The sequence below is a fragment of the Parasteatoda tepidariorum genome, chromosome 11 (genome assembly GCF_982258835.1).
Source record: "Parasteatoda tepidariorum strain Cologne lab strain chromosome 11, Ptep-v5.0, whole genome shotgun sequence".
NCBI lineage: Eukaryota > Metazoa > Arthropoda > Arachnida > Araneae > Theridiidae > Parasteatoda > Parasteatoda tepidariorum.
This window is the reverse complement of record NC_141765.1, coordinates 60,203,989-60,348,167: the sequence shown is the minus strand read 5'-3', so window position 1 is coordinate 60,348,167 and position 144,179 is coordinate 60,203,989. Positions and strand designations below refer to the sequence as shown.

The following is a 144,179-nucleotide window of genomic DNA, read 5'->3' as shown; positions in this document are numbered from 1 at the left end:
AGAATCTTTTGAATATATCAACAAAATTTTTGATAAATTCTCACTTCAAAATTAAACTGTTAAAAATATTGGTGTATGTTTATTGAGGAACTATGATATTGAGCAAATGTTTTGAAAAATTTTTTAAGGTGATAAGTTGAGCCATATTAGCAATGAAGTAGCGTTGAGTTGCACCTGATGGCATGAAATGGAGTTTTCGCATTTCTCTTCGTTTGATTTCCCATGTCCATTCATTTGACTACATAGGCATTTCTTAAGTACTCTCTGGTATCGAATGGTAAATGATGACTTAACGCATACGTTGTATATGGTTCAGTTAAGTTCAACTTGAACGAAAACATGATTCAATTTACCTCTTATCAATGTTTCATCAAACTCGCATAATAATATGTTTCATATTATTAATATTATTGTGTTAATGTCAGAAGATTTGTTTTCCACAAAATTTATGTGTTATTTGTAGGTATTACACAGGTTTTTTTCAGACAGTTGATTAAAATTAATAGTATTTACAGAGTGTTCTGTAATGACTACGTTTAATATGCATTTTTAGAATCCTTACCATTGCATGTCAGTTGCATTTTTAGAAGCCTTGTTTTCAATTAAAAACAAAATGCTTACTTACTAGGGTCACTGACAGACATTTAAGCAAGGAAGATGCAAAATGGTAAATGGCAGATATCGAAATCTGTCGGAACTTTAGTAAAAAAAAGGTGGGATACTAAAACCAGTTTGATGGCCTGATGAAGCTTGGAGATGTTCATAATAATTATTTTTCAACTTCTCCTTGCTTCCTCTGACAATAGATTTTTGCGTTTTAAGTACAGCCTCTTGCACTAATGATTCTTTAGACTTACATAATGTTTTTTCTGACATAAATTTTCAAGCTTTAATGTGCTAAATTTTATTTTAAATTTTTGACAATAATTCTGAATATCCATATTAAGAGAGGATTTTTACGGAACAACTTGCATAATATATTTCGTTATTTATTTTATAGATTGTACATAATATTATTCTTTAAAAAAGTGTACAAATAGCCTTTTATTTAAATTTGGAATCTATCACAATGTTTTAAATACCTACAGGGTTTGTCTGAAAGTAATGTTATTGACATATTTGTGAAGCAAGAGTTGGTCTTAGCGCGGACTACTTGATATTTTTAATAAGGACAGTCAGCTAAGTCAGTTTCAGCATGCGTGCACACTCACTGGATGCGAAAAAAAATCGCATATGCAATTTCGGAAGTGTGAACGAGAATATGAATAGAGTGTTTTTTACGGCTAAATGCTGTTCACCAATTAGGTTTTCACTCGCATCTCCGTTTTTGCATATGCGATTGTTTTGCATGCAGTGTGAATCACACCTGTGACTGCTGGCGAGAGAGAAGGAGAATCTGATTGGCGAAATATATTCTTCTGCTGAAAACTCACCAATCAGGTTCTTCTTCTCTCCCAAAGGTGATCGAAGGTGCGTAAATCGCATATAGTGAGAACGTTTCCACGATTTTTGTGAAACTCATTTTTGTCTCCCAAGTCAAGCAGTGCTTAATGGATTGCCGTCAGTTTTTGAGTGAAAATAAGTCCACTGTCGCAGATTTTCCATTGATAAAAATGGCTTTCGTTGATGACTGTTTATCGAAAATCAAGGACTAATGGTGGTTCAGGGCATTTTTTTCCCTTTGCGATCCAGAAAGTTTTTATTATAAAGTTAAGTCAAGAAAATCCATAAGCAGTGGGTCATCGTACTCTCATCCATCAAGAGATAATAACTTGAAATTTTCATTTTTAAAAATTCAAAGCTGTAGATTAAAAATTTCATAGTTTAAGAGGTAAAAACTATTAAATTTTTAGTGTTTTATATTATTATCGAGACGCCCGGTGACTGAGTAGTAGCGCTTCGCCCTTCCGTGCCACAGGTCCAGGGTTCGATCCTCGGGCCAGGAAAGGTTGACTCAGTCTTTCATCCCTTTAGTGGGTCGATAAATGAGTACTAAGCATGCTTGGGAACTAAACACTAGGGGTTTCGCGTTCGGCTAACCACCTAACCGGAACATCTGCTCCTGCACCCCAGAGCCCAAGGTCAAGAAAACTGAGATGGGCACAGTAGGTCTTGGCCCTGTATGGCATGTCACGCCACTGAGTTTAGTTTATATTATTATCGAAATTTAGTGGGATAGATTTTATCCCACCATCCCTAAAATACTTAAAAACCGGGAGCTGGGTCATTGTTGAAATTCGTGCTAGAAGGCTCTCGACGACCGAAACCAGCAAAAATGTGACATGTGTGATTAATCTCTTGAACGCAGTCTTTCCTTTGAGTTTGAGTTAAATACATGGTACAGATAAACATTTAAAATCGGTCCGACAACGCAAATGGTTTTAAACTACACTATGACTATGTTTATTGCCATTCCGGCTTCCTGTTCGATTCCAATGTGATAGCGGTTCCATGCAGACCTGACATGGCTCTCAAAGGCTTCTTCTTGTTTCTGAGCGTGAAAACTCTCACGTAAAAGACATCGTTCCGGGATAGTTGAAAATTCAAAGAGACTTGTATCAAGTCTCGATGGAACATTACGCAAAAGGCTTATTGTAATGTACTTTGACACCTGTAAATCTCGATGGAAGTGATTTATCGCTCCATTGAGAACCCATTTTGGAACTTTTTAATGTGCTATATTGTTCTAAACAATAAATGTATTTTTATCGATTCAGTGATTTTTTTTGTATACATTTAGAAATTATACTCTGTATTTTTTTTAAATATGTTTAGAAAGGTTCTTTTGGGCGATGTTAAGTATCAAATCAAATCATAATTTTAAGAGATAGACGATGCGTATAAAAACATAACAAACAACATATACAACAGATAATTTTTATTTTATACTTTTTTTTTCACGCATGCGCAATATAAAGTCAAAAAAGATCCAAATTGTAAAATACATTATTTTTCGTTTCTATGCAGAAATATATTTAACTAAATATATAAGTTTCATATTGAGTCTAAATTTAGTTGTTTTTAGGAGCAGCAGACATAAATGATATGTTTCAGCAGAATAGGCTTCTAAAGCCAACCTTTGCTTTCAAATAAAGGAGCTATTGGATGCTTGCTCTTGTTTGGTTCGATAACGTTGGACTGATTATCAAGTGTAGTTTGACTAGAATTCTGATTAGCCTGCGTAGTGGAAGCAACAGGATTCTGATTTGCCTGCGTGACTGTTGTAATAGGATTCTGATTGGTCTGCGAGACTGACCGAATAGGACTCTGATTAGATTGCATGGTAGAAGCAACAAGATTCTGATTAGTCTGAGAGACTGACCGAATAGGACTCTGGTTAGATTGCGTGGTAGAAGTAATAAGATTCTGATTAGTCTGCGGGACTGACCGAATAGGACTCTGATTAGATTGCATGGAAGAAGCAATAAGATTCGGATTAGTCTGCGCGACTGATGTCAGAGGATTCTGGCTAGATGGCATGGGAGATGCAATAGAACTTACGTTTTCTAATAGATTGTCTTTTCGTTCTGAGCTCTGAATTTTCTGTTTTACTCCACTGAATGTACTGATATTTCCTGGAGTAACATTCAACGCACGTTCAGTGTCCTTATTTTCATTAAAATCAATTAACTCTCCGATTTCCTTAGTACTTTGATTCATATTTACTGACATCATAGGATCAGCTTTCGATTGTTTTTTCTCTGGTGACGTTGATACTGTAATTGAAGTATCTTTACAGGTTGCTCGTTCGCTGCTTGTTTTCATTTTAATAGAAGGATTATCATTTGTTTTATTTTGCATAAGGTCTGATTTTTCACGTGGAATAATTGGTGGTGGTCGGAATTTTGGTGATTTGCTGACACTGGCACAAACTTGATCTTGAGAAACTTTTTCAACTGGCTGTGGAGCTTGTTTTTTCATGTCTTTTGCTTTTTGTGGAGAGTGTCTTAAAAGAGCTTCAGGAGAAAGTTTCACTCCTTGACTCAAAGAACTCTTAATTGGCTGAATTGGTTGGTTGATAGATGGTTTGCTTTCAGTCATATTTCTCGCTTTAAGTGTGGGACTGCCTGTTGAAATCGGCTGTGTTGTCACAGTCTTGGTGAATTGCATTGAAGAAGTCAAGTCTTCTTCCGGAATTTTAGGATACAAATTGCTTCCAGATGTTTGATAATTTTCTGTTTCAGGTTTATCTTTTGGAGAAAGCTTTGGATATAAGTTACTTTCAGAAGTTTGATAATTTTCTGATTCCACTCTATCTTTTGGTGGGTTCATTGTATCTTGTTTCTTTATTTCTTGGTCTTGTTCTTGTTCATTTTTCTTTTTTATGCTTCCAAATCGTCCACTGTCTGAATCTCTATTACCAATTATCTTAGATTTTTTTGCTGCTTGAATGAGATCTCTCCATCTCTGTGAGCTTCTATTTTCATTTCCACTAAGACCAACCAATCTTGCAAGCATGCTTTTATTACTCGCAACTTCAGGAGCAGCTTCATCAGTGCATACTTCCATCAATCCAATTTGAAAATCTTTTATTAAACGTCTCTTTTGTATCTGAAGTCGCTTTCCTGAAACTTAAATGTCATGAAACGTTAGTAAAAATAAATAAAATAAAAATTAGAAAACAATACTCTTCTCATTTTTTGAAATTATTACATTTATAATAAGATAAAGAATTAAAAAAGCTCTAAAAAACAAAAAGAACGATGAAAATTCGTTATAGACATTTAACATGTATTTTAAACAGATATAACTGTAAGTAAGGGAGAAGGTAGCAAGTGTAGTCATAGAGCTAATGAGGAATATTTCGGATATTAATCACTCAAAAGTTCCTTGCCGTGAAAGATTACACTATGTTACACTATGTTACAGAAGAGACACTATGTTACACTTTCATATGCAGTTACTAGACTACACACTTGTTCATTAGTATCGAATTAAGAAATGATATCGAGAAAGTAAATTTTTAACTTGCTCTTTAATAACCATTTTAGGTTATTTTTATTGAACAATTTTAATAACAGTAGATATTATGCTATGAATGAATATACTTATTACATATTGTAACAGCCCCTTTTTATTTATCTTTTGTAAATTACGGAATAAGAGCTTAAACTAACAATGATTTAGCAGGATTGGTGTAGAAAACTCAAGTGCGTTCCACACAAATAAAGCTACCTTGATTTCGTGCTGCAAATGGACAAAAAGAAAACCAATAACAATGAAACAACTATTTAGAAAGTGTATATACAAATACACATTTATAGGGAGTAACTTACTTCTTGTCTTCTCTGGACTGAAAAACACACACACACAAATATTTATAAAAAAGAAAGAAAAATGTCTAAGCTAAAATAATTCCGCTTGTGTTAATAGCCAATACACCTGCTATATTTGTCTGCCTCTGCCTTTCAGCTGACATGTAATATTGATTTGTGAAACTGAATTATAAAATATAAGCCAGATTTGACGTGGTTATCGAACTTAAGAAGGTTGTATTTGATTTCTCAAGAACTATTTGACCGATTTCCCTCAAATTTTATATTTTCCATGCAAAATTACATTTTTTTAAAATTATGTAAAAAATGACATTAGTTATAATAATTTCTTCCATCGACTATTATTAAATAAAATAATAAAAAATTATAAATAATTGCAAAAAGTTATTTTTTCCATGAATTTATCTTTCGATAAACGAATTTTATATTTGGGTGCAGTAATTTTTCATTTCCCTTAATCCCTTAACGATCGGTTAATTTTCAAGAAAACGGTCATAAAAGTGCCTATTTTTTTGTCTTTTGTATTTGTATTACGTATTTGAGAAGTGCTGCAACTAGTTTAAAATAAACTAACTATCTACAATTATCTTAAAAATATCCTGGTACTGCCATCTGGTGAGTAAATTGAGAAATAAAATGTTTTCCGGCAAAAGAAATGAATTAGTTTTATTCTCATTGGCGCGTTACTACTGAACACTCCAGCCCGTCAATATCACGGGAGCGAGAAATAGAGGGCGAAACCTCACCCCGTCATTTTCACGGGAGCGAGAAGGAAGGGGTTAAATAGATATAGCGAAATACGCTTAAAGTAAAATTAACATTAAGGGATCAAAACTTCGGACCGATCTCATCAGAAAACTATATGGACCATATTTACGAGATTGCGGCTACTCCTTATCTTTTGGAAGTGAGAAATCCTTATTGATCGGAAAAAAGGTATGTTTATTCATAGAAAGTACGTTTTTGTGTCTAAATTCGTAGCTTAAACTATCATCACCACTGATTAATTAGCATATTTGTGGTCACCCCCTTCGAACTATTAAGATTGAGTCCTAGAACGTGCATATCCGATTGTTAGATCAAAAGTTATTTAGGGTGGTCCATTTTTCATTTTGCGCTCTGTACGGTCGTAAGTAAACTTTTCTTAGTTTTTTGACGGTCGTACTTCATTTTAGGGATGTTTTAATATTTTCAAATGAAATAATGAGAAACAGAAACTCAATTAGAAATTCTGGCTTTTATGACATATCATATCAGTATGGAAAATGGCTGGCATGAATGGTTAAGAAAAAATAAAACTTAAATAATAACCTACCATCAAATTTTTCTTTTTCTATGTCCTTTGTGTTCATGCCATTACCTTTAAGTACCCGCATGAGATCATGACGGAATGAATATATATCTTGTCGTAACTCATTCACATTATCTTCTGTTACTGGATGACTCTCTGTCTCTTTCTGTTGAGCAGTTACATATCGCCAAACAAGGTTGCACATCACACTCTACAAATATACATTGCATCACTTTCTCAAAAATAAATAATATTAGTGATTGTAAAAGCTCACCGAGAAAGTATTTACAGTTTGGATATTTTATTTTATTACAGAGCGTTGAACAATTCAGATCAAATTATTATTATTTTTTTTTTGTCGTATGCCTGTTTAGGCAGTGGGGGTGCGATTGTTCCCGTTTTTCATTGGCGCCATCTATGGTCAGGAATTCGACTTCTGTCGCGTCATTCACACAGCCACAACCCGTTTATAGGGCGGGTCACATTCACACACATTCACACACAAAGGAGAAAGGACATAGAACACATAGAGAGAGAAAGAAACATCCATGCCTTGCCCGGGTGTCGAACCCAGGACCTTTTTTGATGCAAGGACAGTTCCATGCCCCCTACACAGGCCGGTCGGCATTCATATCAATGCTCAACTTCATAGACTCGTTACTTTTGATTAATCTTAGAAGACAAAGGAGTTCATGGATCAAGTACGTCGGCAAACTTGCCTACGTGGAAGGCTTTTCGATGAGACTAACCCGTTATTGCGATACATGTCTAGGAAAACCACAAAACCTATGAATGGCCTATGAATGAATAGAAAACCTATGAATGGCCCTGAGACTCTGGCACACTTTTTGTCTAGTACTGGGTAACAGTTTCAATTAGAACTGTGGTTGGTGAAAACCGAGAACAGTATACGAATCAACCAGCCATCGCCCGGATTAGAACTTGAATCGCCTGATTGGGAGAAGAGTGCATTATCCCTTGTGCAACCTTAGCTCAAATAGGTATTAAAAATTGGCAAATTGATTAAATTTATGTTAGTTTTAACCACTTTTTAATTTATTCATCATGGGAATGTCCTTGGCACTAATTGCAACATATCTGCTTTGCAGAATTCAGCCATTTGTGATCTAAATTTATTTATATCAATCTTACCACCACTTACTAAATTTTGATTGTTAAGAAATTACGTGAGAGGAGAAAAAATTAGAAGTCGGACGGAGCTGTGCTTTTTACAAATAAAAGAGACAGCTCAAAGTAACATGATTTTCCCATTCTCCACTCGTTTACCCTCTTTGTTACTATGGTTTCGACAAATCATAATTCCTCCCCATGTTAGTCTATTCCAACTTCTAATTGAGATATACTGCAGTGGAGAAAAGAAAGCAAGGTTTCCTGAATCCATGGTAATAGAGAGGGGAAAAGTACGTATAGGACTCCTATCTATTCACAAAGAGTGTATGTCCGGACTATGAGAAGGATGAGAGAATTGTTTATAGCCAAATGTATTTTACAAGATCGAACACTTCTCGCACTCAAAAACTTCACAGGAACTGCTATATATCTGCTGGCAGGTCACTCTATTGTTTTAAATATGATTATCCGCAAACAATGTCATCAAACGAGAACGTAATTGAACAAAATGTATCTGTTAATTCATTCTAGAGTCAAAGGAAATAACTGCACAGGTGTGCCCTTCGTTTAGTCATATAAGCGCAAATGGTACTTACTTTCTAGTTTAGTTTCGCAATATTATCTTTAATTTTTCAAATAATTACAAATAAATATTCTATATTCTGTCGAAAGTAATTATAGCTATTTTAAGATTAGAATTAAGTAAGCTCAAATTTTGATTTGCTTCTTTATAACTCTAAAAAGCGTTAAGCCTTTTTATTGACTATTGTCAAAAAGTCATGGAATTTTAATTTTATTCATGATTTTTAATGATCAGTTTAACATAAAATTTTTCTCATTTCGTATATATTACTTGTAAATTTACCTGATAAATGGTATCTCTTTCTTTCATCTTCGTTTCTTTTTTCTAAAAGGAAAACAAGAGATTAAAATTATTATTCTCTCGTGAGGTTTTTAAAAAAAAAATTAAAATTCAATGATTATGTATGTAAATAAAGAAAGTAACTTTTACAACATCCATAGTGGTGTATAGTCAAAATATACAGGTCGTTACGCAATCTCTGTTCTTAATAAATACTTTGAGAATCCCTGACAAAAATTGATACAAAAATTGTGCACATTAAAGGTAGAAAACTAATATTTATAGAATATTATAGAATATTGGTAAAAACTGACGAATTATTATTGAGATAAATCGCAATTATTATGATTTATCTCGATAACCAAACTGATGCATTTATTTTACCTTCACTGTGATTGATTTAATTATTCATCAGGTACAGATAAGTTTTATATAAATTAAATCTTGCATTTTTTCACATTAAATCTAAAAATATATATTTAAAGTGAAGATATGTTTTACAAATTTGGTGGTGAGAGGCTGATTCCAAATTGAAAATCAGGAGATTACTTAACATTAACAAAAACAGAATTTTTGGGAAAATTAATAAGATATTGCATCAGAAAAAATTATACATTTGACATTTTTTTATAAATAGGATTAAAGAAGATAAAATATTTTCAATTATATATACAATTGAAAAAGTTTGAATTCCTTGTTCCGAGGTAAAATATAAATTTGTTTTTGAATTTTAAAACATGAAATTATTTTCAAGAGGTTAAATTTCTACAGAGAAAATGCAACTTTTTTAAATTTTTACATAATATTGCCGTGTGCACGCCTGGAAAACTCGGTACTCGTCGAAATTCGTACAATCAAAATAAATGCTACGCTTTTTACAGAGGACTTTTTATATATTCACACGATTTGAAATAATGCTAAGCATCATGTACTGGGTGCTCCACATTAACCATTCCTAATAATATATATTTCTAGTATCCATGTCAAAATTTAAGATAAAAATCATACACATTAGTTGTCACAAATTAATCTTTACGCGAGGAAGAAATTGTATTACTTTCTAAGTTTGCCAAATCACAAGTTGAAAGGCGTGATGAAAAACATCAGAACTTTTATTGTCTTAAGAAATTAAAAAGAAAATTGCCATTTAACTTATCTTAGCATACTCCATCTATTCAAAAGGCATGTATCTTTTCAGACTCTCCTTTCTTACTTGTGATTAGATTTCAGTTATGTCTTAACCTCGTTTGAATTTTAATTAGCGGCCCTTTATGAGTGTAATTTTTGACTTAATTTTAAACATAGATTTTAACAATATATATGAAGGGAAGTAATTACGAATCAATTTTTAAATAACTGTTGAAGTTGGCATTTCTTATAATTTTTATTACGTTTGTAACTTAGATTCGTTATTTAACTCAGAAGTTAAAGACATTTTATAAAAATCTGTGTTTAACACAAAATGAAATACTTCAGTTAAGAAGTTGTCAGAAGTTTTCATTTTTTTTCTGTGTCTTTAAAACTTTTTACCCTTGAAAACTCTTATAGAAATTTTTATAACTCCCCCCCCCAAATTTAACTCTTATTTCAAATTTTAAAATTTTCCAATTTTTCTTACTAAAATTTTAAAATAAGTGGATTTTAGTGCCTCTTCGTACGTTAGTAATACAGCACTACTTTAGCAGCGTTGTTTAATTCATACGCTGTTATTCAACTTATTCATAAAAAGTGTTTTTTACAAGTGCACAATCTAACTATATAAAATAATAATAATTATAATTTATAGTGGATTTCTTTCTTATGGACAATCTACACTAGGCTCAATTAATTTCGTTAATTTATATATAATAAATTTTTCAATTCTCACCTTAAATGACATGTCTCTGAACGAAGTCTTCTTTCCAAATAAGCGTAAAAAGTGTTTGAAAGTGGGAAATATATTAAAGGGTGGGGGTACTGTACTTCCTTCTTCAAAATAGTTCATGAAAAGAGTAGTTCGGGCGAATTTCCATTCTACATCAGCTCTTTCCTAAGAAAATATACATTAATGCTCTCAAATGTGGAAAGTATAAATAAATTTGATAAAAATATTCGTAGTCATTAAATATTTATATACAATTTTTAATTAATATGAACAACTCAATTCAAAATGCGTAATAAATTTTTATTTAACATTGACTGTTCCACACAAAATATATGAATAGTTCTATTTGCGAATAATGTTTCAGTTAAAATTATACGTTTGAAATTCGAACAAAAGTATCCGAAGAAATTGATTATTTACATAAAAAATATAGTTAAATATTGCTTAAAAAAAGAAGTTTTACTAAATTACGAAAATATGAAATAATTTAATACAATTTGCGCAATGAATATCCGTATAATATCTATTCTTTTTCAGAAAACATATTTCTTATTTTGTAAGTAATTTTTTGGCAATATTTACAAATACAGACGACAATTTCACATCAACATTTTATCTGTACATTTTCCTATCATGTACACTGAGTAAAAATATGTGCATAATGCGCAAAAAAAGCACCTGCTATGACATTTGATTTACTGATAAGGTTGTAACGTACAAGGTCTCAATCTTAGTAGTTCGTGGGTACATCCTTAAATATGCTAATTAACTTAACAGACGATATTTTAAGTTATGAAATCAGACAGAAAAACTGAAAATGGTTTTTCCCTGCGTAAACATACCTTTTTGGACTGAGCCTCAAAATTAAGGAAGTGGAAGCCTCAATCTGGAAAATATAGTCTCAATAGATTTGGTAAAAGTTTGGAAGTTTGGACCTCTTCATACTAATTTCTCTCTTTGCTTATTTTGCCCTCTCAGAGAAGTCGTATTTTTAAATTTTTGTGTTTTAAGAACTGATCGACCCTTAAAATTTTGAAATTTGTCACTGAAACTACGTATACTCTTTTTAATTCTTTCTTTACTACATTTACATTTATTTAAATATTTGTATACCTTTTCAGCTCATTAATAAAAAAATAGCAAGCAAATGTATGAAATTTTTTTTGCCTGGATTTTCTTAAGATAGGCACGTTTCATAATCGCGTGCAAACATATTTTGCTTCACTTTATTAGTTTCGGAGATACGTCGACAGCGTAAAAAGTGAAATTTACGTAGAGGAGTTCAAACGTTTGACCCTGACTGTGATCTAACTATTGGGACAATATTTTCAAGATTGCGGCTAACCCTCCCCTGATATTGTATGGGACATGAATCCGTTGAAAAAAAATTAAATTAATTTAGGTCTTTATAGCGTAAAAAGTTGTTTTCAAACAAACCAGATTGTGAGTTACTGACGGAAAAAACTTTTGTCTCAAGCTGATAGTCTTAAGAAGAATTTTAATCATGAAGCTATACTGAAGTCATTTTTCATCAATTCATTTTCGGCGAAAATGTTGATCATGCTTATCCACTTTTTAATATTTGAAATTGCTATAAAAATGTAATCGGGAAAAAAATTGACATATTTCATTTTTTTCCAGGTTTCAAAATGTAGATATGTTTCGTATATGAGGAGAAAATATAAAACAGCTATAAGAGTTATTTTAGTGCAATATTTATCAAAATTTTTTAGAATTTTTGGAAGAGCTTATAAAAGTGAAAGGTTTTCTGTTTAAAAACGTGTTGTGGTGAGCTATATGAATAAAAAAAATTTTTTTCAACCAGTTCATTAAATGAGGCGATATTAATTGGGAAAATTGAATATTCCTATTGTTTCCTGATATTTTTCTATCACAAAAACGCTCTTTAGTTATCGTTTTTCATAAAAATCTTCGAATATTTTATCAAAAAGATTAGATGCAAAAAATTAAAATAAACCAAAATTGCATTGCTAAAATCTTGGAGCGAGTTGAATTATGTATTATATCGTTTAAATATGCCGCAACCTTAAGCGAACGCTATACTGGGGAAAAAAATCTTTCATGACGAATTTTCTTTCACCTACATAAATAATTTAACATTTAAAGTACAGAAAAAGTGCAGGTAAATCTGGAATAAACCATTAAGTTTCAAACATCGAAAAAAAAAACTTTCAATACTGCAAAACGCAAACAAATTATGGCAGGAATATTCAGGATTGCGCAACTGTTAAGTAATCTTGGAATAATTTGTTCGTATTTTGATATTTGGAATTTTTTTTTCAGCTTTCGAAACTTTATGTTTTACTCTAGGTTTATCTGAACTCAAGTTTCTTTAAATTTTAAAATAGTAATGTAAGTGAAGCAGAATTCCCCATGAAAAGTTTCTTCCACGGTATAGCGTTCTCTTAATTTAGCACTAAATGGAACTAGATTATCGCATCTCTTAAACTTGGTTGCACCATATTATGGTTCAACTTGTACGGAAACGGAGATAAATTTCACACCTCATTATAATAGCAGCAAATTTGCACTGTATTACGGTTCTAACTCTTCAACGTTTAACAGGATCTTCTGAAAGTGAGTTTGCCTGTAATACCATTTTAAGCATTTTTCTGTAAAAGTAACAGTTTAGAGGGGGAAAGATCATGAAAAAAGGGTTGTGTAAAAAAGTAATTTTCGTGGTTTATTATTTGAAGTTTTTAATTAAACTAGCATTTTTAAACTAGATTTGTCATATTCATGTATAAAATTTCTTAATACATCATGAATAGTAAACAATTAGAATGTTTAAAAGAAAATTTTTAAGTAACTTTGTTAAAAAAAAAAAGAACCTACTGAGATAATATTGTAAGAATTGCTCATCATAGCTATGAGGAGGTTCAGCAATACGACCACATTGATTACAGAATAGGATCCAAACATTAAAAGACCCCAGAATCGAGTATAACTTTTTATTCCCGTTAATTCAAAGTTACTGATATCAACAAGTCCAAAGCTTGCCCAGAAGAGAGTTTGAGATGATTCAAAAAGGCTGTAAAAGATTATATTCATGAGTTCCATAAAGACAATGAATTAAAATATGTTGTGCCAAATCGATAGAAACTTTCACTAACTTGGAAAATCTTCGCCAAGCTAAACATGAATCCCTTTGCTGAGTCCAATTTTCGGTTCCACCAGGTCCACTGAAACATTGCTTCTTTTCCATATCAGCGTAGTACCAAAGTAGTTGGTTCAAACCGCAAGCAAATGCAAATAATACTAGAGCATAGATGAAGAAGAATTTAATAATATCTATGACCATTCTACCCAAGGAAATTTGTAAGGGTCCTAGATAAGGATTGATCGAAAATATATGAACTAATTTAAGAGCCCTGAAAAAGAATTAAAGCACATAAGTATATCATTACAAAAGATTACTCATAAAACTATCAAACTCAAAAAAATTGTTTATTTTCACTAAACTTATTATTCGTTGTTTAAAGAAATTTTGACTCTATTTTCATAGATGTGATAAGGAATTCCACAGACGAAGTTAGGTAAGGAATTCAAAGTTGACAGATAAATTGAGTTGAAGTTCAATAATGAATTTTGTCATATTGAATATCTAATTCGCTTAAAATGTATCATTATTGAAAGTAGATTCTTTGCATATTTTTATTTTAGAGTGCCTCGATTACTAATAAGGGAAGTTTGAGTAAAGCATAAAAAACTGTTTGATTCCCTGAATAAAATAAGATCAATTAATTACGCAGGTAATTAGATGCGCCCTAAAGTTTTCTATGACCGGCAAATTGTTTTGGTTTTTTAATACCATTTTTCTAGCATTGATTCATTAGATTTTGAATACTTTTTTTTATTTCTTCCCTTCGTTAATTTGATACCTTTCATGAGAATTTTTTTTAAATTTCATTTTTTACGAAAATTGCATCTATATATACCATTATTTAGTGTGATTGCTGAATATCTGATTTAAAGTGTTAAGTGTCATTGCACGCCAAAGTTAAATCAGCTTGAAATTTTACGCCAAAGCGTCAAATTTTTGTATCAGACCATAGCTTTCATCTTTGGAAAATGAATGAGAATATCGCCAGTTCAATTAAAAAACGCTCACGTGACTGGCACACTCAATACGCTCTTTCCACCGGCAAAATTTTATCGTCTTCTGCAAGAATTGAACTGTAAGTAAAAGGATTTAAAACGTAGAGAAAACTTACGCAAAAACATTTCCAGCTGCGAATAAGCCATCAGCTATTAGCATCGGATCATATGCATTCCAAGCTTCTCTAGGAATAAACACTGCCATAGGATTGTCAGAAATTTCTGCTTGAGCCTTTGAAATTGTATTTTATTTGAAAGAGGTTTAAACAGTAGTCATACTTAAACTAGAGGTTTTTAGAGGCCGGCAGCAAAACAATTGTAGAAATAATCATAAGAATTTTGTTTTTGAAAGGAAAAAAAAGTTCAATTTTTTACCACCAGGGTTTGAAATATTTTTTTAAGGTCATTTTTGAGGTCAGTTTGAGGTGAGCGGTTAGTTTTCTGCAAGTAGCTTGATACTCGTTTCTATGTGATAATCTGCACACAACACGTTGCTTCTGTTAAGAGAAGGCATGGTTGCTAATGTCTTTTGCAATTATGATTGTAAATGAGATATCCCAATATTAAAATGCATGCAAAATGTTAATTTTTTGCACTTAATGTGCTAATTTTTGCCTGGAAAAAATGGCCTTTCAACGCTATTTTTCTCCTTGGTGACAAAAAAACGAACTATTTTTTCCTTTTACATTTTTTTTACCATCTTAATACAGAGTAGCCAAAATAAAAGCGACCCGTAAAACACTTATGATATCAATGATAAATTATAAACAACTTATAGATGTCAGTGACATTTTCAGGCTTGCTTTTATTTTCGCCATCCTGCAGTACTTACAGCAAATTTAATTAAGTTTAGTTTAGCAATTTTCTTGTTATCAGGCTTTAACCTTTTATGACCGAGCTTTAAATAATGGCAGTAAAATTGATTTTTACTTAGAAATAGGTTGCTTAGTGGACAAAAAACTCAAATTGCGATAAAATATTTCTTTAAAACTAAACTAATTAAACTTAACTAACTTAATTATTTTTAATTATTACATAAAAATAATAAATATCAAATTTTAGAATTTCCTGCATAATATAGAGTACTTTTAGGATTTATATCTTCCCATTTTATTCATGAAATAAAATCTCCTAGACTCAAATAATAAGATATTTATATGCCATAAAAATGTCAAAAAAGGTACTTGAATCGAACTTCCTACCTTCCTAATAATTTTTCATTGTAATTAAAAACTCTGACCAACGAGGATAAATCCAATTATATTTTTACATAGAAAATCGCTTTGTAAAAGTATATAAGCTTAAAATCTTATTTTTTAAGGGACAAAATTGTATCAAATGTTGCCCAATATATTGAACACTGGGTTTCAAAAAGGTTAAACACCTCTATTTTAATAATGGTCACCAAATATTCAAATATTGATTTAATGTAAGCATTATATTAGTTGTAGAATTGGCTTTACTTACTTGAAAGTAAGCTAAAATACGCATTCCAGCAGTTCCAACATATAAGCTATTTCTTGTAAAGTCAATAATATTCCATAAATTATGAAAATATAGAACTATTCCTTTTGTCCAAAGCTCTCTGGTCTCTTGCCATATATGTGCTGAAATAACATTATAAAAAAATTTAGTAGATCATTATATAAAGGAACAGAACAATATTTTTAATTATAACTGTATTCTTATAACAATATTTTTAATTATAAATATTTAATAAAATATATATAAAAATATTATAGAGTTACAGTTCAAGAACCATAATACTTGTTTGATACAATCGAAAATATTATGTTTTAGCAAACTGTTTCATTTGTTTTTATTATTTGAAGAATATTAATCATTGTAATCCAAAAAGAATTTTATAATGAATTATTTTTAATAAAATTCTTTATAATGCCTTATAAATTATACTTGATTTAAAAGATATGATAAAAAATACTTATTTATAAAATTTTTTTACAAAAATACTTTTAAAGAAAAATAAATATTACAAAATACTTTTCATTAAATAATTTTCAAAAATAAGGAAATTTAATTACATTAAACACTTATAAATTGTTAAAAACGTGATAAATGAATAATTTGCGAGAAAGAATCCTTTTACATATTATTATTCTCATTAAGATTAAAATATGTGTTTTTCTACGGAATTTTGCAATTTTTCAAGGTAGAAAATATCGGTGTAGCAATTCTCAGTAATTATAAGGTTTTTGTCATCATTTAAACATTGAACAATAATGCCGCCAATTAGGAATTTAAACAAAGGATTGAATAGAAGTAGTAACAAAAGTTGCGTGATACGATATACTTCGCCAATTCTAAAAGCTCAATACATACTTAAGATAGGAAAATCAAATAGTGTCATAAACTAAGTCTGTGTAAGAAAACAAAGGAAACAAAATATATTGAAAGAAGTCTTCAGCACGCTTCGAGATCGTAGATTCCTATTGATTTTGGATTAAATAAAGCAAAATCCTCTAATCAAATTAATTAATAAAGCAATATCCTTTAATTACTCTAATTCACTCATAAAAATAATTGGTATTTATATTTTTAGGATCTGTATAAAGAATAAATATATAAAAGAATAGGAATAATTTTTTTAAAAGACAAGAAAGATAAAAAGTGATACCGTAAACCGGGGTGAGTCTACCCATCCAGGGGCGAGTCTACCCATTTTAGTTTTATTTAATTTTCACTATTTTAAATTGCAAATAAAAAAATTTTTACCGACGGAGGACTTAGTTCAGACTCTAAGGAAGATGGCGCTGTAGTAGTTTGATCCGTTTTTATTTATTTGGTGTCTTTTTAACCGACCTGTTCAAACGTCTTTTGAGAGATTTGTATTGAAAATCAGCAAACTTTTAGTTGGTACTCCATAAGTATATTATTATTATTATTATTTTCACTTTGGTTAAGTGATAAACTCATCTAAGACTAAGATTACATTAATTTTATATGAAAAAAAACAAAAAGAATGTAAGTTTTGCTGTTGTAAACAAAAAGCCAGAATTCGCGGGGCGAGTCTACCCATTCGTATTTAGTTTTAATAAAGCATAATAATATGATTTAGAAATTTGTTTAAATCAAAATTAAGACATTTTAAATGAATTTGAGTATATTATTTTAATTCTGCATTGATAAATTTATCATTAATAAGAAAATATATAGGTTAAATATAAATGTAAATATAAAATATGTTTATTTTACCCATTTTTTCAATTTTTATATTACAAAATTAACTTTTTTTTTATTTAATGCAAGTTAAATAAATTATTATTTATAAATTATTATTACCTCCCAAAAGAATGGGAAAATGATTTTTCACGATTCCCAATGTTTGAATTTCGATTTTGTTAATAATCTTTAATTATTATTATTTATTAATTATTTAATTGTAAATTTATATTAATTTTAATTTATTTTTATCAACAATAATCAGAAAAAATTATTATTTTATAATGTTAATGATTATAAAAACAAAACTGTGATCAAAATGTGATAATCGATCAAATACTCAATTTGTGTTATTTTATGAATAAAAAAATGGAATATATAATAAAGTTATGAATTTTACTTCATAAATATCCTATATAGTAACTAAAATAACAATTTAATAGTAAAATTTGATTATTTACAATGTTAACATTCATTTTAGTAGAATGGGTAGACTCGCCCCATACGAGAGATTTGTCAGCAGTTCTATAAAATTATAGAGTAACAGCGTAACTGTTAATATTTTCTAAAATCAATTTCACAGCTTTAAAGAGGGATACATAGCGATTCCGAAACACCTATTAAAAGCCTTTTTTCTTTAATAGTATTTACAAAAGTTTGACCACTTGAAAGTTGACAAACTGAAAAAATGGGTAGACTCGCCCCGGTTTACGGTATCGAATTATTGAGAATAATACTCACTTTTTGCAATCGGTTGATTAATTTCTATTCGGGAAAATACTTAAGAAGCGTGCGTCACAAATAGTTTTAATTCTTTGGCTTGCTTTAATTATAATATTAAATTATCTTACATATTTAAATTATGTAATTATCTTGCATATTATATTTTATTTACTTTTAAATATAACTAAACATATGCTGAATAATTAAGAAAATAAAGGTATGATTTCAAAGCTGCAATTCATAAATTCACAGAACACTACGACGATGCTCCTATTGATAAAATAAAATGTTCCTATTAATAATTTTGAATAAATTTTTTAAAAATATATATCAAGTGTGGTATTTATAGATCACTGAAACTGGAAAAAAAGTGAATAGATTTGAGTTCTTACCTATGATATAAAGCAGTATAGTAGTTTCAAGAATTGTGGGGGGTTGACCTCTTTGCTTTCTTAGAGCTTCATGCGAACTTATTTGCATTTCTTCATTTCCAAACCATTCTGCTACAATTGTTTCCACTCTTTGTGATGCCAGTATCAGTAAAACTTTGAAAAGAATAAAACAATGTAAAATAAAGAGCTATAAGGATATTTTTACAATATTTTTCAAATAACAAATATAAACTAAGAAATTTAAGTAAATTGCTTGCAAAATCAAACATTTTTGTGAAAATTTAGCTTTATTTAAAATGAGTTCCTTAATTAAATAAAAAATATACTGAAGGAAAGTGATGACGTGAAAATAACTATGGCATCTATAATTCAGGTTTGAATGATGACAGAGAAATTTTACAAATTTGTAGATAGAATAAATAAAATTTAATCACATCATGAAAAATAAAAATATTTAAGAAATTTATTTTGTTCAGAAGTTATGTCCAAAGTTCTGATACAGCGAGAAAAATTTGTGACTTAAGTGATCATTGGGATTTATGGAAAAAAATAAGCATAAATTTTTGACTATTTTATTTATTTTTTCATGTAATCAGATAGTTAGTTTAATAGTTAGTTTCAAGTTGTAAGTTTAATACATATCAATATTAAAACTTTCGAATTATTATTAAAAACTTACGCTCTAAAATAATAAGCATATGTCGTTATTATTCAAACAGAAGACTTTAGTTTTCTTGCAACAATATAACAGTCTTTAAATTGTGAATACTAATTTTATTCTAAATTAAACTCTTATGTTTATATTTATTGTAGTTTGAACTATATTTAACTTTCAAATAATAAGTAATTCAGAATATTTTAATTATTTTTATTACAATTTAAATATTTATTTAAAAAGATTATATGATAATGTAGAATGAGAGAACATTTATTTATTGATCTTCTAAGATTTAAAGTAGGTATAATATAATAGTTTCTTCCAATTATTCTAAGTATTTGAGTTATTATTCCGAGGCTTAATTCAAAAACAACTAGGTGCTTTCCAATCATTCTAAGCATTTTGTTTATTAATTATTTTGGTGCTTAATGCAAAAACAACAAGGTTTTTTCTAATCATTTCAAACATTTTGCTTATTAATTATTCTATAGCTTGATGCAATAACAACACTACGTCTTAGGTGCATGGTTTACACTGTATACTCGAGTGGTTTTTTCCCTTTTCTTTTGAGAGAAGGGTCATTGGATCGGTTCGTGAAGGTCTGCAGTTGAAAAAAAAAGCATTAGAAAAAGATTACACTAGGCGTTGATCCCACTTTCCCAGAATTGTTAAAATTTGCGTATTCACACCATGGCTTTAGAAAGACAGAAGATTAAAAAGTTATGAAGAAATAAGCAAACATCAATGTTTGATGAAAAGTTAAGTAACTGCTTAAAATTGTGCTTATTTTAATCAGCGAAAATAATCCAAGTCTTACTTTAAATGACTCGATGAAAAATACTGAGTGCGATAATTTTTCAAAATATTTTAATATTTTTTTCTCAATATAAAGTTTTGTAATAGGTAATTCTTGCAATTAAGCTACAGAACCATCAAAAGCAATTTAATTATTAGCGATTACGGAATTACTGCAATAAAAGTTTAATAAAAGTGTAAGAACTTACATAGAAAAAATAAATAGGAGAAAGAATGGATGATAAACTTAAAAAAGGGTTTTCGAACCAGTTGACTCTTCTCTGTATTAGGACACACCATATACATAACAGAATAAAATGGAAACAGAGCTCCGATTTTGATGATATCCCAGAGCTGATAAAGAGGATTTTGTCTTCGAAAGCCAGGTAATCCATCGTACCATAATGAACTTAACAGTTGTTGCACATTTGGGTGAGCAATAAACTGAAAAAAAAAATTAAACAAAGTTATTTGATAGTTATGCATTGTAAAATATATAAAGTGTTTAAAAAAAAGCAGTGAGTTCACATGAAATACATATATGGAAGAGAATAGCACATATGCATTGAAAACATTTTAAATCTTGGCTTGGTATAAATATGCTTGGGTCTAAATGATATGGCTTCTAATATTCTTATTTAAGCCTTGGGTGCTTGGTGGAAGGTTTGGACAAAGCCACGAACTGGTCAAAACTGCGAAAGTCGAAATCATGATATAAATAAGGATTGGGGTTTGCATGAATTTAATAAGAAAGTGGTAAAGTAAGGAACATCTGGAAAGGAATACTAGGAAAAGGAATATCCTTTTGTCGCGAAAGAAACATGATACATCCAGGGCTCTTACCTGGAGGTATATCTATTGTGAAGCAGATGTTTTCACTTTTTATTACTTCACTAACTGATATGCCATATTATTTTTTGGTGCTTAAATAATATGGAAACTAGAACTTCTAGTTACGTAACAATACAGGTTAAGTAGCTAGAGAGGGATGAGCAATTATTGATTGAGATCTATTCACACTTATGTACACTGATGTTTTTGCCTGAACATTTTTCCCAGACACCGTTAGGTGCAACCTTTGACAGAAAAAGAAGTTCAAAGTTATTAAATGGCATGATTCGGACATAAATTATGGTTCAATGACGTATGAAATATTGAACACTAAATAAAATATTGCAGTCGAAGTAGCGTTCTTCAATGATGTCTCCATCGAAAGGTTGCACCTTAACTAGTTTTGTTGTATCATATTTGATTGTGAATTTAAAATTCTATGATCAAGTAAAACAGAACCAAACTTGGTTAGTAAAAAAAAGAAGTATTTTATTTGGAGTGTAACTTCTCTGCTCTTTTTGGGACCCTTTCTCAGTTAATATTGTTTTTGAAAAGTAAAATCTGAAGAAAAAATATTTTCTTTCTAAATTAACTTTCGGTTTGAAGGGAATTTTATTGCTTTATCTTTGAACTCTAACAAAACCATTAGCAAAATTTTTTTTTGAAATTTTTCATTTAACAGACTTGCAGGTTTTGTATATCAGGAAAGTATATTTTTGTTTCGCACATTTACATTTTATGGCTTTGTAAACTTTAAAAATGTATGGCTTTATAAGTAGAAGGCTTTGTTTATTTAGGGAATATTAGTTAAAAAAATCGCTCATACAGAAATGGAAATTCATTTATTTATGGTTAAATGGAATACGATGGAAATTAAGAAATTTCAATAAATATTTTTTTCATGTAATGTTTAACCAAATTAAGTGTAAAAATTCCTTGCGATAAAATGTTAACGTAATCTATCTCCTGATCTAAAGGATTTAATTAAAGGATTTTATTCAAAAATTGTTTTTAACTTATACCATAAAAGCGGATTAAATTTAATTCTAATAAGCTAAAATATTTCGTTGACTTAATATAAAAATAGGGGAAAATTTGATTTCAAATAAGAGTATTTAATTTAGAAGCTATTTAGAATTAGTAAAAGTACTTATTTTTTTTAAAATATTGTTTACATTGCTTGTAAATATGTAAAAGGCTCTTCTGTGTATGATTAAGGATAATATTAAATAAGAGAATGATCCAACTTAGATTTCAGACATAATTGTATAAAATGTGACAAAAGAGAAAATATATAAATGAGTAAAAAATATAAATAAAGAATATGAAAATTGAAAATAACATAGGTTTTCTAAGTACATTTTAGTTACTTTCTCAATAAGATACACATTTTTAAAAAAAAATTGTATACCTTCTTCTGTTTATATTTAATTGCCATTTCTAATCTAGCTAGGTGCATGTGCTCTCCATGTTGATAAAGTGGTCGAGCTGGATCATAATTCAAAACCATTTCCAATTCTCGAGAGCTTCGAGCATGATCTAATAAAGCTGTGGCAAAATCCTGACAGCGAGAACGAAGTTTCTACATGGTCCCAAAATAAATAATCATAAAAAATCAGCAGTTTTTACAGAAAGGAAAAAACAAGATACAATGATGTAATAAAGGTTTTTTTATTATGTCAAGTTTAAATTGTGCAACAAAAAATTGTACTTGCATATGTTTTGATTATTTCATTATATCATGTTTTATATTAATTAACAAGATTATTTTTTTGATGAAGATGAACGAAAATGCTTGAAGATGAATTTGAAAATAATAAAGTAAAGTTTTAATAACCAAAGGTAAACTTGAAAATATTCAGTCGAATAAACTACCAAAAGAACACGTTCATTTCTTTGACAAAAGCAATTTTCTAAGCGATTTTTGGAATTCTTTTTAATAAAAATTCAAAATGATAAGGGGTTTTCTACAAATATTATCTTGTATTATAAAGCAAAATAAAATAACAACTGATAATACCATGCAATAAACTTTCATACCCCGAAATATGATTGTATAAGGAGAGAAAAAGGAAAAGATACTTTAATGGGGGATGATTCCCAATAATGCCGGTGCATTTTTAATAAATATTGTTTAATAGTACAGAATGAAATTTGTGGCAAACCCCTTATTATTTTGAGCTTTCTTTTAAAAAGTATGAAATCTACTAAGAAAATTGCTTGAAACCTTGTAAATTTTTAAGATATTTAATTTGGAACTTTTTTTTTTAATATTTGCCGAATACGATTCACTATAAAATTAAGAAAAAATAATTAAATTTAAATTTTACCCTTGCATGCTCTGTATAAAAAACTACTTTAACTACTCATATCTTTCACAGTTTTAAACAGATTTTTCTCAAATTTTAAAGCAAAATTTTCTAATTCACTTTAAACACTCCAAAAATTTTGCGTAATTTTATCAAATATTTTTGAACTTATAGCAAAAAATCCCAAGAATTTTTTTTAATAAGAATGTCCGTATCTCCATAAATATTTAAGGCTAAGTTTACGAAATTTTGTCAATTTTTTTGCGTGCATATAATAGCTAAAATAAGCGTTACAAAATATAAATTTATTGCTACAATTTCTGGCATAGGGTGACTAAAATCATAATTTTCCGTTTGTAATTTTTAGTTGGTCTCTCAAATCTCTAAAAGCTTTAAACTTTATTGAGAAGTATGAGAAATCGCATAAACTAAACATTTTTAAATTTATAAGATAATTCTCTAAGTATTTTGTGAGAAAGAAAAAAAAAGTGTTAATATAGAAATGTTTCCATTATTTTGTCCAATCCCAGTAAGTTTATTATAAGATTCAGGTAAATTTAATAATTTAGCTTATTTGACTCGAATTTTTTTTTTGTTGAGCATTTATTAAGTTCTTAAAAGTAAACATTTCGTCCTAGCTTTTTTTTAACGAAATTTGACACGTAAGGTGTCTCATTGCATATTTATAATTGGCACTAAAGAATTAGGGCCAGCAGCAATAAAAAAATTGACTAAATTTATGAAAACATAAAATTAATAACTGTTAATATTTATTCATAACTCTTAGGTTATGTTTCGTTCATATTCTATTGCCATTTAATTTATCGCTTTTAAAATCTTTTCATACAGATAGTACTTGTAGTGAAAATTAAAGCTTTACTTCGATTTAAAAAAAAAACTCAAACTGTGATTTATTTTATAGTTTCAATTTTTACTTTCCTTAACAAAAAAACATTTGACAAACAAATTTAAATAATCTACTCCAATAAGCTCTTTCAGTAGAGTTTTCGTAAACAGTAGAAGTGACATTAGTAGCAACTTCAGAATTAGTAGTAGCAATTATAGTAACGTCATTAATAATAATAATGTAACAATATTTAAACTACTCACAACATAATCTTCTTTGAATTCATTCTCTGCCATGCTTAGTCTACGAAGTTCCCATGATAATTCAAATGCTGTCAATATAGGATCAATAGAGGATAAACAAATTAAAGATGGGGAAGAGAGTGCTCGATAAGCATTGATTCTGGATCTTGAGTGACATAAGCAATCATCTTCCATGGCTTGTACACAATCACGACATCGACATCGAACATCGTGTGGCATAGGCAAGGTAGCACCACGATCCAATAAAATTTTTAAAATTTCGTAATTATCTTTATGGGCTGCTAATATCAATGGTGTGATTTCTGCTGTAAAAGTAGAGATATCACGATCCACTTTCTCCCAACTCTGAAAGCACAAACAGAATTTTTAGAAATAAGTATGAAGAAAAGAAGAAAATTTTTTGTCTTGTCTTTACAAGATGAATTTTACAACTCAATAAGAGCTATACTTTAGAGTTTTATACTAGTATGAAACTGTAAAATGCATCGAGATTTATAATTCTAAAAAAAAAGAAAAAAAAAAGAAACACGCGTCCAGTTAATCAATAGAGCAGTATCGGATAAGACAGAAGAGAAAAATGAATCTTTGAGTTTCGTGATTTTTAGGGAATATGATTGAGTAAATTTTTAACTCTCTCCTCTACACACATATTCAAGGAAAAAACAAATAATTTTTGGTCTCATAGTGAATTGATCGTAAGATACGGTTCCCAGTAGATAAGATACGGTTCCCAGTACGGTTCACAGCAGTCATGTATCACTGGCAGTTGTCACAAAGTAGGTGGGTGACCATTGACCACTTTGATCTGCCTACAAAGGGACAGAGGGTGTGCGTTATCGATCCCCGTTAGATCTTAAGTTCTAGTGTAAAATGCTTGATTCAAGATACCAAAGCAGAGTTGCCATTCTTCAGCAGAGGATTAAAATTGTGATGGCATGTCTTCGGATCATCTTCAAAGGTGATTCACAGATCGTCGCCTATAGCTACAGCTCTAGAGTGACGTAAATAAAGTACTAAATTTTTTTATTGATAATAAAAATGATCAGAAACATTTTTTTCAATAAAGGAAAAAAATGCTTCTATCTGCTAGTTTTATTGGAACTGCATCCAAAGAATAAAAGTGTCATTAAACTTTTGAAAAAAGTGCAAAATTTAAAAAAGTGCATCTCTGAAATTTCTCTTAACTAGATGTCGAATTGATTGCATATGCGGTACTAACGAATCGTGTTACTAATATTTTGTTCTTAATTCCCCTAAATAGGTTAGAAAGAAAATTTAATTTTAAGTCTGTTTATTAATATCATACGGGTATAAAGTATTTTAACGTTACTTTCCATTTAAATTATTTGCAAAGCATAAGTACTAGACTTAATATTTAAATTCATCACCTGAATGTGTTAATCTTGAATTTTCGAATAGACCCAAGAAAAATTTATGCTAACATTCTTGGCTTATAGATTGTATAAGAAAAAAGGGATAGGAGCCTCTAATGCTAATCCAATTTTTCTTAGCTTAGAAAATTTTGTAATAATCTATAATAAAGCAAATTTTTTAAATATCTATACTAAAGTAAATTTTTTAAATATCTATATTAAAGTGAATTTTTTAAATATCTATTCTAAAGTGAATTTCTTAAACATCTATAATAAAGTGAATTTTTTAAATATCTGCACTAAAGTGAATTTTTTAAATATCTATTCTAAAGTGAATTTTTTAAATATCTATACTAAAGAGAATTTTTTAAATATCTATACTAAAGTAAATTCTATTATAATAAACAAAGTAAATTCTATAATAATCTATAATGATGATAATACTATTATTCATATTGAAAAAAATTCTGTAATAAAGTAAATTCTGAAATAAAGTAAATTCCATGCATACATTGTAGAGTTATGTAACTTACATGTGGTTCATTTTCCTTGTGGACTATTTCTTCATGTTCCAGAAGAAGATCAACAGCTTCGACGTATTCAGCATTTATGGCATGTAATAATGCATCTCTACTTTCAACTCCGTGCTCCAGCAATAATTCAAGTATATCTAAATTTTCATTATCAATTGCCATTAAAGTAGCAGAGCGACCCACGGGATCCTTACAATTCACGTCTAGTAGCATTGCTGAATTTTTGTTTTTCATTTCAAGTATTCTGGAAGAAAGAATTATTTTTAATCTATGAACCCTTTCTTATTTAGCGTTGTTTAGATGCATCGCAATTTTGATAAGCCCTCCGAAATTTCTTCATTTTTTCCTGAAGTTATTTTTCTTAGTATGTAGCTAATATGGCAATGTTGCTTTTAGTTAAATATCTTATCAAACCGAGTTTTGATGCCTTTGATGCAGATGAGACACTGGTGTCTATTATATATATATATATATATATATATATATATATATATATATATATATATATATATATATATATATATATATATATATATATATATATATATATATATATATATATATATATATATATATATATATATATATATATATATATATATACATATACATATATATATATATATATATATATATATATATATATATATATATATATATATATATATATATATATATATATATATATATATATATAATAAAAATGAGCTGTGTTTGGAAGGTTTCACCTTCAACTTCAAAAATGCTAAATATAATATTTTTCTCTTATTTGCACCTAAATTAATACAAAATAATGAAAAAAAAGTATGAAAAATATGTTTAATAAAAATTCTGCATCAAGGGGTTGATCAAAACATGTTTTGAAGAAACTATAGTTTAGAGGTTACAGGTAAGAGGTAAATCTTTATTATTATTAAAATTTTTAATTTTGTAACTTGGCAGGGAATTTATTTAATACGGAATTCATTTGTATTATAAACAAACTGGTTGAACGTGAGTATTATTATGAAGGCCCGTATTTTTATGACATTTTAAATTCTTTATGCATTTTGCAGGGCATTTTTTGCTTTTTAGTGCCTCTTTTAAGTTTTGGGGGTATTCTTTATTCCATTTTTTTACTATTCTTCGGCTTTGAGTCATTTTCATTACATTAAAAACAAGGTTTATGTATGTTATGTACATTTTATGTTGCAACTCACAATACTACTTGCAATCATGTTTTCTCATTATGTTATTTATATAAAATCTTTTGAAGTAATTCTTTATAATAGCTTTCCATTTTCTCTGATTTTTATTATTTGGAACATTACAGTTTTCGAGAAAAGAATTTACTATTGTTCACAATTAAACGAAACTGTGTAATTTAATAATCCAATATAATTCAGATATCGAGTAATATAGGAAGTTTCATATATAGTTCAGAAATCGTTCAGAAAATATATAGTGCAGAAATCGTTCAGAAAATATATAGTGCAGAAATCAATATATTTTCCTTTTTTTGTTATTTTATTATATAACATTTATTTCTCACTTAAATGAACGTGGAGCATACATTGTATTGCTTTATATATTTTGAGACGAATGAAAGTAATTTTAAGAGGAAATTATTGCTTTAGTTTAATACTTTTATTTAATTAATAGGGCATATTTTACATTTTTAAGGACTTTTTTTTTCAGTTTCAAGGGCATTTCTTTGCGTTTTTAAAGGCATTTATAGGCATTTCTAAGGTCATGCAAATCTGGGTTCTAATTATTAGTAATAGTTAAAAAAATATATTTACGCAGAAACATGAAAGTTATTGAATAAACAGTAGGGAGAAAAAAGTTAAGGTTACATATAGGATAGTATATGTTCAGTAAAGTAATAAATAAAATTATTTTACCTTGTAACTCGAACAACATCTCCTCTTTCCACAGCTATTAAATATTGTTTTTCGAAGGGTTCCAGTTTTCTTAAGGATGGATGTTGACTGTACATGGTGTTAGATGGCCAGCAATGGTCATCTTTGTCACCTGATTTCTCCATGTTGGCAATTAAAGCTGAAAATATTCAAATGTAATATTTTAAATTGTTAACTACCAGCAAAAAAATGTAGAGAAACTTAAAAAGAAATAATGGGAATATTTCTTTTAAAAAGGGATACAAAGAAAAATCAAAGATTTAAATAGTACTGAGTATTTCAATCAGATGATATAAAAATTGAAAAAAAAATGTTAAAAAACTGAAATTACTACTTTTGAATCCTAAAGGTGATTTAAGGCATAAAATGTTAATTCGATGTAGGGAAGTAACATGATTGTTTGGGAATGATTTTCTATCTTAGCAGAGTTGAATGCCATAATAACGATATTTACTACATTGCAAAAGAACATTAATGCATTCAAATTTATACTCTACACTAATTTCCAGCTAATTGCCTACCTATCCTCAAATGAGTTATTAAATCCTTTTTTGGTTTGATAAGAGATTCCTTCATAATATTTTACACAAGTGGGTCTTAAGAGTATTTAAATTTTTTTTTACTCATAACATTTTGTTTTGAATTGTGGCATATAGCATTGTTGACATATAGTACTACTTTAATACTGTACCGTTTTATTACCGTTTGCTACAAAATTGCTAATAAGCGTTTGGGTTTTAAAGTTATTTTCAGGTCTGTTGAAAATTTAAATCACTTATTGATCCCATCAGTATTGAAAATCTCAGGGGCATTTACCAAATACCTGTAGAGAAAAGCTCATTATCAGTTTCGTTATAAATAAGTTATTAACCAATGTCAACGTGAATGGGAATAACTCATTATTATCAAATTTATATTCAAATACACTAAACCAATAATAGCAATAGTTAATATAATAATGGTTGATATAAACAATCAATAATAGTTGAGAGATAAACAAGCTAAAATTCAACAATTATTTTATAGTTACAGCATGTTTTTGAGCCACTGTTAACAGATAGTTTCCTACGTCTTCATACAATCATTGGTTCCTCAGTGAACTGATCATAAGGACACGGTTCCCAGTAGAAAATTGTAGTCAAGCATCACTGGCTGCGGTCAGTAAGCAGGAGGGTGATCACTTTGATCAGCCAGCTTAGGGACCGAGGTTGCAAGGTACCGGCCCTCAATAAACTATTATACCGTGAAGTGCTCGAATTCGCAAGCAGGTCGTCGGGCTACCAAATCAGGAGAGCCATCCCCTCTGCAGAAGGTTAAAATTGCTATGGCATGTCTTCGAATCATTCTCAGGTATGCTTCCCAGACCGTCGACGCTAGCCCATAGAGCAATTGTAGTGTGACGTGAATAAAGTACCTACCTACCTTAACAATATATTCCTTATTCATTATTTCTCATACAGTATAAGTATTTTTTAGAGAAATTTGTCTTTAATCCTTTGACTCAGAATTTTTATTAAACATATTTTTAGCACTTTTTTAATTATTTTGTATTAATTTAGGTCCAAATAAGAGGAAAATATTATATTTATCACTTTAATAATTTATAATTGCATAATCACTGTCTGCATAATTGAATATCACTTTAATTATTTATAATTGAAGAATATTATAATTTGCATTTAAATAATTTATGGTAATAAAATACTGTATGAAACAGTGGTGTCTTTTTCTCCGTGAAAGGTAAAATCTTCCGGCTCATTTCCAATCAGCTATTTTTTTAAAAACTTGCACCTATTTGCAGTTATTTAAATCTAAGAAAAACAGTTATTCCTCATTGAAGTTTCCTTAATTTACAACATCAATTATTGATAAATGTTTGAATATGAATGAAAATTTATTCAAAAAACTTTTTTTCTTGGATTTTATATTTTAGTACAAATAATGTACAAATAAGTACAAATAAGTACAAATAAATTCCGATAATGTAACAAATTTTTTTTGTACATATTACTGTTTTTAGAATTAAAAGATACCAAAGTATATTTTTGTTTGTAATTAGAGCGTCATGAAAAAATATATAAAAAGGACACCCGTGTTCCATCTGCGTCAAAGGCTTAGACTGTTTCCTTCACATTTTGAATATTTTTATTATTCAAAATATATTCAAAATAGGTTGAATATTTGAAAAATTTTTTTTTTTAGCCCAGACCACTTTATAAATAATATAAAAACATTTTTTTAAATTCCATCTATATTATTTGTTAAGTATTTTTTCCAAAGCATTTGCTGCATTTCATTGTTTTTTTTTAAATGTTCTAAAGTTAGCTAATGGTATTTTTTTTTAATTGAAACAAAATATAAGATTTGTATAACTTTTTTTAAAAACTTGATATTTCTAGTCATTGATGCAGGGTATGGTGTCTGAAAAACGTGAATTCAATTTCATTAACAATGAAATCAAATTTACTTTTTCATTATTTCAACTGCATATTTTAGAAAATTTTGAATACAGTGCAGAAGTTTATTTTTATAACTTATTTCAATCTTTGGTTGTTGACTCATATAACATTAAAAAGATATATAAATCTTGTAAAAGAAGCAGACGAAAAACTGTACTGTAATGAATATTAAATAATGATAAATAATTTACCTTTTACCTTTTATTCTTATCAAATTAAAGTAACAATATACTGGCCGAAGATTTTCTGCAATCAATCATCATAAAATATACATTTTTATATTCCTCTATGTATAATTTCTTAAAAATAGTTCCAGTCGTTTCTTAAAACTAAGACACATATCTTTATACTTCTAAGCTAATTTGTAAGTTTTCAAAAATAAGTTATACTTTAGTTTCAACTTAACTATAGTTGAAAAATTAGCATACATACTAATAAATAAAATGCTTTAAGAAAAAAAAAAGAAACTTCACTTTACAAAGTCAACGAAAGAGTATTAAAAATGCTTTAAACATCTAGTACAATGTCACTTTAAATTGGATAAACTTTACCTTTTAATAATGTGAGTTAATAATTATGTTAAGCTAAGTCAATATTATTTTTTTTCTGTGTGTTCTTTTATATATTAAACTTTTTAATTTAGTTATGTTATTTACGAACTTGTTTAAGAAAATGCAAAAACTGTTTTCTAAAACCTAACTTATTTATTGCCGAATGAACGCTTAAATCAATCATACTGAAGTTTGAAACTAATAAAATATTTTAATATTTTGAATTTCAAATCGGGAATAAAAACAGTAGGGGAGAGGGGGGCACATGTGAACAGGGGGCACATGTGAACATGGTATGTTTTACCAATATGATTTGAAATAAAAAATCTCGAAAAATTTTCAATTGATGGCAGTACTAGTCCTACCTCTCTGAAAAACTTTCAGAACAATGAGACATTTTGTTGGTCTATTCTGACAATTTCTTTGTATCAGCTGGTGTTGCATATATTATAATCGCTCGCTTCTCCAAGTGAAAGCATAATATAAATCAACTAATAAACTAAAATTAACTATTGCAGATCATTATATGAACATTCAGGTAAGTTTATGACAATTATTCTTTTTTTTTACTCAATTAAAAGTTCTTTATTTTTCAAGTTAGGTTTAAGAAGGATGATGGGGGCACTTGTGAACAAAACATCTGGGGCAGATGTGAACAGTTTACAAGTGCCCCTACATAGTATTAAGATTATTATCCTCATGATATTATAAGTTTAAAAAATATGTATGCATTTAAAATTATCATTATTTAATTTTCCATAATTAATTTATTAATTTTTCCTTTAAAAAATTTTTTTTTATTAAATGGTTGATCGCGCATCACGCATATTAACTGATACACCTGAGAAAATAGAATTGTTAAAGCTACAATTGAAAAGATAAAAAAAAAGAAAAAAAAAGCATGAAATAGTATTAGAGAAGAAAGAAAAAGGCCCATTACAACACCCGTGGAACATGACGTTGCGAAAAACCCAATTACGGATAAATTATTGTACAGCTGAAAAATTATTTTCTTATTGACAGTACTGTTGTACAATTTAAATTCACATAGTAAGCTACAACCCCCTCAGTATAATGCGTATCTATATCTGTTATATTAAAGGTTTTTTTTCTTTGAAATATGATGATTGCTTTGTGTTTTTAATCTTGTTCATATGTGCCCCAGGCCTGTTCACATGTGCCCCCAATAGGGGCACATGTGAACAATTGAAGTCATTTTTCTAAAATATTATAAAGTAAAGAAATATTTTATTGAAAAATCTCAAAAAATTCCACAAGACAAACAAAATACTATTTAAACATATGGACTTTTTTACTATGAAAAATTGATGATATTTTTCGAAAAGTGAAGAAATAAAAAAATTTGTTCACATGTGCCCCCCTCTCCCCTATATCGTAATTATTAGAAGAAAGTACTTTTTTTAAAAAAATTTTTCATAAAAAAAGTCAGTAAATAAAGAAAATTATCTTACAAAGTGTTTCTAAAATGGCTTTGTTTCGGAATTTTTTGCGGGAGTAATCTTCGGGATATTTTACTTAAAATTTTTTCAGAAAAAATAAACTCAGAATAATTTTTAATACAGCCTTGTTTGTCATATGATACAAATTTAAGTATTCGGAATTTAATTTTATTAATATCTGTGATGCCATAATAGGCCTTGCATAGTTCCTACCCTTTAAAATTTCTTTAAATTCATAAATGTAATTTTTTTAAACAGTCTTAATCGAATTTTTATTAAATTCATCCAATTATATTATTTTTATTACAATTTATAAAAAGCAAATATAAATATTTTATTCTCTTCTTAACAATCAATGTAAAGGCGAACTTTTTATTTCAATACTAATGCAAAACTCATTAATTCACTATCGCGATTTAATCGAACATCAAAATCTACTTTTACTATTATTCTTTATTTCTCTTACCACGGAAATGTTTCAGTTACAAGGTTATACTAATTCTCAAGATCCTTTTTGGCGATTTATTTTAAATTCAATATTGATTACGGAGGTTTGGCTTTCTTTTTAGCTATTTTATCCTTCGATAAATCGCCAAACATGGATAGTTTCCCATGGTCCTAACTGTCTGTTGGGAAACACTCAATCTCTTTTTTAGTTTGGCATTTGACTACGCTGGTCATGGGGGATTTATCTCCCATGGCCTGTTCTTATCGATATTATTATGCGAAATTTATTTCACTTAGAAAGTTGTATGGAAAAACATATTTTTAATTTCGTATCTCGAGGTCTACAAATACTGCTGAATAAAAATTTTATTACAATTATGATACAGTTTCCTCTTCAACGGTAATTTTCATTATCCTGTTTTCATCGCAATCTTCAATTAGTCAATTATCCAACAGCACCAAATTTTGTCATTATTTCGTCATTATAATATCCATATGGTAAGGTACTTTTAAGCACCAATATTATCAGAAATGAATAAAATTTTAATTAAAATAACCTAATTTCACATTTTGGATCAAAAATAACAATAAAGTTTTTTTTTTCAAGAATAATTTTAAGAATATTTTCTTAAGTTTTAGAATTTTATTACAATTATTTTATACTTCACAATTGTAATAATTACTGACGAGTTTTATAAAATTTTATCACCTGCTTCATAAATGCAAGCTACTAAATTTTTTTGAAGTGGTTAATCACTAAAAAACGCAGTACTGTTATCATATACTAAGCTGAACTAATTTATTTGCATTTATCAATACGTATTTTGTATTGTATGCAACGATGTAAGTATTTTGTAAATTTCTATGCATAATAAAAGAAAATCATATGCATTTGTATCATTTATCTACAGATCTAATCTTCATATAATACATATCTATTCGATCTACAAAGCAAGGAGTAAACAAATAAAAAGTTAGCTTCATCGATATAAATAATTAAAACAGCTAGCGTTGTAGATAAATCTTACAAATGGAATATAAATAATATTCTACTGTCATTGTCATATTGAGATAATGATATTGTACTTACTTTTTGACTCAGTATTTAAGACATGTTTCTTAAGGTTTTTAAAAAAATGACTTTGTTTGTGAGACGTTCAAGTGATGGTGTTGAAGAAGAAAAGATGAATCATAGTGAAGTGCGGAGAAATATAATCCGATCTATTTATGAAGGGTTTCTGTAACTGAAGTGCTTCATTTTTTCTTTACTGATGCCACACAAGAATTTCTTTTTCTTAAATATTCTTTAGATGGAGTTTAGTGAAACATTTCTATAAGATTTTCAATTTAGATTGTGTTCTTAACGTAATGTATAATTAAAACGAGAAATACAAGGAAATAATATAGGATAGAATGCTAAGATTTTAAAGAATAAAATTAACATATCTCAAACAAAGGCCTAAAACATAAATTTTTACTCATAAATTCTTATATTTTCTCTAAATAAGCATTTTTGAAGGATATTAATGCAACGCAATTTTCTTGAATCATTTATAAACATAACTCAAATTATTGTATATGTTGGTGTTTAAGTAAACTTTTCGAATCCCCAAAATTTTACGAAAATCGAGGGGGGGGGGCGGGTTGACATACATCCGTAATTAAGTCGTTGATCGTGGAATATCGATGCAATGCAAGCAATAAGGTAGATAAGAATAACTATCAATTTACCCCTTTTAAAAGCTATTTTTAATATATTACAATGTTACAAACAATTACTTTTGTATTTTCTTTACAAAGGTATTTTTAAAAACACATTAAAAAATTTAGAATACGAAAAATTTAATTTATTAAAAAATAATTCAAAAGATACTATGCAATGAAAACTTTTAAAACATAAAGAGTTATCAATTTAAGGATTACTGAACATCAATGTCGGATTTAATAACGTAATGTATTTTATTTGAGGACAAATACATCCTGAGAGAAGAATGGGAAGTAATAACTTTAAAAAATTGTGTAGGCTTAATAATTTTTTGTTTTTTTCTTATATTGTTTTTTTTCCAGCATTCGACATATACATCTGGCACACCAGAAATTGTTATCTCGTCATCAAAAATAAGGGGTCAACTTTTCCAATGGGGCGACTTAGACACAGATATATACGGCACGCTGTTTAAAAACTATTAAGAGCGGTTATGTGGTATGATATTTAATGATACATTTAATAACTATCAGTCCAAAATATTCATTATAACTAAGTACGTGACAGTAGGAATTGTACTGTTAAAACTGTTGTATTGGTTAATCTTTGGTACGTTTGGTAATCCAAGATATTCTTTACAAAGAAACTGTTCCAGTGATGTTGACATCATTTTAGTATTTCAATATGGAAAAAATGAAATTAATAAGAGACAAAAGGAACAGACTCTACCTGTTATAACTATTTGAAGCATCAGTTTTAACAACCTGCATACGGCATTCAGGGTTATACTTTAATGCTTTCTTTCTTATGTATTGTTATTCGTTTTAAGATACTTTATGTTTAAGCGCATCATTGTTGCAATAATAATAAATTAGAACTACGTAAAGAAAATTTAATTTTAATGCAAGGACATACAATATTTCTTATTTATGTACAAAAATTTCTGAAATATTTACATACATTTGTATTTTTTACATAAATGAAATATTTAAAAAAAAACACACACACACACTCAAATATTTACAATTTTTACATAAAAGGAAACACAGGGTTCTGACTTTTAAAAGATGCAAACTTTCTTGAAACAAATTTTTTTTTCATTTTAGTATATTGCAGATTTATTTTGTAAAGAGTTATGTGAGAACAGTTGTAAAACAACGACCGTTAAAAAAACCTCGTAAAAAGTATTGAAATTGTGTTTGAAGCATCTGAGAAAGTGTATATTTAATGTTTTTTATTGTAGAGCTTCTGAAAAACCTTTGTTCCTAATCTTAGTATTGTATATGAAATCCATAGAAAATGCATTATAAAAAACTGAATCTATTTAAAGTTTTTCAAAAATGTTAACATTTAGCCATTAATTGACATTAAAAATGTTACTAGTTACATTATTTCTGATAAAACAAACTGCGAAACTATACAAAAAAAGAGAAAAAGACTTGTCATTATTTCATAGTAAACGCTACATAGTATTGTTTCATAGTAAAATTACGTGATTGAATAGTAAAGTTAAATAGTGAAATTACGCAGAAAAAATATAACAGTAAATCAACATAAGGTAAATAAGGATGTAAGTGAATAAAGAACTGTTGGATACCCAAGCATAAAGTAAAACTTTACTCTTGCAATCGTTGCTTTTTATCAGAAAGTTAAGAAATTCAAAACAATTTTTCATAAGGTTTCGGAGAGTTTTTGCTTAAAAAATGCAATGAACGTTGATTGCTAAGATTCAGAAATCCGCTTGTTACTATATTTACCATTGTTCAACAATGGTTCTAATAGAATTGTGAGAGCTGCAATTTTTCAGAAGTATGACCTCATTAAAAAAAAACTTTTAAACTATTTTAAGTGTAAATAAAAAAAAGCTAACTCCAGTTTTGACTTATTTTAAATTATACTAGAGATTGTAAGAGCATTTGAGCAGAGCTTAAATTTAATTATGGTTCAAAACTGAAATAGTTGAAGAGTTCAAATATTTACTAAATCACAACTGCATGCTACGAAAATAATAATTTTTTAACTATCAACATGATTAAAATCAGTTCATAGTCTGCCTCTTACTAGTAAAAGCCCGTATAACATTTAAATGAGGAAAATATTTACAAATATAAATGTTTACGTATGGCATGTATCAATAAATTACATTGAGTTTTCGAAAAGTTACTAAAAACTTAAATTCAACCAAGCATTTTTTAAGTATCGTAACCACCATCATGCTTTTAAAGTTCTTTTTCATAAGCTGATTTCCACATGTCTGCAAGACAAACTGATGAGTGAAAACGATAGAACAACATCAGTGAAAGAGAAGTATGCCCAATGAAAAGCCATACTAGTACATCATCATGTTTTTAAAGTTCTTTTTCATAAGCTGATTTCCACATATCTGCAAGACAAACTGATGAGTGAAAACGATAGAACAACATGAGTGGAAGAGAAGTATGCCCAATGAAAAGCCATACTAGTTCACCAAAATATTCTCCTTGTCCATGGTACTGCTCAACACTTTTTAATTCAAATGTATTGACGATCCAAACAGTAAGATTTAGAATAATCATGAATGTTATAACCTCTCTTCCTGGTTTCTTATATCTAAGTACCTGAGAATTGCTACATCTTCTCAAGCCATCAATTATGAAGGGAGTTTGTACCACCACTTGAATTGTAACCAAAATATGCAAGGCAAGTCTGGAGTAGTTTTCATTATCTATTTCTGACATGATAGACATTATTCCATGTACGAAGAAAAATGGAAGAGGTACAAATAAAAGAACATCATCTAGAAAAGTGATTGGATGTTCACTACGGTCTAATTTTCGGATCTGATAGGACGATATAATCACTGTTATGAGTCCTATTATTGTTAGTACACCTTCTTGACATGTATGGATTATTACGGCCTTCGATTGGTAACCTTTTGTTGACATAGCAACAAAGAAAACTATTACTGTAACGACAACAGTTAGCATGAGGAAGAGCCCAGAGAACAAACCTTTGTTCGATGCATGGCAATCTGCATTAATTACAAGATTACTTTGATAAGCGATTGCTTCACTGCCTTCTTCATCTTGTGAAATGGTATGCCTCAAATGGTGAGGATTGGCATGCGTGTGTTCTTTTCCAATGTTTTGCCACACTATAAACCATACACCAGCTAGTAGAAGATTGTATTCTATAGCGAATGGGTAAAGGTAAGGTATAGCACTCATGGAACGTGTAGAAAGAATTGAGTTAGAAGTGCAGTTGACAGGATGGCCCAATTCTTTACTTCTTTCAACTGTTATATGAAAGGTTGCAATATCTGCAATAAATGAAACGTGTTTATTACAATAACTGCATTAAAGTTAGAGGATAAATAAAATTGAATAGATATAAAATTCGCTCAGCTGTATCTTCGTTAGCGACATCCAGATTTTTTTTTAACTTTATATAATGGAAGTAATTTTAGTTAAAACATTATTCAAACTATTACAAATAGACGATAATTAAGGAGTTACCTTTGAAAAAGAGTTGGCAAAAATAAAATTCTAAAGGAGAAAAAAAATTAAAAAAGCTAGTGAGTTTCTAAAAACTCCAACTTGGGAGGAAATCTGATACTAAATCAGGGTTCATACTGTTCTTAAACTTAAAAAGTGGTAGCATAAGTAAGAAAAGAATAGGTATTTTAACAAATTTGTAGCCATCACCATGCTTAATATTTCCAAATAATTATGTTTAGTTGCGAAATCTGAAGTTTTAACTGATCGGATTAAGCTTTATAGTGAAAGCTAATAAAACAAAAATTTTTAGCACAATATTAACATCACTTTTATACTTCTTAAGGTCTGAAAATTGAACAAGCTGTGCATTCAAACTCATTTATAGCTCCATCGGTTATTTTAATTAAAAATATTCTTATTTTTGTGTGAATATTTTTATCATTGTATGAAAATATTTTTAAATTTAATATTTTTAGTGACTTTATTCCTATTTCAATTCAATTCCTTTATTTATGCTCTGTTCTTAGAGAAAGTTTGCTTTTAGAGTGTTTTTAGAGAAGGACTTTTTTTTAGAGAAAGTGAAAACAGCTTCTGCAGAAGAAGTAATTTTCTTTTAAAGTAAAAAAAAATAAATCTGAATTGCATTCATCCAATTTTGCAACTGGATACAAAATTTATTAAACTAGCAAAGATATTTTATCTAATATTCTATCACATTTTTCCAAGTTAATAGTCTTCCTCGTATCTTTCTAAATTAAAAATATTTGATAAGATGCTATTTGTAAGTGTTTTTGACAAAAGTGATGACTATCTATAATAATATCGGTTTTGTTTAGAGGTAAACAAAAGTACAATATTTATATACTTTAAATCAAATATTTTCAGGAGTGAGTTTTTAAATTTGATCGTCTTTTATTACATTTAAAGTCTTATATTTACCCTTCCTTCAAAAGTTATCCTTCGTTACATTGTTCCTTGTGAACGTTAAAATAATTTTGTCATATTTTGTGTCCCAAGTGTTCAGATTAGATTTTTAATGCCTTTTTGCAAGAAGTTAAAATAAGACCTTATATAAGAGTCGCAGACTGTTAACTAAATAATAATATGTTTTATAAATTATTCACCAATTATAGTGCTCGAATAGCAGCGTTACATTGCTTTTCAAATGATATGTGTTTAGAAACTTAAGTTTCATGCAGGTTGTATGGTAGACAAAGCAGAGAATACTAATACAGATTTTCCGAACAGATCTAAAACATTTTTTTGTGAAAGCATCTAACTGAGGAAAATGAAAATAGATATGGTTAGGCAAAATAATAATATATATGAGATGATACACCCAAACACACTATTTGTGATAGGGACGCAAAAACGGTTAGCAAAGTAGTCGCACAGTACGTGATGTTAACTATATACGAAGAGTTGCTATAGAGATGGACTTAAAATTGGAAGGCAATGCAGTATGAATTACATATTCTATGTTAGAATCGGTACACGGTGTTAATAATATTTCTCAATGTAAATAATAATTTCGAAAACTAAACAGATGCTCTGCGCAACAATGTGAAATCATCATTAATTGCAATGAGTTTCCTCCATGCCACTGTATAATTACCATCATCCGTGTTTGTTATTAAATATATTTTGTTAAAGGCGTTTTATAATCATTAAACCCTGAGATCATCTCACCGTATTTAATATTGATAAATTGAATTAATTCCGAAACATTAAACTCTGACTTTGATTTTCGCTTGCGGTTGTATTCTAAAGTTAAATCTTCTGGTATTAGTTTTAATAATATAGGGTCTAATAAGTGTCCATATGTTCCAGAGACTGCATTATTTCATGATAATGTTAAGAAAAATAAAAACTATAATTATTATAATTCCAGGGAAGTAACAAAAAACAGTTCAGATCGAATATTCCCACAGCTTCAGCATTGGCTACGAATGTAAAATTTAATTGCGTATTTTGTAAAGATGTATAAGTTACTTGAAAAATAAAAAAATATTAACGCACGGCATATCATCAAGCAATATAAATATTTCACAGCATATGGAGTTGGTCAAATACTATTCCCTATTTTCTTTTGATGCCTTTAGAAATTAACCCATATTAATTCATAAAAATTTAAAGTATTCACACAACAGCCGGTTGTGGAGACAAACGCATGAAGGTAGCAATGAGATCGTGCGTAAACATTTTGAAAGAAAAATCTTCAAAATGACCCAGAAATGTCTACGAAAAATAGATATTTTGAAGAAAAAGTAAAATCTTCAAAATACCCTAAGATTCTGAAAGTAATTTGAAAATTGCTTTAAAAGATATAATTTTTTGTAGGTGTATGTACAATTTTATAGAAATATAGCTCATCTTACCGAATTCTGAGAGTGAGACATTATTAGTCATATGAGTATAATCTTCAACAGCTTCATCAACTATTGTATTAAACCAGTTGCACATACATGTAGCAATCAGGTGCATAAGACCGAACCTTGCTAAAGCTTTCATTCTATTTATAACAATCTAAAAAAAAAGTTCAAACTGTTTATTAACGTTTTATTAACAGATATGCCGCACCAGCATAACTTTCGAAAGGCTGCAGCTATAGTCATAAAAATGGTGTCTAGGCATATTAAAGTGGCTATGCTCAAAACGATGAGACAGCTGGCAGTTCCACCTTGCATAAAACGGTAAAGATAGCGTTTCTTTCTCAAAAATGATGAAAGATATGGATTCCTAACAAAGGCTCAACAATTGAATAATCCACTTTTCCCCCTCTCTCGTACAATTTTCGAGATATTAAGGCTAATTCAATAGTTTTCAGCGAGAGATGCTGTAAACGATCTCACCATGTAGGTACTTTATTTACATTGCACTAGAGCTGCACAATGGGCTATTAGCGACGGTCTGGGAAACATCCCTGAGGAGGATCCGAAGACCTGCCATCGCAATTTTGATCCTCTGCAGAGGGGATGGATCCCCTGCTTTGGTAGACCAACGACCTGCTACCTCGAGCACTTTACGGTAGAACAGCTTAACGAGGACCGATAACGCGCACCCTCGGTCCCTACGCAGGCTGATCAAAGTGGTCACCCACCTGCTTACTGACCGCAACCAGTGATGCTTGACTTGGGTGTTCTACTGGGAACCGGTGTCCTTACGAGCAGTCCTCTGCGGTATAGATTTCACTTTGTACCACATATCTACTTTATTACATCTAGACACCATTTTTATATCCAGTTAAAAATTAAGAGGTAATTAAGAGGTGCACACGTAATGAAGTTCAGTAGGCACCCTTTATAACAAATGCAATTTTTATAATATTTGAATGAAGCACAAATATATATTTAAAAAGAAAGTAATCTTCAAAATGTTAATTATTAAGGATATAGAAATTTCAGATCTCACAAACACCAGAAACAATATCGGATTTCTTTTACAAGTAATAACAGGGTCACAAATTAATATTTAACAGAGGAAAAAATAAAAACGCTGTTAAAATCTGACCAGTTACAGTAGTGAATGTAAATAACACCAAAATAGGTTTATTGGGAGGTTGAAAGCTGATAACGTTTCTGATAATCACCTTTCAACTCTTCTCTATTTCCTTCAATCATTTCTTGTTGTTTTATTACCGTCTTCCTGTACTGTGGTTTCGCATATTTCGACAGCGTTTTTGTTTTTTTTCCTTGGTTAAATATTAATTTTTGACCCCCAACGGTAATACTTTTGGTTTGCATTTTCGATAGGGATACTAAAAAAGCATATTGAGGGTGATCTTTAAGGAACACCCTCTATATTATAACAAAAGAATTCTATATTATAACACGCTGTTGCTTATTAATTTCATTTAACTGTTAAATGAAGTAACAAGGTGTGAATAGCATTTATTGCATGCAAATAATTATCCTTTACCACCGGCGTTGAACAGCAGATCCACATCTGGTTTGCATCTGTATCATAGTGAAACCCCATAACTTAGAAATTGTGAACTTAACTCGAAAGACAAACGGACTTTTGAATGGAGACGGATTTATTAAGTAAAAATAAACTATTTTTCATTTAGCTTGCGTTACTTGAATAAAAATCAGAAAACCTTCAATGGTTAACCCGACAGAAATAAAATAAACCATGATTTCTACCACTAGGGACATTTTTTATTAGCACTGCGCCTGCTGTGTTTAGCTGTTGCCAGGATTCAAACCAGCATGTCTTTTAATCCTATTAATAATCACAATTCGTGAATGAAGAGCATGGAAAAGAAAAGCTCTTTTACTTTATGAAACAGAGAAAATTTGTAAGAGCTTTGAATAGCCTCCAGTATTCCAGTATTAAAACTGGGAATTGGCCACCTTTTAACGGGCATTTGAAAACAGATATCGTGACTGAGTGAAATAATGCCACCAAGATAATTTTTTTACGAAAACCAATTTTTCAAGAACATTTTTCAAGAACTATAAAGAATCAGATATGAGCGAAGATTACATATTTGATTAACAGTTGCAGACAATGATTACATAATAATATATTACTCGTAACCATATGATTTATTTACGATGAAAATCAAATTTTAATCACACAAAAATCATTATTACAAGTAACTTTGATATTAAGTATTCTCGAATGATTAGGATTGCTAATAATCATTGGTTTGTATTTGTAATCATAGCTACAATTGTAATCATTAATACTTATAGGTTAGTGTTGGATGACAACAAGTGCAGAACAAAAACCTGAGCGACCATTCCTGTACAATTTGACAAATAGTTAAAATTTCATGATAAGCTTGAATTGATTATGGAATTTAGAATTAATTTTACATTATCTATTTCCGGCTAGGAATTCCACTTATTAGTATTGCAAAGTTGTATAGCATCATCAACTCAATGAGAATGGTAACCTTGTGGAAAAAGGTGTAAAAAAAAAAGAACACATAAATCTTGCATTTGTGTGTTCGGAATTTCCCACAACTTAATTGTGACGAAACGAAGAAAACAAACTAGTTATCCACGATAAGATACCTTTATTTTCGATTTTTAAATTTTTCTTAAGCTTTGTATATCGAAAATAAAGGTATATTGTCTAGCTGTTTTTTTCCCAGCCTAAGATCATTTCGTCACGTGTAGAAAAATTTTAACAAATAAAAGCGAACTGGAAGCGTTCGTTTCTTAGCATTACCTTCCTCTCCTTACGTATATTCATGCTGCATAGATGAGGTTCTAGAACTTCGTATTTTTCGAGATAGAAACGCAAACTCCAGTTTTCGACTAGGTGGCACTATAGCCACTTTACTACATCGCAGTAAATATGGCTGCAGCCATGCGAATGTAGATAGGCTCGTTATGGATTGTGTATGAGTACTCTTTAAATGATACATCTTTGATGTCCAATTTCAGTTAAACAAAGTCTTGTGCATGCGAATTTTTATTTATGTAATATTAAGCGTGTCAAAATTCGTCCCCTAACTAAATCTTGTTGTAAGAAAAAAGCCTTAGAACAAATAAAAACAAGTGGATTTAAAAAAAAAGGGTTAAATTACTTACATTCGAATATTTGAAAGTGATGAAAAGTTGATAGAAAGCAAAGATTGGGGCAATGACATGCAAAACAACAGATGAATGACGAGAGCAATTCAGAAGCTTCATCTCATCATCTAGAAAATTCAATATATGCTGTCCTAGCTGAAGTCCCTGATATATTAGGTATCCAAAGCAAAAACCTAAAACAAAGATATACTCCTTCAATAAATCAAATTATTTTACTTACTATAAATGACTCAAAATAAGCAATAGAGAATGTAAGTCAAATTAGGTTCAAATAATTGGAGAAGTTTGTCAACTATTGCCATGAATTTGAACAGGAAAGTTACCCTGTTTTAACCAGCATTAAGTTCAAAATGTTTTTAAGAGGATACTTACACGCAGATCCAATTTTCAGATAAAAACTTCCACTGTGTCGCCCTAGAAGAAACCTATAGGGCGGCGGTTCCAACTTTTTCCCTTCCGTCGCATTTTCCTTCAATGGAATGTTAAAACCAGAATTGATGATATATTCAGTTGCAACGCTAAATTTTTCGCTCGCTTCTTGCATCGCATCTTCTCTTTCCTTTAACTGTTTCAATACTGTATTCTTATAACGGCATAGATCAACATGGAATATAATCAACCATAGCAATCCCATTAAGGAAATGACAGAACTGAAAACCTAAAAGCAACAAAAAAGTTTCATTGAAATTTAGTTATTTTCTAAAGGATGGGTTTGGGGTAATATAGTGAGAAGCTGCACATTTTTGAAAGGGGGCATTTTCAGGCCACACTATTTTTTTTGTTTTGGTTCCGGTGAGGTTTTTCACAAGTTTCTAAAACATCTTACTGACTATGTGAAAATGTCTCTCATTAAGCAAGCTTTAAAAATAAACGCCCTCTAACTATTTTGAAAATGTGGCTTATTATATTGCTTCAAATCCTTCATATATTGAATTATTGTAAGAGTTTGAGTACAATTTGAACTAAAGGATTAATTTTCAAATTGAGATACTCTGGGCAAATACTTATAAAAAGGGACTATTTATTTCATGTATTTTTAAGAATCCGAGATTCTTTTTAAAAAGTTAAATTCTCTTTCGAAAAATGTTGGATTATTTTCCAAAATATGATAATGGAGATCTTAAATTTGGATTCCATTATTCCTTTTAATTTGGATTCCATTATTCCTTTTAATTTGGATTCCATTATTCCTTTTAATTTGGAATCCATTATTTGAAAATCCATTATTCATCCATTTAAGATGGATTTGGAATTTTGATTTAATTTTCTAAAAAAAAATAATAGTTTTATGGAAAATTGATGTTCAATTAAAAAGAAAGCTCGTTCTTGATTTGAAAACGGGGTTGATTTACTGAGGAGGACTGATATTTTCAAGCTCTGAGTACAGTATAAGTACAAAATATGCTGAGGAATTTAATTAAAAAAATTAAGTGGAATTTTGACTTTATACTTTATTCAATAAATTTTGAAATAACAGTTAATTGTATATCGGGAATCTCTTTAAGGTTGGGTCACGTGCCCTAGATGCCATTCCAGAAATCAATCTTTCTTGGTAACGAAATTAGTTATAATTTAATAATTAACTCTTCATAAATTTTTACAACTGTTCTCCAAAGTTTTAAAAAATGATTGAAGTTCGCTTTCGATGAAAAAACGTTGTTTCTTTTTAAAATAAAATTGTAAAGTAATTGTTTAAAATAAATTATTTCCATGCATATTATTTTACATCTCAGAATGATATGCATCCCAATCTGTATGCAAAAATAAATACACACATCTTTTAGGTAGGTATTGAAAGAATTATTTAAATATTGGCTGAGTTAACTGCGAGTGCGATATTTAGTAGAGCATATATTACCTTCGTGCTTGGATGAAAAGAAATAAATTCCAAAACTATTCTATCCAGATGAATTTCAATAAGATCAGAGCTTGAGAAATCGTGACCACAGGCTTGAAAAATAGACTTTTGGAAAAACTATTTTCATTTCCAGTCGGTCGGGAGATTCCAAGAGATTAACTCAGATTGATTTAAAAAAATGAAAATGTTATTCACAAGTTGGACAAGCAAATATTTTTTTTTGTTTAGAACCGCATAACTAATTTTATAACTGGTTTTGAACAGCAAACTAGCAGGTTTGCGGCTGTAGCCATGTTTAACTTCGTAGCCTTATAATTTTTAGCCCAAGACAGAAGACAAGGGAACTCTCGGCTCCTGTATCAAGTATTCAGATAAATTTGTCTTCATGGAGGATTTTTGGGGTGAAAATAGCCCACATCAGCGTTACATGGGGAAGAAAACCACAACTTTCCCTCACGGTTAGACCCACAATTCATTTACACCAGGGAATATCTTTTGTTAGCACTTTGGTTAGTGAGATTCTAATTTAAAAGCCATCGCTGGGATTCGAACCTAGGTTACAGAAAGCATATTTTGTTATCATTGCTTGAGAGTTGACTCCATCGCGTTGCTTCAAAATGAATTGTACGCATGAACGTTAGTAAATGAATTAAAAATAATATATTTAAATAGAAAATATATTTAGATAAAGTTTGAAATGCAGTGCAGTTTAGATCCATGAATTTTTTAAAAAAAAAATTACCTCTGAAAAAAATTTCTGTGCTCTGTGTTGATCATTCATGTAGATTATAGCTCCAAACATTAATAAGAAAACAGCGTAGATTCCACTCATTACCACTGATAAGGATCGGCTGAAAATATACTTTATAAATTATTAATAAAACTAATCTATTTATCTATCTATCAATCTATCTAGCACTAAGTTTAAATTTTATTGAGAAATCAGAGAAAAAACTGCACTTTCTCTGAATAAAGACTTTTGATTTAATGTATATATTCGGAATTTTAACTCCAACAGGAAAGTAGTCCAGGAGGAAAGTAACACCATTCTAGAAAATGTGGCATGACAGTAGAATGGTTGATTGTTCTAGTCCCATAACACTATACTTACTTTTTAAGTTTTTGTTATAATTATTCGTTATAATTTTATTAAAATTTAAAATTTTTTTAAAGAATTAAGAACTTTTTAACATTAAGGCATTTTTATGCAAAAATATTTTTTAATAATTAATTCTTATCTTGTTTAATCCTAAATTTTTTTTTTTACAGTTATTAAACGCAGATTTTTTATATGCAAACATTAATTTATGTTTAAAAAAACTTAAGTTGAAATAAATTAATTGAATGGTTCCAGGAAAATATATTTAAAAATGTTTCTAATTTCATTTTTGAACAAGTATTTTTTAAATTATTTTTCGGGAACTATTCAAACATTTTATTTAAAATGATTCAAATTAACAAAATTAGGAAAATAATATTTGAATGAAAGGAGTAAAATTTCTAAAAACCAGCAACGCTTTATTATTTTTGCTCAGAAAAGTGTATATGTTTCATATTTTAAGATGTTATAAACATATATTTTAATGACTTATTTTATTTTTCTAAATTTTTTTCTAAACTATAGGCTTATGTTAAAACTTAGGAGCACGCATAAAAGTAGTCTATCATTACAATTGAAAACAGAAATTTAAAATAAATAGAAAATTTCTTAAACCTGTGATAAAGAAAAAAAAATTACAATACTTCAAAGAAGTGTTTCTTTATTCAATAAAATCTCAAAAAGGATGAAATTAAAAGGAAATAAAAACAAAAACCGATCTAACTTAAAAAAAACGATGAGATTTAAAACAAGAAAGAAATTCAAAAGAATTCAATAATATATCGTAAAAAACTGAATTATCTACAATTTGAAATTGAAACAGGAATCGTTAATACAAAAGGTCGGAAAATAAAGTTTAAGTTTAAAATAAGTTATTTTAGAGATAAAAAAAAATTTATTTGAGAATGTCCTTTTACACATATGGGACAACGGTGTCACTATTATATTTTCTTTCTGATGCTCTAATTAGGAGCAAAAGTAAATTTTGGTATTTTTTAGTTATAAAAAACAGTCTAATAGTCGATACAAAAATCCGTTAGATTATCGGAATTATGTTTGTTCAGAAATATAAAAATACAATAATTTAGAAAACTTTCTTTTATATATATATTCAAAAATTTATCAATAATTGATTTCGTAACTGAAAGAAATTTCAATTTCGAGTTTCTGATTCTCTTAGATGCAAATAGATGCAAATAAGTGAATGAAAAATTATTTGAAAATGTGCCGTTTTTGGAAAGTTTTACCTTTAGCGCAGAAAAAGACATCGATGTTTCATGTTCATAACCATAAATTATTAAAATGCAAAATAAATTTGTCAATTATTTTGACCTAAATTAATATAAAGTAATGAAAAGTATGCCTAATAACAATTTTGGGTCAAAGAGTAAACCTCCAAGAAAACAATTTTTTTTTGTAAATGTTATGGAAATATGAAACCATGTCATTTAATTATGACTATATTGAAATGACTATATTGAGACTCTACAAAAGTATACTGACTCAACCAAAAAAACTTTAAACGTAACAATTTCTTTAAATAAACTAAAAAATTTTATTATAAAACATTAAGAAAAAATTTCAAGGTAACAAAATAGGAACCATAAACTGGAATATCTTAGTTTGCTAAGCTGTAAAAGATGAAAAAAGAAATATGCATGTACTATGAGGGAGTACTTGTACTTAAGCTAACTTTTGAGGATTCTAATAGGCAGACACCTATTACATTTGAGTGGTTAATTTAATTTTTTTTCACTCGCATCTATAATATACTTAGATTTCAAGTTTCCCCACATCAAGGGGAAATTGTTTTATTTTTTAAGAGATAGAAAAAAAAAAGGGTTTTGAAAAACTGTCTAATTTTATAAAGGGACACTAAAGCTTTGGTCGACCTCGAGAAAGTATTTGCGTAACGGAAATGTAACATTTCTGCTCTGTTTATCAGTATTTCCGAGAAAAAAATTATCTGTAAATAGAGATAAAGTAAGCCTGATAAAGGATAATTTATTCTATCAAAAAAACTTTTTTCAATCAAAATTTTCATAAAATCAAAATGATACTGATGAATGTTGGGTATTCAAAGCAATAATTCACAGCATACATAAGATGCTGGTTTAAAAAATTGTTGTAATCTTGAAAATGGGTATAGTAGATTTTGTTATTTAGTTCCTTTTATAAAAGGATAAAATTCTAAAAATTTTAAACAAAGATAGCATCTGTTTTAGATCCTTTTATTAAAACATCCAAAATAAATGCCCGGAATGTGACCGGTTACTTGAATAATCAACTAAAGAAAAATGGAAAGATATAGCTTGCACAGTTTGCTGAGTTCTGCTTAGGTTATCAGATTTTATTCTCACCAAGTTTCAAAATTAGTTATAAAGTTGGAGAAGTGGTGGCACTGCTAACTGAGAAAGCTATAGTTTTCTCAGTTAGCAGAGCCAAAGTTTTTCAAATGACTTATACTTGCTGAAACCACTATGCGCAGTTTGAATATAGAATGAACAGACGTCCGCGCAAATATTTCAGCTGAACTGGTCTGACTTACAGCAGAAAATAGTCTTTCATAACTTTTTAGTTAGTAGCACCATCTGTTGCCAACTTTGTAGTTCATTTGGAAACTTTGTGAGAATAAAAGAACTAGTTCACTGAATAGAACTCAGCAAACCATACTTGATTACTCCTTCGGTTTTTTCTTAGATCATCGATCATCAGGTATTTTTGTTAAAGTTGGTATATGTGCATATTTGTAATGTAAAATGTTGAATATGTTTGAGCGAAACTTGATGTCACTAAACTTGAAAAAACTTGATGAAACTAAAATTGAAAAAAAGTCATCCCAATTATATAAATATGTAAGTATTATGTGTAAATAATGTAAAATGTTTCGAACTGCTTAACCGTACTATCGAAATTAATAGTTGATATTTTAAGCAGTCATCCTAATTTTATATTAATCTATGATGCATTTATTATTCATGTAAAATGTTTGATCTGTTTGAGCGCAGTTACAAAAGCGTGAGCAAAGCTGAAACAAAGTCAAATTTTTAAATATATTAGAACCTGAAAAAAAAAGTATTTTTCTCGTTATGGGTGAAATTCTCCTTCAAATAAACAAATTAAATGACTATAACAGGGGTGGCCAAGCTCCTTGATAGTCGAGCCATTTTCAAAAATTTAAAAATTTCCGCGAGCCGCAATTAAATACGTATTTAAAAGGTATGCAAAAAAGGTCTTAATTTTTTTTTTGCATAAATTATATTTACTGAGAACATATAAGCAGAAATGCAAAATATGTGTATTGAATTTAAATATTAAAAATTAAACATATTTATTTTACTTGATATTTCCTTGAAATTTGGTGAATAATTGGTGACAGCACTTCTCAGTAATTCTTCCAGATGATTTTTAGTTAATACTAATCGGTTTTTGGATTTCACGAACTTTAAAGTGGAATAAAATGATTCACATAAGTAAGTTGTTCCGAATATTGAAATAATTCTATAATCAGCCTTTTTTAATTCAGGATACTTCGATTCTGGTTCAAATTTCCGAAATTCAGTAATCGACGTCCACTTATATTTTAATTGTAAATATTGATCTTCTTGCATCTCTATTAATTCTAATTCCCCAGATGCTCTTTGTGTCATAATTATATTGGAAATGGAAACCTCACCTTGAATTGAACAACGCTGCACTTAGTCTTTCATATTTTTTCTCAGTAATTTAAAAGACATTTTGAAATACATACGGAGTGATAATAACTTTTTAAAATATAATATCGCAAAAATTGAAAGGGAACTCGGGTACATTTATCGAGAGCCACAAATAATCCATCAAAGAGCCGCATGTGTCTCGCGAGCCGCAGGTTGGCCACCTCTGGACTATGACAATGAAACTTATAAACTGAAATATTTACTTTTCTTCAGATATTTCTCTGTAAGGATTTGATTGCCCTGCTGGAACATTTATGACTGAAACGCTATCTCCATAGAATTCATTCCCCACACAAAGGGAGGTTGGTCGAATGATTCTTCGGATTCTTGGACTTGATGATCCATGTGAAAAATCATTGTCAAGCCTAGCTGAATAAGTTCTTCGGAGAGGTTTAGGTGTAAGCGTTAAAAATGGACCAGATGGAGGTATACCAAGTAAGTTGTTTCTTTCGTTCAGTTTATGATCTAAAAAATATTTAAAATATTGAAGGAGTTCTATAATTATCATCCTTAACACTAGAAAGACGGTTAGAGCTAGGGTGGTATCTTTTTTGTGTGCTTTGTAATTCAAAATACAACTTACTGAAAGTATTAAGTATTTCTGAGTTTTCATAATTTGATCTTAATTTAAGTGTTTTTTTTAGTTCGAAGGAGTGTATCGATAAAATTCTACACCTAGAATGACGGGAAGAGCTAGATTGATTCCTCAGGTATTCCGGTATGCATCCCATATCCCCATGTAAGTTTGATTATGAGGCACACTTTAGTAGGTATTAGCTATCCCAGTTTCATTAAAGAAACACAATAGTAATTCAACATGTATGTAATTATTAATTACAGAGAAAAGGAAACTAAATTACCTAAAAACCTAACATATAAGTATTATTGAAAAGTCAGCGTTCCATTTATTTAAATATTTTCGTTAACCGAATCGAATAAAATACCATAGAATTTTGATGATCGATGTTTTATTTTAGGTTTTTGATTTCGATGATTTTATTTTAAGAATTTAGATGTCGAACTGATCTACCGTTAAACAACTTTCCAAGAATATTGCAGTTTACTTTCCAAGTAAACTGCAATATTCAGTCTTTCTAGTGTTAATATAACGGGTGCCCAAAATGCATTCAAACTCAAATTTCACATTGGATCAGAAATTTAAAAGTTTAAATATATTCTAAAAAAAAAATAAATTTAATGACTCTTTTATCTCCCCCTCTGGGGGTTGACAGTCAGGAATTACGTCACCCGAGAACCAGTTGTTGGACAACTCTACGTGTATGGTTGCGTACGCTGTCTCCTGTCAACCACCATTTTATTTTTTTTTACCTCAAAATATGTTGGCAGATTTAATCAACATGGATGATATAAATGTATTAAAGAAATATCTTAAACAATACCAAAGAAATAACTATTTATAAATAGTGCAAAAAGTGAGAACAAACCACTTTCTTCTCCTATATACTCATATATTCTTTGATGGAGTAAGGTGCGTAACTGAAGCTTAAATGGAAAGCCTTATTTTTTATTGTAGATTTGGATTTTCCAGTAATCTTGTTTGATACTCAGGTTGCTGAGTTTTGATTCATAGGTTAGGTTGTAATTGCAAAATAAAGATGACGGGAAACATATCTCAAAAATAAAAATAGATGATTTGAAAAACATATCTAATGACACAAGACTCGATCACTTTTCTAATTTAGATCCCCGAGACACGCCCTATCACCAAGAGGTGAGAAAAAGGTATTTTTAGATAGTTCAAATCAAAAAAATAAAAATGGGAGGATGGGATATTTTAAAAATACCTGTCCAAGGAAACCAAACTCTAAACCCTGTTACCAAGTTCTAGGAAGACAAATTTATTGCAAAGTGCTTTACCTTATTTTATTCATAGAAAAAGTAATTAAAATGGGGGTAAAAAGTTTGGGAAAAAAGTTTAAGCCAAAATTCGAAATTTAAAAATCTAATCAATGAATTTTCCATAGAGAATCCAAATTTGTAATAAAAACGTGGAGTTGCTATTTAGGATTTTGAAGTTGTATAAATTTCAATGCACACGTACATAATTCTTTTTTGGAAGGAGTATTAAGTATTACTCACATAGCTTTCCGGGAGATGAAGGTGCAGATGACGACTTCAAATTTTTGTCAAGACCATTAATTTGTAAATTTGTTTTTGGCACAGTTTTATAAATATCTATTCCACTATCTTCACTTGCAGGCATCTTGGAATCCATTCTTATGTTATGTAATTGAAGTTCATTGTATTCCATACCAACTGGTTCACTGTCTGAACGGCGAGTCTAGAAGGCAACGAAAAATAAATTATAAAACATTAATGTTTATTTGCATGAAAAATCAATATCAATTAATATGCATTTTTTAAAAGAAAAAATGAATTGTCTAATCTTGAATTTTCGTTGTTGAAAGAAACAAAGCAGTTGCTCTGTTTTTCTATACAGAATGTCAGAAAAGTATGGAAATTGACAAATATCTCGAGAAATGCGCATAGCATCAAAAATCCAAAATACAAAGCTGAAGTATTTTTAAAAGATGCATTTAATAAGACTAAAATTGGTTCGTCAACTCCTGGGGCTTAGGCTAGGGAAAATTCAAAATCTTAAAGGGAAATTCCCCCTTTTTATTGCAGATTTGGATTTTCCAGAAAAAGTATCTCAATTTTATTTGCGGGTCTTTGTATTTGGATAAGAGATAAAGCAGTAATTTCAAAATGAAAATTGGGTAAAAATTGTTTAAAATGGAAACTTAAGAAATACACGTCAAATCTAAAAATTAAACAAACATCAAACTCGACCTTGGCTACCAAACTCTGTCTTAGCTCCAGTTAAATCACTCCAGGGGCTTACAGCGTCATTTATGAACTAAAATATAAATACCTGTAAGATAAATTGATAAATATTTTTCTGTAATATTCAAATTTGTTATTAAAAGTGTTTTTTTTTCTTAATTTAAGATTTTTAAGTCCAAATTTTAAAGATTTTTTATCCAAATGTTGAGAGGCTGAGTTTGATACTAGTGAATGCATTTTTTGAGATTTTTTTACACACGTATTTTTAACCGCTTTCAAACGTTTTAGACACTGTGTTTCTCAATGAGGACATAGCGTTTACTTGTTAAGTTTCTGCTCATATTTGCTTAGTTAGCTTGACAATTAATAAGTTAAAAAAGGATAACAATCTAATTGATAACTAGTTTGTCTTTACAAATTTTTCTTCATTATTTTTATTTAATTTGTTGTTTTTATCATAAAAAAAGCTTTGATATTTCGATCACTTATTATAAACATTATAAATCAAACATGATTTTTAAAAAGAAAAATAATGCGCAGCTTCAGCATATAACATCCTGCAAATGTCTTAATAACAAATTTCTTACAAATATCACTATATTTATATGCAAAAATTTCTTACATCTTTAAAATTACGTAAGTAATATTTGTAACAATTTAAACAACAATTTAAATACAAAAGCAACAGTTTCCCAAGTAAAAAAAAAGTTTTTCTAAATTATTTGTTTGAGCAAGACAAACCGACCATTCTTTTAATAGAGTTCAAAATTTCAATAATGTATTTTTTTTAAATCAATCAATATCTCTTAAGTAATTACAACTGTATTTACTTAAAAATAGTTCCACTGATCAATTTTAAAAGTAATAATACCTCATAAAAATTTATCAAAACAGAGCTGGTTATTAATTAAAAAAACTATATGTATAACTTTCAATATGCTGATCGCTTTTTCCTGTATTACAAGGTAGTCTTAATGGTTCAAAAGTCAAGTTTTTTCTAAACAAACAAAAAATTTATTTTATGGATTCATATTCTTGATACTAGGAAAGTGGCGAATAGTTATTTAGAAAATTGGTTTACGACAGACAGCCGTCGAAAGTTTGGATCAAACAAATTATTTTTAATATTTGCGCTTGTCGTTATATCTTTGGCAATAATTCCAGGAATCAAAAATAATTTTTTCACATTATTATAAAAATTGACTTCCTAGAAGTTAAATCATGCAAAAATTGTTTTTATTTTTTATTGTTTTCTACTGCTTAATTATTAATGGTTAAACAACTTAGATTTATAATCATCTATTCAAATATCAGAAGTAACTTTCCAAAGACATTCGTATAATTGAAGAGCAATAAAATATTTTTAGGCTTAGCAATAATAAATAATACTTTTTCATTACTTAAAATTTAACAATTTTAAAATCGGGGACAATCCATTTCATGGGACTCATGTCTCCATGTATATTTACGAAATATTCGACATAATTCACTTTTAACTAAATTCTACAACGTTTATCTTTAGTTTCATGGTTAATGCTAAGTCATTGGAATAACAAATACGATGGCGCATTAATACAATGAACTATCAATTTGTTTTATTTTCGCATTCACCGAAGAGAAATAAAGTCTTGTAATGTGTATAACAACGAATTATAAAGTCTTGTAATGTGCATAACGTAATCGCTCCAAAATACGCCTGCATAGCCACACGTTTAAAAATATCAAACTTTTTAACACTAAGAATCTTGCGATTGAACAGGATAACATTAAGCGTAACCTTTGTTTATGATTTCCTGAATTCTAAGAAAGTCGCTGCAGAATGTGGGGCTTTAATAATTGAAAAATTTCCTTTTTTGAGATTCATTATAATTTTTCAATGTAAAGATTTCAAAATGTTTGAGAAACTGAAGTTTTCATCTTAAAAACTTAATCCACACATCACAAGACTTATTATTAATCGGAATAAGAAAATCGCATTAAATTTGTATTAAAACTTTTTTAAATAATTAAGCTGGAATTTTTCATTCTTGTCATTCGTGACGAAATTCAGAATGAAAGGTGTGGAATGTCATTTAAATTTATTTTCACATGATGTTTTAATGTCTAAATAAAGAATTAAAAGCAATAAAGAATCAAATACAATACAAAGCAACAAAACATACACAATAAGAAGTTTATTCTATTTCAATTGATTTTCAATTGTACTCCAAGCTTTGATAATCCAATTAAAAATCTATTTCTAATACACAGTAATTGCACATCCAAAAAATAATAATATGACAATATACTTTACTCCAGAATTTGTTTTAATCCAGAAAACCGAATGCAGAAAAATGCATTAAAATAAACAATGCAGAAAATACATTAAAATAAATCTGAAACCGAATCCAGAAAAATACATTAAAACAATTTTTTAAAAATTATTTTACTACAATGGTCCTATTTTTTCAAGTTAGAGCGTAAAATCACGGCAGCCTACCAAACAGAACTCAAAGATCAATATATTGCGACTTTTTACCTTTAATTTTTTGTTTTTTGGAACTCTGGTCAAAATAATGACAGATGTATGAACTGTTTGGTCAACATAAACCAATATTTAAGATGGATATGAATATCAAGAAAATAAAGTGCTTTCAAAACTCTCCTGTTTTGTGGTATTAAGGTAGAGGGAAAACTAAGATAATTGAGGATAAACGAAAGATATAATAAAACATTGATTTACTTCGATTGTCTTGATTGACATATCTAGATTATTCAACTGAATGATTCATTTGTTGTTAGAAATGCTGTGAGAAAAAGAGTTTATTGGAATTGCACACATTTGCAAGCGGCTTGTGTGCTCAATTTAGGCTTATAAACCTTTGACAAATAGAACGAAAGATAGCACAATACAGAGAAGGACAGCACGAAGATACATCAAGGGTATCAGCGGGATTCGAACCCGCTACCTCTGAGAAAAAGAGTACTTGTGATGGTGAGGTAAAGGATCTGTGCTACTCGCTTTTATCCTCCGTGCTTTGAGTTGAATTCAGGGATTGGTTGAGTTGATGATGATGAAGAGGCGACAAAAAGATTAAAAAAAAGGGAACACATAACTTTTTCTATGCTTAGTTTGTAGTTATCGAAGAATTCAAAATAAAAATTTGGTGGTTCCAACACTTTTGGAGAGACGCACACCCGTCAGAGGAAAACTCTTAACGGAAGGCTCTTTTCCCTAGGCTATCAGGGAGGCAAACACCAGTAACATTTAAAATGTGTTGTATTTACGAGCATGTAAGATTAGTAGGTTGAGGACTAGAACCATTTGGTTAAACCCAAATAGAACACTAAATTTTTAAAAAGGTTTTGGTGCTGGTCATAGCTTGAGGAGACTGTGAGCGGAGATTGGGAACATCCCGATTGAGGCCCGCAATGCTTGTCTATAAGGATCGATTTTTTTGGCACTTAAAGAGGAGGTGGCTTACAGAGTCTGGAGGATGACAGTCCTCACACAAAGAGGAGTCCATGAGTCTGATCTTGTTCCAAATTAAATTTAATAGAATTGGATTCTTTCGGTGACGCGAGATTAAAATATCGTATTTTCGGTTAGGGATTGGTTGAGAGAAATTTTACTAACTGGGTGAGAAACGGAGAATTGTTTGTGGTATTTCGAGTTCATCCAGGAGTTATTGAGTTCGTGGTTTGAGTCTCAATGTGATGAATATGAAAAGTCTTCGAGCGAGATAAAAGAAATGGCTTGAGGTGCATTGGTGGCTTGTTCAGCCAGTCTGTCCACGGATTCGTCGGGAGGGATGCCGACGTGAGCAGGTATCCAAGCAATCGTTAAAGATTTCACGGGGCACTTGCTGAAATAATATTTTTTTGTAAGAGGAGGATGCTATGAAAGGATTTATGGGTAGCTGAGATGAGAGCAGTGATTGTGGATTTACCTTCCAATAAAACTAAGTAATCGAGATTCTCAGTAGTGAATTTTGTAATTTCTAACCGAATAGCTAAATGTTCACATGCCGACCGGCTGTATAGGGGGCACGAAACTGTCCTTGCATCAGAAAGGTTCTGGGCTCGAATCCCGGGCAAGGCATGGATGTTTCTTTCTCTCTATCTGTGTTCTATGTCTCTTCTCCTTTGTGTGTGACTGTGTGAAAGTGACCCGCCCTATAAACTGATTGTGGTAGTGTGACGTGGGTTACGCTGCTCCACCGCCGTCTCTTCGCCACAGGTGCCCACTGGGTAACGAAAAGACAGTTAGCAGTTCTGGCACCTTCTGTGGCCAATGGTGGCCGCCATTAAAAAAAAATTATTGCTACATATGTCTTCCCTTGCAGAATGGTTTTGCCTTTCCGCAGACGTTCTGTAGAGTGGAGGTGGTGGGTTCGAATCCTACCGTAAAACGGAAACATTTTTGTTATGTCTATATCTAACTTGTTCTATCTGTTCTTCAAATTGATAAAGGTTTATAAGCTGTAACTAAAATGACCACACAAGCCTGTACATGCAATTGTTACAATAAATAAATAAACGCTTGTAAACCCATGACAAATAGAGGAACGGATAGCACAAATACAAAAGCAGCAAAAGCTATATCCAGGGTTATAGTTGGATTCGAACCCGAGAGCAGATAGATACGTACTATGATGGCTATGTAGGTAGGTAATATAAAGAATAGGGAGGTACTTTATTTACGCCGCACTAGAGCTGAACAATGAGCTATTGGTGTCGGTCTGGGAAACAACATCCCTGAGAATATGACATGCCATGACGGTTTTTGATCCTCTGCAGAAGGGAAGGCTCCCTCACTTTGGTAGCTCGACAATCTGCGCGAGAAGTCGAGCACTGTTTGAATGAACATGGTGGAAAGGGTTCGGTGAAACGATGATCAATACCGCTCAACTTCGATCCCTACTCATCTGATCAAAGTGGTCACCCACCCGCTAACTGACAGTGATGCTTAACTTCGGTGTTTTACTGGGAGCCGTGTCTTCACGATGAGTCTACTACGGGACGAGAGTATGAAGGACAGGGATGCTCTTTGGTCATAGGGGCCTCAATGTGAGTGCACGTTACAAAGCGTTTGTTCAGATTAGATTAGATTGGACGTGCTACGAACTTCATGCTATGTAATTACAGTTCTATATTGCCGGTGTAAAGTTTGGTTTGGTTGGTTACGTCACACTAAAACTTCCCTAGCGATCTGGGATTTATCCATAATGATGATCCGAAGAAAATACTGGAGCATGTGCATACAACATTACCAAAATTTAAACTGAAAGGTAGATGGCAGTAGTCATCATCTGGTCCCTGCACCACGTTTCCAAACCACCCAGTCATGCGTGGACCGGCTCCGAAATAACCGATTCCGAACTACCGCAGCTGAAGAGTTTCCAATTCACAAACATATTATCGCAAAAGGTGGAAATATATCAGACACCCAGTCTTCAGCTCGGGGAATCAAATCCTTGGCACAAGTCGTGGTCGGCGAAAATTCTCACCATTACAGCTACTGTAAAGGCCGAACTATATAAAAACTTGCTTTGAATTGATTGATAGATAGGAAAAATGAAGAGACGAAAGACAATTCGACATGAAGGTTAAAAAGATATCCAAACTTTCGCTGTAGCGAAGTTAGTTAATGTGTAAAAGGTTAGTGAGAGGCAAAACTTGGAAAAACTTACAGCGTACAAGTTGGCAAGAAAAGTATTCGATTTTTGTTACAGCTAAGGCCCACCGAGTGCATGCGATACACTACTCGTAAATTTGTTCTCGAAAATCAGTGGAATCGAAAGTCTTGTGATCAGTCGCTTGATGAGTATAATAGGTACAATTTTCTTCCCATTCAGATCTGTGTCTCAATTGTGGAAGTGCCCTCCGAATGAGTGGTGCTGCCATCAATTCCGGGCTTTTGAGCTAAGTCGCACTTTCACTCTAGCTGAGCTCTCTTGTCAAACGAAAGGCACTACTTTCTGACTTAGTAGGGACCGAGGGTGTGCGGTATTGGTCCTCGTTAAACTGTTCTACCGTAAAGTGCTCAACTTCGCGTGCAGGTCGTCCGAAGCGGGGGTGCCATCCCCTCTGCAGAGGATCAAAATTGTGATGGCATGTCTTCGGATCATCCTCAGGGGTGTTTCCCAGACCGTCGCCAAGCCCATCTTGCAACTCTAGTGCGACGTAAATTAACTACAACAACAACAACAACTTTCTGACTTAATTTGCAAGGCCAATGGCTGGAGAGCTTGGCTTGTCAAAATTTCATTAGAAACGACATGTCATAACAAAATGAGTTTGTTACTTTTCATATAGAAATATGTGAAAACTACTTTGATTGTTAATATGTAATTGGGGGCAATAATTTATCGTTTTTTCTATCTAAAATCTAAGAATTAAATAATTAAATAGCAGTCTCTTACTTTTTTTTCTTAAATAAAATGACATGTTCCCGAAAGGGAATGTTTGGAGCTTTTAATGGGTCCACTAAAAAAGAAAGAAGTTTTATTTACAAGCTTTTGCATAGTTTCTATTATATAAAAATATATTTATGTTTAAAAAAATATGTTTAATTGTTTGAGAAACCTATTTGATAATTTTGCTATTTTAGTTTCCAAAATCTTTCGAAATCCTAGCATTAATTTATTTCTGCTTTTTAGTTCACTTCAATTTAAATTCTAAAATGCTTTTGTAAGGCATGAAATTTAGAAAACAATGAATAAACACGTGCTACTCTCATAACATATCAGTTTATCGAACTAAAGTTTGACTTGCGATGGCATAAATAAATAAAAATGAAGGTTAAAACGCAGAATAGTTAATGAATTTGTTCACGCTCACTTTATGATTCATTCTTTTAGAATTATGAATAACTCAATATGACATCAAATTGTTCTTGATTTTTCACAGTGATGCAATAAACGTTAGAAGGCCTCCTTAAAACAACGGCGTAGCTAGCGTGGGGCAAGAAAGGATATGTGTCCCCGGGGGCAGCCTTAAAGGGTGTCAAATTTATGAAAAATAATTAAAAATGAATTCTAGAGTAAAATGCTTTTTTCTATGAAATATTCTCAGTTCCACTTCCTAATTGTGGGGCCCATAACTTCCTCAAATATTTATTCAATTTACCTAAAAATTAAACAGAATCTGCACCCATTTAAATAGGGCGCATAAACTGAGCTTGTCCCCTGAAGCTGCAAACCCTAGCTATGCCTCTGATAGAAAACCCTGTTTCAAAAAATTACTTATTCGTTAAAAAAAAAACATGATATAGCTTGCATTTTTGTCAAGCAAACATTTAAAAATACTTTTTACATATTTTTTAAAAGTTTTTAAAATTTTTTTAAAATTTTTATAATAATTTTTTAAATATTATTTAGATTTATTTCAGTCGAGCATTTTTGCCTGTAAAAAAATTCTATTCAAATTTGATTCGCTATTCAATAAGCAATAAAAAAAGTTATTAGTGAACATCTGAATTTTATACCGCTAAATCTAATCAGGAAATACCGATATCTCATGATATATCACGATATTTAATTAATTTATCGTATTTTCATATAGCTCAATGTTTTCATAACCCAAATGAAATTTATCACTACTCGAGATATTATCATAATCGACAATCATTACCGTTAATACACATGATATTTTTGCATTCGATATATATTACTGTCGATAATGATAGCGATATTATTGCATTCGAGGTATAATAAAGTAAATGTGCTAACACACTGAACACTGGTGACATGTTTTTTTAATCGTTTTTGATTGTGATCGCGATGTATCCGTTGTCGATAATTAGAAAATCATGGTATTTACGATATATCGTGATAATTCATATTAAAAATCATCGTGATACTTAAAAAAAATCGATATTTCACTACATATCAGTACATAGTTCAGTTTCATTTATCATTCTATCTATTTCAGACTTTTTTTACGGGTTTTGAGAATTTCTTTTAATGGTAGTAAATCACCGATAATGCTAATAAAAATTTTTTTTTCTAATATAGAGTGATTTAGTTTTTAGCTGTCTGTTACGGAGGAATTTTCAAATATTAAATACTTCTTGAAAAATATAATTTGTAATGGTGGTCACAAATATATTGAAGTATCTATGTCGTCATTATTTTTTTTTTAATTTTTAAGGTACGTCGGAACCTTATAATACATCGGTATAGAACAGCATTTCGTATGTTCCGCGGAACCCCAAGGTTCCGTGATAGGATCACTGGGATTCCAATAGTAAGGACTTTTTTCCGTATCTTATTTAATATTTTGGTTATTTATCTAAATCTTTTCTAAGTAAAATGATAATGGAAAAAGAAATAACTAAATTAAAGAAAAAATATTTTTTTCATTAACAAGCTATGGGATAAATTTAGAAAATAATATGCAATTATAGAAGTTTCCAATAGCATTTCTTATCGAACTTTCCAATTAAAAATACAATAACAAAATTCAAAAATAAAGAATTAGGTTTCTCTGATACCTATAAACATTTTTCAACATTTATAACAGTTTTTTAAAAAAAAAAAATTCTTAATTCGACTTATTTTATTCATTTTAATCATAAGTATACGTTAAAAACTAATTCAGATACCATATAGAATGTTGTTATTTAAACTATCTGACATTTGTCATAATTTTGAGAATATTACTGATAAACCGATGAAAATATTTTGTTTTTCAGATTTTCGGTCTTCATATTTCAAAATAATTAATGGTTTTTTTTGGTAAGTTTATTTACAGCTGCTAATGACCTTTATTAATAAAGTCGAGGTTCCACCACAAGAAGCTCGGTTATTTAGGGTGTTCCATACAATCTAAAAATATTAGTGCATAGTTGGCATCATTTTTGGTGTTGAAATAAACTAAATGCCTTTTTAAATATGGAACGGTAGTGATCGTGTGCAAAAAATTATATAAAATTGACAAAATAACAATTGTTTGAAAGAATTAGTGCGAATATATTACTAAAAATATGCTATTTTACAAAATATAAATTTTTTTACTAAAAATGTGCTATTGCGCAATACTACGAAATGTTTGTGGAATGAAACTATAAATTGATTCTAATGCACATGAAAATATGTGTTGTCACTTAATAAAAAAACAGAAATTAATAAATAAATAACTAAAACTATGACAGTGATAAAGTAAATAAAAAATATGACTACATTCATCGTAATAAGTGTTAGTGTCAACATCATAAGTGACAACATCAAAAAAGGTAACAACTATACACAAATTTTTTTAACAGTATAGCTGAAAAAAATTGAAAAATTGCGGTATAGAGGATGTAGGTATAGTGATTTTTATTAACTTACTTGGTAGAGTTTAAGTCTCGCACCTGTGGTGAGCTTTCGATTCATTCCAGTTCTAGCTGTCTTATTCCTTTGTTTGATTTATAATCAAAATAATTTTAATTCTCATTATTAATTTTACATATTTCGTCGGATTAAATGAAATGTCACAGATCGCGAACAAAAGAAACACAATTTATGAACTTATCTCAAATGATTATCGTACGAGAATGTATTAATAACTATAAACAAACGGTAATCAAAAAGAAATACTATACTTCCATTATTTTTCAGGAAATGCATTCTATAACATTCTGAATTAAGTCATCAATTGTTTTCCTTATCTTAGAACAATACATTATTATTGCACAAACGAAATGTTGTTTAAGTATATGACAAGTTTTTTTTAACAAAACCAAAACTATTTGAAGTAAATCGATAGATCAAAAGTTTTATTTAAATGGATACCTTAGCAAAAAATAATGAAACACGCTAAAGATGATTGTGTTAAATTGTTATGTGTTAATTATGTTAAATGTATTTTGTTTATTAAACATTAATTTTAAGTACACTTAATTGAATACAGCATATTCCTGTAAAGTTAAAAAGATTAATTAAATGTTTAGAATAATTTTCTTTCCAATTTTATGTTTTTCGCATTTTCTTTTTTTTAAAATACTTCCACAATCAAAGTATTTATTTAATTTGTGACTTTTTGCGTAGTTCCATTTCGATGGTTACAACGAAAAACAATTCTGTTATATAATTTATTATTGTGTTGTACGATTCTTTAGCCCAAATTGAAACAAAAACTTCTTTTAATCAAATGATTACGCATGCAAACATGAGAATAAATTTGAGCAGTTGTTTTAAATAAAGTACAAACAAGACGAATAAGAACCCAAATTATACTTTCCAAAAATTAAACTTAATTTAAAATACTTAATTTCATAAATTTCAAATTGTCAGAATAATATAAAAATGAATAATATGATATACAGGGTGTTCCTTAATGACCACCCTTAAAATATATTTCTAGAATCCTTAGAAGATAAAAGCAGAAAAAAGTATGCACATTGAATTATGAAACGTACGCACATTGAATTAATTGGCATAACACGTTGAATGCCATGGGGATCACCGGTGACCGGCGTAGCCAAGATTATTAGATACACTTAATTCAAGTAAATTTTTAATGCTTTTATTTTTTTTTTATATTATTATCGTTACTAAATGATTTGAAGAAATTAATGCAATACATACTGAGAAAATAATTTTGGCCAGACGGGCAAGCCATGTAAAATTAGCGTGGCATTCAGCGTGTTAATATCTAAGCGATTAAGAAATGAAAGCGCTACCGCAATCTGACAGGTCACTAGAGAGACTATGGTGGGATAGATAATTTTAAAACCAGTTTGATTGTCTGATGAAACTTGGAAGTTCTTGGAATAATTACCTGCTTTCTTCAGCAATCAAACATGTCTTAAGTTTCACTTCCTTTAATAGTGACTTGTCAGATTACGATAGTTTTTTTTTCATTTTCTCATGTCTTTAAAACTAACTTGAGACTCCCAATGAGTATAATTTTGACAAGGATTCAAAAGGTAAATATTACGCCAGGTAATTATGGAACATCCCGCATATAAGCCATATGCCAAACATTGTTCTCAAGATACCTTGTGCAAAATTTAAAGCAATGGAACACCTTTATAACTTTTGGCCAAAAGTTTGGATTTTCACATATAAACATGCAGGACCGTGATGGCTCAGGGGATAGAGCGTTCCCTTTCCATTGAGGTGCACCGGGTTCGAGTCCAAGGGATGGCTGGTAGATACGAATTCCGCATTCGACTTGCACCGACCACATTGTTTATCCTCAGTGGTGGACGGATCGTGGGTTTTAGTTCCCTTGCCATCAAGCTAAGCGTGGGAGGCTTTCATGGTTTTCCTCTCCATGTAATGCAAATGCCGGCTAGTTCCGTCAAAGAGTCCTCCATGAAGGCAAATTTCTCTCTATGCTTGATCCAGGAGTTCCCTTGTCTTCTGGATTTGGTTTAAAATTACAAAGCTACGGCGTTGATCATTAGTAGTCGTAAACCCAAAAATCGGGTTGACTGTTCAACGACAGTTATAAAAATATGAAATAAAATTTTAACTTGCAATGTTAATGATTCTAGAAATAGGCCTTAAATATGCTAATTTACATACGCAGACGCTATTTTAAGATACGAAATTAGACACACTATTCAAATTAAAAATGCTTTTTTTTTTGGAAAGACTCGGCTTAAATATTGGATTTTCTAAAAATAAGGGCCTTAGTCTGGAAAATATTGTCCTAAAAGTTTAGTCAGGAGATTGAATGGCCTTTAATTTGAATTATTGAGTATTTCGCTCTATCTGCAAAATTATCTGCATCCGTTTTATCTGCAGAATTATAATAAAGCTAATATTTTATGAAAAGGTTATATGTTTGTATTTTTCTTCATAGAAAAAGTTAATTTAGTTTCGTATACTTAGTTGCATATAAAGTTTCCAGATCCTATTATCTCATAAACCGAGAGTTGATTCATGCTTTGAATAGTTGGTAATAGTTGCAAATACAAGATTAAACTTTCTCAGCATCTGATGAAACAATGCAGTATGCACACCTGTTTCACCAATTTAAAGCAAACGGGATGTTACTACGGAAACAATTAATTCTTCCTCCGAATCATAAAGTTGCCTTGAAATTCTGTTTTGATTAAGGAAGAACAATAGTTAGATGGTAAAAGCAATTTTCAAGTATTTTCTTCGAATCATTAAAAAGTAGTCCAGTGATTGCGTTAGATATTTTTTAATGAGCAAATACTATGTTATGCACTATTTATAAATACATTCAGAAGGGCAATTTCTTTATTTGTGAGTTAGTTCAACAATACCCTAAGTCTAAAGCTTGAAAAAGGCTAACTTCTATTTGCAAAGGCGACCAGAGTCAAACTTCAAAATAATTAATAGGAATGAACTACGGCGTAAAATAGCTAGAAATTATAATTTGATGCATGCTTTTTGACAATTAGGAATATAGTTATTAAATTAATTTTGTTTATTTACATTTGGTACCAAGATATGGATACATCTTTACCATAATGACACAGACACAGTTTTTAAAATTTCCTTAAAATTTCTCAAGATATACCTAGAGGATTATTTTAAAAATTAAGAGGAGTTTAGGTCATGTGATTTCTCATACTTATCAATTAGGTTTAAAGCTTTCAGAGATTTGAAAGCCAGATAATAGATTACGAATGGAAACAAATATTTTTGAGCACCCTGTGCCAGAACCAGTCTAAAGTATCACGATAAAATTACCAAAATGTTTTTCTGAACTGTCATTTATTTTAGCATTTATTTTCTAATTTTAACCGTTTGATGTCTGTACCATTTACCAACTAGAATCATGGTAATCTGTTTACACTTCTATAGTTTATTTAAAATAGTGATTTATTTAAATTGTTGACAGCTTAATACTTTTTCTTAATGTATTTTTTAATGATAAAAAGTGTCCCGCACTGGACTGATCGTAAAGACACGGTTCCCAGTAGAACACCGAAGTCAAGCATCACTGGCTGCGTTTAGTAAGCGGGTGGGTGACCACTTTGATCAGTCTGCGTAGGGAACGAGGGTGCACGGTATCACTCCTTGTTAAATAGTTGTCCTCGACCTTACCTTACCTTACCTCTACTTCGAGTAATAATCAAGTCGCGGGCAGGTCGTCGGGTTGCCAAAGCAGGCGAGTCATCTCCTCTGCAGGAGATCGAAATTGCGATGGCATGTCTTCGAATTATCCTCCGCGATATTTCCCAGGCAGTCGACAATAGCCCACTGTGCAGCTCTAGTGCGACGTAAATAAATTACCTAATTAAAACAAGGGGGACTGGGACTTGGATGATGGCTTTAAATGATTCATTAAAGTGTTTTAAAGGTACTAAACACAAATACATCAAACTATGGTGTATGTTTTATCCTTTATTTAAGGGAGTAGTGGGATATATTTACTTATTTACATACATGTGTGGGTTTCTTTGTAAACACAAAGAATGGCTTAAAAGCCCTTTTCAGTTTGAAAAAGAGATCACACAATTTTGAAAAAGCCAACAAGAATATACATTCAGTGTTATAGTGGGATGCAAATCCACTACATTTACGCTTCAGAGCGGTTAGCGGAACAGGAATGCCACACAGTGAGGAAGTTCTCAAAGGGAGTATACACTTTTATGCGATTACCCTAGATGGTTGTGTACGAATGTTTAAAAAAACTCGCGTGTGAGGAAATTGCATTGATGTGTGATCGCATATGTAAATTGCATGCATTGAGAATGATTCACAAGATTTAATGCAAGTAATAATACTTAATTTACGTCAAACTGGAGATACACAATGAACTATTTGAGGCGGTGCGAGAAATGTTCATGAGGTTGATCCGAAGACACGCCCTCACAAATAATCATGCAGGGGACCTTCACAAAAAAAAACCTTTATAAAAGCCACCTCTGCCTAGGGGATGGCTCCCCGCTTTAGTAACATGACGACCTGAAGTCGAGTACTTTACGATAGAGCAGTTTAACGAACACCCTAGAGCAGGGGTCCCCAACCTTTTTGTACCTAAGAGCAAATACCAGAATATCGGTCGAGTGGCGGGCACCATTTATTTTTTCAAGATAAGTTTATAGTTGGTAGACATAGGAAATAATATACACTGCATGTAATGCACAAAAAATTTAATTTAACATATGAATATAATTAGTATTAATATCCTTGATTAAAATAAATTAATACGAAATTGCTTGAAAAACATACAAAGTATAAGAGTTTATATATTCAATTCGCGAGTGGTCAGCTATATTTTGCTTCGTGCTTATATCTGTGGGAATGGAGATCTTTTTCCTGGCGATTTCTATTTTGGTTAGGTTTATCATCCATATTGAGAAAGCAAAGCAAATTACATAACATTTTATGGGAAAATTGAAAACGGAAATATTTTATTGTTGGGCACAAGTAGCGGGTGCATCTAAACCGTTCGAAGGGCTGCCACGTTGCCCGCGGGCATACGGTTAGGGACCCCTGCCCTAGAGAGATACAATAGAGCACACCCTCCGTCCCTAAGCAGGATGAACAAAGTGGTCACCCATCCGCTTACTGACTGCAGCTAGTGATGCTTGACTTCGGTGTTTTACTGGGAACCGTGTCTTTACGACCAGTCCACGGCGGGGCGTGTTTACTAAGCTAAATAGAGATTATCAAGCAGAACGTTTTTGTGTTGTCTAAAATTCTATTGGTACTGCTAAAATTACTAATTTTTTCCTCTTTTAATGCAAAACAGAATAATAATAAAACCATATTTAATTGTGAATTTTACCAAAAGTCATTTTCAAAGCACAGCAAAGCACTTTTTGGTGCTTACATCGGGCCAGAAATATAATACATTTTACCGTATTCTGGTAGTTTTGCCCATATTGTATCTATGAATATATATATTGTATATACATATAGAGAGAGATAGATAGATAAATTGCATTTATAAAATTAAATGCTTAATCTATATTGGTCAAACTACCCCAACCTCTGCACAAAAGAATTAATTTACATAGATCTTTAACACATACAAATAAATATAACTCTACTAACAATAATAATAGCTTTGAAATTAAACAAACATTTTTCAAAGCACGGGTTTCATAACATTTCAATAAAAGTTTAGGATTTTATAAAGAGCTCTAAAAACGTCTCGTAGCTAAAAATAAATATGTGATTATTAATGAATCTATTTTTCCATATGGTCTAAACAGCAACTTCAATTTTAAATCTTTTCATAATAACGAACCCATCTATAATATTTTTACGCTTCTTAAAAATAACAAAATAACAAAAAACAGGGAAATGCCAAAAATAAAATTAAATATGACGTAAAAGATTTTATTAATGAATTCACCAATAGTTGTTATCAACTTAATGCAATTAAATCAATTGAAACCATGATTTCAGGTATTAAACTTAGTTTCTATAACAAACTCTTACAATTTTTGGAATCAGATAAAATAAAACGTACTTTAAAATAAGATTTCTCAAACTTTTTAAACCTAGTTGAAGACCTTGATAAATATTGATATAAAAACTGCAAGGATTTACCTAAACCAGGTTATTTAATTTTAGATTTTACAATTAAGATTTTTATTAAGCCTGATTTGAACACAATTCTTAATGCAAAAATAAAAACCTTCTCCCTATTCCACTCAATTGCAAACCTACTATTAGATATGCAAAAAATTTAAAAAACTTAATAATTTGTAATTATATGGATTTAGCTACAGATAATTTGAATTATCTCTGCAACTTTGATGAATATAAAAGCACTACTTCTTTTGATACCTCTATAAACATGTTGTTACCGGAGATTTAGATATTATTGAAAAAGATAAACTTAAAAAAACTATTTCCTTAGGATCTAAATTTAAATAAGGTTATTATTTCTATTTTCATTAAAAACCTTGATGAGTTTATTTTAAAATTATCATACAAACATGATTTTACAATTGAAGGTTTTTATGAATGGAGAGAAAATATCATTAAAGAACTAATATGAGAAGGAACAAATTAATTTTTCATAACAATTTAAATTTTAACTGGGAATTGAATCAAGAAATTCAAATAATTCAAATCAATTTCTGTATAAGCACTGTTGATAAAGTTAGTATTGCTATTACTTAATAACTTCTTACAAACAACTTCTTTGCAATGAACTTAACAGCAATATTACATACAAAAAATCCAATCAGTGATATTGTTATTGATAAAATAAATGCTATCTATAAGAGACAAAATTAAGCCAATTAATGTTAATAATTCTTTTTGTCATTCTAAAATTCTATAAAGCCCCAATTAAATTCAGATGTATTGTTAGTGGTATAAGTAGTAACATGAAAAAAATCGGCATTTGCTTCGAAAATAATCTTAAAAAAGTATACAAGAATATTAGCAAGCATGCTAAAAATAACAATCGTTGAACAGCATACTCCATCTTTGGTTTTTCGACTACTAATGTTCGACTATGTAGACTTGTAATTTTGAACCCAATCCAGAAGACAAAGGAACTCCTGGATCAAGTATTGGGAGAAATTTGCTTTCGTGGAGGACTTTTTGATGAAACTAACCCACATTTTCGTTACATAAAGAGGAATACCACGACAACCTACCACAGTTAGCCTGACGGCAAAGAGACTCTAACCCATGATCCGTCTACCGCTGAGGATATTTCACGTCAGCCCTGTGGTCGGTGTAAGCCGGATGCGGATTTCGTACCGACCAACAATCGTTGTGATACGAACCCGGTTCACCTCATTGGAAGGCGAACGCCATAGATGGTTATAGCTCAGCCCAGTCGAAGAGGTGACCTCAAATATGCTTTATAATAAGTGCAGACGATATTTTAAGTACGAAATCAAACACAAAAATGAACTTTGAATAATCATAGCTCTTTAAAGATGAATTCATATTTTTGGTCCCCAAATTGTAAGAGTAACTTCAATTTAGGAAAAGTGGTTTCCTTAGTTAGATCAGGGAGCGATCCAAAGTTTGGATCCCTTAATTTTACTTTTACTTTTCGCGTATTTTGCCATATCTCGAGAACTTTTTAAGGGAATTAAATTTTTTTTATACAATTATAAAATTCTTACATCCTAAAATAATTCCACCGGTTAAATATTTTTTTAGTAAGCATTTATTATTTTATTCAATAGTAGTCGAAAAAATTTAGAATTGGAAGGTAAGCAATTTTTACATAATTTTAAAGAATGTTATTTTATGTTCCAAAATACAAAATTTGAGCGAAATCGGTAGTATCGTCCCTAAAAAATCGAACTTTAAGAAGGTCGTATTTGATTTCTCAGGAACTATTTGACCGATTTCGCTCAAGCTTTGCATTTTCTATGTAAAATTACTTTTTTTAAAATTATGTAAAAAATGGCATTACTTATAATTAAAGTTTCTTTCCGACTATTGTTGAATAAAATAATAAATATTTACTTAAAATTAATTTTTTGCATGGAATTATTTTTGGATAAACAAATTTTATAACTGTATGCAAAAATGTTCAATTCGCTTAAAGAATTCTCGAGACACAGAAAAATGTTAAAAAAGTAAAATTAATATTAAGAGGTCCAAATTTTATAATGTTATGCTAATAAAGTAAGTTCCGGTAAATGTTTGATGATAGTTCGAGTTCACATAGGAAATGCTTAACTAACACATGAAGTTCCGGAAAATATTTGTTGACTATTAGTACAAGTTCATACTTGTAATGTTATACTAATAAAGTAAGTTCCGGTAAATGCTTGATGATAACTAGTTCGAGTTCACGTAGGAATTGCTTAACTAATAAATTAAGCTCCGGCAAATATTTGTTGACATCTAGTACAAGTTCATATTTGAAATGTTATACTAATAAAGTAAGTTCCGGTAAATGTTTGTTGACTACTAGTACAAGTTCGTATAGGAAATATTATACTAATAAAGTAATTCCGGTAAATGTTTGATGATAACTAGTTCGAGTTCACATAGGAATTCCTTAACTAATAACTTAAGCTCCGGCAAATATTTGTTGACAACTAGTACAAGTTCATATTTGAAGTGTTATGTTAATAAAGTAAGTTCCGTTAAATGTTTGATGATAACTAGTTCGAGTTCACATAGGAAATGCTTAACTAATAACTTAAGTTCCGGCAAATATTTGTCGACTATTAGTACAAGTTCATATAGGAAATGTTATAGTAATAAATTAAGTTCCGGCAAATATTTGTTGACTACTAATACAAGTTCATATAGGAAATGTTATAGTAATAAATAGTTCCGGCAAATATTTGTTGACTACTAGTACAAGTTTATATACTGCTTATTAAAACAAGTTTCGGTTTCATAAGAAATCACTGTAATTAACTCTTACTTGTTGTTTTTTAAAGCCTGCTTCATCTTCTTGATTTTTTTGCAAGATACCAAATATTTCTTCTTCCGTTGTAAAAAGAAATTTCGGAACTTCGACCTCATCTCCTATGGACATCATACTACTTGTGATGGAATCCGATTCGGATCCTCTTTTTTCAGATATCCATCGCATGGCCGCCATCATCAATTTTAACCATTAGACTCAGAAACGACTCATGAGTTTTCCACTTTTGACTTGTTGACTCAGTAGAGCAGGTGTCATTTTCATGGAGGTCAAATACTAGAACACGATTTCATATTAAATTTCAGAGAAAAATTATATTTATTCTCGAGGAATAATTTGCATTCGATAACATGCGTGAAATTGCTTTTCGATCATGAAACTACATATCCGTTTTTGTTAAAGCAACAAAAACATCCAATAATCCAATTGAATTAACTTATATTTCATGTAAATGTATTGTAGTTTGGTTCTGGAAACGTGTTAGCAATCAGAAAATAAAATTAAAAATAGATTAATAGGGAAACATATTTATTTTAAAATAGATATGTTATTTATATTTTAAACCAATAACAATTGAGAATTAGGTATTTCGCATTAATATTTTGTTATCAGCATTAATTATTGCGGCTTTAGGGATTTCGCATTATGAGCATTAATTGTAATGAGCATTAATTCGCATTAATGTTTTGTATTGATTATTGTTAGGTAATGAGCTAAAGCAATTTCTAGTCCAATTTTTTGTTTCAATTATGAGAAGCAAAAGTAATATGCTTAATAATATGCTTTAAATGCTGAATATTCCTATAAAAGGAATTTGTTAATTCTAGTGTATCTTTAAGCTCTACTGTTTTGTTACCTGTTTAAAGAATGTTAACTTTCGCAAATAAAGGCAAAATTTTAAAAATAACAATTGTGAGAAGCAAAAGAATTTATTTGTATTCTCATAAAATGCTTTAATGGTTGAATATTCCCATAAAAGGATTTTGTAAATTCTAGTGTATCTTCTGGCTATACTGTTTTGTTACCTGTTTGAAGAATGCTAACTTTTGTAAATAAAGGAGAAATTTTAAAAGTAAAAATTGGCAAGTATTTTTTTTTATTGTAATACAGTTTTGTGATAGCATTTTGACTCTTTTATTAAATGAAGGAAATGCCTGGTTTAAGAAATAATTAAGCTAATTTCTGATCATTAAATAAGCACTAAATAACATTAAAATAACACTAATTTGAAAGAGTTTTTGTTTGAATATTCAATCGAAATAATTTTATTTATGTAATTGTGATATTTTACAGCGTTTTTTTAGAAATCCTTATACGTTACTTATCAAATATTTTTAAAAAATATATTTCAATCAAAACTTAAAAAAGGCCTTAAAATTCTTTTTAAAATGATCAAATAATTTTTGATAAGAACGTTTGTAAAAAGATAATCCTGAATGAAAGAATAAAACTTAATGTATATTTATTTTATTTTTATGTTTTATTTAAAAAATTGTCTAAAAAGTTTTGAATTATAAGGTATAGAAATTTTTACAAAATTTTTTGCAATGTAATTTGAAATGGCAAAATCCAAGATTTGAGGGGATTAATCAAACAGTTTTTGTGAAATTAAACAAATTTAAAAGCACCAACATTACTGATACTGCTCTGAATGAGAAAAGGAAAAAAGTTTCCAAAACCTTCAAAACATAAAGTTTCCGACACCACTCCGGTTTAAATTATTGGGACCATATTTTCCAAATTGAGCCTACTCCATATTCCAACGGCCAAAAATTCAAATCCTTCAATAAAATAAATAAATATATAAATAAATAAATAAATAAATAAAGAAAGAAAGAACGAAAGAATAAAAGAAAGAAAGAAAAAAAGAAAGAAAGAAAGAAAGAAAGAGAGAAAGAAAGACAGAAAGAAAGAAAGAAAGAAAGAAAGAAAGAAAGAAAGAAAGAAAGAAAGAAGAAAGAAAGAAAGAAAGAAAGAAAGAAAGAAAATAAAATGTGTTTCAATTCAGAGAAAGTACGCTTTTGTGTCTGATTTCGTTATTTAAAATGTAGTTTGAACAAATCAATTAGAATATTTAAGTTTAGCCCTTTAAACGATTAAAATCGCATATTAATAACGTGATAATCCGATCATTAGATCAAAAGTTGTTAAGGTGCTCCATATTTTTTGCTTGCGCAATGCACATGAAATTCAGTTATGAGTGAATAAGCCATTTAAGTGATTTAAAACATAGCATTTAGCTATTATTACCTCGTTAACGCCCTATTATGTACCTAGAGTCAATACAAAGAGTATATGGAACAGGAAAGCTCGTATTTATTACTCGTAATATTCCTGAAATGGTGAAAAACATTAACCTTTTTTATTACAGGAAAACACATAAAACATTTTATACTACAGTAAAAAGGCTCCCTTATTGCCAAATGAGATTAATATACAAAAGAAATGGCAGCGAATAGAATTTTTATTTGATGGTTTATATACAGGAGTTAAGCGGCTATTGATAGAGTAGCATTATAACACAAAAAATGTTAACCAAGTTTGTCAATATTAGCTGTTACATCTGGATAATATTGATATAAGTCAATCCCAAACTTTTATATTTAATATGGTGTTCAGAATTCAGTTTTTCATAAGTCACTGGTAACATACTTTTTATTTTAAACGTAGCTCAAAATGCGAGTTGTCAAAATGGACACAGCTTGAAATTTGAGTTTGAAAAAAGAATGGATGTAGCTCAAAAGGCGTATTTAAGACAAGGGAAATTGATATGATGCACACTTGACCGAAGGAAAACATTGCTTAAAATGTGCATTTAGCAAAATGGATACAGCTTAAAATTCAAGTTCGAAAAAAGTTGATGCATCTCAAAAGATGTGTTTAACACAATAGACATTGCTCGATATGCACATTTGAAAGAAAAAAAAACATAGCTCAAAATGAGCGTTTATAAAAATGAAATTTGGCATTCACATTTTTCTTACATTATTTACTATTTACTATTTATTATTTGCACAATTTACTATTTTCTTTACTATTATGTTTACATAATTCATTATTTTTACACAATTTTTTGTTCACAGAAATCATTGTGAATAAAACATTTGATGTAGATTGTGAATAAAAATAAATTTGATATTCAGTATCTAATTTTTTTCATAATAGTTTTTTTATTCCACGATTCATTTGGATTTGACAAAGAATCTGCTTGAGTCTCAAACAAAGTCAAGGCTTGAACTGAAGATAACTTTTGCGAGTATAACGCTAATTATATGCTACATTTCAGTGACCATATATTTTACGAGGAAAAATTTACAGGCTGACCTATATTTTTATGGCCATGAAATCTTTAATTTTTTATGAGCAATAACTTATTACGAACAGTGACTGCAAAGCTTTTTAATGACCACTAACTGCAACCTAGCTGTGAAATTTTTTAGAATGTAGAAAGCTTTTTTCACTTTTTAAAAATGTTGAATCATTTGAAATTATACAGTGATTTAATTTACATTATTGTTGCCAATATATATCAAACTTTAACTCTTCAAAATTAAAATTATTAAAGGGCAAATAATAATATTGCAAAATTAATCTCTCTAAAGGATTACATTCTTCATAATAAAACTTAGTTGATTGGTATTAGTTTTTCATTCTTATGTTTAATTTTTCATTCATTTTCATGTAACATTTTAAATAGGAAATTTAAAATGTTTAAGAGCAATGCCATTTTATCTTATCTTTTTTTTTTCCTTTTTATCTATCGACATAAAAAAAAACTAATACCTAATTTGATAAATCTTGTTACAAACAACGTGTTTACAAAGATTTCGACAAACTAAATATTTTGATATTTATTGGCAATCAGAAAATAAAATATCATGTTTTGTTTAATTTTTTTTATTTATTTATTTTTTTTAACACGTGTGTGTTTTTTATTATTTGTTTCACTTATCTATTGCAAGAAAAATGTCAGTAAAAGACACTGCACTTTCGGTTCGTTACTATTATCTGTAGTATTCAAATAAAAAACTAAATTCAAACCAAATATTTTATGAAATAGTAAATAAATAAAATTATAATCGAATATTTAATTTATTAAAAATATTAAATATTTCTTTTATAAAAGTGGAATTCTTTTAATAACATTTCTGTTAAATTTTGGAAGCATCAATTATTGTCTAATTATTTATTTAAAAGGAAATTTGGCAATCAAACTCTGACTAGCTAGTGTGTTCATTAAATTGAATTTGTCTTTGGTTAAATATTAATTAGCGACTCCAATGTGGATATTTTTTTAATAAGGTTTCCAAAAATACACATTAAGTGTGGTCGTTACTGAATACCCTGTATATGATAAATTTTAATTTATTTCAACGTCCCATTGAAAACATATTCTTGAATTGTGCTTATTTTTTCCACCTCTAGAATAGCATTATCTCTAAGTCCTAAAAAAATCGGACTTTCAGGTAACTTATCATCGTACAAAAATGCCAAACGACAAGGGTGGAAGTTCTTCAATTCCAAGCTATCTCCCTATGAGGAATGGATTCTCGCCTTTCATATTTTTGAGTTCAGAAAGGTAGGAAATGCATCTTATACACATCACTGGTATATTGCTCGGTATGCACTTGCCCGGTATTCCTTCTACTGATGTTTCTTTTTAGTTTTTTATATTAAGTTTCATTGCCAGGAATGGTGCTGCCCAGTATTCTCCGGATAGACATTTTTCAGATGAAGTGTCATTGCCCGGTATTCCTTACTCTGATGTTTTTTTAAGTGTAAGGGCCATGGCATGTTATTTCTTACACTGACTTTTTTTCCTAATCAGAGTTGTGTGAAATTCACAACCACCTCCAATCAAATAAAAATATCTCAACCACTGAAGAAAAATTAATAAATATAATAATGTAAAATAAAAACTAACACGAAGTGTGACATACTCTAAGCATTGAAGTGCTTATAAAAATTTTGTTATTAGAAAGGTAAGATTTCATTTCGATTTCCAAATACTTAATTCTGTCTTCCTCATCTGTTTTCATGAAAAATGCCGACATGCATTCATTTCACATGTAAATGAAAGGCAATAATTCCTTCCCCCTAGGGCAATAGACGCTAAAAGGACCAACGCTACATTGTTGTTTGTGCACTGCATTGTTGCAAACTTGCGTCCTGGTGACAGATTCTGCTTCCCCTATGTTTCATGTAAACCAATGGGAATTATTTGGAAACCAATTACCAACTTATTTAGTCACTAATCAATAATTTGGAACATTTTTTATTTAATTTGATTCATTAAAACGTATTTTATGCAACTTGTTACAAAATTGTAATTTTGCAACAAGTAACAAAATTGTAATTTCGTAATTCTGTAATTTGTAACAAGTTTCTGCAAAATTTTTTGAAGCTTGTCTAGTTTCTTTGGTTAAGTTTGATCAGGTTTAAAAAATTGTGAAAGCTATAAAATTGAAATTTGCTTGTTAGGTAGCATAAAAAAACATTTTAACTTTAAGGAGTAAACTAAACAAATAATATTTTTAAATATTAATAAGTAATTTGGCCGGGATAGCCTGGTTGGCAGGGTGCTGGACGTTTGTAGGAATTGGAGTTCAAATCCAGCTGGCCAGTAAATGGGGACTGGTGCACGTTGAATCTGCCAGGTCACAAAGTCCTCCATGCTCCCATAACAAATCAATATCTCTGGGGGTACTGAATTGGAGATTGGTCGTGCTCGGGTTCAGGTCAAAATTACGATCTGTGGACGAATGATTGAATGTATGGGTCAGTCCAATAAACGGGTGTGACATATGGGCGTGACAGACATTGAATCCTTAGCCATAGAGGGAGCCATTTGAAACGAAGAACAATTGCATCCCTTCTGCCTAAATGGCCGCGGCAACAACAACAGCAACAGTTAGTGATTTGATAAATAAAAAATTACTATCCGCAAAATTTTCCATAGTGAAATTTTGCACTTGTGAGAATTTGATTTCAAGACACTTTTGAAGTTTTTAAGACAAAAAAATAATTAGCAATATTTTTTTTGTCTTGCATACTTTTTAAATATATTATTAATTATATAATTCATAAAATGAACTATTTTGTTATAATATCTAATTAATATCATTTCGATGTATTCTGCGCTCTTAAATTTCGCATATGTTCTTCAAAATTGATAAAATTTCTTCAGTTTTCTTATATTTGAATTCCTGTCTTGTAAGGGCATTTTGCCAATGGCACATTTTAGGCTTCACGAAGTACTTATCGTCTAGTGGAGAGTCGGTTTATTGTAGTTATAAACATCAAACAGTTAAGGTTAACCAAAATGCTTTTAAGCAGAAAAGGAACGAAAACTTACAGTATTAAAAGCAATGTTGGTACGTAAAACATGGCTTTTTTCTGATTTTTACAAATTATAAGAAATTTGTAATAGTCATACCGAGTAAAAAAGTATGGTAAAAATTACCGAAATGTGGTAAAATTCACAGTGTTTCTGTCTCTAAGGGAACACCATAAGCTTGGTAATTTTTATCGGAGAGCTTTGGTAATGATTTTGATAAAATTAACAATTAAATATTGTTTGATAATGTGTGTTAAAATTTGGGAATTTTATCATGATACCTTAAAACATGTCATAAAAACCATTTATTCGGATAAATTTATTTCTCAGTTTTGTATTTGTAGTTAAATGTGTGGTAATAAGTACTACAATTTTGATAATCAGAATTTTCAGTTAACCATCACTATATGAATGTGAAAATTAGATTTAAATGCCATATATTTTGGTTTTATAACTAGAATTATGATTTTGTTTACCAGAAATGTTTTTTCCATACAGAACGGTAATTTTACTACAATTTGTTTTGTCCCTGCACATTAAAAGAATAAAGTAATCTGTCTACGTACTTAGTAGGTTATATCTGCTATAATTTTGCAATATTCATATGTATTTGCATATTTATATTCACATTTAAGATGCATATTTAAATTAAAGATTATTTTCATATTTACATTATTTATATTTAGATGTATTTACATATTTAGGTTTACATTAACTGACACAAACAAGAGTTAAAAGCTAAGAAACTTTTGTGGGAATCGATTCTACGGGAATGTATGTTTAATAATCTTATTAAGGCGGCATAAAAATGAAATACAAAAAGTCTATGCTTACATGTTTGTAATTTTCACCACTGATTATTTTAAAATAATAATTTATTCATGAAAGTTTCGAAAAAATATTATATAATGCCACGTGTTTGTTTTTTTAAATCAAAACTGACATAGATATGAAGAGCTAAAAACTATGAAACTTTTAAGGAGTTTGTGTTTTTTAAAATTTACTATGAAAAAATAAATTTTTTTTTTTTAAAAATTTGTTTTTATTAATTTACTTTGAACTATGTTTTTAAATGTAGTTATAAACATATGAGAAATATTTGAAAAATGTTCTATGTTTGCATACGTCCTAGTCTTTTCCTGTGACACCTTTGTTTATATTCCGCAAATTATCAAAAATTTAAAAATAAAACATCATGAAAGGGATTAATTTCTTAATTTCAGCTGGTAATAATTTAAAATTTAAGAGATTAGCGATAGAAAATTTGAGAGATGTAAAATTTTAAACTCAATAAAATATTTTTTTCATAATAATATTAAATATATATAGTTTATATTCTTCAAATTTTGAAAAAATATTATGAAATGAGAAATGAGTAGTTTCTCAATTTCATCTGACATAAATCAAAAGATAAGAGTTGTGAAATTTTCAGCGAAATTTTATACCTGATAAGAATATATTCCCATTAAACACATGAAAAATATTATGAAAGGAAGCATGATAAATTTCTTAATTTCAGCTGGCAAAAATCAAAAATTAAGGGGAATTTTTAGAGGAATTTTATGCTTATTCTTAGTAATTTTAACAATCATATGTTTACATTCATCAACGATTTAAGAAAGATATTATGAAAAAAGGTATGATTAAGCTATTAATTACAGCTGGCACACATCAAAAGCTAGAAAGTACTCTGAGAAAAAATTTACCATCCTTCTGGCTCTATAAGAACACTAAAAGGCTCGGTAATTTTTACCGATGCGCTGTGATAATAATTTTGATAAAATTAACCATAAAATATGGTTTTATAATATGTGATAAAATTGTGTAAATGTGGGGAGAATTGTTAACGACAATGTCTACCTTCATCTATGAAAAGGTACCCCTCCATAAAATCGAGTTAACATGTCTTATATACTAGTGAATTGGAATTATATTTTTTTAGTGGTAGATACACTACAGTACTCCCCCACTAGAATTATCTCTGTAATAGAATTCGATGAACGGATATCACTAGTTGATTCAGTGATGTTTTGTGAGAAGCCGGGAGAGCTGTATTAAGATCACTGTACTTTGTTTAGTGCTAATCGTGAGAGCTGTATTAAGTTCATGGTCTTGGTAGCTCCTGTGTTGCCTTTAGCAGTCGAGTGTATACTTTGCACGTTGTGTGTAATGTGAGTGTGATTTGATAATTTTATCATGATACCTTAGAGCATGGCATAAAAAACCATTCATTCTGTTCAATTTACTTTCCAGTTTTGTGTTTTTTACTAAATGTGTGTTAATAAGAACTAAACTTTTGAAAACCAGATTTTTTGGTAAACCGTTACCATACGACTGGAAAAGTTACAAAATGAATGGTTTGAATACCGTATATTTTGATTTTGTTAATTAGAATTATTTAATTTTTCTTCCACAGAAATGCTATTATCGTAGAGTACGGTAGTTTTACCAAAATGTTTTCCTCCGTGTGCGAAATTTTTTGTAGCTTAATGTTTTAGGATACTTATTTAGGAATATATACTTAAGGGGTATATTAATCACATGTAGAAAATAGTAGGAAATAACTGGGCTTTAACTTTTAGTATTTTTTAGTGATGGTTTGATTCCTTTCATCACAAATTACTTAAATAAGGAGTTGAGGAGTTACGAAATTTTCAGAAAGGATTAAATGTTTTACAGAAACACATGACTTAATAATGATATTAATGTTGTTTGCTACATGTAGTTCCTAAATATCTCTTCTTTTTTTTAATTTTTAAATATGCCATGCTATAATTTACGTATTGCGGACGTTAAACTGTTTTAGAAAGGAATCTCGTTTGCCATCAAGCTAAGATCTATGTGCATTTTACGACGAGAGCAAAATAACTGGATTATCATTATTTATTATTAATATTATTATTTTATTTTTTGTACAACATCTATATTTCTGATAAATCACATAAAATTATATTGAAACTTAAAACAATAATGGAAAAAAACATAAAACAAGTTTGATGCTTTTTTTTTCAAAAATATTTAAACCATTTTAAAAAAAAGCACTTTAGGAACATACTGCTATTAGATTATTCATATTTCTAAAAACCTGAGAAAAAATATGAAATATAGAAATTTAAATAATTCTGGTATGGAGAAAGGATTTGACTAAAATTTTTTTAACCTTTATAATTAAAAAGAGCATTAAATTAATCTTTTGGTGAACAACAGTTAGTTTAGATGTTTATAGAACTCAACGCTCAAAAATTGTTTTTATTTCTCCTTGGAGAGTTGCCAGCCTTGTAAAAAATAAACGTTTTTAATTCTTAAATCAATTTACTCATTTGAAACATTTCCATACATTGAAAAATTCAAGTGAAGAATTTATTAATGTGAGAGAACAATGACAAGCTTACAATTAAATATTTAATTTTTTTACATGATAATGAAGTTTTTAATGATAATGATAATGAGACTCCCTAATCACCCTTTTTTTGTACATATAGATTATGATAGATGAATGGGTGAAAAATTTTGTTTTCATTTTGACCAGTATATGAAAATTTTCTGAAAATAATTATTTAAATACAAAAAAACTAATACCGAATTCTTGCCAACTTATGGAAAAACCATTTGCTTTCCTGTCAGATTCAGTGTACTATGCGTAAAATTATAAGCAATTTTCTTAAATTAATGCGCTTTACGATTCATTTTGTACCTGATAAGGAAAATTTGTAGATGGTACTACGGCGGGGTTCGATCCTGGGGCCGGGCAAGGTTGACTTAGCCTTTCATCCCTCCTGTGGGTCGATAAATGAGTATCAAGCATGCTTGGGAACTAAACACTGGGGGTTCCGCGTTCGGCTGACCACCTGCTCCTGCACACCAGAGCCCAAGGTCAAGAAAACTGAGATGGGCACAGTAGGCCTTGGCCATATGAACATGGGCTGTCGCGCCGCTGAGTTTTTAGTTTAGTACTACGGCTGGGTAATGCAAAAATGCTAACTTTCATTCTCTTCAAATATCTTCAAAATCCAGTTGAAGCAAGAAAGAATATCTTTATTATCATCAACATTTTAAACTAGAAAGTATTTATAGGCGAAGTAAAAGGATTAAATGAAGCAACCTAAAAATATTTCGCTAACTGTATTTTATAAATGCATCTTAATTGATTCGTTAAAATTACGTTTCTCTCTTAAAAATAAATAAACAAACTAAGATACTGTTTAAAAAAAATAACGAATGATTTTTAACATTATTTAATGCATATTCAGATTGTTATACTGTTTTCAATTGAATGTAAATTTGAATTTAGTTTCAATGTAAATTTTAGTGTCTAAACTGTTTTCAGAATTATTTTATTAGACTTATTGGATTATGCAGTATATTCATTACGACCTTTTTTAAGATATATTTTCGGAATTCTTGTCGAAAATAAAGTTTTAAAAAAAATCATTGGCTAGGGAGCACAAATTAATATTTAAGCAAAGAGTAAACAAAAACGTAATTTAAATTCACCAAATCACCAAGAAGGTGGTATGAAAACATAAACCTGTTTGATCACTTTGTAAAACTTGGAGTAGTTTCTAATAATTGTCTTTCAGCCTTCTTCTGCTTTCTCTTGACAATCAACAAGTTTTCATATGTTCAGTCTCACCTTCTTTAGATTTCGATAGAGTTTTTTCTCCTCTCTTAAGTATTAATTTGCGATTAATAGTGCGTATATTTTTGTACTTCACATTTTTGATTAGAATTCTAGATATATATATAACAAGAATGGTCATTACAAAACACTATGTATAATTTGAAAAATCTCTAATCACTTAAATAATAATTTGAGATCAAAAGTGTGTATACTTTTTGTACTTCATTTTCGACTATAGTTCTAAATACACACATGGACAAAAAAATTTGCGCACCAAGAAGGAGTCGTCAAAATGAAACGAAATTTTACATACGTAATGACTACTTTGATATAAGTAAATGATTAGAAAATCAAAGATTATCGTTTTCCTTTGATTTTCTAATCATTTACTCATATCAAAGTAGTCATTACGTATGTAAAATTTCGTTTCATTTTAACTCCTCCTCCTTGGTGCGCTAATATTTTTGTCCATGAGTTTTTTGATATGATTTTTTTGTCCAATATAACAAGGATGGTTACTATAGGACACCCTGCATAATTTGAAATACCTCTACTCTCTTAAATACTAATTTACGATCAATAGTAGGTATACCTTTTATACTTCATTTCTGACTAGAATTCTAAATATATATAACTAAACTAAACTCAGTGGCGTGACAGCCCATAGAGGGCCAAGGCCTACTGTGCCCATCTCAGTTTTCTTAACCTTTGGGCTCTGAGGTGAAGAGCAGATGTTCCTGTTGGGTGGTCAGCCCAACGCGGAACCCTCAGTGTTTAGCCCCCAAGCATGCTTAGTACTCAATCTATCGACCTACTGAAGGGAGGAAAGGCTTGCCCGGCCCAAGAATCGAACCAGGGACCTGTGGCACGACAGCGCGAAGCGCTACCGCTCAGCCACATGGCGTCAAATTTATATAACAGAGATGGTCATTATAGAACATCTTGTATAATTTAAAATATCTCTGAAGTTACGATCAGTAGTCATTTATATTGATGTTGCATCCATTACACATATTTGCTGTAATATGCCTTGACATTAAAAAAGCACTTATTTTGAAATATTATTCCTTTGGAGAATTAATAAATGTCTTTAATTAAGTTTTCATGTTAAATCAAAGCTCGGCAAAAATTTATTTTGAGTAAAACAAAACTCCGTATAAGCTTTATTTTTGTTTACTTCACATCCTACTTAGTAATTACACCCATTACACATATTTGCTTTAATATGCTTTGATGTTAACAATGCACCCATTTTAAGACATTATTCTTTTAAGGAATTAATAAATGTCTTTAATTAAATTTTTATGTTACATCAAAATTTAGCAAACATTTCTTTTGAGTAAAACATAACTCCACATAAGCTTTATTTTTGTTTACTTCACATCTTACTTAGTAAAATAAATAATTCGCAATACAGTGATAAATTATTTAATTATTATTTAATTAAATAATAAATTTAAGGATTGTATTAAATTATATTCTAACGTTTGTGCATGCGTCGAATGCATTTGTTTAATACCCAAAAGTTTTTTTCCCTCGAGAATTTTGCGATTGAAAGTAGTTAAACTATATACCTTCATTAAATGAGTGTTTTTTTTTTTGAATTTAGAATAACTACTACTTGTAAGACTTGTAATTTAATAATTAGAGATCGTATCGTCTTAATGCGTAAAAAATACCTCAATAACGTTTGACGCACTTAAATAAAATCTTAATGAGTTGAGAGACTTATCTTTAGTATGCTACTTAAAAGGCATAAACAATATTTAATGTTACGAAATCAGGCATTACAAACAAACTTTCTCTGAATAAATATACTTATTTCTTGATCCTCAAAACATGAAAAGGGGTTGTAATCTGCAAAGTATGATCCCATTAATTTATGTAAGAGAATGGTTTGGATTTTTCTGAGAATATCGAAAACTTTTTGAACACGATTGTAAGGGTGGTGAGAAATAAACATTTATATGAACATTTTCTGTGTTATCCACTATGATTTACAGAAGTTCTGCTTTTCTTGCTTCATATAGATAAGGAAAAAGACAAAGTAAAATTGTTCGTCTGTTGAAAGTGTCTAAATAGAAGCTCTCTAACAAAGTCAAAAAATTTTAATTCTTTAGCCACGATTGCAAGAGGTCGGGAGGTTCCTAAAGTAAAGCTTGAGTTGCTAAAGAGGAGAAAAGTTGCTAAAAAGATAAAAAATCAACCAAGAAAATGCTGGTTTAATTGCAAAATTCCAATTTAAATTCAGAAGTTAAAAGTCGAAGACGAACTTTCAAGACTTGAAAGGTGTTCAAAACTTCTCAGATGGCTGCAGAAATTTCTTTTCATAAACGAGAAACTGTTCTTGATTGAACAAGTTCACAATAGCCATTATGATAAAGTATGGTCAGAAAATGCCTCTTGGACATTTTATATTATTAACCGATGCCAACGACCCCACTGTATGGGCTGAAATATATGTGCCAGTGGGAAAACACCTCTTGTTTTTATTGATCAAGGGGTGAAACTAGATAACAAACATATCGGAAATTTATTTTTGGAACATGTTTTGCTTCGTCGTTCACAAAAATTTTTGAAAACAAAAAATGGACCAGCAGCATGACTCTGGTTCATATCAAAGAGACAAAAACACGCATGAATGTTCTAAGAAACCTTTTCATTGCTTTCTGAAAACATAGAAATGTCCACTTTATTTATCAGACATGAATCCAAAGGAATTTTCATTCTATTCATCTTGAAATATGGTTTTTTGCTAATCCTCAGATAATTTCGACAATTCTAAAAAAAAATTCTTTTGTAAAAAATGGGATGAAATATCAGAAGGTGAGTTACCGTCTTAAGGAGAAAATTTTGTATCGTTTACAGCTTCGCATTACGACTGTCATTTGGGAAAATGGTTGTTATGTTTGAGGTAGTTATATTTTCTTGATTTTTGAAAGTTTGACTTCGATATTTTAATAAGTGTGAAAATTATAACAGATAATGTGCATTACCTTGTAAAACTAGGAAACTCAAAGTAAAAAATTATATTTTTATTCGTTTATTACTGTTTATTATTTAATTGATAATGGTCGAAAATATTTGAATTGTGAGATGTCCAGACATTTACATAATTTTAAACTGCGTATTTTGAACTAATAAAATTCAATATTTGAACGGAATAATTTGAATAGTTCTTGAGAAATGAAATTTTGTAAGTACTGCTGTTGGAAATTCTATTGCTCAGAAACTATTCGCCCAATTTCTCTCACTGTTGAGACATATTTTTATTGTTACTTCCTACTAAAAAGTGAAATGTTTCTTTTTAGATGGCACTCCCAAGAATAAACCAAAAAATAACGATGTAGGTACAATCAAAAATTTTCTGGGGAATAATCAGCTAGATATTGATGAAATTACAGCTCTCGAATCAGAACAACGTGAATGTCCTTTAAGTGTGTTTGAAAAAAAGTTCCTACTCTGCTCTGAAAGAGGGGATGTGCCAGAAGTTCGAGCGTAAGTAAAACGATTTCTTATAAATATTTTTTTCGAAAGAACTATGAATTCTCAAATTTTTTTTACAGTGAGATGTTTTTATAAAAATTTCCATAGGAAAGTCCTAGGAATCGCGATTTTTTTAAAAAATTCATATAAAAGAATTGTTAATTTGGATTTTTTTAAAAAAAAATTCCTTGTGAAAGAAAAAGGAATATTTATACTATTTTAGTAAAATTTTTATGAAACTGTCTTATGAAAAAAACTATGAAAATGTTTCATATGTAAAGGAAATATGAATTTTAAGTTTGCATTTAAATTTCGTGCGAAAATTTATTTTAAATAAATTTACATGCCCATTTTAATTTTTTAATGACATGTTCTGCACAGCAAATATGTCTCATTTATATTTGAAGGATTTTGGTGAAGAATGTGCTATTTTAGTGATTTTGGAAGCATCAGTTCACGATACTCAAATCAATTAGAACTTTAAGTAATAATTTTGAGTTTTTAATATTAGATTGAGCATTTCTTGAAAACAAGCCAGTTTCGCAGAATATTCGTAATCATCCCACTTAATATCTATAATACAGTTATAATTTTAGAATGCTTGTATTATTTTGCAATACTTTTCAATAACGAAGCTAAAAATATGCACCTTAATAATAATTAAGCAAGGAAAGTTTCAAAAATGCTTGCGAAGTATGACAAAATACAAGCAAGGAGGGTGAGATTACAAACATCAAAACCTGCTTGTTTTAAATAAGGGAGATGATTGCCGATTATTAGAAACGCCTACAAGTATCAACTGGTAATTAAATAGGTTTTTGCGTTTTATATCCGACTTTCTCAATACTGACTGGTCAGATATTGAAAGTGGTTTAACTTTTTTCTTAGTTAAATATTAACTTGAGACCCCCATTAAGTATATTTTGCTATATATATATATATATATATATATACAGGGTGGTCCCGAATTCATGGTACAAACTTTAATGGTAGGTACAGGACATTGTAACAATGATTTATTATATAGGAATGTATAGTCGGAAGTGACGCGGTGAGGCGTAAACAGGAGAAATAACGGCCGAAAGGAAAAACAAAGATTTTATTGAAAGCGTTGTTGACAAGTGTCATGTTTACAGTAAGTGTTCAAAATTGCGTCCACCAGAAGCGATACATGCTTGACAGCGTCGGTGGAGCGATTGGCGTACACGTTCAAAGATGCCTGGTATTTCACGCACACCTGCAGCAGCTACAAATATGCGAGCGACGAGATCCTCATCTGAGTCAACTGGAGTCTCATAAACAAGATGCTTTAGATGTCCCCATAAAAAGTAATCGAGGCTCGATAAATCGGGAGATCGGGGTGGCCAAGGGATTGGTCCACCACGCCCAATCCATCGAGCACCAAACGTGGCATTCAGGTAATTCCGTACATCAATGCTGAAGTGTGCTGGCGCCCCATCGTGCTGAAACCACATGCGGTTACAAATGGCGATCGGAACATCATGCAGCAGTTGTGGTAACACTTCTTTCAGAAAAATAAGATAGCTTCCGGCACTGAGTCGCGTGGGTAGTCAGTATGGGCCAATCAAAAAGTCGTTCACAATACCAGCCCACACATTAATACAGAAACGTTGTTGAAACGCATGTGGACGCGTTGCATGTGGATTATCGGTTGCCCACACATGGGAATTGTGCGCATTAAAGACACCCTCGCGTGAAAATGTCGCTTCATCTGTAAATAACACATCACCTACGAAATCCGGCTGCAACGCACATTGCTGCATCACCCACAGGCAGAAGTTCACGCGGAGAGGATAATCTGCCGGATTCAATGCTTGTACTTCCTGAAAATGGAAGGGGTGTAAGCGATTTTCGTTTAACACTCTGCATACAGTCTGATGACTCACACCTACGTCACGCGCAACAGTTCTTGTGCTTGACTCGGGTCTATCAGCCGCAATGTTCAAGATGCTTTCTTCCAGCCTTGGAGTGCGTACAGCTCTTAATCGACCAGCGTCATGTCTGTTGACGTCGAACGCACCTGTTTCACAAAGTTGACGATGAAAACCGTTGAAAAATTCTATGATCCGACATTCGTCGATCAGGATACTCCGCGCGATACATTCGTAACGCAGCTCTGCCGTTACCATTTGCACGGTCGTACATGTAATGCATGTCTGCTTTTTCTGCATACGTAAAGTCACCCATGGTCTACGGCAGCACAATTGTGAATGGCGCTTTTCCCTGCTGCGATGCATCATTTTCAACGGCGGCTAGACATCTACTGCCCTCTACCGGCAATGATACCAACCGATCACTCCATTTCTCTTTCCTTTTATTTCCCCTGTTTACGCCTCACCGCGTCACTTGCGACTATACATTCCTATACAATAAATCATTGTTACAATGTCCTGTACCTACCATTAAAGTTTATACCATGAATTCGGGACCACCCTGTATATATATATATATATATATATATATATATATATATATATATATATATATATATATATATATATATATATATATATATATATATATATATATATATATATATATATATATATATATATATATATCCTGAAAGCATTGGCTAATGGAAGAACCGATCACAAATCATCAATCCTTGTCGTTTTCTAAGAGCTATGGAGCTGGAGTCATCGGTACTTTAAAACATATTATCAAAGGTACTTTATCAACGATACTTTAAAGCATTATCAAAGCTCAGAAAAGCAAATTCTTAACTTTCCCATAAACTTTCTCGAGGAATCATCCTGCTGCATTATAAATACGTACATTAAAAGCAATAAAGGAACTTCTGCAGAAATTCAAAGGAAGAGGACCTTATAGTTCAGATTTCTCCTTTTGTGACTTCCACGTCTTTGATGAGCTCAAGAGACAGTAGTTTCAAACGGAGTTAAAGTCAAGATGTGCAAGTGAAACTAGTCCAAATACCTTCCAATTGTTTTTATAAGCATTGGATTGTATGATTAGTGTCACAGTGGGACAAATGCCTGAAAAATCTGAACAATATTTTTGAGTCTTGTTAAATAAATTGTATGAAATAATCTCTGGCTCGTTACTTAATGACTTTACCTAATGTTTCAAAGATGCATTGCTTAAAAGAAAATGTAAGAATTGTATATATTTATTCTTTTTTTTATGCAGATTATTGTCAAAGCACAAAGACAATTCACGTTTTAATATCAATTGCCGCGATGCCATCGGTAGAACAGCTCTAGTGGTGGCTATTGAGAATGAAAACATGGAACTTATTGAACTTTTGCTTGCAAATGGAATCAAAGCAGAAGATGCTTTGTTACATGCAATCAGTGAAGAATACGTTGAAGCAGTAGAAGTTCTTCTCCAGCACGAAGAAAAAATTTACAACCCTGGAACACCATATGTAAATAAATTTACTTATTTTTATTTTATAATAATTTATGCCTTATTTCCATTTATACTAACCAATTTGCAAATAAGATGACTTATATTTTTTGATACTTATTATCTACAAAAGAGTAGATCTATTTTTATTCAGTATATGGATTAGTAAGAATAAATAAAAATGCTTTATTGGGACTACTTATAAGTCCACAAGTAAGTTAAGCTTTTTGATAATACCTACTAATCCGAAAATTAATGATTTAATTACTTTGACAACTATTAGTTCTCAAATTGGGTAGACTTAATTTTAAGTAAGTTTGTCATATTCAAAAATGAATTTATTTTTTCTGATACTTTTCTTAAGTTATTACCACAAGCGGCATTACTAAATTCTAGCATTGTATCAATTACCTACCATATCATTTATTAGATTTCAGATTTTCTTCATCTGCATGTGTTGTAGCTTTTTCTTTGAAAACATTTAAGAACCTTTCAAATGGCCTCAAAATAATTATTTTATTCTAAATGAGTGTTTTAAAATGTATGAAAAAAAGTTTGGTTTGATATCAAAATTTTGTATTACACTTGGTGCTATTTACTTTAGTGCGAAACATTGAAGCACCCAATTAACTTCCACTAACTATATCCATATTTAATTCTTTTTCAGAGTTGGGAAGCAATTGACAACGATATGGCATCTTTTACTAAAGATATTACTCCATTAATACTTGCATCGCATCGAGATAACTACGAAATTATAAAACTTTTACTTGATCGAGGGGCATCTCTTCCAATGCCTCACGACGTTCGATGTGGTTGTGACGATTGTGTTGTTGCTACCAAAGACGATTGTTTAAGACATTCTCGATCACGTATCAATGCATATCGAGCTCTAACGTCTCCATCACTTATTTGTTTGTCATCAACAGATCCTATTCAAACAGCCTTTACTCTCAGCTCTGAGCTTGCTAGATTGTCATCTGCTGAACATGAGTTTAAATTTGATTACATGGTAAATATTACAATGATTTGTACAACTTTTATTGCTAGATATCCGTACTATGTAGCTTAGCTTAGACTTAGAGGTTGGGCAGCTCCAAAGAGCAGGGCACATCGACCTGAGGTCCATTGTACCCAAACCCTAAATCATGATTAACAAAAAAGCTTTATAGCTGAAATGAAGTTCAGCAAACACCTGACAGCAACGTTTTGCAGTTCCCAGGCCTTAATGAAATGTGGCCCTAAATGCTCAAATATTTGAGCAGAATAGACCTCACAATCGCAAAGTATATGTAGAGCATTCTCCTCCGCAAGACGACAACCTCGACAAAGAGAATTCGATTCAATACCTATTATGTATAGGTGTCTGATACTGTGTCCTGAGGGTGAGTGAGAAGGCCAAAGATCTTCCTCAAACTGTCTCTGTTTAGCTTAAGAAGCTATTTTTGACGTACAATAGGAAAGTCGCGATTCAGCTCTATAGCTTGTCTCTGACCATCTAAGTTGCATCATTGCTCATGGGTAATTTTGCCATAGAGCTTGAATATAGAGGCCCTGAATGATGTGGGAGAGATTCCCAAGGCTGGTTCAGGGCCCTGAAAATTGCAGTGGAGCCAGCCCATGCTGCTTCGTCAGCCAGCTCATTTACATGTATCCAATGTAGGTATACCTTGTTATGAGTAACGAGGTCACAGAGAACTGAGAAGCACTCATACACTAGTGAAGAGGTGTCCGTACGTTGTAAGATGGTGCACAATTATGAGTAAACTGAATTAGACATCTTTTTTCTAGAAATTTTCTTAGTTCTCGAAATTTCCTTCCCTAAAAAAACATATCATAATTTCTGTATGCTCTCAAAAGGATACAGCAAGAGTGGCGATTTTAAAAATTCTAAATAAGAAACATTTTTTAAAAATTAAGTCTTAAAATTATAATTATGTATCTAAAAGAAATATGGTAAAGGCAAAATATCTTCATCGTCTTTGATGGCAGTTTTGTCTTTTGATGAAAATTTTAAACGGTGGTTTGACTAAATCGAGGCGGAATTTCAGTTATACAACACTTAATGTCGCCGATGAGGTTGTTGAGGGTTTGTTGATACAAATAATTTGCTTAAAAAATAATAATTAGAAAAAATAAGAGATTTTGGTCCCTTCATAGTTTTTTCGTCTTAACTGTTTGAACATGGATTTAAACCTAGTTCATTTCATGGCATTTCAACTTTAATTGCGTTTTTGAAAATAAGGTTGTTATTACATAATATTTAAACCCACATTGAAAGCGTTTCAGAAAGAATTCTTCATATAAAGTTTATAAAGTTAAAATTTTTCATATTCATACAAGGTTAAAATTCATATAATTCAGATTCAAATTCATATAAAGTTAAAATTATTATTTATTATTATTATTATTCAATTTTTTAATTTGAATCTAAATTTTAATTTAAATTTCGCTGTGATGCAGTGATCTATCAAAAAATATACTTTTTTTAATGTATATTTTTGGAGTCTATATTTGAAAAAGTGCCCGGCCATTTTGTTTATTGAACCCTTAACCACTAATTAATAATCTGAAACCATAAAACTCTTTAAAATGCATTTTTTAATAAATATATTTTTAAAATTTTCACTACATTAGATGGACAGTTTTGCTCTGTGGATGAGTTATTCCGCTATTGATGATGGGACTCAAAAAATCTTAAGGAAATTTTTTAAATGATGATTCAAGTTAGTAGGTTTGGGAAAACTTTTCCTGATTTGCTGAAGTATTACACAAGAATGCGCAAAATACTTTGAATAAAATACACAGTTTCTCTCTAAAAAAGAATTAGAAGGCCTCCTAACTAACTGAAAAACATATCTGATTTAATTTAAATACTCAAATGCGAGTTTTATTGTTAAAAGATACAAAATACAAAACCTGCACAGATGCATATCTTCTTCAATAAAATAGTACAACTAAAATTATTATTTAATAATGCTTTATTTATAAACTAAGCATCAATTAGCAGAAACATTTGAGAGATACATTTAAGCGAATAAGCTTTCGAAATGAGTTTTTAAAATTTTAATTAATTTTTTAAATTTTATTATTATTATTTTTTTATAATGACATAGAAATTTACTTTGGACTTGTGTTAGTTGAGGTCATAATAGCTTAGAAAGTTCCTCTTAAATAAGGTATAAAGTGTATCGGAAGAAACTTTTTCAGCAACGTGCTATTAAAATTTTAGCTATGTGTTTCGCTTTTAATTTTATATTTTGTCATTCTCTACATAAACGCTTATTTGAACAAAAATATAACTTTTTTGTGACTTCTATAGACTTGAAATATATTTTTACTCCTGTTTATTAGCATGCGCAAAAATATGATACATTTAAAATTCCTTATGCATTTTATAATATTTTAACATGTGCAAATATTTTCATATTTTATTATTCTACTTAAAAGGAATTACGTAAAAAATGTGAACAATATGCAACAGCACTCTTGGACCATACTCGTACATCATATGAATTAGAAGTTATGTTGAATTATGACCCACATGGACCACTTTGTGAAAAAGGAGAAAGAATGAAACTTGAAAGGTTAAAGCTGGCTATCATAAGCAAACAAAAATCGGTAATTTGTATTTTCTAAGTTTCTGTTCTTTTTAGTCCATTTTTAAGTTATATTTTATGAGTAAAAATTGTTTTAGTTCAAAAGTACAAATTAATTTACTTCATAAGCTCAAATTATTTTTACTTAATAGGGATAATTATTTTGATTTATAGGTTATTTTATGCTTAAAGGATCATACTATTTTTTACTATGCTGGTAACTTACGCAGTTTGAAACACTTTTGTAATTTTTTCAAACCTCCTAAATATAAAAAAAAAAATAATGAATTTATCATATAAAAATCTGTTCAGAAATTTTTTTACTGCATAACTGCCTTAAAGATAAAGACTTGATTTCCATGGGATTTGAAATATTCTCTTTGATAATAGTTTTGGATATCGTTGAGGAAGTCTTCAAATTTTCTCTTTAAAAAGCGTTTTCTTCAATGATATTAAATGATCAAGGGCAGAGACATAAATGTTGCTTCTTTCTTCTCTGTCTGTACTATCTGACAATCTTACTAAAGAGGGTAATATATTGGGGTAATGTATTTCTTGATAAAACATTAAACAACATTTTCCTACCTAATATGGGGCCAGTGCAAGAATGGTCAACAATGCTCTTTTAAGATTCGAATGTCAATATATACGGTTGGGGATTGGGAAAAAATTCATCAGTTCACCCATTTTGCAGTGATGGGAAATGAGCTTGAATGTCGTTTTCAAACTTTTCGTTGGTCTTAAAATTTTGTTCTGGAAAAGCATGAACACATAGTTCAAGCCAACGAGAAAGGGGCGTTATTTAATCAGCTTGGTGTAGAATATGAAATTAATTACTTTTTGTACTTATTACGAACAGCTTTTAAATTGTGAATTAGAACAATATTGTAATTGAAACAATATAATAATTGCATACAATTTTCTGATTTATTAAATATATTTTTAAATGAGACTAAAGATGAACTTAATATTAGTGGTACATGGAAAAAAATTAATCTGAAATTTTTGTCCTGAGGTAAAAAATAAATAAATAAAAACTATTTTCAAAAAGTGGGAGCGTGAAACAGATATAAACTTTAAGGTCTGACAAAAGTACATTTATAATTCCGTTTAGTGTAAGAAACTGACAAATTACTGCAAAAGTCTTCTATAAAGGACGTAATACTTTTGTTTCAATTTTCAAATTTTAAATCATTTTCTCATGTTTTTGTGAAAATTTTTTAACAATACATTTTTATTTTCTCGAACATAAAATGAGCGATAAGTCAAAATCGCGTAATGATCGTAACACCATTTTTCGCATGAACTTACTGTTTAAGTTAATCTGTGGCCACAATATCAAGTGAAAAAATTATTATTTCTTTAACTTAATAAAGTGATATTTATTTTTCATAAGTAGGGATTATTTAGCGCAAATAACCCAAGTATCAAGTGAGAATTAAAAGTTGCTGTAGTTATTTTGTCCTGACTTCGTGAGAAGTACGCGTAGTCACTAAAGAAACTAGCCAACACTTTAAACATTCATCAGTTTATCCAGAGTTTTTTTTTAACAGCATCTTTTAAGCACATAAATTTGACAATATTTTGGCTAAAAATGAAGGAAAAAAGAGTGTTCTTCGTAGTTCACTCAAGTTTTGGAAATATCTTATGTGTGAAGCCAAATTCTGAAATTCATGTAAAATATAAATATATACATTTTTTACTTATTGTGAATCCAAAATAAAAATTGGAAGTATACATGATATTTACACCGAAGAGCCATTACATTATGACCACCCTCCATCTATAACAATGGGCTTGCCCAGGCTTTCACGGTTTCTCGTCCAGGAACAATGTTTTCATGGGGCACATTATCCTCATAGGACCCATAATCCTCATAGAACAATCCCTGACGTCTGTAAGCTACTTGAACATAGTTGCAGACCAGGTTCACCCATTCATGGCAACAGTTTTTCCTGCGGGGGATGGTGTTTACCAACAGGATAATGCACCATGTCATAAGAGTCGAATCGTCATGGATTGGTTCGAGAAACATTCCAGTGACTTTCAAATCATGTCTTGGCCCCCAAATTCACCTGACCTTAATCCAATAGAGCATTTGTGGTCCTACTTGGAAAACCAAATTCGTGCTGCCACGCTACCCCCTCGCAATGTGAGGGAATTGCAGGACCAGTTGGTGAGCGCTTGGTACCAGATACCTCAGATTACCTATCAGCACCTTGTGGAATCAATGCCACTGCGGGTGCTAGCAGTTTTGAGGGCTAAAGGTGGTCCTACGTGTTATTAGCAGGGTGGTCATAATGTAATGGCTCTTCGGTGTATTTCCCGGTTCGATATTTTGTTATTAAATTTTTGAAAATTTTGTGACTTTTTTAATTATTTACTTTACAATAAATTTTCCATTTACGTTTATAAATAACATTCTGTAGTTACTGCGTTTATCAGGTTCAGCTGTAGGCCTCAAATGGTGGAATAGTAAATGGTTAATGGTAGATTGTGAGAAAAAGGTTAAGAAACTTACGCAAATAGCAAGTTCATCACATTCCAGAATTAAAAGTTCAATAATAGCTATAACACTACGTCATATAGAGGGAGTTTTAAAACAAGTATGGATTTTATTTCTACCTATAAATTTATGTATAGCAAAAATTTTTGCTAGGTATGTTTTTAAGTTCACTGCATAAAAAAAACGTTTGATTAGTAAAAGCCTAATTTCTGTTAATATCTTTACAGTTCGTGGCACATCCAAATGTTCAGCAACTCTTAGCGTCAGTCTGGTACGAAGGCAGTCCAGGATTTCGTAGAAAAGGTCCAATAGGTCAACTAATAGAAATCTCTAAAATTTTTATGCTTTTTCCTGTGTATTCTGTTGCATACATGATTTCATCAAATAGTTCATTAGGATTGAAAATGAAGCAGCCATTTACAAAATTCATCGCTCACTCATCAGCTTATTGCTTCTTTTTATGTAAGTAGATTTGTAGACGTTCAATATTTCTTAGAAAATAAATGTTAGCCTAGACAGATGCCTAAAACGGTATGAAGAATCTGAAAACTGTCTTTGTAATATTTACGATATACACAGAAGAGCTATTACATTATGACCACCCTCCATCTATAACAATGGGCTCGCCCAGGTTTTCATGGTTTCTCGCCCAGGAACAATGTTTTCATGGGGCTCATTAGGACCCATAATCCTCATAGGACAATTCCTGACGTCTGCAAGCTACTTGAACATAGTTGCAGACCAGGTTCACCCATTCATGGTAACAGTTTTTTCTGCGGGGGATGGTGTTTGCCAACAGGATAATGCACCATGTCGTAAGGGTCGAATCGTCATGGATTGGTTCGAGGAACATTCCAGTGACTTTCATGTTATGTCTTGGCCCCCAAATTCACCTGACCTTAATCCAATAGAGCATTAGGGGTCCTACTTGGAAAACCAAATTCGTGCTGCAACGCTACCCCCTCGCAATGTGAGGGAATTGCAGGATCAGTTGGTGAGCGCTTGGTACCAGATACCTCAGACTACCTATCAGCACCTTGTGGAATCAATGCCACTGCGGGTGCTAGCAGTTTTGAGGGCTAAAGGTGGTCCTACATGCTATTAGCAGGGTGGTCATAATGTAATGGCTCTTCGGTGGATATAACTTAAAGAAACGAATCGTCAAAAATAATGTACAAAAGTTAGTATAAAAAATTAAAGCAAATAAAACAGATTAAAAATTCAGCCAAAACAAGAAATTTTGGCGGAATTTGACGAGGTACTTAAATAAATAATTTCTGAAACTTCCACACAAGAATGTTTTTGAACTATGATCTTGATTACACGTTTCTATACTGTTAAAAATTTTGGAGCCGCCGAACCATAATTATCATCCAAATTTGCCGTAACTTTAATGTAATGCTAATTTTAGCCAACTCATCATATTTCATAACCTTCATTATACGTTACTGGGACTCAACTTAAACTGAAACACGGTTTGATTTGACCCCTTAGCAAGGTCGTAGTAAATTTGCACAATTTTATGGTTCAAGGTAACAAAAATATGGTTCAACGTGGAACCGATTTATCGGATAGTAATATCTGAGCTGTGTTTATACAATATTCTTAATACCTTTCCAGAAGCATCAACCTTGATGTATATAGGTATGACTCCTTAGTATAATTTTCTATGAAGTTCTACTTGAAATGCATCTAGACAAGGATCTTTAGTACTCATTTCCAGAAATATTTCCAGATTCATTCCTCTACTTAGATGCATATTGTTTTCAAGCACCCTTTTCTTAAAACTTCTATAAACTTGAACTCTGAAGTAGATTCAACTTCGTCCTGAAAACTTAGTTCTTTTTCGAAAAACTTCTGCTCATAATTGCGTCTGGTCAAGACTATTTAGAAGCTATTCCATTAGCTTCAGATTTGCAATAACTTTTATGTTTGTTTAGAAAAAATTTCTTGTTCTAATTGCATTAAAATTTTTTGGTTACCGATTAGCTATCAATAACAAAACTCATGATGTTATGCATAATAACTGTCAACACTATAGATCTGATTAGAGAAAAATATCAAGATAAATTTTTAAATATAAATAAAAAATGTCGATTTCCTGTTCCAAGGACGCATTTGGTCTGCTATTAGGTATAGGATTTATTTATTTCACTCTTTTATATGAAGTGGTTTGCTGCCAAAGAACGAGAAAAGTAACTGAATGAAAGAATTCGTCTAAAAATAAGAGCTACTAAATCTAATTCTCAAAAATGTTATCTACTCTTATACTTTGTTTTGCATTTGATGTTTTTTTTTCTTTGTCCACTATGCGATATAATGCAGATTTACATGATCGTATTTTTAACGCGTCTTTGAGGTATACACGATATTCAACAGTATTGGATTCAACCTTTACCGAGAAACTATATCGAGAGAGTCCCAATTCATTCAAATTAATAGTTTTCAAAAATTTACAACAAGAAAAAGATTACAGTTAAATTAAAAAAAAATTTAATTCATGTGACATGGCTTAAATTTTTCCTCCTAGGCTCATGGTTTAGTTCAAAATGCTTTTGACAGATGGCGTTGCGAATACCAAACCTCTAAATCAAAGAAAGTAATTAAAAATAAAATCACAACGTGTTATATTATTTGTGATTTTGGCTGATGGTCGATATTTTGAAAGTATTGGAATATGAATTAATTTTTTAAAAATATATTGAAAAGTTGTGATGTGATTATCAATTATTATTATTATTATTTTATTATTATTATTTTATTATTATTATTTTTTTTTTATTTGCATGTTAAGTAGCAGTAATGCAAATCAGTCAAAAAAAAAGTTTTGAACTGAAACCAGGAACTCTCAGAAATTTTTTTTTATGTTATATCTCAGAAATTTGCTACAGGTGCTTTTATTTTAAAAATTAAACTTTTGAAATATTTAAAAGCTATCTGTCTAATTTAGGACACCCTGTATGTAGGGTGATCAATAAATAGGGAGCCAAAAGCCATAGACAATAAGATTTCATTGATACTGTGAAAATTATAATCAAGTCAAAAGTATTTACTGTCATTATTGAGGCATTTATAATAATGGCATGAGTTTCAGTCAAAAGCATGGTCGCAGTAGATTGTTTTGAGAACTATTTGGAACCACTTGTTTCAATCTCTGACCTACCAAATACAGTCATATTATACGGGAACAAAAGCAAATTGTGATATAAGATAGAAGATTTTCCACTTGAATTTCCTAATAATAATTTTGGTTGAATTAGCCATTGATCATTATCGTGCTGATTGCGTGTCATTTGTTTGTTGACTTCAGCAGACTATATGCACCATCTAGCGCTCTCTTTGTCAAAGAATTCTTTACAGGCAACTAAATTTTACTTCCAAACTTTGCAAGTACTATTTCAGAGTTAGATATTCGTACTAATACATGGCTTTTTGTCTATTGAACTCCCCTAGAAAAAATTGTTTAAGAAAAAAAAAAAAAAAAAAAATTGAACAAACCATGTTTGCTAAATATGTTCCAGACAAATACTCTTTTATTATGAAATATCTATTATGGAAATTATTTTGACTTTATTAGTGCTTTTAATCATGGCATCTCAAAGAGTAGAAACATTAGCTATGGAATGGATTGGAACAGATTATCTTAGAGAAATTTTACAATATACTAGAGAACACGAGCGTGGAAAGCCTCCCGGAATAGTTGAATCTGCAATAGTTCTTTTTGTGATAGGTAAGTAAACATTTATTGCTCAGTTTTACCTAATAACTTAAGTAGACTAGAAAAAGAATAAAGGTGGATTTTACTTTTTCCCTTTTATTTCATTCATTCTGCTATGCAATGTTTTGTTTTATAACTGTCATTTTTATAGCTAATAAAAGCAAAGCACTTTTAGAAAATAGAAGATGGAATTGAGTTTAAAGGCACTTTTTTTCTTTCTAGAACTCTTTTAGCATATTCTTAGAAAATTCAAGATTTTTATTAGAATAGTGAAGCTATTTCGTTTTCAATTTAAACAGCAATTAATAACTAATAAGTAAATGAAAAAAGTTATCCAAGTATCATTCACTCACCAGTTACGTTAATTTTTTAAGCAAATACTTCTCAGCGAAAATAAATAGCTGTCTTCTTAACATATACAAAAAACATTTTCTCTAATACAACATGGAAACAGAAACCTAAATTAAAATGTCATGTTTTTGCATTAAAAGCGTATTTAGTAGTTAACAGTAGCAGCGTGTTTTCAAAAACTAAAAGATTTCACTTCTTAGCGTTCCAAGTTGGTTCGAAAGAGTATGAAACTATGAAACTAAATAAACCGATGAGAGTTTCTTAATTATTCCATAATGTAGCAACCAGAACTGGAAATGTTTTTTCAGTAACAGACCTCACAAGAGTGCGCTATCGATGCTGAAAAAGCGTGATTTCAGAAACGAGATTCAACAAAAAGTCCGGGATAATTCATTGAAGTTGAAGCCAGAATAGTTCTTCCAATTCAGAAGTGTCAAACCAGAGAGGAACTTCAGGAATCGATATAATTGTAAATTCCATTAAGGAAGTTTAAGCAATTTTTTTCTATAATAAACGATTCCTGTTTTGATAGCTGTATTTTGCTAAACAATGTTGCAACTTTACACATACTCTCACTACAATTGAAATATGCTTAGGATCAATAAATTCAACCGATTGCAGTTTACTCCCATCTCAAGCCACATAATATTGTCTGAATATCTAAAATCATTATTTTACAGCAGCTAAAAAAAAATTCGAATATGTTTCTCAATATCTTTAGGAATCTTTTTCTCGTTGGGGATAGAAAAAAAGTTAAATATTATATTTTAAAATACATCATTTCAATTGTTAAGATTTAGCTTTGAATTAACATATGTTTTTAAAACTTTCATTTCTATGTTCATAATTTTTTTTACCCTATTGTGCATTTGCATAATCTGTTTAATTTATGCAATGCATTAAAATAAAATAAATTTTCAATGAAAAAAGATTAAAAAAATTTAAATATTTTTCAGGTTTTGTATGGGCAGAAATAAAGCAACTTTGGGAAGCTGGATTAAAAGATTATCTATTGGACATGTGGAACGTGGCTGACTTTTTCACAAATATGCTTTACCTCACTTGCATAGGCTTAAGGTTTTCAGCTTGGATAATAGTAAAGATAATTTTTTGTATCTATATTTTATTCTCTTTCTTAACAACTTGAATAGAATTCGTAAAGCTCTCAAATTTATTTTATCTCCCAAACAAATAAACCAATCTCTAGAACTCGATAAAAATCATATGGATATCACTTTCTTCTTTGCATTTAAATCTAAATAGGATATCCCTTAAATGATCGATGATTTATAAAAGCAAATATGAAGAAGCCATGGGAGGTAGTGTACGGTTTACTGCGTTCTGCATAGGAAACCAGAAGGTTAAATATCAGCAAGTTTCAAAATTATCCAACAGACTGGACAACAGATGGCACTGCTAAGAAATGTTATAAAACAATGTTTTTGTAATGAAAACGCTGTCAGATATTGCTGGGAAGCGATAATTAATTGACCACTATCAAATCAGTCAAATATTATAAAAAAGGTAGTATTCAAACTGTTAACTGTGAGAAAAATCGTGTATTGACTGTTTTTCTCTAATACGGTTAAACAAACAGAATTTTATCCGTGTAAACAAATAGCCATTGAGAATCGAGAGCATTTTCTTCTAAAGCTCAAAGCTAAGACATGTGATAAAAATTAAATCTCTTGATACCTAACACGACAACAGGGTATGCTTAATAATCTTGAAGGGTTAAGTGTGTGGTGAAAACCTTATGAATACACTTACTTCCTTGCAGCTGGATACATACTTTTTACTGAAAGAGCTAATTTGTCAATCTCATGACCAACTGAACGGGGGTTCGAATTCCAGTTTCGACACTACAATATTTCCTTCATACTTAAAATACATGAGAAGTTTCCAGCGATCTGCTATCCTTAATTGATGACCTTAAACTATTGGAATGCGGAACACTCAATCACACCATAGAGCTGCTTAGCACAAAGAGTCTAGTATTTCTCTTCAGTCACGATAGATGGCAACACTAGGTAAACAAATTAAGCCACATTCCACTGTTCTCTTAGCAAAACATAACTCAACTACAATCTCTCAGCCTAACTGCAATATAAATTACCTAACGAAAAGCCTAACATAATCTAACTCCAATGTCTAGCTAAAATTTTATTTTTACTGTTCTGAAACTATGCTAGTTGTAAATGGTCACAAAACAGTATAGATTTATATTTACGTTTTCTTATCCCTACCAGTTGCAAACAATTTCAAAATTGCAAAGGTAGAGAAATGCTCCGAACCGTAAACTTTACAGTTAATTGGATGAACAGGGTTAATAGCCGGCAGTAGTAAGCGTAAAAATTTTACAGTAATTTTAGAATGACAATTCTTACATTGCAACAGACAGTTTGCGTCAACATTGTGGTTAGGGTGAAATTTGCAGACACCTCAGTAAATATTTCTGTTGGATCTTTCGAAATGTTGCAGAAAACAAAGTTTATAAGTATTTCATCAGCAGAGCCATCTGTTAGAGAAATTCGTAACTTTTTTTGAAATTCAAGGAGAATAAAACTGGTTTATTTCTTAGAACATAGCAAATCGTACAGTTCTTCCGTTTCACTTTCATTAATTTTCTTTTTTTGGGGGGGGGGGGGATCATACAAAGATTATATAAATGCATTTATGAATTTAAAGATTGAAAAAAAAAAGCCTTTTTTTCCTTCACAAAATTTATACGAACAGACAGAATGATACGAACTAGATAATCACGCTTAAAATTCCTAAGGAATTAAAAATAACTAAAATGTCTATTAACTTCCTATTTCTACTTTGAAACATCAGAAAACTATAAAAAAATTTTTCAGTGTTAGCTCAGATCAAATTACTCAGCCTTTTGGAAAGAAAAATAATATTTTAAGGAAACGTTATAAAACTTATATAACTTTATTGACTAATATAAAGTTTTCAACTTATATTAACTTATATAAACTTTATATGAATTCTTTTCACTAAACGGAATTTTAACTGCGAACAAAAAATTTTCATGTTATTTAAATTTAAACTTAAATTAGAACTCAAATTTAAGTTTAAATCTTTGTAATGCTCCCACCTTTGCTCCAGTACCAAACTCAAATTTCTCATATGTTCAATATTTTTACTACCAATTCGTTTAAAAATGCATAATAAAATAATATTCTTAACTTTCCTAAAATGCAGAAATCCTACTTCATTCAGTTTTCCAAAAAGTATCAATTTCATTCAATTTTATAAAACTTCAAGTAAATATCGCTTTTTAGATTGTAGACGGAACAAATATTGGAATTAAATTGATTTGAGAATCATTATGATTGTACCAATAATATCTGAAACTTATTTTTTTCATGTATGTAATTTAATGGAAGGTACTTATGTGTACGAAATGAGACGTAATTTATATGTAGATTCAGTGAAGGGTGGTAAACGAAAAAAAAAAAGTAAAGTAATAAAATGAATAATTTGTTATTGTAGATTATTAGTATAAGATGTGTGTTTAGAGAATAGGAAATAAAATTTAAAGCTAGTACTAAAGAATAAGTTAAGCAAATAAATCATTATAATAGCTTATACAAGAAATACTCCTTCACAAGAATAAGAAAATGAAAAGAAAGCACGTGGAACTAACAAAAAATCAATACTAAACGTTTTTGTACGGCTTCGTTAAAAGCATTTTTCTGTCAGCCTGAGATAATATTTTTCTTACAAGCACTTCTTAGCTTTTTCAGAACAAACATGATTATTTTTAATTGAAGCATAATTGATTTATGTATAGAGTATAACGGTTTCGGTTTTCTGAATTAAAAATAATTTAAGGGATACTTCAAAGAGATATTTTTACCATGAATGCACTAATTGATCAAATTATAAAAACGCGGGAAAATTTCACATCAATATTACTCTTTAAAAATTTGATTAATTTTTTTATTGTTACATTTAAGTGTTTTGAAAAATTAACAAGAAAAAAATTATTTCTTATTAATTAATGCATAACCATGCTTATTTTTCGAGAAAGTTGCCGAATCTAATCAATGCATAATTTTATCTAAAAAAAAAAAAAAAAAAACATTATATTAAAATAGCATGCAATTTAAAAACAGTTACAAAAAATGAACTGGTTTAAATACCCCTCCCCCTTAAAAAACATTTTTAAAGAAAATAGCGATAATGAACAATGAAAAAGCAGTTACATGAAATAACGAAAAACTCCTACAATTGGTATTTATCATTATTTTGTAAAAAACTGATAGAAAAGTGGGTTTATCACTATTTTCTTTGAAAGCAGTTATAGAAAAGAGTGTTTATCCCTCTTTTCTCTAAAAAAAATTAAAGAAAAGCATGTTTTCTTCAAAAACCGCTATAGGAAATTTTGTTTATCATTAGATTCTTTAAAAGAAGTTACGGAAAGAGCGTTCATCATCTCTTTTTTCAAAAAACAGTTATATAAAATTATATTTTACGTAATCTATTTTTATCCTTCATATTACTTGAAACTTTATCCAAATTTAAAACATTGGTGGTACCTAATTTATTAAATGAGAATTACACGGATAAACATTCCAAGATTCATTAATTTAAGATGCATTTCGTTTAACTACATAATTTTTATTGCTACAAATTTTTAGTAATATTCATGTTAAGATTAATTTAGGATAGTAATTTAGAAACTGCGCCTTGCAATTAAATTTTCAAAAAAAATTAATCAATAATTAAATAAAATAAATGAAAAATAAAGTTAAGTAAATGAATAAATAAAAAAAAAAAATTTCTTCATAAATTGGATACTTGAAGAATGTTTGCTTTTTTTTAATAGTATTTAACATTTGATGTCTACGCTAAAATATCAGGAAAAAAAATGGGAGTTTTTGAAGAGATTATTGATAACTTTAAGCGCCTTTATCACATTTTTTACCTGGTTAATTCGTGTACCTTAGGAAAAACTGAAAGGCTTAGTTTTAATTTTTTTTCCTTACGATCTTTAAAATCCTCCATAATAGCACGTATAACTTTTTGAAAACTTGAAAATATTAAATCGTTTAATCGTTTCTTTTGAGCAATTGCTCAAGAAAATGTTAAGGTTGGAGAATAAAAGAAATTTCTACATAATACTATAATAAGTACAAGTTTCAACCTTGTATAAAAAAATTAAAGTAATCCGTGAAATATTTTCTCAGTTACATCAACAAGCTTGTGGAAATGCATCTTGTTTTGAGTTAGTCTTTTTATGTTAAGGTATCATCAAGACAAATTATATAGTCATTATATAACTATAGTATAATTGTTTCTCAAGGGACGCACTTAGAGAATATGAACAGCAATCGGTTACAATTGTCGCTTGTTTGCGACGAGAGAAAGAGAGTGTGTTCAAACTAAAATTTACAAAATAATTTAAATAAATAAAAGAGTTATCTATCTTTCGTTTGCATTATAAATATTTATCTGTGTACATACACTCATGGAGAAAAAAATTAGCGCTCCAAGAAGGAGTCGTCAAAATGAAGCAAAATTTTACATACGTAATGACTACTTTGAAATAAGTAAATGATTAGAAAATCAAAGATTATCGTTTTTCTTTTATTTTCTAGTCATTTACTTATATCAAAATAGACATTACGCATGTATGATTTCGTTTCATTTTGACGACTCCTTCTTGGTGTGCTAATTTTTTTGTCCCTGAGTGTATATACAGGAAGACGAAAGATTCGGAAATGGTGGATCGAGGTTCGATTGTATAAGCGTTTTATTTGAATTTTGGTAGCTAAATTAACCATCAATAGTTTCAAGTAAATTAAGATACATAACTATGCAAAGATGTGTTTATTTTTCTAAATGTAAGAGTTTTGAATTCTTTCATATTTCTCAACTTTTCTTTTTAATTGTACAATTGATATATTTTATGTACGCAATGCATATATTCTTATAAGGTTCGGCGAGAAGTTTCACGTGGAATTCATGCTTATATACCACGGGAAGATTGGGATCCCTACGACCCAATGCTAATATCTGAGGGTATTTTTGGTGCTGCAAATATATTTAGGTAACATTATATTACTATAAGTATACATGGGGTGATCAAAATAATGGAAAACACTTCTACACTAACTTTATGCAAAAAAAATTTTCTTTTAGCAACAAATGCTTTAGAAGATTTTATATGGCAAAACTGTTGGTGCAATTTGAAAGATCATACTTGAAACTTTTAGAAATGATGTTATTTTTACAAATGCGAAGTTCGGATTGACCAAAATGAGAATTGGAAGTTAATTACTTTTTCTAGTCTTAATATCAGCGATTTTAAAATCAATCTATCGGATTGCGAGATTTATACAAGAAGGGATTTTAAATTATAGTGATATTGGGAAAGGAAATCAGTTTTTTATTTCTTACGCTTAATTTGTTCGATGCATATTTTGTATGGTTACTATTTCTTTAAATGAACTTTCGAATAGTGCAAACAGTTTTGCAACAAAATCATCCAGAACATTTGCTGCTAGAAGAAGAAATTGACTAAATAGAGTGAGTATAGAAGTGTGTGTTTTCATTATTTTGATCAACCTCTGTATATCTTTATAAATATATTGATAGTATATGTCTATAATTTTTTAGTCTAGACTCTTTTGCTAAATTTTTTATGGTTTGATAGTATTTCAGTTTGTAATCATTGATAAATCTTGATGAGTTCTTAGTACATGTGTGTGTGTTGTTGACATATTTTTAGTATTTATTTGTACTGATAGAATATTTTAATGAGTTAAAATATATAAATGATTTTTTTGTGCTATTTGAGTTTCTAACATAATTACAAACTTTAAGTACAGTTTTATTTTTGAAGGTTTTTATTAGATTTTTGTTAACAGCTACGGAGTTTTCAAAATCGAAAATTAAAATCGAATTAATTAAAAAAAAATTTAGGAGGGGGAAACACTGGGATGCTGCTAAGACTTCTCTGCGTACATAAGCGCAACACATTTAAAAAAGTTTGAGCGATGCATTCTACGCCATGTAATTTTAACATTTATCACTTTTTTTTATCTTTTAATTGTTAAAAAATTCATACAATACTGTACTATGATGAACTAAAAATCATTTGATGGTAAAAAGGCAAAGATAATGATTTGATTTAATGTAAAATGTCGCAGTCTCGAAAATTCTTATCTGAATTTGAAGAAAAAAAAGTTTAACGTCGGCAAAGATCAGTTTTTATCACGACTGCGAAAAAATAAATAATATACATTATTTGTTACTTTAACGAATCTTAACATATCTGGCGAAATGAGTGTTCCAAGAGGTTGCATAATGAAAAAATAAAATAAAAAAAAATTTAAAAAAAATTTAATTAAATTTTAAGATCTTTTTTTTTAAATTTTACACAAAATATTTTGTATTAAAACTAAATTTCTAGCTCTACGATTTAAAAAAAAAGAAAACTAATACAAATTGTTTGAGATGTTTTTTTTTTTTATAAAGTAAGTTCTTATACATATAAATACCTATAGATGGCGCCAGTAAAATAGTTTTGCATTACCTTCTTTTTTGAGAAAATAATATATTTTCTTGTCAAAACATATTTTTCTTTTCAGTTTTCATATAATCAATTTTACATTTTTTCCCCAATAATGCATATTTTTTTTCAATGTAAAATAACAGTATCATTAGTTCAGGGAAAAAATATATTGAGAGGAAAAAGTATATAGAGAGAGGGGGAAAAAAAGATACGTACTAAACAAATGAATATAATATATCGAATTCACAACATATCGAAAGTATATTAGCTCGCGTTTCCAATGCATCGAAATAGGATATCCGTTTCGTTTTCAAAACAATTTGAAACAATATTATTAAATAAATTTCTTTACGACGACAGAAAACTTCTAAGAATATATATTAAACTTTCTTATTCATGAGCAATTTTAAAGAAATTTTAAGAAACAGAATAAACTTTCATATTTTTGTGAAATAAGAAGCTATAAATAATTTAGTTTAATATAAAACAATTCCTTAAAAAACTGCAGGTAGGAATGAAGCCTCTACTGAAAAAGTTTAAAACTTAATTCCTTTTTGCATGATTGCAATTTTGAAAATATTTAATTGGTTAAAACTTTAACCATTTAAGAACATTTTGACCATTTTTTAAAAATCAAGTAAATATAATAGAAGGTATACCAGCAGACATTAACTTGTTCAGAAATAAAAGTTGAAAAACTTCTTTTCTGAGATATTTAAATCCAATTAACACAATTATTTTTGATAATAATAATTGCCAAAAAGAAACGCGTCAGAAAGGGATAAACTTTCTAAATCGTACGTTTGATGGTTAACTATTTTTATTAATTATGTTTTTAGAATTTCTTTAATACATTATATATCTTCGATACTTATTTATTGGAGTAACTCAAATAAAGGAGCTAAAATCAGAAATTAGCCTTTTAAATTCGGTTAATAATAAATAACCATTGATTTTAAAATGAACAAATATTGATATTTCATTAATTTTCTTTTTAATTAATATTTTTTTAATGCATGTTGTCTCTTTTAGCTTCTTGAAAATGGTTCATATCTTTTCCGTGAACCCACATTTAGGACCACTGCAAATATCATTAGGAAGAATGGTTTTTGATATCATCAAATTCTTTTTTATTTACTCATTAGTACTCTTTGCATTTGGATGTGGAATGAATCAATTATTGTGGTATTACTCAGATATAGACAAAGAGCTTTGTTATAGTGGTCCTAATGGATCTATGAATAGTAATTATGAACAATCATGCCTTATATGGAGAAGATTTGCAAAGTAAGCAATTACTTTATTGTTTAATATATAAAATTAAAGAAGGAACTATGTGGATCAACTTAATCAAAAATAAGTGATTTTACTAAAATATGGTCTTGTTGCTTTGCTAAATAAGCAGAGTGCTTTGCAATGAATGCCCTTAATATATATTTTTCAAATTCTTATCAAAATAAGAACTAAATTGTATACACATTGAGATTTGCAAATAATTATTTAATTGGGAAAGGAACAAAAATACGATCGAAATATGACAAATCACACTACTGGAACGCAAATTTAAGAAACAAGACTGGTTAGATTTTGAGAAGAAACAGAGTAGAGTTGAAAGACGATTATTAGAAACACTTTCAAGTTTCAACCATCAATTGAACCTGGTTTGATTTTATTACATCTGCCTTTCTCTTTTGTTAATTTTCTTTGTTAAATTCTTTTGTAAATTTTCTTTTCTGAAAATTCGATAGCATTTTTATTTTTTTCCTTGATTGCATTTTAATTTGCGATCCAAGTGTACAATTTTTGTTTTCATTTTTTATACAGATATTAGATGTGTAAAGGGTGGTCTTTCCGAAACTCTCAATATGTAAAAGTTACGCTAATCGAGAAAGAAGTACTCTGTATGCAAGAATAACGTATAAAAATCTGTCGACTCTAATATAATTCCTTCTTTATTATTATTTTCAATTTTCAGTGTTTGAAAAAGTGTTCAGAGTGTGCAGAAAAATAATTTATACTTCAATGGAATCAATAATGTAATCTTCTTTCTTTCTACAAGAAAAGAAAATTTTCTATCGTTTGTTCATGCATTCGAAATAAATTTTGATTTTACAACTTATTTAAATATTTATTGCTATAAATCTTACATTCTTTCTCCAAAAATGTTTAATTGTATTAAAAGCATTAGTACATTTATTAAAACAAAAAACATGATTAAGACTCAAATGAAGCTTTGCTAGAATCTGTCAGAATGTTTCAAGTAGTAAACTCGAAAATAAAAGAACAGAGGCATTAAGTTCTCAAATACTCTTGAATATAATTTTTTTCAACTCTTATATAATCCCGATACTTAATCTTTTTAAACAAATTGATTCAAAAACTCAACCAAAAAAAAAAAAATATTACTTTTTTTGGAACTGGTTTGAATTGATTTTTGAACCAATCACTTCAATTTTAAAACTGAAATTTTTGGTAAAGATTTTTTTGTTTCTTTTCAGTCTATTTGAAACATCTCAGAGCTTATTTTGGGCGAGTTTTGGATTAGTTGAATTAAAAAATTTTGAGCTTACTGGCATCAAAAGTTACACACATTTCTGGAGTTTATCAAATGCACTTGAATAATTTTTTAAAATCTTATTTAATCCCGGTACTTAATATTTTTAACAAATTGAATCAAAATCTAAAATAATAATAGTAATAATAATAATATTACTTTTTATGGAACTGGTTTGAATTGATTTTTGAACCAATCACTTCAATTTTAAAATAGAAATTTTTGGTAAAGATTTTTTTTTTTAATTCTTTTCAGTCTATTTGAAACATCTCAGAGCTTATTTTGGGCGAGTTTTGGATTAGTTGAATTAAAAAATTTTGAGCTTACTGGCATCAAAAGTTACACACATTTCTGGAGTTTATCAAATGCACTTGAATAAATTTTTAAAATCTTATTTAATCCCGGTACTTAATATTTTTAACAAATTGAATCAAAATCTAAAATAATAAAAGTAATAATAATAATATTACTTTTTATGGAACTGGTTTGAATTGATTTTTGAACCAATCACTTCAATTTTAAAATAGAAATTTTTGGTAAATTTTTTTTTTTTGTGTGATTCTTTTCAGTCTATTTGAAACATCTCAGAGCTTATTTTGGGCGAGTTTTGGATTAATTGAATTAGAAAATTTTGAGCTCACTGGCATCAAAAGTTACACACGTTTCTGGAGTTTATTAATGTTTGGTTCATATTCAGTAATAAATGTTGTTGTTCTTCTCAACTTACTGATTGCCATGATGAGTAGTTCGTATCAAATTATTTCAGTAAGTATAATTTAGTTATTTTTTACACATTTATGCTTTTTTTTTGTTTTTGTTTTTGAAATAACTAATATATCACATTAAAACTGAGTATTTAAGAATACTTGTCTTAAATTTTGTTTAATATCTATATTTATATACATCTATTGCAAATTTTTGAAACAAACATGTAATGATTAAATACCTATCCTCAATTACAAAAGTAGAATTCTATTAATATTTTTGATTATTAATTGTTTTTAATTAATAATTAAAATTGACTAAATAATTAAATGAATTATTATTTAATAACTTTCACTTAATAATTAAATTAATTAATAACTGTATTTAATTAATAATTAAAATTTAATTTTTTACTGGAGTATGTCATAAAGCATCTCTTAAGACATCTCATTCTCAAAAACTGTCTCCATTTAACAATTAGTTACTATAAAGGGCTTAACACTTTTTAAATAAAGCTTTCACTTTTTCCATATATAAGATGTAAATACTTTTAATAAAACAAAACTGAATAAGAAATTTCAGACCAACAAATCACTTAATAGCTCGTAATTTTTACGAAATTTAATAGCTTGTTTAGAATTATTTATTGAAAATATGTATACGCTATGCCTTATCGTACGTGACCTTTCCTACAATTGAAATGTATACAATTGAAATGTATAACTTTTTAATTATAAATGAAATCATTACTGGAATTTTTTAAAAAATTTATGAGCTAAGTTTAAAAAAAAATATACTAGCTAAAACACTTTTGTAAGAAAAAACAGTTTTTTTTTATTTGTTTGTGGGGCAGTTTCATATCATAAAGCATCTTAAAGATCCTCTATCATATCTTGTTAAACTAAATCTTTTCACAATTATATGTTAGTTTTTTTCTAAGTAATCAAATGTGGTTATATTTATACACTTAATAAAATTAAAATAATAGAATTGGCGTATCAAGGTTGCGAAATTTCCTCTCTCTCCAAACTTTTCATCTCTATGTTGCTATGGTTTCGGCAAATGCAGCTTTTTTTCCTCTCCAGGTATATTAAAATTTCTTACTGATACCAACTTGAGTGAGAAAAAAAGCTATATTTTGCCGAAACCATGGTAATGGAGAGGTGAAAAGTGTGGGGTGGGGAGTCGTCCATCTTAGGGACGCCTATTCTATTTACAAAAAGTACATAAGAAGGCTGGAAATTGTATTGAAAGTTGCAGATTGGGAATTTTGATATCTGAAGATTTTATCCCTTTCACCGTAGTGAGCTTTAGCCGACTTCTTGAATTAACTGATGGATGGTAATCAAAAGGAAAGGGATTGAAACTTAAAATTTTATTATATAGGTAAATAGGTATTGTATCTGATTTATATTTTTACGATGAGCCGAATGCAATCAAACCAAATGCGATTAGACCAATAATTCAAATGTCATTAAGAATTTGTGTAAAACTGTTCTCATTTTGGCTTTTTTATTTCAAACGTCCTTTGGCATATATGTCATCTAATTTATTTATTTGATAAACTCTTTGTTAGGAACGATCAGATGTTGAGTGGAAATTCGCAAGAAGTAAACTTTGGATGAGTTATTTTGAAGATGGATCAACAGTTCCACCGCCTTTCAACGTTTTTCCTACTCCTAAATTTTTTGGAAGGTTTTTGGCTTGCAAGAAGAAACCAGCCTCTCATTCAATCAAAGTAAAAATATGATAATTATTATAAAGAACATATTTCCCAATTTTAATTTATTCATTATCAATGCAATTTAATCAGGGTTTGAAATTAATGTTTGTCTATCTATCCGACATCATTAAAGTTTGTCTCAAACCACCATTAAGCAAATTGTCAGTGATTCTCCGAACCAGTTAAGGAATGATATGCTGTTTCGGTTTCTTTGAATTTTAATTTTCTGTTTTGGTTTTCCCAACAATGCATATTTCTTCATAATTGTGAACGTTGCACATTCTCTGTATTGAAATTTTTCTTTGAATTTTATTTTCTTTAAATTAATTAATTTTTTTTTAAAAAAAAGATCTAATGGAAGCATGCAAACTGACTAGTGAAAATGCATGCGGACCAGTAATAATCTTTAATTACCAAGCCTTTGTATCAAGGATTAAATTGTTTTAATTTATGAGCTTGATTTTAATATATGAGAATTCTCATAAAAAGTCACTTTCAAACCGCCTTCTGTACTATATGCTTGTTTAATGATTTATGTACATTCTTTTTAGCTGGAAAGTATCGTTAAAATATGAAATAAAAATAAAATTTTCCTTTTTACTGTTTTTCATTATTTTATGTAACTATAATTTACCTACATATCATTCCCTCAGTTGCCACTACTGATGAATTAAAATAAGACAAAATTTTTTCTCTGAAAGTAAGCAATAAATTTTGAAATTTGTATTTTTCGTTTAAAAATATTAAAAAATCGAATTCAGAAAAAGAATTTTAAATTTAATTTTGGATAACACAAATATTTCCACAGCATTATTTTAAATCTCCAAAATTATCACAGAATTAAAGCTATTAAAAAAATTCTAATGATTTACAAACACCAACATAGAAAAACATTGCAGCATGTTTTAAACTTAATCACAGAAACTTTAACAGTAGAATACATCAAAGAAATTAACATTTTGCTATATTTATCATTTGCTTGTGGCTTAGTTTTAAAATAAAATAAAATAAAATGATACCTAAAATGAATAATTTTAAGTTGAACATATTTGTATATAATTGTTTTAATAAAATCCACTTAAGCCTTACTACTACTTTTAAATGCTAATTAATTTGTCCCTTTATTACTAATAAATAAATTTAGGGAATGATTCTAGAAAATTAGCTATTGAAAATGATTATTGCTTGAAATATTTTTTCTTGCTCTTAGTATAATTATAAATCAAAACATTATTAGAAATCGCAATTAACGCTCATTTTTTTTTTCAATTTCATGAACTTTAAAGTACATATTTCCGAAGAATGACCCTTATATAAATAAACTAAAATAATCAATAATCTGTTCTATCTCATTTTCGACCACCATCTATTAGCTCTGTCTGTATTTCAATACGTTCTTTCAATGTTGAATATCACCACAAATCTCGAAGTAATTGTGAGGGTAATCATTTTATAAAAAGACTTAACAACACAAATTAGTGATTCGGTAGATATTGTTAGAAATTTCCTGGTAAAAAATGGTTAAATAACAATTTATTTAATTGTTATTTTACCATATTCAAACAAAACAGTTTAATCACCATAAATAAGAAGGTAATGAAACTGTTAACTGTGAGAAAATCGTTTATTAACTGCTTTCACCTAATACGGTTAAACAACCAGAATTTTATCGCACCTACTAAGCCCACCTAATGACGCCATTTAGTTCCTTGGAACATATTATAACCGAGAGGACTAATCTGTCAGCATCATGATCGACAGAGCTGATGTTCGAGTACCAGCGTTGACATCACAATATTTCCTCCATTCCCTTCCACACATAAGTAGTTTCCAGTGTCTTGCACTCCTCAATGTCCATTATCTAAGGAAAAGCCTAACTCCTATGTCCAGCTAAAAGTCTTTTTTATGACTTTGGAACCATGCTAGTTGTAAATGGCTAAAATCATATAGTTTTTAAGTCATAGTTTTATAACCATACTAGTTGTAAACGGTTTCAAAAACGCAAAGGTAGGAAATGTTCTTCACCTTAAGCTTTATTGTTAATCGGGTGGACAAACTGCTGCCGATTATTTTAACCTCATTTTAGAATGAAAATTCTAACAGTGTATTGATCAAGCAATTATTTTTATGAAGGAAAATTAGCTTAATTATTTGTATGGTAAGTAAGTATTAGTATTGGTAAGAATTGGTTTTATCATATTTTGCATATTTTTTCCTTCAAAGTTCTGTTGAGTTATAGAAACAATTTTTTTAATGTCTGTAATGGAACTAACATGGAATTTAATACTTAGTTGAAAATGTTATTCATTGATAGATACAAACATTTATATTTTTTTCCATCATTGTAAAAAGAAGCTAGTCTAATATCATAAAATACAGTATGTTGTAATGCTATGTATGTAATATCATAGAATTTTATGCATAATTCAAAATTTTAATATTTTCAGATTGCTGAAATTTCTCTGAAAAGTCATACCAAAAATAAATTGGTCCGGTATAAGGATTAAAATAGTGTGAATTTGAAACCAGTTGAACACATAACTTACTCACAAAAGTATTAATAAGGAATTAATATGATAATTATTTTCATTTAATTCACAGGTTCAATATTTTATAGCATTTATCATCACACACATTCTATTACTTTTCATGATACAAATATAGAACTCTTTTTCTACTTTGAGTTACTAATATAGTTAGTAAATAATAAAGGAAGTGATATAGAAAAATACACTTGCTGTAAATTATGTGTGCAATATTTTTGAAATAATCTTTTCAAAAGTTTTGATTAAATTTGTCCTATTTTCGATTCAACAGTTAAACTTAAGAAACTGATAATCTTTTATGTTCTGTTCAAAAAATTTCAAATACCACAGACAGAAATTAATTAAATGCTTTATAACTGCTTCGAAAATGCATTATTTGAAACTATAATGTTTTTGAAATCCAATTTGTTTTTCTTTCTTTTTCTAGTTTAAAGAAGGACTTGAAAGAGATGCAGTTTACAGGGTGAGAAAATTTTTGATGAAATATTTTTGTTCATTCGAACCTTGCCTTTCATAGAAATGTTAATGGATTTTTCACTCAATACATTGCTTTTAATGGTTGCAATGTAATTAAGAAATTCGAAATTAATATTAAATGGTTCCCTAAAAATGTTTTGTTTTAAATCATATTCTAAAATTCTGATTCTACAGGCTGTAACTTATTATAAAAGAGGAGAAAAAACTGGTTGCAAAATTACTTCCTTTTTTAGCTTGTTTTCGTGAAAAGCAAAATATCTATGACTGCTAAGAGTTATGGATACCACTGGAGAACAAATTTTTTGCTGTATTTGTACAAATACTTGATCTTGTCTAACTTGGATGTGGGGGTTTTAAACTTCAAAATAGTTTTGCTCTTAAGGCAACAGAAGTTTTTAGGGTATTTTTAGTAAAAATGTGCAAGTTTACAAAGTTAAACAGAACAAGGAGTTGCATAAATGTTCTGATTATTTTTTAGGGGAATTAGGGTAAATCATCAGGATTGAAATTGCGTCGGAAATTATGCCCGGAAATGTCGTCGTACGCAATTAGGGGTGCTTCTCTATTACGACTTGTTTTGAAGCAAACGAAGATACAGTTTATAATAGAGAAGTACCCTAGTGGCATATGATGGTATTTTCGGGCATGAGTTCTTATGCAGTTTTAATCCTGATGCTGTACATTAATTCCTCTAGAAGTTAGTGGTCACATTTACGTGATACTTTGTTATATATAACGGTTTAAAACTTGTACATTTAGACAAAAAATAGACTAAAAATGTCATATTAAAGAAACTATAGTTAGGAAAGATTTGATGCAGCAAAAAAATAAAGTTGTTTTTTAGTGTAATTAAAACACAAACTAAATTTGTTTATGAAATATGTAATAAATGCGGATTTTTTAAAAAGTAAAGAGAAAGTAAAAATTATTAATGCTTCACTTTTCTCAACTACAAACTCCTTTTTCACCTAGTAACTCTATATATCTATTATAACTATTGATAAGTCGTGTTGGTCATGGATAGGTGAATCAGTTTATTCAACAAGTCCCTTTGTAGACTGCATGGATATATTTCTCTAACACCTGACTAAAAGTGAAACATAGATTGAATTTGTTTCTTCTTAAATCGGAAACGTTACCAATTACTTAATATTTGATCAGATGAAATGAAGAAGTATTTTGAAAATTTTTAGAGCTGATTAACTCACAAAAAAAAAAAAAAAAAAAACAAAGTATAACTTAAAAAGACGTTTAATAAATTTTAAAGTAGGCTTAATTGGGGATAATATAAGATAAAAGTCTATGCTTTTACTGATTTGTTTTAATATAATTAATCAGTCTAATTTTGGGGCCAAACTAAAAATTCTGTAATTTATAATTTTGCTATGTCTAACTATTTAGATATGGATAGTATAATTATTGAACACCTATTTATATCAATGTATTTTTCCGATGATGCGAAATATTGGTTTTAAAGAAGTCTTATTGTTCTAAATGCTAATTTTATTTTATTTTTAGTATTTATGTCTACTATCATGAAAAAAATATTTGCTAAGATCGCTTGCCCATATTACAGCTTTAACTATTATTATTATTATTTTATATTTTATTTTTAAATTCACTCTCTTTTTGCTGGGGATGTATTTGGCAACACTTTTAGATTCTTTGAGAAACTTTGGCTACATTTTGCTTTCAGAAACTATCAAAGATGTCAGTTTCTTCATATCTCAAGTAAAAATGTCGATTTTAATGACAAATTTAATTTTAAGACTATTTTTGGTTAAATTAAAACAAAATGGAAGTTAGTTATTCTTAATATCATTCTAAGCTCTTTAAAAACCTTCCAGTAAAATTAAAATGAATTAATTTTTGCCCTTAGACATCATTACCATTTTTTCAAAACACCTTGGTAATAATATTTTAATGTTAGTTTTATATAGGACTCAATTATGAAAAAACCTAGTTCAATATTTATTTTGAATATTGATCTTTCAGAAAATTTAAACTTATTAATTATGCATCTTATTATCCTTGGGCATCATTATAATATTTTTAAGACTCTTTAGTGATTATATTTTTAATGTAAATTTCAATATATGCCTCAATTAAGAAAAAAATCTATTTCAACAATTATTCTGAATATTGTTTTAAAGACCTGTTTAGCTTTCAAAAAATTTGAATTTATTAAATATGTATTATCCATAGATATCATTACCATTTTTCAAAACACCATAGTAATCATATTTTAAATGAAAATTTTATGTAGAGCTCAATTATGCGAAAAAGAAAAGAAAAAAAGAAAAAAAAGCAATATTGATTCTGATTTTTGCTCTAAAGCTCTTTATAAATCTTTCGGAAAATTTTAATTTAATAATTATGTAATATTCATAAACATCAATACCAAGTTTTCAAAATTCCTTGGAAATAAAGTTTTTACTGTTAAGTTTATTTAAGGATCAATTAGAACAGATAAAGCAAATTTAATACTTATTCTAAATGTAGTCTCAAGGCAGTATTAGTAGTTTTTGTCATTCAGCAAGCTTGAATTTACTTATTATTTATTTCAGTAACAATGAACTTTGTTACGATACATAATAAATACGATGAGTATGATTTTGCAACAAAAACAACAAAATAAAATAACTTTTATTTACTTTAACTAATGAAAATTTAGTCTGCTTCTCAAAATACGTAGTCTTACATTTTCATCACTTTGATAATTTTGACAGCGCAGTCTAGTAGGGAGGAAATGTAGCTATATAGATATTCCGAGGGAGAAATTTTAACTCATTATGATCCATAGAATTTTTTCTTCCTTTCCTAAACTTCAAAAAATAATAAATATAGAAAAATGAAATTTACCTCGATAATTTCTCATTCTTTCTTCAATAAAGATTCAAATATTGAAGTTTGAAACTTAGGACAACTTTCTACAACTATTAATATTGAAATCTATCTACAACTTTTAATATTGAAATTTGTGATTTTTAACTAGTGAGTAGTACTAGAGAGTAGTACTTGAAAAGAAATCTCTTTAAATCATCAAAACAGTCATGACTGACTTTTATAATTGACATTGTTTGCCCAAGTACACAAAATTTCCTATTACCTGACAATTACCCGCAAGTGATCTGAAATTAAATTTTATTTTTTGTCATTACCAGGATATCAAGTTATACCAGCATATGATTAGCAAACAATAACATCATATTTGAACAACCTCTTTCCAGACAATCATTTCTGTTCACAAACAGACAATATATTCGTATCATAAAGTTATTCAGATAATACCTTTATATACCGTTCCTTCCTTATATTAAACATCAGCAAATAAGCAATTGAACAATAATTTTAAGAAATTTAAATTATGAAAAGAATAAAGGAAGATTCCAGTTGAATAACCTACATTGAAGTAAATATAATGATAGTCAACAAACAGTTTTTAAAGCTTCTTCAAGAAAAAGGCCATTAGCCGATTTCCTTTTAACCATTAAATTCCTGAAAGTAAATAATTAAAAGATAAATGTAGTAGTTTTGAATGTCATAGTGGGAGTAGTTTTGTTTAACTTTGAAATATTTACAACGCTATTCATAACGAATATGCGTAACTGTTCCTGCTCCTTCAACTCGCACAAATATGCATTTTTTTCGGCAAATGAATAGCTTAGCACAAACAACTCTTTTTAAACTTATGCGTCTGGATATCTAAATTTTTTTTTACAGTTTAAGTGGAAATATTAGTAAGTTAAGTGCCACAAGTTTTGACTTTTTTTTTAAGAAATTAAATTTTAACATAACAATGGAGAATGTTGTATCTTAGACAGATTTCAACCTTTTTAAGTTTTCGTTTCACAAAATTTCTATGTAGAATAATGTAATAATAATACACGCAATAATAATTTTAATTAAAAAGGGAACTAGTTTTTGTAAACAATCGAAATTGTTTCTCCGTTTAACCCCTTAACGATCGGTAAATTTTCAAGAAAACGGTCATAAAAGTGCCTATTTTTTTTGGCTTTCGTATTTGTATTACGTATTTGATTAGTGCTGATATCTAGTTTAAAATAAACTATCTACAATTACCTTAAAAATACCCTGGTGCTGCCATCTGGTGAGCAAAATGAGAAATAAAATGTTTTCCCGGCATAAGAAATGAATTAGTTTAATTCCTATTGACGCGTTACTACTGAACACACCAGCCCGTCAATATCGTGGGAGCGAGAAATAGAGGGCGAAACCTCACCCCGTCATTTTCACGGGAGCGAGAAGGAAGGGTTTAATAATATAAAACAAGAGTTTCCTTGTACAAACAAGTTGTTAAAATTAGTTACAGATTAAATCAATATAGGAAATATTTTCTGTTTCAGACAGTGATGAAGTGCTTGATTAGACGTTATGTGACAACTCAACAAAGAAAAGCTGAAGAAACTGGTGTTACTGAAGATGATGTTAATGAAGTAAAACAAGCAGTCACTAGTTTTAGGAGTGAATTATTTTCTATTTTGAAAACTAATGGAATGAAAGGGGTTAATAGTGCTTCTGAAGTCAGTAAGTAAAAATAATACTTTTAAAATGTGTTTGCAATTTATTCAAACTAAATTTGGCAATTTTTACTCGAAGATAAAATCCCAGAATTTGTCTTCATGAATACCGTCTTTTTTTTAAAGAAAAAATACACCAAGCAGTTTTTTGCAACAGAATTTGTTTTCTTCTAAAATGTATAACTAGTTAATATAAACAGATCATTATTAATTATCAGAATTTGAGTTTCAAAATTATAAAGAAACTATAAAAATTCTTCATCATGAAGATTTCATAATTATTTCTCAATTCTTTTTGAAATTAAATTAACCAAAATTACTATAAAAAACTATTATATTAATTTAATTTTACAATAAAAATAAGTAGTCAATTTACAACTGTCTGAAAGTTTAAAAATGTAAGCTCTGCATATTTTAAATAACTGATTTGATACATTACAATTTAGCAGGATTAGGTATCCCAGAATTACAGTTTAAAAGTTATTCCGTGTTAAATCATTGATTACATTACATTTACATATTTTTCTTTAATCTTACTAACTTACTTAACTTACTTTCAATTGGACAAAAGACATTTTTTCCACAACGTGACAACATGACAGCATTTGACAACATGAATGTATTAATATTTTATTTTATAACCGTCGTTGAACAGCCGACCCAATTTTTGGGTTCACGACTACTAATGTTCAACTGCGTAGTCTTGTAATTTTGAACCCAATCCAGAAGACGGTTGAACTCCTGGATCAAGTATTGGGTGAAATTTGCCTTTGTGGAGGACTTTTTTGATGAAACTAACCCGTATTTACGTTACATGGAGAGGAAGACCACTAGAACTTCCCACGGTTAGCTTGATGACAAAGGGACTCTAACCCATGATCCGTCTACCACTGAGGATATTTCACGTCAGCACTGTGATCGGTGCAAGCCGAATACGGAATTTATATCGACCAGCCATTGCTGGGATTTGAACCCGGTTCACCTCATTGGAAGACGAACGCTCTATGGATGGTGTTTTCAATAGAAACGTAAACAATGACAATCTCGAGCTCGGCACCTACTCTAGTTCCGGTTAAAAAGTTTGCAGCTGCTTACTACATGTTATTCTGATAGGCGATGTTTTCAAACGGATAATTTTGTTTTCAATAAAATAAATAAATTAGATAATTTCTGAGCTCAAATCAGCCATATTTCATAAGATATTAATGTTAATATGTAATTCTGGTGAGTTTGAAGTGAAAATTTGTTTTAGTTTTTTAGAGATATATTGTTAAAAAAGGTAACATGGTTGCTAGATTTTGAATAACTTTTTTTGGCAGTCTTGATATGGCCTCTTTCCATAAGTTTATTACTGTTTGCTCTTGTTGCAAGCTGTGCACCATCTTACGTTAGTGTTAACACTTTTGGCATTGTAAACATCAGTATTGTTAGCATTGTAAACACAAGTAATAAGTAATCAAATACATTGTTTGCAAGAATCTCAAAACACAATGATGCCAAATGGCTTTAAAATACAACGGAAACAGTAACCCGGAAATTTAGGCGGTGCCGAGCTTGCAGCGTTCCCTAGTGTAGAAAACACCATCCATACGCTGAGCCACCATCCCTTATATATTAATATTTCATTTTATAGCCGTCGTTGAACAGCCGACCCAATTTTTCGGACCTACGACTATTAATATTCAACTTCGTAACCTTGTAATTTTGAATCCAATCCAGAAGACAAGGGAATTTCTGGATGAAGTATTGGGAGAAATTTGCCTTCGTGGAGGACTTTTTGATGAAACTAACCCGCATTTGCTTTACCTGGAGATAGAGAACATATTGATATTGTTTCTTTCCTGTCATTCATCCTTTTGCAGAGCACACGCTCGATGAATGATATTATCTTGTTGTGCTATGCAACTCACCCCATAACATCCAAACAATATTACCCAGAACATTTCATTGGTTGTCGAGGACATATTGGAAAAATGAATATTAGATCCTCATATTAAATCCAAAAGAAGTTTAAGCGATCGCAAGGCTATCATACTAAAAGATAATAAAGTGTTTTATTTCATTGAATTATGACAATAATATAAGTACTAAATAAATTTATTTCCGAAAAAATTTTGCAAAACCCTATTATTTTTTCCCGTGGCATAATTTACTTTTAGTCCATATAAAAAAGCTTTTTTTATTGCGCTGATTTTTGAAGAAAACATTTTCACTTTTTTTTAGTCTTTTCATTTATTTTTTGTTAATTTTATGTGCATGGTCAATTTCAATATGAGCTTTCTTGAATCGTGCAATATTTGTCAAGTTTATAATGATACTTAAGTTGACAAATTCGTGATTCTTTATTTTATCAGTTTTGTTAGATTTAATTTTTGCTCAACGTGCAATTTATGGTATGAAAAAAAAAATTATATGAAATATTATGGTATGAAATAAGAAGTTATTTTTTAACATTTTACTTATTTCAGGAATCACATTCTGCATTTTCATTGAAAACTGATTAATTGAAAAGCCATTTGATCACGATAACATTTGATTAAGGGTTTCGATATAGCAAGGCTAGTTAGACACAATACTTAGAGAAAAAATATTAATATTTTATCACCGTATCCAAGCGTAGAAATGCCTCAAAGTTCATAAAATACAAAGCATTTCTATAAATACACGAAAAAAGTATTTATATAAACCATATATTACAGTCACTGGCTAGATTATTAGACGTAATATAAGATTCTTTGTAAAATCTTAATTATCAGGTGATACAACTTTATTGTTTTTACGTGGATGAAACCGGTTTGCACTTGTTTTACGTTCGTGTATCAATGGACAATTGCAGCATCTCTTAAATTTTCCAAATTATAGTCATTACTTCTTAAGATTGATTTCCTGATTACGAAAATATAATTTTTAACTCTGACAAATAAATATTTATTTAATTATTAATATTTTAATTTGAGCGAAAACGCCCTCACTCGAAAACGACCGCTGATTGGTGTGACGTCATTAGAGCCTTACTCCTCACGACCTTCCCGTTGTTATTATGTATTTTCTTTCTTGCGGTTTTAACTAGCTCTTCTTTAACTTATTTTTTCCAAATTTTCCCGCGTGTATTTAAATGCGTATTTAGCAGCAAATATTTTGAAATCTATTGCATATATAGAATCAAAATGGAAGAGGGGTTTCAAAAAGCTCAAACGGACAATTTGCCGCAAGTTACTGAAGAGATGATTATGGATTTTTTTCGAACGAACCAAGATTTCATTTCGCCTGAAATCAAAGGCATAAAGGCTCAAAGGTATAAATTTGTTTATTTATAAACTGTAGCTGTAAATAAGGGCGTCGGCAAGGAGGTGCACTTGCACTACCCTGGATTTTCTTTAAGCAATTAAAAATAAATAGAAAAGCAATTTAGTTATAAAATTTTATGTAAAAAATTGATTAATCAAACAAGAATTGCAATCATACAGAATAGTTCTAATCTTTTTTTTGTGGGGATGGTAGTTTGTTAAAGGGTTGCACCCCCCTATATTTTATTCTACCGGCGCCCCTGGCTGTAAATAATTTTGTGTGTGAAAATGGAACGGCGATTTGTTATAACACATATAGGTACACGTTAAAATATAGCAAGGATTTAAGTATACTAAAAACATCTTTCCACTTTCATAAAAGTATAAAACTAAACGCTATTCTTACACACTAAATTATTATTACTCACAAAAACAAATAATTATACTTACTCACAAAATTATTATTATAAACGTTATACTTACTCTTTTATTAAAATTATTTTATTAAAAATTAATTTTAATAAAATGTATTATTTTATTAAAAATTAATTTGAATTAAAGTTATTATTTTATTAAAGACCAATTATAAACAACTTTGTAATAATTACAATCAATTTTATTAAAATTAATTTAGTTAAAAATTAATTGAAGTCAATTTTATTAAAAATAATTTATAAACGATTTTATAAAAATAAATAAGCTATTATTTTTATTAAAAATTATTGTTTTATCAAAAATTAATATTTAATAAAATAAAATTAAAGAAAATTAGATTCTAATTTATAAAAAAAATTAAAGAAATAGTCAGAGGCAAGCTAGTTATAGAATATTTTTACCCTTTCTACTGTCAAACATAAATACACATCTTCAATTTTAGTATATTTTACTTTAACTACACCTGCTAATGTTTTTTTATCGAATTTTTTTATTAAATTTAAAAATAAGTTTTGCTTCATAATATTTTTTAAAGTGTTAAATCCAAGGTGTAAATAATAACATGAACCATTTTGAAAGATACTGGTACATTTTATGAATGATGTATTAAAAATCAAAAAGATTTTTATTACATTATATTTTAAAGCGTCTAGTTATGCAGATAGTGTGCATATTGAAGGATTTAAAAAAATATAATAGTTTTTATCCCTATTCTGTAAAAAAAAGAAAAAATTAATGTATACTAAATTTTATATTAAATAACTATTTCATAATTTAAGGTTTCCAAAAACTTTTGGAATTTTTACGGAAAAGAAAGATATGAAATAGCGATTAACACAAACTAATATTACATGGACATAGGAAAGCTATAAAAAACTTCTTCTTCTTTATCGACACTATGGCCTTGGGGAGGCCAGGTCTGTCTCAATTGGTTGTTTAGTCTAATAAGATTCTGTTTTTCAGTTTTTAAATCATCTTTTTCACACACACACACACACACACACACACACACACACACACACACACACACACACACACACACACACACACACACACACACACACACACACACACACACACACACACACACACACACACACACACACACACACACACACACACACACACACACACACACACACACATATATATATATATATATATATATATATATATATATATATATATATATATATATATATATATATATATATATATTTTAACTTCAGATCAGCAAGACAAACATATGGGGATAATGCTATAGGCTATGTGCAAGTTAAGCGAGAAAGTGATATCTGCATTGTTAAAGGGAAAATGACTCCTGAGCATAAAATAAAAACCAAAGCATATGCAATAACTTTGACATGTGATGAATCTTCTGGGGTCATAAACTCATTAGTGTGCGATAACTGTGCGGCCAGGGCAGGAGGATGCAAGCACATGATAGCATTTCTTTTCTGGGTTCACCGAAAATGTTCGCTACCATCTCCAACAGAAATAGAATGCTATTGGAAAAAATCTAAACTTTCATCAGTTGGTTCATCCCAAAAATTTATTCATGCTTCTAGTTCAGGTAAAAAAGATATCAAAGATCTTCCCCCAAAGTGTCCTTCTATTTTAGAAGCAATACACTTCGATTTTAAAATATATTTTTAAAAAAACAAACGACGTTCAACTAGGCACGTAAACAAGCGTTAAATCACCAAGGAGAAAAAGTGTAAACAAACGGGAGTCAGGCTCGAATGGCGTCACTTTCTTAAAAGTCACGTGACTTCCTTTTTAAACTGAAAACGAAAGTACACGATTTTTAATTGCTCTTAATTAAAAAAGTAGCATTTTTTGGGAGGTAAAAAGATGTTTTTCAGGACTTTTCCATCATTCTGAATTCATTAAGAACATAAAAAAAATTGACTGCAATTGTCCATTGGTTAGCATTGTAATGCAATACGGTGAAAACAAATACAAATAGGAAGTATATAAAAAAATCTCCTGAATAAAATCCCATTACATGTAATTTTAAATATAAAAGTATTGCATATAAACTCGTGCAAAACATGTAATTATTAAATAACTACAATGTATCTAATAATTTCACCTAATTATTATAATATACTAATATAATACCTGATATAATAAGTATTCTATATTTATATAATATATCATTTAATTTATCCAATCGTCAAATGTATATTATATATCGTCTAATTTAACCAATTGATTTACGAACGTAAACTAGTGCAAACCGGTTTCAGTAGCGTAATATCAATAAAGCTGTATAGTATCACCTGATAATTAAGATTTAACATAGAATCTTATAGTGCGTCTAATAATTTGGGCAGGACTGTAAGAGCTTGTGTTTATATGAGTGATATTTGTCAACAAAATTAATCGCTTTTTTATGTCATTTTGTAATAATTTTGTTGCAATAATAATGTTGTAATAATTTTGTTACTTTTATCAATATTTCTAAACAAAATTTCAATTTTCTAATTTCAGTGAGTAGAAAGGAACGATTAAGAGAGCGTCGCCTTTTAAAAGACTTCAACATCGATTTAGTTGAATCCGTAATGGAAGCATTCATAAAAGACACCAGCCGTAAAACCAAATTCAGTTTGATTCGTCGACTTACAACGGGTAAACGAGAAAAAGCAAAGAAGAACTGGAACGCTATCGTTAATGCTGCTCGTGCAAAACAAAACCACATTGGGAGGACTACAACGCACAGTGGAAGTTTGAAAGAACTAAGAGAAAAGGTTTTCAATGAAGAAGAAATTGCAACACCAAGAGGTGTTCAGAGATTTGCGGCAGCTGCAAGACGAGTTGTCCGTGATAAAGTACTACGAAGAGATTATGATAGTGTTAGTAACATTGAATCAATTGAAGAAGAAGTTCCCGGAACATTTTCTGCCAGCGTTACACCTCGAAATTCAATGCCTGATGACACCAGTAACAAATTGTACCATCCACGAAAAGCCACCCTAAGCAGAGGGGATAGTGCATACATTGACTTGGATACTGACGTTAGCTCATCGTCTGTCTTTTCTACGAGTGAAGTTCCAACGAAAGAAAGTTCCAAAGTTCAAACTTTAATATCAGCCTTTGATTCGAGCATTAACGATGATGTAAAATCCTCACCTCGAAGGCATTCGGCACCCGAAGCAAATGAAAGAGTAAATTTATCGAAATACTTAACTCAAAGAAGAAATGCGCATGCTTTTACTGAATTAGACGAAAATGTTGGATGGTTATAAAGCTCTTTAGAACTTAGGAAAAAAAGTGACTAAAATTTTTCTGAACTTTTTGAAAAATTCAAGCAAAAAGACAATAGCATCAGTCGTTGTATAAAACTGAATTGCAGAATTTTATTGTTTTGTTCCAATTGTCAAGAAGTGGTCTAAACTATACTAGAACTTCTTTAAAAAATTGTTACTCGTCTATTCTTTTCTTGAACTTCTGATATTTTTTTCTATTTTCACATAATTTTTTAGATTTTTCTCAATTCACTAAAACAATAGAAACTAGATTAAGCTTTAAAGAACAGCAGCGTGATTTTACTCTAAAATGGTCCAGACTCGAAATAGGTGCTCGCACAAAACTCGAATAACTAAAATAATACTGAATTCTCTTAAATCAATGAACAAAAATTACAGAACACCGCCTTATTGTTATTGATATGATATATAAATACAATTAGCATTTTTTTTCATTTATAAAGTGTCAGTTTGAGTTATTATTTTATGAAACTTCGAAAGTTTCTAATATTTTGGAACACCTCTACTTGCAATAAATTGTGCTAATTATCAATTGACGTGCAGTGGGTCATAAACTAAAAGCCATCACTCTAAAGGTTTCAGATCACATAAAGATCACATTAAAAACATTTTTACAATATTTTAAATCTAAGCTTCTTATTAAGGAAAAAATTAATAAAATTTTAAATAAATGGGTACAAAACATGAAACTTTAAATATTCTTTGAGACAGTAAAGAGAAAATTCGTTTTAAATATAATTTACAGAGGAAGGAAAATTTGAGAAATTCAATAAAACTTCCCTTTTAGGCACTTTTAATAGTGTTTTTCAATAAACTTCTGTAGGTTGAACTGAGATAAAACTCTAAATTTTCATAGTAATATTTTTATTTGTTGTATCTAGCCGAAATAAAAAATACAATATATATTTTTTTTTCGTTTTGTTGTGTCTATCTGTTTATTAATCAAAATATTAAAAGTTCTCAAATTAAAACTATAATAAAATTAGCCCCATTCATTTTTGCACATTGGCTTCAAACTTTAAAAGTCTATTAATTGGGACGCACTAAGCACATTTCAAATTAAACTCATTTATGACGGTGATCACATGGACGTGATCAAGCGATTTTTCCTTCACGGGCCCCGGTATCATATATGAGATAAGCCTTTCTGACTCTAACGGCCCATGATCACACGGACGTGATCTCAATTTGGTACTCTCGTATTACATATGAAATTACCTGTGAAAACGCTTCTTTCTCTTTTCACCGGTACGAAACGGGTTAATCCTATTAGAATCAGTTACCTGATTATTAGACTTAGTTCACCATTTATTATGTAACAAAAAAGTTTTTCCACGAAATAAGGTAGTTCAATGTTTCCATTTTTTAATTTTATTATTTCAGCATTTTTGTAATGAGTATAAATAGTCTAATATATTTCGAACTAAATAATTACAAAATCAGTTTTATTACTAAAAATATTAGCAGTTTTTGAACTTTTATCACATAGCCCTTTATTTTTTCAGTGATGGAAGAAGGTTGCTACCATTGGGCGAGCACCTTCGCTAACCCACCAATATTATTTTATAGCTATTGACAGCAAGAGCTTCCTGTTGGCTGTTTAGTATACTTAATGGAGTTTTAATGTCCCCTAACTTCAGCATTTGTATTATTAGGACAAAAGAGATCTGAAGAACACCCTTAAGAATTTTCACATCATCAGTTCCAGATCTTTCCACACATGAAATCCACAAAAATATTTTGAAAAGTTTATTTTAAGCACTTTTCACAAAATATTAAAAATAAATGAATATGCAAAATTAAATTGGACCATAATTGTGTTAAATTACGGTGATTACTAAAAACAAACTGTATTGATGAATTTAAATTTTATAAAGGAGAAATTCTGGAGTTGCTGGAAATATTAATTTTTTCACGAGCCTACTTTTTCTGCTTGTATGTTACATTTGAAACTTTCTTTATCTTGTTAATATCGCTTCTTTAATTTTGTTTAAATCATCACGTCAAAAGATCAACTCAACAACATTTTGTTATTATTTAATGTTAAAATCTTTCGTTTTTATTTAGTTTTTCGGAACTATCTTCAATAATTTAATTCAAATTCGTCTTATTAGTTATTTTTATGTTTGTATTTAAATCATATACATTGTTTCATTTTTAATTGCGGGTCTAAAATATAAAACTAAGAAGAGAATCTTGTAATTACGAATCAATATTATTAAAATTTTACACACACACTAGACTTTATTTTCATGGTCACTTTTAATAAGCTTAACTAAAGAGTCAATTCAACTTTTTATTAATCACTGTTTCGCTTCAAACTTATACATGACTTATTTAAAAAAAATTTATTCCTTTTATTACGTGATGTTGTTATAAAATTAGTATCATATGTTTTATATTGTAAGTTCTCCTATTGTAAGTTCACCTTAAGTTTATCGTAAAACTTCGCATAGTTTATAAATATCGACATTGATAGCTCTTGCTTATAAATTAATCTAAGTAAATGGAATATAATTAATGGATGTAAATAAATATTTAAGAAAAAATGTTCATGATAGATTTGAATAGAACATTTTTAAATGAGTTTTGTATTTTCTATGTCATTTAACAAATTAAAAAAAAATTCTAGAACAACACTGCTGTAACAATACAAGCGATATTTTAAAAAAATATTGCTTGATACAATTTTGAATAAAAATTATGCAAAGTAAAAATTTTTTAATGTTAGTCAATATTTAAAAAATTGGTTGAATTCTAGGAAAATAATCAATTAAAATTATTCGTAATTTTTATTAAAAGTTCTAACTTTAAAATTGTTATATATTGCGAAATAACGAGAAAAAATAAAAATGCAAATAGCAACATGCTTCAAAAGCAGATAAAAAATTAAAGAAGACTGATGACTAATTAAAAAAATTCGTTATATACATGGGAATACATTCATTAGTTTCTAAGAAAATGTAAATTTTATTAATCATTTATCCATTGAGGTAAACTTGTACTTATGTTTTAAACAACGCACCGAAATAATCTATTACTAAAATAATATAACTGAAATTATCTCGACATTCAACAAGCTAAAATTACAACTACTAAATGACCTACCGTAGATCAAGATGTCAAAAACTTGGCCTGTCATAGGCTGTAGTGCCCAAGAAGAAGAAGAAGAAATTACCTACCTGAATTTTAATTTTAATATGCATTAAAATTCAAGTTAATTATCAAGCAAATAAATATAGATTCCAAATTTATATTAGTGAACTTATAGGCTTAGTTTTAAAATCTTTACAAGCAACTATCTTTCCATGCGTTTATAGCATATGCTACATTCTACAGAAACATCATTCATTTATTTATTACACGAGTTTTACATGAGATTGTAGTTAGAAAATTGATTTATTATAAAAACATGTTTATAGAAAATCAAATTTTTCATAAGAACAGGTTTTTATATTTCATTTTGTTATTTGATTAATAGTTATGATCATCACAAATTAATTTATGGATCAATTATTAATCTGAAATCTTTTCAGACAATGCAGTTTCCTTTTTGTTTTAAATAAGATTTTTTACTCCTAATTCCATATATTTGAAGTATTATCGGATAAACAGGTACTCGACTATTTTTATCAAAATGTCTAAAATATTTAGCATTATGAATGTTTAGTAATCAAAATATTTTTTAAATTTTAATAATGTTTTAAACTTTATACTAAAATAATTCTTAAATATTTCGCTGAAATTTCAATTTTAATAAGCAAATAAAATTAATACTTATATCAAATAAACTATATAAATTTAAATTTCATGCAAAGTGCCATTAAGTTTACTATGTATAAAAATATCTACAAATAACTAAGTTAACTTGTTTATCGAAATTAAATTTAATTGAAGTTCTTTTTTTTTTGTTTAAATGTATTCGGACAAATAAATGTTTTATTAAAAATAAACAATATCAGGGATTTTTTTAATTTTATTTAACAATGTTTCAAAATTTTAACATCTAGTTTAGGACTATTATTACGTAGAATCTTTGCACTGGTCTGTATATCACAATAGCTAGTCAATTTTTCAACTGTTTTCTACAGAATTAATTTTGAACAAAGCTCTACAGAACATAGTCAACCTTCATTCAAAAGATTCAATTCCATATTCTTTATTATATACAACGTATCAATCAATATTTGAGTTTAAATTTAATTTGGAAGAAAGGAATATATCCTATCTGAATTCATATCTTTAATATAATAGGAAGGGTTTTTGTGGTTAATAATATTCATCAGATTTGAAACTTTTAGTACCACCATTTATCTTCATCGATCTTGTTATAGATGATGCGGATTTATTCAGCGTTGAATCTCTTCTGTTTAATCAAAATCTCGATGTTTCGGTCTTTTAATGTGGGAAAATCCTTCTTGAGTCACGTGACTTCTATTCACTAATGCAGTCAGTCGACCCCTCTGGATCAAGGGATTAACTTTCAACATTTCACCGGAATATCAATTACCATTTCACCCTCTTTGTATTTGAATGATAATAGATACCTTGTGAAATAACGGGACTCAGGCACTAGATTTTTATTTCTCAATTTGTAATAAGTAACGAAAAAATTTGAATACAATATATTTGCAATTGTAGAATTAATTAAATCCAGTATAGTACAATATTTTGTTACTTTTATATGAATAAGACGGTTGAACATTTAAAAAATATTTCAAATCAGAGAACTAATAAAAATCATACACGTATTTGGTTTATGAAAAAATTAGTATACCTCAATCTTGTAAGGAAACATGCATTATTTCTCCAAAAAGGTACTTAATCAGGGACAAAAGTTTCAAAAGAATATATATATATTTTTAATGAAACTAATCAAACTTCGATTCCGGACTACTTTAAAAAAATATTTATATTTCTGCATAATTTGACAACCTTCTTTCCTGTACATTTTCTGATTATTAAAACATTTTCTTCAAAGCATAAAAAGCTCATAGATACGAGCCAGCTATGTTTTTAAATAAAATGTAGGAATTATCAAACCTGCAAGTTTGAAAATTGTTGTTTGCTTTGTGTACTCAAAGTATAAGTCGAAACTCAAAGATACGCTGAAAATAAATTTTAAAAAGCTGCTTAGGAACCAAAAAAGGGCTATTTTGAAGAAGCGCGGTTTAAAATTCGAGAAATTTTTAATAGCGTCAGTCTCCAAATCTGATTATGCATTGCAGTATATTAGGTTGAAATAAAAATAATACAGTGGATTGAATTCACCAATTATTAAGACGCAAAAATAATATTTTTAAATAACAGCAAAACAATATCGATAATATATAAGGTTCATCATAATTATCGTTCTTGATAAAAAAAACTTTTAAAACTTGTGAAATATGAAGTAAATAAGCATGTAAAAAAGGGGGTGCCAATTAATATTTAATCAAGGAGAATGCAAAAACGCTATCAATTATCTAACGAAAATCACCCTTGACAAAGATAGGACTTGAAACTACAAAAACTGTTTGATTGTGAAAGTGTAAAATGGTGATTATAATAAACGCCTCTAAGTTCTATCAGCATTATATATTGGTTTAAATGTTTTTCATCCCGATATTCTTTCAAGTTATTCGGAAGATTTTCTCTCCTTCTAATTGCCTTTTCCCAATTCAAAATTTTTGATGGTTTTTCATTAATGGATAAACATAATTTTTATGTTAACCATCAATAATTCCATCACGAACCATTTCATTTTTTGATAGTAACCAACATAAGTAATGATCACCACAGTGTAGGAATTTGGATTGATTTATGGTAGTTCAACATAGGAATAGTAACTTGCTGTGATGGTTTGTTCATGTTGAACCATCAAAAATTTTAATCATAGTTTCTTAGAAATCAAATGTTGAAACGATCATGAACAATCGTCATTCCGATGCAGGAATTCGAACTGATTTATGATGGTCCAACATAAGAGAAAAACAAATTGTCTTGATGGTATATTCCTGAGAACCAACAACAATTCATCACACCCATCATGGAAATGTATAGTTAGAACCATCATGAACCATCACGGATCATCATGGATTGTTGGTCCATGAGAATCAAACTTCTCTTGATAGTTTACCATCATAGTATCGGAGTAGAGTCATGGAATGATGGAAGTTTGTTGGCATATCAAAAAGCATGAGAGCATAATGGAAAATGTTGGATGATGGTGACTATCAAATGATGCTAAATCATCATTAATAGCACTGAAACCAACATAAACCATCGAAATTTTTTGATGGGACCATCAAGAATTTTGACTTGGATAGTCATTTCTAGCATACATTTTTATTTATATATATATATATATATATATATATATATATATATATATATATATATATATATATATATATATATATATATATATATATATATATATATATATATATATATATATATATATATATATATATATATATATATATATATATATATATATATATATATATATCAAATAATTTATAATTAATATATATAATAATATATATTTAATATTTAAATAATTTTTCTATGTGCTAATCCATATCGTGCAAATCCGCGGCTAAAATTATTTGCAAAAACAGGCAATTTATGTTTCTCTTTTCTATTTTATATGTTTTCTTAAATAAATATCTATCTTCTATAACTATTTATGATCAATTTCTAAAATTATCCAGTATAATATTACCTTGCGCACATCCATTTCGGGCCCATCCTTGGTAACTAACAAATCAAAGCTCAGAATAACAAATCACTTCAGCAGTGCAGTAAGAACGACACTTTAAAACCCTCTTGTTACACTCAATTTGCGCTTTTGTTTTCATCTTTTGTTTTCATATTTTGTTATCTGGCAATCTTTCTGCGAAAAAATTTTTAAATCATTCTTGAAAAATTTTCTGTCCATGTAAGTTGATCTGATTTTGCTACTCGCTTTATAGTCCCCTTTTTAATGTTTTTTTCTTTTTTTTAAATTTTATTTTCTGTTTTTACATGTTACTTATTTTTACTTTTTGTGATCTATTTTATTTGTTGTTATTTTTATTAAAAATTTTTTTGAGTGCTCCTCACACTATTGTATTAATATATTTTGCTTCGGCTTTATTGATACAATATCGGAAAGCACTCTGTCTTGCGGATATAATCGTGTGGGCTGAAGAAAAGATTATATATTTTCTTCCCCGGTTTTTTAAATAAAATTTAACCTTTTTTTTTTTTAAACTGTTGTTTGTTATTTTTTTACTTATTATTTCCCCCCCCCCACTTTTTTTTTCATTTGTCTATTATTTTTCTTTGCTTTATTCTTCATTACAACGGATCTCATATGCTCGGAAATATTTCTGTTATAGAGTGACACATTTTAAGTGACAAACTTTTTGTAGGGACCGACTTTTTCACAGCAATATCTAATTTTATCTCAAACACGTTGCAATTGATTAATACTTCCAATTTCTTGATTATGGCTCCCAACTGCTAAATTCACCTAAGTTCTATAGCATCTATGTATATTTTAAAAAAAATTAAGAATATAGAAGTATAATGGGAGATTTTAACGAGGAGGGAATTTGACAAGATTAAATATTGAAAAGATAAAAAATAGCCTTATTTACTTTCATTTAAATCAAATGAAGCAGGTGTAGTGAACCATTCTTTTTTCAATGGTTCCTATACCTTTTTAAACCTTTTCATTGTCCTATTTTAGGACACAATACTTTAACAACTTGTTTGCGAAATATTTCAAAATGTCACGAAATGTCAAACGTGTCATCTTTATCCGATTATTATTCTATTAAAAAGTTTACAGAAACACTCAAGACGTGCATAAATTTACTTCCTAATAGATTTATAACGCAGGTGGGATATCAAAAAAATGAATCGAGAACTCTATAGAGACCGTTTACATAAATAAATTCAGTCTTTAATGGAAAATGTAAAAGGCACGGTGTCACCGACTCTATTTAATACCAGAGATTACAAGTAAACTCATTTGTTATGCCATGGTAAATCCCTTCCCCAGGCAAATCATTCACCGAACCCTCACCCACAAATCTTGCTATGCACGTGTGAGGGTTTCTTTCTTCAATAATGCGACAATCCATATGCCCCGAACAATACTGGGTCACCCCTCCATCGAGATTTTAATAACACTTTTGCCCCTGATATACTTCATTGTTATCTTCTTCAAAATGTGTAATCCATCCTTCATCATGAACTTTTTTGATTACTAGAAACAGTGAAGGATTTAAATTATGCAGTTTTTCCCCTTTTCTAAAGTGGCGTTTTGAAGTCATAGCTGTGCCTTTATTATGTTTGGAACTATACTTTTTTATAACACTGATTTCAAGATAGATTTATTTGCATGAAAATGAAAACTGTTTTCAATGTTTTTATACATATTTTTTGTATCAAAGTTATAAATGATGTTAATAACACAAGTAGTTATTTGTCCCATTTAGGGGTGAAGAATTATAATGATATTTTTAATATATATGTTAACTCACAATATTTTTCATATAAATTTGGATAACTTAAATCTATCATTCTTAAATAATTATGCTGAAATGTGAGTTTAAACTTCCAGTAGCCAAATTGTGAGTTTTAAGCTATTGAAATGGATTGTTGTTATAAATTGCGAGCGTTTTAGAAGATTAAAAAGTTTAAAAAATGGCAAAACACCTTAAAGAAAAAAGGCAAATTATATGAAAAAAAGTATGGTCCAAACTGCCAGAATATGGTAAAATTAACCATGCTTCTGACTCTATAGGGACACCAAAAAACCTCGGTAATTTTTACCGAAGCGCTTTATTAATGATTTTGGTAAAATTAACAATAAAATATGCTTTTATAAAATGAGATAAATTTGTTAAAATTATCATGATGTGTTAAATCAGGGCTAAAAATATTTATTCAGTTAAATTTACTTTTTAGTATTTTTACTAAATGTGTGGTAATAAGAATTATAATTCTAAGAGCCAGAATTCTGATAAACCATTACCATATGAATAAAAAAATTATTAAATGAATGTGTTAAATACCTTATATTTTGAATTTATTAACTGGAATTATGTTGCATTTTTAAAGCAGAAGTGTCATTACTATACAGTACAGTAATTTTACCAGAACTTTTTTCTCCCTCTGAGTTTTTTAAGGATTACTTTAACCTCATATTCAACCCTCTATGTTTTGTAGTAAATAATATTCAGCTTAAAAGTGCTTTTCAATAATATTTCTAAATTCATATTCAAATTATTTTTTTGGCAGAGATATTTAGTTCTTCAACTAATCTATCTCCCACATAAATAAATAAATAAATACGAAACACACATTTTTATTGTATCAAGCACTTACCTTTTATATGTAATTTTATATAATACATTCAATACTATTGTCAGTATCTACAACTGATGTAACAGCTTATTTAATATTCCATTTTATGTGCCAACTGGGACTTATTAATTACAAGTAACAAGCTTTTCCCACGGTTTCGATGGACGTAAACTAAGCTGCAGAAAACAATTTTTGGAAGAAAAAATATAGAAGAAAGCTCTGTGTAGGAGAATAAGTGGATTATGTATCCCCTGTTTGAATTGTATTGCAAAAGCGAGACTCGGCACTCTTCAATAAAAGAACACGTGGCTATCCCAACCTAAAGTAATTCTTTGAATTGCCGTTTAGAGCTCTTCAATCATCATTCAACTACTTTTTCGGGTCAATCATTCGTAACGGACGACATTTATCGTCATTCAATTTCCTCATAGATTGAAAAATATGAAAGATCTTTATGGATTTTCAGCCACTTATGATGCTTTCTCTAGTGGGAAATAAAAAAATAAAATAAATTTAAGACGATAGTGGTTGTTATATTTTGATCTTTATATAACGTTTAAGGAAGTAATGTAATGTCAAATTAATTTCAAATTTTGAAAAAAGTGAAAGGAAAATTATTGATACTCATGCTATCATTTATGCGCTGCTCAAAAAAATTAAGGGTGCACATGGATTTAACGAAATTACGCTAATATTTCTTCGGAAAACTGAGGCAAAATAAAACATCCATGATATTAAGTATGGCAGAAAACAGAAGAAGTAAATTTCATATGCAAATCAACGTTCGTGACGTCAAAAGTCAGAAAAAAGATATAAGTTCAGAAATCTTGATTTCTCAGAAGCTGATGTCTTTCGTTATCTCAGCGGTGAAATTCAACCTTTCGACTTTTGTTTTGAAGGAAGGTTACTTGAAAATGTCACGACAACGTGATCTACCATCATCCATGACTTGGCGTGTCATCGGTAGACTTGAATCTGGGCAAACACAAAGAAGTGTAGCGGATGATGTTGGAGTGGCAAGAAGCGTCATTGCAAGACTCTGGAATGTATTCCGAGAAACAGGGCAGGTTCGACGTCGTCCAGGACAAAATAGTCAATGTGCAACCATATTAAATATGTATGTAATAAGGAACTTGTGCATATTAAAGCGTAGTACTACTTACAAACCATGGAAAAATTGGACTTTTTTGTCTTAAATAATGGTTTAAACCCTTTAAAACAATAATTAATTATTTTCACCGTGTTAAAATTCAATAACATAGAATATTTTTTCTGACGCAATACAAAAATTTTACCTAAAATTAATAAATTTCACTTTTGAATTGTCATAGTAATAAATTTCAAAATAGGATATTTTAGTAGTAAATATTTCGAATTCTAATGTCCGGTAATTTATTCAACAATTAGTTAATTGGTAAAGAGATCAATATGGTAGATTAAAATGTCAAATTTATAAATACCTTCATTTAATTGTGATAACAGTCTATTTCTGGATGGAGGTTTATAAGAAAGGTTTCATAGTGCTATAAATGTTTATTTATAGTGTGGGTGTAGGTTATCGACAATATTAACTGTCATCTATCTAAAGCATGGATGGGCAAACTACGGCCCGCGACTTGACGTGGGCCACCGGAAGGTCTTATCCGGCCTGCAGCGAAAATAAACGATGGCGAAAATAAACAATATACATCCATTTTCTTGTCTACTTTGTTTGAAGTTTCTTTTTGTTCTTTCCTTTTTAACAAAGTTTTTGTGACCTTTTTACTTTCTCTATTTTTGCTCCACAAAGTATAAATTGATGGAAATAGTTAGCACAGACAGCTTCAATTGGTAAAATGTTGAAAGTAGAAGTTCTTCATTGAATAGCCGTAGATTGGCTCCAACGAGGGCCTGTCTTTCTCGAGGAGCAGACATATGGAATCTACTATAGGTGAATTGCACTTCACATGTGGCAGACTGCGCATTTTAAGCTCCAACGAGTGGATTTTTCTGCCGGCGCGAGTTCTAACATTTATTGAGTATGGAAAAATTGCACACATATGTCATTGCAAATAATGGCGAAATTATTACATTTATGAAATGACTAGTGCTTTTTTGACTTATTTGTAAACCTTTTTAACCCCAAAAAAGCTACTAAAAATGCAAAGTTGATTTAGAGTGCCATGCGTTCAATGATGGACAGGTCTTCTTTGTCACATGAACAACTTGAATGTTAAGATGTAAGGAAAAAATCAATTCATCTATGATATCTGGGCCCATTTCAAAGCATTTAAAATGAATCTTAATCTGTTTGCTCGGCAGCTAGCTAAGAATGACTTGTCTTATTTCTCGAGGTTAAATTCAATACCCTCAGTACATAAGGATAAGCTTAAGAATTATGAAGATGACTTGAAAAAACTCCATTCTGAATTTGAACGCAGATTTCAAAATTTCAGTGCCATTTAAACAGAATTAGATATTTTTACCATGCCTTTCAGCGTTATTGTGAAACAGTGAGGTCTGATTTGTCGCTTGAATTAATTGAGTTGCAATCTAACAAACACCTTAAGCAGTTGTTTCTAAATATGCTAAAGTTTGAGTTTTACAAATCTTTAACAAAAGTTAGCTTCCAAAATTTCATGCCCAGAAAATCAGTGCTATGTTTGCTTCATCTTATGTATGTGAACAAGTGTTTGCAACTATGAACCTTAGAAAAAAAATAGTTTTAGAAGTAAAGCATTTAGCCCCGTTCCTTAAAATAAGCACATCTCACTTCGAACCTCAATATAAGGAAATGAAATCGCAATTTCATTCATCTCATTAAATATCTAAATTAAAACTTGTATATCGTATTTTTTAATTATAGAAGTTTTTACTTGGCCCACCAAACTTTTTCTTCTCGATTTATGGCCCTCTACCAAAAAAGTTTGCCCATCCCTGATCTAAAGGTACCTAAAGATAGAATCGAGTTAACATGTCTAATATACTGGTGAATGGTGTCTTATAAGCTAGTGAATGGTGTCTTATATACTAGTGAGTAGTTGTAGTGGTAACTGCACTACAACAGCCTTAAAAGGCATACCACGCATAAAGTTTATTAAAAATGAAGAAAATGTGAAAAACTGTATGGAAAATTCACTTATTTTTAAAGCTTAAGCTTTAAAAGCTTGTTTACTTGAAATATAATTTTAATGAGGATTTTATTCAGTATATGAGTTATTTAGCAGTTAAAATTTACTTTAACTACACCATTAGTAACTGTTAACGTCCATTTTATTTATATTTTGTGGTTCGATGTGACGTAAAAATATAGAATAAAATAAAATAAATGAAATAAAAACTAAAAATTGAACTTAATCAAAAAGTTTGAAATAAACACAAATTGACTTAAAAGAAAATTTAAAAAGATGATAAAAATTTGCTTTAATAAAACTTTAAAAACAAAGTGAGGGGTGCACTAAATAAAAATTTCAAAACAACTAAAAATTGCACTTTATAAAAATTTAAGGAAAAATTAGAAATATAAGTCACTAACTGTTTGCATAAATTTAGAAGTTTTACAATTAATTAAATACAGTTTTATTAATTATAAAATTTCCATATTTATGTAAATATTTTTTATAGTTTATTCTATTTAATAAAAATTTATTATAAAATTCATATAAGTTCAGAAACGGAAAATAATTGATTTTATTGAAAATTGTGAATAGTAATAAAATTTAAAGTCAACTAAAAAACTGTAAATGATATCGAAATAATAAAAAATGAATAAAAGTTGTACTTTAAAAAAGTTTGCATTTTCAAAACTATTACGTATATCTCACGTTTTAAGATCAAAATTAAAATTTTAATGCAAGATAATTTACCGATAATTTTTGAGCATACAAAATATCATTTCATTTTTAGTTTACAAATAATTCCAAATATGACATCAATTTTCAGTAATTAAGACACTTGATAACGTTTATTAATCAAAAAATTGTAATATTAAGGGAGAAAAACTTTTGACTATTCGTTTGATTACACAAATGGAGCGATCACTTTCTATAGGCCCTCCCCATATTTTGAAAATCATAAATCAGAATTGACAAAAAATAGAAGGTATAACGTCTAAAGACCATATGTTTTTATGCCATGTTTTAAAGTTTAGTTTAAAAAGCACCAACAATTAATAAACTTATTTGAAGTTGGCCCTATGAAGCTGCTATACCATTTTTGATATAAACTTAATCATTAGTTCAAAAGTTATTAAAGGTGTTTTCTTACTTCCTCTTGTTGCTGCTACTGTATGAAAATTTGGAATAACGAAAGAAAAACGATTTCGGAAATCATCGTAGTGTTTTAAAGGGTGAAAAGGAAAATTTTAAAATATCACTTTTTTATTTTATTTTTCAAGAAAGGACCCCAAAACAAAACATGCACCCTATTAACTTGAAAGCGCCTGGTACTGAACTTTGTTATATATAAAGCCCATGAAGCAGTATAGTGATGAGTCACACTCTTCCTAAAGGTGATATTTTGCATCAAACTATGTCTTAGTATTATTTTCAGATTAAAACTTTATAAATGTTTGAAATCTGTTATAGATAACTACTAAATCCACTGAAGCATTGTACTGCCTACAGAAAAATCATGATGTTTTTTTTTTCTTTCTTTTTTTTTACTTTTCACCAAAAAAAAGAACAAAAAAGAAAAAAAAACTTTATTTTTTTTTTTAACATGCTTTCCTAATTAGACATAATCTAATTTTAAAATTAAAATTTGTAAACATCGTTTTTTAAGATTTAAACTGAATTTATTTCATTTTGCATCGACGCGCATATGAATGAAATAAGCCTTCTTAAATTTAAAAGGCTTTTTTATTCACTGTAGAAAGTCTTATTGTATATATATATATGGTGCAAAATATGGTGCTCACACCAAAGTGGTAAAAAGTGGTCACTCACAAAGAGTTGCAGTGAAACGCCATACCTAACTCTAGGATCAAGGTGCTTCACTACACCAAAAATGTTCTTCTACACTATTTGGTGTAAAGTCACCATATTTGCTATTCATTAACACTAAATGTTTTAATTACAGTGAGATATGATATATATAAGAGTCAGTAAAATTATTCTTTTATTATTTTTTTATGCTTTATGAAACAGAAGCGGATAAAAATTCAATATTATAAAATTATTTAACACAGTTGACAGATTTATGTAAATTTTATAAGGACATAATAATTATCCATGCTCTTTTTTTTTATAACAGTATACTTCTGGAGAATGCTAAGCATCGTGCGAAGCGAAATCAAACTTTCACCTTCTCTTTTGGATTGCAATAAAAAAATATTAATATTATAACTCCAAAAATGGCAAAAATAATTCATGAATGGAGCAAATGCATCTAATATTGGTGTAGACTTCCCCATTTTTTTTGGAGTTAAGATATAACTACACTCTTTAAAGTATGGATAAACGCTCGATTCAGTATTAACTTGAAATAACACATGAGTTTTTCAAAACCAAATTCTGACGCAAAAGTTTTTGAAGGGTACTTATGGATTCTGCTTCTTTAATTTTCGACTGATTTTGTTAAAAGTGTATGATCAAAAATATTACTAAAACATTTACCGTTGCACGTAGTTTTTTTAATTGCACTTAAAATTTTTGATTATTAAGAAGCAGACCCAGTTTGTTACTGCATTTTTAGACATTGGAAGAGTTCAATAGGTAGTTGGAAAATACCTTCCGAGAAAATATTATGTCATTCAGAAGTTAAGTAAGTGTTTAATTTCATTTATTTCAAATATACTTCTAAGTATATAGAAAAAAGTAAAAATAAGTTTATGATCCGATCAAAAAATCATAAAATGGTACATGAAGGCAGAGTTGTCTACTTTGAGTTGGTTTTGAAATTGTTTGTCACGTATAAAGGGAGTAAGGGAACCACTTTTGAATATATTTGTTTTAAATGTATGAATATATTGTGATGCTATATCATTTAATAATTGGACAAAATTTTTCGTGAATCTTCAATAAAATGTTTTGAAAATTAACTGATTCTAATTTATTATGTAGTAGATAATATTGCTCTTTAAAATGAAACATTTTTAATTTATTTTGAATAAAAATGTTCATCCTATAGTTTTTTCCGGATTATTTCCTAGTATTTTTCGTAAAAAAATTTTCAAAATTTCAAAAATTGAAATCGTTTTCATTATTTTTTACATCGAATTTTAAAATAAATTTATTCCAAATTAAATACAATCATTTTTTTAAAATAATTTTTGAGATTTAAAGTTTTAAAGTTGAAAGAAACATGAGGAAATGATCCTTAATAAAAACGGCATTCATATTTCAGTAAATCACTTAAACAACAATACAGGACAAAAACGAAATTAAGTTTTATTTCGAATTCTAATTGTGACAAAAGTATAGCTTTTTAAATCTTGAAATACCTTGTAGCATTATTTTTTTTACTTAAATATGTGAAAAATCTCAAAATTATTAAGATTTTTGTATACTGGACTCATTTAAAGCTGCTGTCAATTACTTTTCAAATTACGTAAAAGCCAAAAAAAGTGTGAGTACTTGATAATTTAAAAACTCTATTTGCTTTAAAAATAATTAAGGTGGAAAAATTCAACATGTTTTGAGTCAACGAAAGAATGGGAGATAAATGAATATGAAAAACAAAATTCAAAAAACCACAGTAGCTAAGAGAGGCAATTGAAGGTAAGTTTCCATCCCTGTTAAATCACATCTTGATACTTATTGATCTCGTTTCATTCGTATATTTCTGACTTAACACACGAGTTTCTCACTACCTCTCCATAACGCTTGGAAAATGCAACTTCCATAACTTGCCTCTCTCTGCGACTGTAGCTTTTTTAGCATTGTTTTTCGCCTTTATTTATTTCTCATGTTTTCTTTAATGGCATTGGGCGTTTTCTGTTTCAAAAACGTTTTGTTTTCCTTCACATCTGGTGAGTCTTGAGAATGTGTACCTAATTTTGAGCGCTTAAAACATGTCCACTTTTCTTACTTTTATAATTAATGAAGAAAATAAATTGTTATAAATTAATTATCTTATGTAGTTTTACATTTACAGTAAGTATGTGAAAGTATATTTGTTGGTTTCAAAAGTGTGAAAAATATACCAAATTTATTTCGGACACTTATACTCACACTATATAATTAGATTTCAATCGACTGTAAATATTTTCACGAGAATTTAGAATTTATTTTAAATTGTTTTAAATAAAATCATTATTTATGAGCACATATTTTTCCAAATAGAATCAAAATAAACAGATTGGCCTATAAATTATTTCAAAAACTATTTTTGTAAAAATAAATTATCATGTTTAGCCGGTGATAATTTGGATATCTTCTTTTAAAAAAGATATATCTCACAGAAATGATGTTACAGTATTTATTTGAAAATAAAAATCTTAACACGTGTTTTAATTTTGATTTTTATGAAACAATCCAATAGTTCTAACAAAAATGGTCTCTTTAAGTATTTTTTGAATGGGACAAAAGCTTCACGAAACATTCTTTGGGAAATTCTTTGAGTAAAAGTAGCTTCACTGTCGATCATGTGATAGTGCCGGAAAGGCTCTCTGTGGGGTGCGTGTCTCTGGATAACTTCCTGGCGAGCTCAAACCGATTTCCTAGCACTTCAATAAAACGAGAAATAAATATCCGTTTACTCATAATTATACAGAATTAAAAGTTCTTCCAAACTGAAGTAAATGGAGGTTTTGCATGACTCATTATTTTTTTCCGAATTTTAGTTTATGACTAAAAAGCAATTTTTATGTAGATTAGGTAAAAATTAACTTCGTGTAATATTTAAATATCTTAAAAAAAATTTTTTTTTTCATGACATAATTTCGGAACGCAAATAATATATTCAAATAATGTATAAAAATAAGAATAAAGGAGAACCTTCAAACAATCGAAAATGAAATATTGCACTTGCGGACTAAAAAATATTGCTCAGCTAAGGAGACTTTTTTTTTTAAACTTCATGCCAATACAAAT

General features: G+C 29.4%; 3 protein-coding genes across 5 annotated transcripts; 1 reads left to right on the top strand and 2 right to left on the bottom strand.

Moving 5' to 3' along the window:
• Window positions 1–2,927: 2,927 nt before the first annotated feature.
• Window positions 2,928–34,491, bottom strand: LOC107446666 (transient-receptor-potential-like protein). The gene is made up of 15 exons (XM_016061366.5): window positions 34,356–34,491; window positions 28,331–28,487; window positions 26,448–26,691; window positions 24,542–24,886; window positions 22,534–22,704; window positions 20,501–20,735; window positions 18,839–18,991; window positions 16,011–16,150; window positions 14,660–14,775; window positions 13,559–13,816; window positions 13,281–13,476; window positions 10,428–10,589; window positions 8,564–8,605; window positions 6,592–6,778; window positions 2,928–4,571 (listed from the first exon to the last, which is right to left on the bottom strand). Exons 2-15 carry the CDS (start codon window positions 28,471–28,473, stop codon window positions 3,067–3,069), a joined length of 3,897 nt encoding a protein of 1,298 aa, XP_015916852.2. The 5' UTR covers window positions 28,474–28,487; window positions 34,356–34,491; the 3' UTR covers window positions 2,928–3,066.
• Window positions 34,492–35,852: 1,361 nt separating this feature from the next.
• LOC107446650 (proton channel OtopLc) lies at window positions 35,853–71,948 on the bottom strand. 3 transcript variants are annotated; one of them, XM_043043959.3, is made up of 8 exons: window positions 71,741–71,948; window positions 52,769–52,970; window positions 50,872–51,133; window positions 46,596–46,704; window positions 44,368–44,653; window positions 43,993–44,168; window positions 40,825–40,972; window positions 35,853–38,268 (listed from the first exon to the last, which is right to left on the bottom strand). In XM_043043959.3, exons 1-8 carry the CDS (start codon window positions 71,921–71,923, stop codon window positions 37,319–37,321), a joined length of 2,316 nt encoding a protein of 771 aa, XP_042899893.2. In that variant the 5' UTR covers window positions 71,924–71,948; the 3' UTR covers window positions 35,853–37,318. The 3 variants fall into 3 exon arrangements, with proteins under 3 accessions (XP_042899893.2, XP_042899894.2, XP_042899895.2); XM_043043960.3 differs by lacking the exon at window positions 71,741–71,948 and adding an exon at window positions 62,791–62,960; XM_043043961.3 differs by lacking the exon at window positions 71,741–71,948 and adding an exon at window positions 56,199–56,317.
• Window positions 71,949–78,028: 6,080 nt separating this feature from the next.
• LOC107457167 (transient receptor potential-gamma protein) lies at window positions 78,029–127,721 on the top strand. Its single transcript, XM_087154566.1, has 15 exons — window positions 78,029–78,117; window positions 86,013–86,199; window positions 89,359–89,596; window positions 90,245–90,589; window positions 93,028–93,198; window positions 95,910–96,144; window positions 99,260–99,412; window positions 100,708–100,847; window positions 105,703–105,815; window positions 108,315–108,569; window positions 110,406–110,601; window positions 112,118–112,279; window positions 115,238–115,273; window positions 119,655–119,835; window positions 126,047–127,721. The coding sequence occupies exons 1-15, from the start codon at window positions 78,066–78,068 to the stop codon at window positions 126,799–126,801; spliced, it is 3,219 nt and encodes a 1,072-aa protein (XP_087010692.1). The 5' UTR covers window positions 78,029–78,065; the 3' UTR covers window positions 126,802–127,721.
• Window positions 127,722–144,179: the final 16,458 nt, after the last annotated feature.

What these genes read in the sequence shown, in the direction of transcription:
- LOC107446666 (XM_016061366.5), bottom strand. Translation starts at nt 28,473, where the DNA reads ATGGAGAAATCAGGTGACAAAGATGACCATTGCTGGCCATCTAACACC. An exon ending in ACAAGGAAAATGAACCACAT is followed by an intron (nt 24,887 to 26,447) that starts GTAAGTTACATA and finishes TTGTGCTTTCAG; the next exon opens with AGTTGGGAGAAAGTGGATCG. An exon ending in GCTTGGCGAAGATTTTCCAA is followed by an intron (nt 13,477 to 13,558) that starts GTTAGTGAAAGT and finishes AATCTTTTACAG; the next exon opens with CCTTTTTGAATCATCTCAAA.
- LOC107446650 (XM_043043959.3), bottom strand. Translation starts at nt 71,923, where the DNA reads ATGATGGCGGCCATGCGATGGATATCTGAAAAAAGAGGATCCGAATCG. An exon ending in TTCATCTCCCGGAAAGCTAT is followed by an intron (nt 51,134 to 52,768) that starts GTGAGTAATACT and finishes AATATTTTTTAG; the next exon opens with ATCATAAACTGAACGAAAGA. An exon ending in TCTGAAAATTGGATCTGCGT is followed by an intron (nt 44,169 to 44,367) that starts GTAAGTATCCTC and finishes TCTTTGTTTTAG; the next exon opens with GTTTTTGCTTTGGATACCTA.
- LOC107457167 (XM_087154566.1), top strand. Translation starts at nt 78,066, where the DNA reads ATGCTTTTAAGCAGAAAAGGAACGAAAACTTACAGTATTAAAAGCAAT. An exon ending in AGCTTATTGCTTCTTTTTAT is followed by an intron (nt 96,145 to 99,259) that starts GTAAGTAGATTT and finishes TGACTTTATTAG; the next exon opens with TGCTTTTAATCATGGCATCT. An exon ending in AATAGTTCTTTTTGTGATAG is followed by an intron (nt 99,413 to 100,707) that starts GTAAGTAAACAT and finishes AATATTTTTCAG; the next exon opens with GTTTTGTATGGGCAGAAATA.